We start from the raw sequence: 144,179 nt of genomic DNA, 5'->3' as shown, positions 1-144,179 counted from the left end.
GTGTTTTTTTCTGTTTTAAAACCAGGTGAAAACTACCATAACTGAAAACAATCAGGTGCTTTAAAGAAAGACAGATAGTGTATAGCTGATGTTAGATTACTGTATTTGATTTTTTTTTTAAACATGTTAAAGGTGAATTTATTATAAAATGTTTTGAACACACAGATTTGAAAAACAAAGCCACAGTAATGCACAGTGGGATATCTAATTTAAAATGCATGAAAGGCAATATATTTTGACAGCACACTGTAGCCTGAATATAAATGTTCAATTGTGTAGGAGTGACAGCTGTAGTGTTTAATGTAAAAACCTAAGTCATGGAAGGTTCTGAATGTAATGGGTAAAGAATGCAAAAGACTGCAGCCTGTTCTTCATCCCCTCTGTCCAATGTGGCCATTAAATTTCATAACACTTGGTTATTAGAGTCTTGATCTTTGTGCACTTCACGTTGGTTTTGTTTATGGACATCTTGAGTTTCTACTTCTTTTCATTGGTTTTGCTTGGTAAGTTAACAGTCATATCTGAAGTAGTTCAAAGTTTTAGACACGTCTATGAAAGTTATTTTATTATATATTGTTAATGTTTACCTGGTGGTTTGGAAGATAATATTATAGTTTGTCTGGATTCACTTAATCTGAGAAGACAGACATTAACATAACAAAAATATATATCCATTGTAATAACCTAAACAATAGATTATAATAGTAATTCTTTATATATACTGTACCATTTAACTACAAGACCTACAGCTTGAAAAAAGAAACAGCATTCTTATGATATTTCTATCTCCTATTTCATGTTTAAAAGAACTGTTATCAATATTCCAATATTATTTTTCCCCCTTCTATTATACTGATGTATCATTATCGTTGTTAGTTTCCTTCCCTCTGTTGAGGTCTTTCATTTATGTATATTCTTGGCATTTTGTATTACAGGAACAGCAAAAATCAAGCCCAAAAAAGGCTTGGGTAGCTTTTTCATGCTCTTACATAGTCTGTCATAGATGCTGAGATGCATTAAGTGAAATGTCAAGCCTCTATTTTCATCTGCAGCTCTAGCTGCCTTTTGGTTGCTTAGTAGGTGCTGTTCCATATATAGCACCAAGGATGGTAGTGGTTTTGTAATAAAAAGTGGTACTCAGGTTGAATATAATTTACTGTTATATTTATCGGCTACATACCTGTTATACTGTATATTGCAGCAGCAAATTCACAGAGATTATCTCAATTCAGCAGCAGATTACCATTGCTATAAGGTGGTTATGAAATAATACATTTTCTTCCAGTTTTACAAATGAGATGATCTGATCTAAAAAAGTAGCAGCTATTTTATAGCTTTAGAGATAGTTTTATTATTTTATTATAAATCCATGAATAATCTAATTTTTCCATTTTTGTTTATTTATTGAAGGCTAACATAGTACATTTTCAATAATAACTATCCAGCATAAAGGTTTATTTTATTATATAATAACAAATTATTATATGTTATATAAACTTATTCCAGGTGGCATGGTGGTACAGTGATTAGCATTCCCACATCACAGTCCTGTAGTCCTTGGTTAAATTCCAGACCTGAGGTGTTATCTGTGGGGAGTCTTGTGTCCTGTCCAGAGTGTACCCTGCCTTGCACCCATTGCTTTCTGGGATAGGCTCCAGCTCTCCCGCGATTCTGAATTAGAAGAAGATGGATTTTTTCAGTTTTACAGACACTTCAACACAGTTTCCCCTTGTGCCCTCCGGTTCATGTTTCACTGTTCATTTGTAAGGAATCAGCTGGGAATACTTTGTCTGTGCCTTTGAGGATTTTGAATACTTGTATGAGGTTCCCTTGTAGCTTTCAGTTCCTTAAGCTAGTCAGAATAGCAGATTCCCTTAAGTCCAGAATGTATCTAGTTTCAATTCTCTGGACAGATTCCAGATCACCAATTTCTTATCTATAAATTGAGTGTTGTCCAAAATTCTACACAATATTTCAAATGATACCTTACTAATGCATTGGTGTTGCACTTGTCTGCATTAAGAGAAATCTGCCAGGTGTTTGCCCAGTCATTAATTTTATCAAAATCCTTTTGAGATTGATTTGCAGCTTCTGCAGTGTTGGCTAATCCTCCTAGTGCGGTATCATTTGTAAATCACCTGGTCGTTATTTTTATAGGTACATAGGGAAAAAGACACAGAGAGAACCAAAGGGAAATCAACAATTGTCAGGTAATTATGTGCTTATACCTAAATGGTAGGAGAGGCAGAAACAAATTAGATGAGCTACTGTACACCGTAGAAACACATTATCAAACAATTAATATCTTACTGGAAACACAGAAAAATGAATAACCATAAATGATGGAGAGGAATCATTTGCAGATTCTCCTTGTTCCAGAGAGACTGAAAAGACAGATGAAGGGCAGGTGTAAGACTACTTATTAAAATAAGTATTCGAACTCAGGAACATATCTGGAAACCTCAAGAATCTATATGGAGCTGTTATGGGGGTCATACTTTTTAAAAAACATTCTAAAAAAATAAAAGGTAAAAGTGTTAGGTTCCTGGTTATCGAGTCCAGCCCTGCATCTCTACACAGTCACCTGTCTGCGTCACTCCAGCTGCTCCTGTCTGTTCTTCCAGATCTGTCTCGCTGTCTCCCATCAGCCCTTAGCTGGGAGGCTTCGGATGTTTCCATCAGACCTCAATGGTGTGGCTACATCAATCCTTTTCTCCTTGTATTACTGACCATTTTTAATAAACCATCTGGTATCATGCATATGGATTATGGATCTCTTCATTACTTCACTGGTGACCCAATTTCTTTATTCGTTTTTGTCTTAATTGTGAAAGTTACTGTACTTACAATAAGTGGCTAAATTATTGTCTTATGCCCATATATCATTTTATGCACATACTGTATGTTTCTTATTTGTTAATGGGTTAATATTGTGTTAAATGTATTCTGTATTGTGTTATATGTTATATCTGCTCCCCAGTGCAAATTGCAACATTGAAGGAAATAGGTTTCCCTGGAAGTGGCTGATATTCTTATGGAGATTGTGATGATTCTCTCCACTGTAATACAGGGATTGTTTAGAATTGGTATAGACTGCGGGGACTCCCAATTCATTTTGTTTGGAAATTTAAACCAGCTTTTGTGCTTCTTTGGTTTCTGAAATATTAAAGATTCTCCCCCCACAGACACCTTTATATTAAACTGAAGTAGAACAGGATCCGATCTCACAGTTGTGCATCTTGGAATAGCCCAACCTTTTGGAATGATACAAGTATTTGTTTAATCTCTAATTACCACTGAGCATTTAGAGGAAATATAGCTGTGTTTAATCCATTTACTTTTATATTTTTCACTTTCCTATGAGGAGGCTTTTAAATAGACATTAATAATGGAAGGCAATTGTTTTGTTCTAACCTATGTTTAGCCTGTGGGTAAACAATCTTGTCCATTTGAAGCGACAGCTGTGGATTATTTTTTGTGTTAGTGGTCGTGTAAACTAATCATTACATTAAAAAAAATTCTTATTGTTTTTCAAAAAAGAAGTAGGAAGTTTAGAAATGCTCGCATTTAAAAAAAATATTTATCAAGTCTTAATACTTGATATTAAATAATTTTAAATGGTGAAGAACAGCTTAATTAGATTAAACTCCTTCGATTTAAAGACTGATATTTTATTGTAGTATTGTGTGTGCTGCTAATATATAAACACAGAAACTACCAGGCTGTTGACATACTGTATATGTTTGTCCTCATACTGGCACTTCTAACTTATAATAAGTTAGTAAAACAACATTTTTGCTAACATAAAATATATATTATCACCACACAAATGAATACAATATTTCAACGATTCTGAATGAAAATACAAGAGTTTCATAAGATAAAATATTGACTAAATAAAGTTTGGAAAGAATGACATCCACATTTATTTGTAATTCTTCTTAGAATTACCTGGTTTAAGGTTAAAAGTTATTTTTATATTTATAATTTAGATTATATTTGTATGTGTACTTATTATGTGTATGTATCGTGTTTCTTAATCTTGACACTTGCATCTGTACTGGACACAAATATCAGTGCTGTTAAGTTCCTAACCTCATAAACCTAATAGATCTCTGAAAGCTGAAATGATGTAAAATTATGAGGAATGAGGATACATTACTTATATTATGAGTTACGGTCGTATAATATGAATGAAGACATTATATATATATGACAAAAAGGTAACAGCTAAGCATACAAAAAAGAAAAAGACAAAAACTTTGATCTAGAAATTAGAAATTAATTCTAGTAGTAATTAAAACATGAGTAGGTACAGTAGCTGCATCAGCAAAGGACCAGGTAAAAGTTATTTTATAGAAGGGATGTTGTGTTTTAAAGAAACAAATCTAAAGTTATGCTGATGGAGCTACCTACTTAAAATAATGATATACAGGAGGTCTATTGCTGCAACAACCATTGTAACCATGGAGAAATCCAGAGAGATGATGTGATACAGTATATGCAGCATACATTGTTTTTTGAAGCAGAAAAAAAACCCATAATTTATAAGAAAACAATCAGTCCAGTCTAGCTTGTTTAATAATGTTTGGTAATTAATTGCTAATTGACCCAAGGATCTTATCCAGATATTTCCTGAAGGAAGCCAAGCTAAATGCTTTAACAACATGGCTGGTTAGTGTCACGGACGTCCAAAGGGACTAACAGTGGAGAGCAGGAGAGCGGATAAAGACCCCTCTGCGTAGCGGCGGAACGGGAAAAAGGCCCGGGCTCGTCAGTGCAAAGAGTTCAGGAGTGCTGTATAGAAACCTATGCCCTCAGGTAGCGGACGTGGGGCGACCTGGTGCTAGGCGGGTCTCAGGACATCCAAACGTCAATGCTGAGCGAGGGCAGAGTGCAAGACCCGGAAATATATAGCCCAAGGGAAAGAGAGGGACCGGAAGGGCAGCAGGCAGGAAACTAGGGACAGGACAGAGTAGGAGCGCCCTCAGGCTGCAGAGGGTGTGACATTTAGCTCATCCATATTCCCATATCCCTTTATGGAGAGACGTACCTCCAGTTCTCAGCTTTAAAAGCACTTCCATATAGTTTTCACTGGTGTGCTCTGGTTGATGTTTCACTCTTCATCCTACAGAAGTCTGCAGCGTGGACTTTATCACTGCCTTTGAAGAGTCTGAGGACTTGGATCATGCCCCCTTTTAGGGTAGGATACGAATACCACAGTCTGATTAGAAAAAAAAATAATTACAAAATGTTTTACTTTCTTTATGGGGTTGTCTGTTTTTTATTATTCTGCATGATAATAAAGGTTGCAAAAATGCTTTTACTTAGAACAGTCTAAAAACATAGAGTTTAGCAGCACTCCTACCTCTCCTCTCCCACCCTCTCTGTCAGAATGGAAACGCATTTTAGTCTGTTGGAATACAGTTGTTGGAAACCAAATTTTAGAAGCATGAATTGTGTGGGCATGTGGGCATTGCAGTATTTGATTTTTAGCCTATTTATATTTGGATTTTCTTTAAATTGAGATATATCCGAGTTGCGGAAAGTAAAAAAAATAAATCACATTAAAGGTTTAATTAGTTTTAACACAATAATTGTGTAACATGACCTATTGACAGAATATTAAGGGTGTGTAGTAGCACATCGCAACCAGGATGACTATTTGACACATTTTCATCTTTTGAAGTTATGTGTGACCTCCAGTTTTATAGTAGTGATTATGTGATTGGTGTAATATTCTTGTGTTTGTCAGATATAACTGGATAGCGGCACATTGATTTTCATAGGCAACACATCAATGTTTCATTGCAGTGCTGAAAGAAAAACAGGCCGTATACAGGGGAATCACTTACTGAAGACTAAGCCCCTGTAACCCTACTTTAACAATCTTCATGACAGGAGGAAGGATCATATCTCTCTGTTGGAAGGCAATGTTGTGAGTCAGCCACTGCAAATTACTTCCTGTTGGTTCAAGAAAGTCAGTGAGATCTCCTTATCAAAGGAATGTTAAATACTTTAGCATGGATATGCAAATGTTAGTTGTAAAAGTAAATATGTTTTATGATTTAACAAACCACATATGCCACATTCACAAAAGTAGACTGGAATTTGGTACTGCATATAAGAATTAAGTACAGTATCTTCCTCAAAATACAGTATATAAATTGCATGTGTGTGAAATATTGTATATGTTACAAATACAATTCGACACAATAAAGCAAATCAACACTAAGCCATTGCATTGCAGTGAATGGACATTTACATGGGATTAATGTGGTCCTTTTGCTCTGGGATATTGTAAATGTTGTGTGTGCTTCAGAGAAAAATGAATGTAAATCAAGTAGAAATCTTAATGGTCCAGCTAAAGTAATGTATTTCTCAGATTATATACTTAATGAGCTCTAAATTTTAATATCCTGTGGTAGCCAACTCTCAAAATATTTAGAAGCATTATCTCAGATTAAAAATACATAGTTGTTGTCATGTTTTGCATTATTATTACAACCTCCATTTCAATGTTTACGTCACGTTCTAACAGCCTACAAGAATTAATGTTTCTAATTAATGGTGGCTGAAATGCTGTAACCTTATTTCATTGTATATTGTAACCATGCAGTTTCCTGTGTTTTCCAGTAGGGATGGCAAGTACTGTACCTTGTCCCAGTCGATTGTGTTTAGCTGGTCTCGCTCCACACCTGTCTTCCTTTTACTGGCCAGTCAACACAGAAATGACTGAGGTCGCTACTCCAATGAGATCTTCCCCTGCTCTCAGTGACCCAAGCCTTCTGTATCTAGGAGTCTCCCTGCTCCTAGCCTGCTCACTCCGAACCTGGGAGTTTAACCGTCTCCCATGACTAATATCTCATCTTGAGACAGAGCTTTCCCTTCATGCAGAGTGGACAATCCCCACTCTGAACTCTGATGCTCCAATAAAATCTTAATCTACTGAACTCATACTGTACATGTTTTTTCTACAGACTGAAGACCACACGTCTCATTACATTGTCGTGTACAAATTTGATTTCCTGTAGAGTGTCACAATTACCTATAAATCTTTAATTCTCTTAAATGCTATTAAATGTTACATTACAGTATAAAACTATGTAATGAAAGGCTTTGGTCACTCCAGATATTAAAGAAAAAGAACAATGATGTTAAAAGTTTGTGTGTGTTGCAGTCATAGTAGATATAACGTTTATAGTTGGTTTTAGTTTTCTGAGTATGGCAGTGTTTGGAATGAAGCCAGTAAAATTAATTAAATTAATTATCTTCCAATTAAACAAAACACAATTGCATTGTCCATTTCATCTATCAAATGTATTTTTCAGTAATATCAGGACTTATAGCTTTCTTTTAAGTTTATTACTCTCCCATAATGAAGTTAATAAAACGTATCTACCCTTATTCTTTGTAAACTTGTTTTGCAATGTCAAATTTCTATTCTAGTTATAATATCTCCAATCAACAGACAAATAAGATGCTATTGAAATATTCTCTCTTCATACAAATACATATCTGGGGAGCTTTCTAAGAAAAAAAGCCAAACCAAGCCAGTCTATCTTACTGTTCTTTAAGTATTTTTATGGGTGTTAACAGCAGCAGCTCCAAATTAACTTATCCAATATTGTTTGTAAACAAAGTAGAAATCAGTTTGGCAATTTCTTCTCAACACAGAAAGTTTAAGGTTGCTCTCTTTGGTTTGGTGGTTTAGATAATTTAATTTAAGTCCCAAGACTTTTGTGGGGATGACACACAAAGTTGTACTGGTTAGCATGGAGCCCATGAGTTTGTATGTTCTCTCTCTTTTTGCTGGTTGCTCCAGTTTCATCCCACAGTCCAGAAACGTACTGATAAGTTAATTAATTTCAGGGAAAACCAACCCTGGTGTGAGTCTGTGTCTGTGTGCTCCCTGTGACGGACTGGTGTCCCATCCAGGATGTATTATGCCTTGTGCCTGTTGCTGACCAGGATAGGCTTTGTTTCTTCTGCAACCCTGAAGAGGATAAAGCAGTGAGAAGATGGATGGATAGATATATAGATTTTTTATGATGCTCTTTGCTCTGCATTTTGACCAGATTTAGTATTTTATGAGATGTCAAACTGTATTCATGTTTTCTAGATAGCTGCAACTGTTGGAATTTTTTTTTCAAAAGACCAATACGTCTATTTTCACTGAACACATACTGTAGATTTATGTACAGTGGTGTGAAAAAGTGTTTGCCCCCTTCCTGATTTCTTATTTTTTTGCATGTTTGTCACACTGAAATGTTTCAGATCATCAAACAAATTGAAATATTAGACAAAGATAACACAAGTAAACACAAAATGCAGTTTTTAAATGAAGGTTTTTATTATTAAGGGAAAAAAAAATCCAAACCTACATGGCCCTGTGTGAAAAAGTGATTGCCCCCCCTGTTAAAATATAAATCAACCGTGGTTTATCACATCTTTGGAAAGCTCAGTTCAATTTCTCTAGCCACACCCAGGCCTGATTACTGCCACACCTGTTCTCAATCAAGAAATCACTTAAATAAGACCTGCCTGACAAAGTGAAGTAGACCAAAAGATCCTCAAAAGCTAGACATCATGCTGCGATCCAAACAAATTCAGGAACAAATGAGAAACAGAGTAATTGAGATTTATCAGTCTGGAAAAGGTTATAAAGCCATTTCTAAAGCTTTGGGACTCCAGCGAACCACAGTGAGAGACATTATCCACAAATGGCGAAAACATGGAACAGTGGTGAACCTTCCCAGGAGTGGCCGGCCGACCAAAATTACCCCAAGAGCGCAGCGACGACTCATCCAAGACGTCACAAAAAACCCCACAACAACATCCAAAGAACTGCAGGCTTCACTTGCCTCAGTTAAGGTCAGTGTTCATGACTCCACCATAAGAAAGAGACTGGGCAAAAATGGCCTGCATGGCAGAGTTCCAAGACGAAAACCACTGCTGAGCAAAAAGAACATAAAGGCTCGTCTCAGTTTTGCCAGAAAACATCTTGATGATCCCCAAGACTTTTGGGAAAATACTCTGTGGACTGACGAGACAAAAGTTGAACTTTTTGGAAGGTGTGTGTCACATTACATCTGGCGTAAAAGTAACACAGCATTTCAGAAAAGGAACATCATACCAACAGTAAAATATGGTGGTGGTAGTGTGATGGTGTGGGGCTGTTTTGCTGCTTCAGGACCTGGAAGACTTGCTGTGGTAAATGGAACCATGAATTCTGCTGTCTACCAAAATATCCTGAAGGAGAATGTCCGGTCATCTGTTCGTGACCTCAAGCTGAAGTGCACTCGGGTTCTGCAGCAGGACAATGATCCAAAACACACCAGCAAGTCCAGCTCTGAATGGCTTTAAGAAAAACAAAATGAAGACTTTGGAGTGGCCTAGTCAAAGTCCTGACCTGAATCCAGTTGAGATGTTGTGGCATGACCTTAAAAAAGCGGGTAAGGCTCAAAAACCCTCCGATGTGGCTGAATTACAACAATTCTGCAAAGATGAGTGGGCCAAAATTCCTCCACAGCGCTGTAAAAGACTCATTGCCAGTTATCGCAAACGCTTGATTGCAGTTGTTGCTGCTAAGGGTGGCCCAACCAGTTATTAGGTTTAGGGGGCAATCACTTTTTCACACAGGGCCATGTAGGTTTGGATTTTTTTTTTCCCTTAATAATAAAAACCTTCATTTAAAAACTGCATTTTGTGTTTACTTGTGTTATCTTTGTCGTATATTTCAATTTGTTTGATGATCTGAAACATTTCAGTGTGACAAACATGCAAAAAAATAAGAAATCAGGAAGGGGGCAAACACTTTTTCACACCACTGTATCTCCTAAAACAAACATGTTATGCTGTGGCTTCCATTTCAGGCTAGTTCTTCAGTTTCACCCAGCTGTCAGTCTTCATCTGACAGGGAGTAACTGCTATACTATACCCTTCCTCAGGGTTTGCATTTGACTAATCACCTGTGTGTAATATTTATAAAGACTTTTGAAGTTCTAATTGATTCTGTAATGATTTATTTTACTTTAATCAGTAAGGATATACAATGCAGTTGTAGTTCTCTATTTTTATAGTGTAATAACTATTGTTAAACTCTAATGATTTATCAGTGATACATCTTCAGTTTAATAAATGGTACTGTGAGTGCATTCAATCAGGTAGAACAATATGTTCTAATGAATTAACTAATTTAAGATCAATACCCACAACGGTATTTCACACATTTTCATACTGTAGGATACCTAATATTTTGGGGACCTGTCTACTTGATACCAGTCATTTTATTCTTTAACAATGTTTTGTTTTCTCTATTATCACATAAAGATTACTTTGTTCCTTAAGATTGTGGACTTTGAGAAATCACCGGCATTCTGACTCCATACAGGTACTTTGATAAGCTGGACAACAATGAAGTGATCAACCAACCTTGAAATGTTTTAGTCTTGGACATACAGTAGTGTGTGTTTGTGAAAGATTGCTTTCGCAGAGTGGTAACCTAGAAATACTGTATGCTTTATTTTTGGCAATAACTTGATCGATACTGGCACATCTGAGGAAACAAGCAAAAAAGAAAACCTGGAAAAGGCAGAACTACCAGTGACTCAAAACAGTAAAGCCATTCTTTCAAAACACAGATGAGACCAACAGCCTAGACATTGATGGATTGTGTCTGAGTGCTGCATTAACCAACTGTGACTGAGATTGGGTAGGCAGGAGGCAGCCAGGGTTATCTTCAGCTTGCCAGGTGGAAGTAACTCCTGTGATTTGACAGGTGGCTGTGAGAGCTGCACAAGTGGGTGTTTCAGAGGAAAAGCATAGTTCTTATCCCCAGTGTGCTGATCGGAGGGTCTTAAAGATAACAGCAAATTACTTATTAACTGACCATTTCAATTTGTGTGATAGTATAAAAATTTTAATAAATGAAACTGTATTATGTGGCACTAGGGCACAACAGTGTGAGTACTCAACCTAAAACCTCACAGAAAAATTAAAGATAACATGGCATTTGGATCTTGTGGCCTTAAGGAATATTTTTGTTGTAAATATCTTCTCATTAAAAAGACAAATATTGCAATCCCATACAAGCAATGAATGGGTACACATCAACCTAGAAATCAAAGTACATATCAAGAAAATTCAGACAGTGCTTTAGTAAATAATGACAGCAAAAATGATTATTTTTAAACAATAATAATTTACATTTCACTGGTAATTCACATTTAATACATTCAGTATCTAAAAGAAATTAAATAAATTATTATTATTTAAAGGGGAACTGAAGTGACAGGGACACTATACTGTAAACAGGCACCGTCCTTTGGATGAGACGTAAAACTGAGGTCCTGACTCTGTGGTCATTAAAAATCCCAGGGCATTTCTCAAAAAGGACTAGGGGTGTTACCCCGGCACCCTGGCCAAATTTCCCATTGGCCCTTACCAATCATGGCCTCCTAATAATCCCCATCTACTGTATGAACTGGCTTCATCACTCTGCTCTCCTCCCTACGATAGCTGGTGTGTGGTGAGAGTACTGTGTGCCCTGTGGCTGCTACAAAAGAGGCAGATGGGCTGAAGGGCTTCTTCCTGTTTGTAACCTTTCTTCTATTTATCATTATGATGACAATTTTATGAAAACTTTTATTAAACAACAGGTTTCTCATTTGATACAAAGAAAAGTAATGTTTACAGTTTGATGACTGAATGTTTCTGACCTGATATAGTTCATGATGCTTCTAATTCTGTGAAACCTGTTTATAAATGTGACATTTTATTATTCCTTTTTTAGGTCAGCTATAAAAGATACATTGATAATGTTGTCTTTTGAGGTCAGTTTAGAAATGTATATAAACATTGTGTGTAGAGAATTTCTAAAAAAAATATTTCACAGGGATGGAAGTTAGTGTTTAGTTAGTGTTTTCCTGGAAAGCATTATCATGAATATACAGTAAGTAATCTTTTAGTCTAAGAAAATGGTAAGCACATTTGTTTCTTCTGCTGTCTGTTAAACATTACTGTAATTTTTCCATGCACCCTTAAAAAGTGTAACTCTGTTAATTCATTAATGATAATTAATCTCAGTTACACATCAACCATCTTGACATTGGCAATATTCAAAAGTCTACTCATGACAGTTTGAGCAGATATCCTCACCACTCATTCTCATAATTAAAACAGTATGAATCAAATATTTTATTGCTTCAGAGACGTTTGTGAGACAAGAATTGGACCTATAATAATAATAATAATACCCATCTAGCAGAATAGAAATAACAAAACACACAAGTCCACACCATTGAAACAGACATGAGAAAAGATGAAAGATTATGACCTTATCAGTCACTTGTTTTCTAAAACTAATCAAAAATCAAAAAGACTTTAGTTTGCCACTCAAGCAATTAAATCTAATTTCGAAGATATCTACCTCCCTTAGTTAGAAAAATAAATTGTAAGATTATATTCCGATTAAAAACATTTAAGGAACTTTAATGGCTCTTTTGTTTGGTCATTGTTGATTAGCTTACAATCAAATCAATTAAGAGCACACGAATAATGTTTATATAGTTTATAAAATGATTAAATAAACAATGCACGATTTATTTCTTTTATTAACTGAGTCTGATATATTTTTTGTGCATTGTGCTTCAGAATATTTGATTTTTTTCTACAATCCAAATACCGCAGTGTGCAGGGAAGTACTCATAAAAGACCCAGTTGTGACTGTGCTTAGGATGAAGCACGTCAGGGGAGGTTTGAACTCAGACTTCAATAAAAAAAGCCACTGCTTGCATCTGCTCATTGTCTGATGCTGGCTAGGGAACCTTGCATCAGAGACTCTGGGCAGTAAGCTTTAAACAGTATCAAATGTCAAGCATACCTCAGTAAACAGACAGTGACCTAGATAAAAAAGCTCTGTTTACACAGTACAGCATGTAATCCACAATAATGTCGACACAGATAAGTTCTGTCTGCTTACACTGTGGCAGTAATCAGGAAAGAAAAGTTTACTCATCCTTGCAATGTTAGTTAATAGGAACTAGTTTTCTGATCCCCTTGTATTGAAGACAGTAAACCTTTTTTATTTTTATTTTTCTTTCTCGCTGAAAAGTACGGTAACTAAAGAATATTAAAACATAGGTAACATTATTGTAAATTACACAGGATCCCTCACAAAGCACAATCAGGACTTTACTGTATTTCAATAGTGTGCTCATGATGTTTATTTACCTGTTATTTTTGCATCTGTGATCTGCAAAATGCCTTGAAAATCCAGTGTAAGGTGCTCGACAAGTACTTATAGTGAAAGTTCATCTGTACTTTAGCTTTACAATATCTTTTAATGGCTGTATGTTTCCTTGAAACATTAAACAAAGACAAGAAGTGAAAATGAATTTCTTTGTTACCCTACTTTGTTCCCTGATTGGGGGTTTGGTATTTTACTACATACAGTACATATTGTATACACATACCAGTACCAAGACAAAATGTAAAAATAGCTGAGATGATACTCTTGCTTATGCATAGCTAAGAACTCATACAATGTCTAGGGTACTTAATTGAATTCACTGATGATTTTTGATTCTCAGCATGCTAATAGAATTCCACACAGGACTGTTCTTTCCACGTTAGCTCTTCTTATTGGAAATTACATGTGTTTGGGTATTTGAAATGTCACATCATTGCAGAATTAAATAGAATGTCCACATGGCAAGTTGTTAATTAATTCCCCAGGTAATCATGGTAGATATCTGCAGCATTTGTATTTTAGTTATTCTAATTATAACACCTTTGTAATGAAACATGAAAATACAAAATGTTAGGGTTTTGTAATATTGCTGTAAGGATACATTTAAATATTGCGGTGCAACATTCACACAGCATTGTAAAAAGTGTATATTACTGTATACTGTATAGTGCTTTAAAATAATGTTTATACTTCAATTATGATATTACTATTCAGCCAGATGGCAAAACTGAAACAATGTACTTCCTTGGCAAAGGAAGAATATAAAATTGAATCAGTGTAGTCTTTTTTGTAAAGGCTATAAATTGTTACTGTAAATTAAAATTTAAACAACAATGTGCTGTGGCAATATACAGTACCAACAGAGGTGGATTTTTAATTAAAACAATTGAAATGCTGTACTGTATATGACTTAGCTTCACATTTTTGTAGACTACCCCCCTGGGGTAAGGGGGGTATTAAAATAAAGCAAAGTTTGCAATGTTTGAAAATACATGAACAATTTAGCTTGGTCTTCTTACTTCTTAAAATACATTCTAAAAAACTCTTGTTAACTTCTATCAAGCCAATTATTTGCTTCAGGGTGTTCGATTAAGACATTGAGAGCTCAGCTGTGGCTAAATCTGAAAGACATTGCCATAGCATTCACAGCTAGAAAGCCCTGAATTAAAAATACTAAACAGACACCACTAGCTAGAGGCTTTAATACTGTATGTAAATAACTGTCAGACAAACTAAACTATACTCATTCCTTCAAAAATTAAGGCACATAGTTCCAAAGCACTGAGATATGTAAAATTAAGACATTTTATTTCTTAGTTTCATGTAGTCATGGAGATTTGGGGGTATTACAGTTTAAACTTACTATTACAGGACAGGCTTTAGAATCCAAGCAATCCTGTTTTTACCATAACCAGTGCAGTCCTCTAGAGGCCAAAGGGCATTACAGTCCATCCAGCTCTCCCAAGATTTTGTCACTTCAGAAGAGGCACTCAGCAGCACATACTGTGGATTCGTTTATTTTAAAGTATTTGAATTGGTAGGAATAAAGTTGGACCGAAACATTGTTTTGAGAATGTAGAATATTTTATATGTAATATCAGTCGAATGTTCAAACCATGATTTATGGTTGTGATTTGTACAGTAAGAAATGGCAGGCGGGGTGTTTCTTGATGGAAATAAAAACACTGTTTCTTGTTTGTGGGGCTTTTAGTTCCCACTAAAATCCACTTTATTGCATGATCTTTTATTACTATCCCCAAATATGTCTATAAAAGGGGGTACCCATGCTCTATTTAGTAAGTGCTGTGTTCTGGCTGCCTGAGTTCTCTATTTTCTCTCATGTTAATAATAATAATAATAATAATAATAATAATAATAATAATAATAATAACATCACTTTATTAACCCTTTACAATTTCTTGCATTAGGAATTATCTTTTCACATACCCCAGCTTGCTCTCCATGAGACACACAGACACAGAGAGAACCTGGGGTCAGAGCACAGGGTCTGCCATTGTATGGCACCCCTGGAGCAGTTGGGGTTAAGGGCCTTGCTCAGGAGCCCAACGGAGTAGGATTCCTCTACTGGCTGCAGGATTTGAATCAGCAACCTTCTAGCCACAAGCACAGATCCTTAGCCACAGAGCCACTGCTCCGCTCCACTGTGTCTGAAACCAGGGATGCACTGCTCATCTTGATAGCCTATCCTTAAACATGTTTTAAACCTAAAGAGTCATAACATCAATGTGTACAGTATATTCCAGACTGTAGCTATATGCTGTACCATTCTGTTCTGACCTCATCAGATCTCAGAAGCTGAGTAAGGCTGGACCTGGTCGGTGGTACTACGATGGGAGATTTCTAAGGAAAATTAGGTAACCGAGCTGGCAGTGATGTTGTTGGTTCAGTAAGTAGAACTCTTCTGTCTGGAGGAAAGCTTTCAAAACCAGTGTCCTAATATGGTGATGCTGTGGTGCAAGAAGTACAGTCCTTTGAATTTCTTTGTTCAATTTCTAAAGCAAAGTTTCTGACTGATTTGCTGGGTGGAAGGTTTACTGGTGCATAACCACTGCACGTATCACACAGGTGGGTGCTCTACTATGCTGATGAATGAATGGGGCTCTTCCTCCTATGTATATGGGATGAATAGCACTACGTAAATGCAGTTTTTATTCTAACATTAATAAGTGGTATTTTGTATGCCATATGAGGCAATATATGCAATCAATGGTTGCAACCAATTGAATATCAACTATTTTTGTGCACAATTTATGGAGATAAAATTGAAGCACACTGTGATGAATTTGATAGATAATAACTGAAAACTGAACATACATAATATAATACCTGTATTTAATTATTTTGTTTCCCAGAATGTAGTTACCTAAACGTAACATAAAAGAAAAATAAAATGTTGTATTACATGGTAATGACAAAATCTCTTGGAATCTACGGACTTGTGCCATAGTATTGTATCATTCTCTTTGTCGTCTCCCAAGTGCAACATTTGCACTGTTACTGTATTTGGTTAGCTGGGCACTGGTCTCAATAACTTAAGTTAATTTCATTCCTCATAAAAAGCTGCTGTGTTTGTGCCTGTGTAATAAATATTCAGTGTTATAAACTGTACAAAACATATTCATCTTCATAGTTAGATTTTGTTAAAAGAAAAAAAACAATAAAAAAATAAAAAACAATGCCTGACAGATCCCACCCTCAAAGTGATTCAAAAGATCAGAAGATAAACAAAACTCACAACCGACAGTACTGGACATGAAGGAGACTTTATTACTGTGATTTAGTGTGTTGATAACTCACTAAACCACAGCAAAACAGCCTCTCTAGGATGCTAACGTGAGAACTACTGTATATGAAAATTAGCTCATGAACTCATTAACAACTGTGTGTCTATTTGCAATAATAGAGGCCTTTAATGGCCTCTAAAGAATGTCTAAACAAGCTGTTAAACAATCTCCTCAAAGACTGGTCTGTCACAGGCTAATATTTTCATTTTAGAAGCAAAGGAAAATGTTATCAATCCTGACACTGAGAAAAAAAGATGAAGTGTATTTTCACAAAAAAATGCATGTTAAAGATTTAGTCTGTGAAACCCTGGTTTATTTCCTGTTTTGAAAAACAGAAGTAAAATCTCATCCAGAAGTCACTTATAATCTCCAGGGGAAAATTTCTGATCTTAACAAAAACAGCATGGCAGCATGTTTATTTTTCATTGCAAGGATGCTACCCACAGGTTTTAAATAACAAGACAGCAGGACTAAGTAAACCCAAAACGTGGAGGAGTAGCATGAATCATCTACTGTATCTTGTCATATGTAACAACCTGTGAAAAACATTGTTCACACTTATGAGTTTGTATTTTATATCACTGGAATCTAAATGTCTGCCAACTAAGCATCACAATACAGGAATGAGTTCCATCACATCTTAAAGAAGAAAAGTCAAATGTACTGACTATTTCTGTACTTTTTACTGATTACATAATTGGTTAAAAGGTTTGATAGCACAGCAGGAACAATTACGTCCTATGGTAGTCACAAATCTAATATATCAGCTCAGTCATCAAACGCATACTGTAACCTTTACACTCAACAATGTGACTTGTCGCTGAGGAAAAGATGGGATCAACAAGGACTGGGGTAGCCCAAAACAACAAAATGAACACCGGCTGGAATTTGGACAATTACATACTCCAAAATGTTTGTTTTTTTTCGTTAAGAGATTAAAAAAACATCCTTCTGCTTCCACATACTGCACAGGGCTAACAAAGGTGAACATCAGTGGCAATTAACTGAAAAAAAAGAAAACTGACTCAAATTACATAAGGGTTTTGAGGTCCTTGAGCAGAAAGTTAAGCTTTTGCAAACATCACCAAGAAAACCTACACAGAGAAACATTTTTCTGTCATGAAGGTTTTTTCAGTGTCTGCTTTTCTAAACCTGTGTCTATTGATTAGAAAGACAAGTTTTAAAAGAATTGCTTTGTGGCTGGTGTTCAAGATGGATGGTTTATATTTTGCATTTTATCTGCAGTTAATACATACTGAATTAAGTATGTTCATTATTCCCAATAATAATAAACATACTAGTTTGGCACATACAGCACTTTCTCAACATAACTTTGTTTTTAAAAATCAAGCCATTTCATTGCACTCTGGTACACATAACAATGAACGTGAACTTAATTTTAGCAGTTATTAATATTCACACAGATGTTTTATGTCTGTATGCTTGTAGACGAATGAATAACAATAAGCACTGTTTCTGAGAACAGAACTGCCTTTGTTTATGATACTTTCAATAAAATTATAAAGATGGTTTACATTACACCTTATCTGAATAAAAGACCTGATTAATTGTACCAGAAAGCTGGTACAATTAATAATTGAGTCAAAGGATGTTTATTCTTAAGTGCACAATATAAACACAACAAAGGATTTTTAAAGTTATTTTCCTTTGCCAAAACCACTGCCTCTTTATTTTGTTTCACTTGGCTTGTTTAACTCTTCTCCAACAGTTTATCACTTAAACGTCCCCCATTTATATGCACACCTCTACTTGTACTAATTAGATCATATACAGTATTCAGAGTTTGTAACTATTGTCCTACTCTCCCTGGCAGCTGCTTTGCGGGGTGAGCTTGAATTGGCTTGGCAGCTGGCCTCTGCTCCACTCAGGGCCGGTTGTCATGGACACCAATTTGTCAGGAGACCTGGATCACCTGGAGGCAGTTATGACCTCGCCTGTTTTAGGTGATTTAGGAATATTTTAGGAGAGCTCTTGAAATGACACATGAAACCTGTTCCATTGTGACTCTTCATGACCAAGAGTAGTCAGGCGGCCCTGGCACAGGCCATGAATCAGATTAGTTTCACTTGCACTTCTGCAAAAAACCACTAGAGTGCAGGCATGTGTCATCCTAAGAATTGCATTAATAGGACTAAAAAGTGATAGAGACCTAGCTACTTTTACAGAAGAATCAGAAAATCAGAAGGATGAAAAGATACTCTTCCAAATGTAGATAATGTGGCGGTGGATCATATGCTTTAAGCCTCTAAATTAAAATGTGTGTAAAATGAATGCAATGATTTACTCTTCATTCACAAGAATATGCAACATGTGTGTCTTACTGTCCATCCCAAATTTGTGTGGATGAGAGCTTTACTGGAGTTTTATTTCATTCTTACAAGAAATATATAATCAGTATAGTGATATCCTGTGAGGTCAATGTGTGATATGTTTGGCTGCCTTAAAGGTAATGCTAAAAAAACAAGTGAAGACTACAATGATTGGGATGAATAAAGGTATTGAATACAAAACATGACACTGCATAAAAATTAGCATGGAATAATCTATCTAACCATATGGAGATATGAGTTCTTTGGATCAATCAGCTACAAAAAAAACCAAAATGAGTAAGAAGAGTATATTCATCTCATCTGATTTGTAACCATTTTTATATTCTTAGGAATGCTTCAACATATCTTTCCCCATGCACTCACTGATGCAAAGATTTTTTTCTTAAACTAGACTGCCATCTAGTGTACTAACATGTGTAGTGTGTCCAGCAATAATTAAGGGACTTTTTCCTGTTTTAATGTAAACCTTTTATATGCAGGTTATGCAGCACATATGTTTGGAGAAGATGTAGAAAAATATTCTTCCTTATATTTTTTAAAATTCAAACTTAAATCCACATGCCCAATGCCCAAGAGAACAGACAAATAAAGGACTGTATTTGAGATTTCATTATAATATAACAGAAATGTAATTTTGTCTTCTGGAAGCAATGCTGACCTCACTGATATTAGGCGTACTGAACCTATTTCCCCAGATTTTATTATATTATTTTTAATGTATACTAAGGTTGGTAAAGGCTTACTCAAATACTCAATTTAATAACTTATCTAAAATATAGCAGTACATCTAAAATAAACTTTTCTTTTCTTCAAGTTATTTTTATTTACATTTAGGAATATACAATAGACCAAAAACATGCAGCTGTTTTTTAACCCTATCAAAGGATCATATAACACTTTAAACTTATAAAATTTGCTAAAAAAGATCTGGTGCACATCAGTTTAGCACTTTCTCTTACATAAATGTATTTGGGTATAATTTACACTTGTTTGTATCCAACATGTGGAAGTTACAATAATAGTGTGTGACAGCACAATTGTTCCCCACCCAGACATAAAACAACACCTTCATAAAAGGATTTTTAGTCTTTAGTTATGAGACAAACATGAGTTCAAAATGCTCTGCTGAACAGAAAACTAGCTTTGCTCAAGTGCGCTTTTAAACACTGTATAGCATATATAGTACAGTGCACTATAAAGGTATTGGGACAAAACTGATATATTTTACTTTACTGTCAAGCAATTGGCTGCAATTTTTGATCATGAGATTGTTATAAACAATAAGTAAATAACAATATCAACCATAATAAAACGTATGTTTTATTTCTGGATAACTCCACATTTGTTTTGAACAGAAACAGAGCACTTTGGAACAAGAAAAGATGTATTCCATGCTCAAAAGAGAAGAAAAGAAACACAACCTTTCAGGTGAGGAGCCTTCTTTGGGAAGAAAGCCTGAAAGAAGGCACCACAGCTGAGATGTTTCTTTTCTTCTCTTTTCAGCATGGAATAAACCTTTACGTGTTCCTATGCAACCTACAGTATGCATGCTGATGCAGCTACCTACTATACATGAATTACTAATAGAGTTACCCAGTGCATTCAAGTGACTATAAGCATTAGGAGACATTCGCTTGAAGTACAGTTTTGAGTGTAAAAGTTTGTATTTGGTTTTATATCTCTTTTATGGCAATAGCTGCTTAACCACACAACATTTTCCTGAAAAAGTCCTAATTCATCCTGTTCTGACCATTATTAGTTACAGGACATCAATAAAGACAAATTAGCCCTTTCTAGAGGAGGCCAAGCGTAACATTAACCCCTCGAGGCTTCAGACACGAGGTGGTGCTCTTTGGAGCATCTTTATTCCAAAGCATTCCCAGCTCAGTTTCATACTTCCAAGAATGTTCTGAAACAATTTGAACAGTATGTCATGGCATGGGTATGCATCACCTAGCTCGTAAGGTGAGAAGCAAAAATGACAAGATTATAAGATTAAAAAGTGAGAAGCAAAAATTATAGCCTCTTTTGAGTGAACATCCCAGGGTTGCCTAAACTTTAAATTCAAGGAGGGGACACTGACATAACAGCGTTTACAGTACATAGCTCATTTTTGTTGAGAGAATTACTCACGGTTCACAGCCAATGAACTGCTAAATCATCTGTAGTCAAATGTAAGTCATTAAAAAAATGTATATGCATTTATTTGATAACCTCGAACTTTCAAGCATCTGTAAGACCAGATAACCAGCAATTATTGGACAAACAGTAATAATCAGTTGGGTAAGGTGAAACCTTACAATTTTTCAAATCAAAGTAATTCAAATTCAAAAGCTGAATCCAGACAAACCAAGGAACAGCATCAAAACTGAAAACAACATCATACTTCAGAAGATTAAATAATACCAGGTAGAAAAATACAATATACATACCTCTCTGTTGAATACAAAGCACAGCATATGTAAAGCATAATCTATCTTCAAACACTACTCTACTGTTACTCAAAATTAAACACATGCAGCTATGGAATTCAATACTGACAATGCAGTACTTCACACATCCACTTATCTTCATTTCACTTTTTGGTAATAACATAAATTTATATTGCCTAGAGATTAAGAGATAAGAGATTAAGGTTAAATGTTAATCTTTAATTTTTTGTTGGGTTAAGCAACAAAATTCACAAGCGCCAACAATATAACAAACAGTTATAAAGTATTTTACTGTGTTGTATCTACTTCATTAATTTTTAGATGTAGCTTCTAGCTGTAGAAAACGAAGCTACAAAAAAAATTAAAAATATTAAAGTCATGATCAAAGTTATACAGCACATTATCCCAAATTAGTATGTCTCATTTGATGCCTAAGGGTCATTAGTCTGCCTTTTGTGAAACATGTATTTCCAATACCGCTGAAAATCTCTAAATAAAATTGATAAAAAGACCTGAGACTGAGCTTTCTCATTTGACACACTGAAGAGCCATGATGTGAGCCAAGACAGAAGATAAATCTGAAGAGAATGAACCCTAATCCACTCTACTGCTTTTTAAAATAGAATTACATTCAATTATTTTCTAAAACTTTCCTAATTTAGATCACTTTAATATTTAAAACATGTTAATTAAAACCTCAGCATACATTATATAAAATTAAGAGCTGACAGTAGAGAATAAGTGCAGTTAAGAGGCCATTCAGCCACATCCCCAGTTTCTGTCAAAACTGCAGATGACGTAAATGTTTCCACACTTCAGAACATATGCCATTTTGATAAATATGAATATGATTAATTATTTTTTTACTTAGAAGTTTCATGTAGAACTTTATAGAAAGGAGGACCACATTTCATTCCCATTACATATTCTATTAACTTACTATCTGGTGGTTTTCACTAGTAGACTATCTGCAGGATGCAAGGTGTACCTACTGTATAATAGTATTGTCTGATAAAGATCCTTAATTTACAGCAAAATGTTGATGTCCTTTCCACTTTGTAGCAAATGATGCCGGTGCAAATGTAAAATGCTTTTTTTCAAACATTCTTTAAAAAAAATTAGAGGACAGTATGTATTAGTATGTGTTGGCCAGCATTCATTTCACCCAGCAGTTCACAACTGGCAACCCACTGAAACTCAGCAGGTGTGACCTTAGTCAGTTCCTGGATGGGAAACTCCTGGGAAACTCCTGCTGGAAGAGGTATTAGTGGGGCCAGTAGGTGGCACTCATCCCAAGGTCTGTTTGGGTCCTAATGCCCCAGTATAGTGACAGGTACACTATATTGTAAAAAGGTGCCGTCCTTCAAATGAGACATAAAACAGAGGTTCTGACTCTTTAATGAGTCATCAAAAATCCCAGTGTGTTTCTTGAAAACAGAAGGGGTGTAACCCTGGCGTCCTGGCCAAATGTTCCAATTGGCCTTTACCAATCATGGCCTCCTAATAATCCCCATCTCTGAATTGGCTTCATAACTTTGTTCTCTTCCCCGCTAATAGCTGATGTGTGGTGAGCGTACTTGTGTACTATGGCTGCCGTCGCATCATCCAGGTGGATGCTGCACGTTGGTGGTGGTGGAGGAGAGTCCCCATTACCTGTAAAGCTCTTTGAGTGGAGTGTTCAGAAAAGCGCTATATAAATGTAAGGAATTATTATTATTAGACAGCAATGAAATTATAAAGAACTAAAAGGTAAAGCAAACCATCCATTTTCATCCAATTGAGGGTTGCGAGGTGATGCTCCAGTAAAATAAAAAAGAATACAAAATAATGTTTGGAAGTGAGACGAGGCCATACGGCTTATCTAACACATCTGGTTTTGACATAGTTCATTGATTGGAGGTTCCTATCCTCCTATCCAGGGGCAGCCTGCTTCTGGAACACTACAGTTTTTTATCTTGCTAACTGCTGTACTACATTAAATGGGCTAATTACAGTATGTTAAACACCTAATAGTGTACTTATTTTGACATTCAGTACTCTGCTAAGGTAACAATGGGTCATACCGGAAAGTTTTCTAGCCCTCGGAACTGAGGTTCAGGTAATGGAGATTTAATTCTGGGTTATGAAATTTCATTTTACAATGTTTTTGAAGAATGAATAACTTGTAAACAGAGGGATGGGTATACAGTATATGAATAACAGCTGGTAAACTGGAGGACTGAAATGCAAGTTACAGTACAGTACATAGCCTCTAGGATTAGTTTTTAGCATTACTTTTAAACTGCTGGAGGGAGTAATATCACACTCAGCACTCAGAACTTTAATGTTTTTAGCTGGGAAACATAAGTAGAAAAACAGTTAAAGGGACATTTTAAGACAAAAAATAATCACTGAGAATGCAGATTTTTTTTTTCTCTAGATATCAGCGATATAGAAACAGTAATATATTAATTTCTACAATTAATGCTATTTTTCTTTGGCAACAGCTACCTGATGTAAAAATCAAGCATGTCAAGCTTCTATTCACTTCTCTTGAACCAAACAACATTTATTTTACTTCAATAACATAATTACGAGGGCAATTACATAAAGTTCAGTTTCAGCAAGACCACTGGTGGTTCAGTAGCTGAGTTTGCTCCAAAATTTGGAAGAGAGATAGGAGAAGCATATGTACAGTAGTCCATGTGGTCCTACGTGTGATCCATTATATTAGCCCTGTTAACCTAGATCTGTGACAACATTAAAGGAGGAGCACTGCAATTGGCCAAATTTGTGTTATTTGGATACATTGTTTAGAGTATGCTGAAGACAGATGGGTGAGGGTGACCCCTCTTCAGGAGACTGGGAAAAGAATCAGAGTCCTGGTGATAGAGGTGAAACGATCATCAGGCCTTTATTTCAGCTGGAATTAAGGCATTATACAGCAGCATGAGAGGAAAAGTTTTTCTCTCCTTTTTCTTTCTCTGCCCATTCCACTGGCAGAGCTCTCTTTATAGACAGATAATAGAAGTTACAGTTCTCATTCCCACACAGCCCCCTCTCCCAGCAGCTGTTTGACTCTCTTCTCTCACCTTTCTGTTATCAAAAACTATCTGCAGTCTACGCATTATGTCAGAATCACAAGGACATATTCACAAAAGAAGTGTTTTGAGCATCAACAATTGGTGCTTCAAGTACAGGCATAAGGGTACAAGTGTTATAATTGCAGTAATTTTTCAGATTATCAAGGTGTTATATAAAATATATACCGTATAAAAATCAGTCTAAACTAGCGTACAGGTCTAAAATAGCTGCAATTTTTATTCATTTTGCTGTGCTTGTCTGGTGCTTGTCTACTGCTGCTGTTACATTGTCCATTGTGGTCAATGCTGTTTTCTACACTGATAGCACGTGTACATGTCAGCAGCACAGCAGAGAGTGAGGCTCCAAATCCTGCTCCGATTTTTAAATCAGCAAACAGGAAGTTATACTTTGCGATAGCTTATTAATAAGTCACAGAATTAAGAGTTAAGGCCCCTCTCTATGGTCCCAACCACAGAATAGCCTAGTCAGCTTTGCATACTGGAATGTAGGGGAGATGAGTTGTCTTTTAATAAGTTGCATCTCCCAGAATAGCAACCTTAACATGTAACAGCACTCCCCATGAGGCATGTCCACCCCTGATGCCTGGCTGACTGAAAGAGAGTCGTAGGCACATCTAGATGATCGTCTTAAAGTCACAGGCCATGGTCAGTTATACAAAAGATGAACAACCAGCCAGGGACCTGGAAGGGCATGGAGACACCTCCACACAGAAAGAGCATCGAGCCAGCAGAGCACGAACTGGACAACACTGTGAAGGACCCACGTCAGAAGTTCCCTTTCCTTTTGCATGGGAGCTATGAATCTATGGTTGTGGGAGAGTAGAATTCAATAATCAACATTACCACTATCTCAAGAATTCAGTTATCCTAACATGTTGACATCAATTCATTACTTATGAGTAATTGAATGTTGAATATGTTTCTTATTAATGAGTTTGTATAACCAATTGTATACTAAATACAGTACATATACATATAATCTTAATATCTGTATTTCTGTCAATTTCAAGTCTACCGTTTTCCATCTACAGTACATGCATTAAGTATACATAAATGCATACAGTATATTTAACTATATAATTATTTTTTTACTGTAATATCACAATATCATGTACTGTACCGACAGTTGCCTACCCCAAACAATTATAGGATGGCAATCAAGTCAGGCACTAAATTATAAGATGACAGAGTAATCTTTCAGTGTAAAGTTGAATTAAAAAAAAATTCAAACATTCATCCATTTTCTGTGGTTGACCGCTTCATCCAATTCAGCATTACAGGGGTGCAAGAGCCTCCCCTGTAACAGTCAGGATACCCCCTCGACAGGATGCCAGTCCATCGCAGGGCACACACAGACACAGACAAACTCACACCAGGGCAAATCTTCCCAGAAGCCAATTAACCTACTAGTATGTTTTTGGACTGTGGGAGGAGACCAGAGCACCCAGCTAAAACCCATGCAAACAACTGGGTGAACATAACTTCAACCAGGCAGCACCCCAAGTTGTGCTTGTTTTGTGGGTATCACATGGGCCTAACAATGGAGCTTGGCAGACTGAATTTGGATCCTGGGCCAAGAGTTTGATACTGGTCTAGAAGATGAAAATGATGTGTCAACATAAAGATAAAAGTCTTATTCATCAGGAGCTCCTCAGAAGCTTATTGGAGCTTTTTCATCAGAAGCTCAGAGTTTTTCTGTTTTAGTATCTGTATGCAACACTGTGCACTTGTCATCTGCCAGGCTTTTGCCCATTCTTCAGTTTTGTCTCAATCATTTCAGTGCCTTTGCAGTTTCTGAAGTGTTTGCTAATCCTCCTTTTTTGGTATTGCCTGTAAACCTTCCAGTTTATTGTAATTATTTTTCCTTAAACTTAAATGTAACAGTCTCTAATGAGTTCATTTTTGTCCAGTCAGACTATCCCTGTCCTGAGTGACTGTTGTAAAACTTTTTTTAATGGTCTATGACAGAATCGTGTTTCTTTATACACAATTAGTAGAATACAAAGGAACAAGTAGTACAGTAGGTTTATTCCATGCTGAAAAGAGAAGAACGAAAACACAACATTTCTGCTGTGGAGCCTTCTTCAGGTGTGAGCTCACACCTGAAGAAGGTTCCACGGCCAAAACACTGCGTTTTCTTTCTTCTCTTTTCAGCATGGAATAAACCTATTACTTGTTCCTTTACAGCCTACACATGCTGGCGCAGCTACCCACCTGAATTAGTAGAATATGATCAGTTTGTAAAGATTTGCCTAGAGTGCGTCAAGTATCTGCAACATTTCTGCCTCTTTTTTTATATTATTTAATATGAAACACTTTCTCCTGAGCCTAAGCCAAGTTGTTGATTTTACCTTGGTGAAAACCTAAGAGAATAATTAATTTAATACATCGTCCATTTCCCTTTTAAAGTTGTCAAAAGAGTTCCATTTATATTTCACCCATTCGTTTTTTTTGCTCATGTTATGCAAGTCTGTGCAAAATGAAGGGTGTGATGCAGATCCCAAGACAAATACTGTAGATCCCTATGTAATGGCTGCTCTCGAATAATCACATATTAACATACAAGGTGGCTATTTCTTTTCTGCTGTAAAAGCAATCATTCATTGTTAAAACTAATAAAAATCTAGAACCACACTGTCATCACATTTCTGATTATAAAAACACTTCTTCTGTCCTTTTGTTCAGTGTCCTATGCCATTTGTCCATGCCATACTGGTAACAGTATTCTTTCTTGAGAAATAACAACAAAAAATGTATGCTATATATAGGATTAATAATATTAATCAGAATATTGTGACACTGCTGCAAAAGAATAATCAGAACTATAAAGAATATATGAACAGCCACAGAACAGCAGGAATTATACTAATATTTTTATATTTTAAATTTTGTGACTACAATAATAACTTTCAGTCATGCAAAAATGCTCATTGTAATAAAAACAATTCTGGGGATGTATGAGTCACCTGACACTATGCAAAAATATTAACTTTACAGAAGATTTAACAGATTAAAAGACAAAACAGAAAATGCACAATTCAACACTTGATTTAAAAAAAACAGAATTTTTTAATTGAGACATTTAATAGATCTGCATATTATATCAGAAGCTTGACATACATTGTCAGTCCAGATTTGTTACACCAATAAATCAAATAAAGAAACTGAAAATCTGCACTTAACTGAATGTGAAACATTGGAGTGCAATCAATTCAGATATGTCTATTGGCTTTTTAGAAAAAATAAACAATATTTGACAGAGACGAGGTGAAAAGGGGTGTCGATTTTGAATGTACTGCATTGACTCAGTTGACAAAGACTATGAATAAAAACAAACCCCTAATCTCCCTTTGATCTGCTGCAATGAGGCCAGGGAGAAGTTAGAAATGAACTTCAACACATCTTTACTTACTGCCTGAAGTTTAATACTTCCAGAGCTGCTCAACACTTGTGAAAAAAGCCTTTTTTAAATATCATTAAATATAGTTCCCAAGCATGTTTCTTCTTCCAGCAGGATAACGTAACTATTTTATTTCAACACAGAAACAAAGCAGGAGAAATGACCCATGATGCCTGACCTAAACTTTAATGAGCTTTGAACATTACTCAATGGAACCAGGAGACCTCTCCATGCTTTCGAATGCATATTTATATATTTTTATCTTTTTTACTGCAACCAACTTCCACTGTTAAATGTAAACCAAGGAGCATGATGTCCACAAGCATGCTTGAGGGTGCCTGTGGCAGCTGGAAAGCTGAACTCCCAAATGGAGCTGCACTTCATTCTAAGCAAGGGTAGATACTGCAGCGCCACTTCCAAGTATGCATATATTCAGTTCAAACAGCTGGCACCATTTACAGCTAGATATAGCACCAGTAAGAAAGATATTATTTTTTATCATTTGTTCATTTTATCAATCTTTTTTTAAAGTCCTATGCAAAATCCTGTCATGGACAGCTTTACAGAATTATAATGCAGTTGACAATACTGTATAGCAACAGCTGACCATATAGGCACAGTTGTGAATAAAAGAAAAACTCCCAGGGGACAAAAGGAAACCTCTGGAGGTCCCATGCCCGATGGTTGCTCCTCCCCCAGGCAATGAGTCTGTGGTACATTCATTATAATATATTAAGGATTTATGTGCTATATTATATTTGATTGAGAATTTTTCTAATTTTGTAGAAAAGAAAATAAAGGACAAATATTTTTAAGAAATGTAAAATTGCAAGTATTGGGCGCATTGGCATTTTGTAATACCTAACAGATGATTACTCTCTTCCTGTGCGAGAAATTCCATCCATCCTCGGAGAGCCAAGATCCTACCCGTAAAGAATAGGGAACGAGGCAGAACTACACATTTATGGGGACACCAGTTTGTTACAGGGAACATGTAGATAAGTTCAAAATTCTGAAAATTTATTCTCTCTTTGAATTTAAACATCACAAGTCAACTGATGTGTAATAGAGCAACAAATGGATCTGTTTGTATTTTAGTTTGTTAAATTAATTACTATCCATCTACCTTTTGTGAGCCCAAGTAAAGCCAGTGAACAACATATACTAAATTTTTCTTATATTTTAATTCAGTTTTTATTTGGTTTATGCCAATTTTACTTTTAGTCCCCTAATAGTCAGGACCTTTATTTAATTTCTCATCCAAGTGATGGCACCTCCTACAGCATAGTGTCCCCCAAAGTTAATTATGGCAAAGAAATACATAAAATACTATAAAAGGAGAAACAGTCAAAGGAAAATAATAACATTGTTTTAAAAAATCTGTATCACACAAAACCAGTTCTCCCTATTGTGCTTCTTAATACCCTGCTCGTCGGAATAAAATAAACCGAAATCAATTTTTATTGTTTTGACAAGAGCACGAATATGTGTAGCCAAATTTAAAAGGAACACAAAATACTTCTGACTTTATTTGGAAAGGTTTTTGTCTCACCCCAGAAAAAAAAAATTGCAGCTTAGCAAAACACTCCGACACATTAAACATGTTTTCTACATAAAGACAAAAGAGTCTACAGAAATCGCAGATCTGATAGCTTGGAGGATAGTATTTCAAACCCTTGAGTGACACTGGTGGAAGACGCCAGCTCTACGAGGCCTGAAGTGCTGTCTGGGAGCCTTCAGCATTCCTGCAGCTGCAGAGCTTACAGAGGCCAGAGGGAGCAATTAAGTTCGCTACAAAGAGAAGACCTCTGTCCTTATAAGTACCAGACAGAGAACAGCAGAGACAAAAAAGGTCATATTTAATTCAGTAGTAACCAAAGAGCACCAAAACAACATGGTGTCAGTTTCCGAACACTATAATAACTTGATTTATTCAGAGCTCTTCATCCTGATAATATTATCACATGACATTATCCTTTAACATTATCACAAAGTGTAATGTCAAACGCTGAGAATGACTTTGCGATCCAGGCATGTTTCTGTTTGTTCAATTTTTTCCTAATACTAATTTTTTTTAACTTTATTCTTTCTTTTAAAAAAAACATTATTTTTAAGTGCAATGTATAAGGACAAAATTATCACAATACAAAAAATACTACCTGAAGATTTTGTTCTATTCATCTGGCCAAATTGCAATGTAAAATGTAAAATTATTACTTATGAGAGAAAGTTTTAGTACACCACACTGGGAAAAAAAACATTTCCAAAACATCCACTAAGACATTTTATGGCTAAGACGGTCAAAGAAAACTGTATTAATATTTTGTCTCTATATAGATCTACTGTGAGAAGCAAACTGAAGCAATTTGCTAGATAGAGCTCCCTCTAGTGAACTGTTACCATGAGCTCACATACAGTGCTCTCCAAAAGAACTGGGACTGCAAAGTCAAAGTTGATTTTGCTTTACAGTCAAGCAGTGTATATTTGTGCTCTTGAGAATATGAGAAATATATTTGTAATTCCATGAATACATTTGATTGTATAAGAATTAAAAAATACTGAGTTCATCCCAGTGACTTTTAGTGAGCATGAATACTGGGACACATTCACTTAAAGTATATTTCAGAGTGCCTCAAAGCATCCCTTTGAGGCAATAACTGAATGAAGTGTGCAAACTAATGAGCTCACATGAACTCTTTGTGATGCTATTCAAAGCTTCTGCTGCAGCCACTTTGAGTACCTGCCTGTCTGCAAACTCTGATCTTTTCTTGTGCTTGAAGAATGCTTGATTTAAACTACTATTTTATTTCTAATTCTGTTCATGGCATTACAAAAAAGATATTATAGCTTTCTTCTTCTGTTGTTGATATATAGCCCCTACAACAAACTGCTCCTGAAAAACACTTCACTACAATTACAAACTTCTTAGGAATGTATTATGACAATACAAATTAACGTGTCGAAATGTGGATACAACTTAAATTAAGATGGCCTCCGAGCCACCATTTCTCAAAAAATTCAAGACCAGCTATACCAGTTTCTCCTTAACTTACTTTAAATTCACAATGTTAAACCAGAATTTCTTTACTATGTTGCAATTCTTTTAAGTCGTGCCCAGATTATTTTTACTTCAGCTATGTTCTTCTGCTACAGTACATGGGTAAGAACTGCTTACAAGTCTTCAAAACTGCTTGTTATATTCTTATTTTTTATTTTTCTTCCTACTTTTGGGCTTGGTCATGTTTGGAGATCAGATAGGCAAGAAATACTGGAACAGAACAAACATTTATGTCTTCTTTTGCCCTGCATCAGCCTTTAAGTTAATTTGACCAATGAATTCAAAAACCCCTTTAAAATCTATTTGTGAATCACTGAGTTTATCAACACTTAAGCCTGCTTCAGATTTGTATTTCAGACAGTGTAGTGATAAATTCTATCTCTGGATTATCAGCTGCTTGCCAAAACACAGCCTGTAATATAAATTGTTTCTCTATGAAACGTTTTTTGCTATTTAATTCCCAATGTATTCGGTTGGAACTTGTTCGAAAGCCTTTAGAATGTCTTGCTGCTATCTAGTCTCTATAGTGCATCTGGTACATTTAATTTGTTTTCCAGCTGTGACCTGTGTTGTCCAGCTGAGCCATTTACCCATTAGTTAATTACTTTGTGTTGGGAAATAATATTTGAAATAAAGCTTTATGAGAAAAAGAGAATTAGACTTGCAATGTCCAGTTTCAAAAACAGGACATTAAAATAAAGCATGACATATTGAGCCTTGAGGAAATCATCTTATTTTTTTAGAGATTATTATAATAAAATGTGTTGCATTTGAAAGGTTCTCTCCTATAAAAACACAATTAAGACCCAAAATTTCTGAAAGCCACTCCCATTTAATCATTATTCATGAATATCCTGAAAATTGTCAGAGCAACCTTACTCATTTAAACATCCTTAGGTGTGATAACAGGAAAATATGCATTAAACATACATTAAAACATAAAACAGACTTGACAGGAGCCTAATAAAATACAAAGTGAAATAGCAGATTATTTAATGTAGAGATAAACAGATTAATTTTTTTAATTATTCGAGTGTACAATACAGAAATACTATCTTTCATGAGAACGTCAATGATGATATAGTATGAAGTTTAATCAAATCAGCTTCATGATTCTTTAGAACAGATGAATTCTTAAAAAATATCAATCAAGTTTACATAAAACAACTAAACTTTTAATTCACATGATGTAATCAATCCTTCATTGTTAACACTTAATTGTGACATGTTTTATCTCAAACTTAATATAAAGTAAAACAAACAAAGATACAGCAGTAGTTTTTTTCTAAATATATATATCAGTTAATCTTTCCTAGCAGAGACCAACGTGCTTATATCTTACATTGCACTTGCCACCTCCCTGTATCATTTAAATTACCTTTTACTGATGACATTATTAGCAATACAATACATCACCCATGAGCACTGGAAGGAATTTGTGTTATTGGAATTATGTGGATACAACTTAAAAATGCTGCCAAATAATTGCACAACAAATATAAATGCCATTCTTTTGGTATGACAATCTAATTTTTCTTTGTAATATAGACGTTAAATATATAGACATTTAATAAAATCAGAAGCAATCATGCACCAATGTAACATTTAGCCTCATCTCTTTGGAATGTTAAGGTTTTTTTTTTAAACAAAGTTTTACATTCAAAGTGGTCCACGTCGAAACTGTTAGCTTTCTGTTATTAAAATGACTGAAAACAGTCTAAAGCCACTGTGACAGATCCATTCATTTGATATATAGCAAAATAAAAAAGACCAGAAAAAGAACAACAAATGCACATGATAATTATTTTATCCCTGAAACCTAGTATTTGTTCTCGCTCTACAACTTAATGTTATTTGCTCAGTAATAATTATAAGATTCATCTCTCCAAAGTTGTGCTTCTTTTATAAAATTACACAGGTGGACCCTGTGTGTTGTGGTTCTTCAGGACTGAGGAAAGAAGAGAAAAGTCAGTGTTGTTAAATTTTGGAAACTGCAGGACTGAAATGAGAGTCAAATGGGTTCTGGGAACAATGATCACCTTTATCTGTGAACCCTGCTTAAGTGACTGATATGTCCTAACATTCAGCTACTCTGAAGTTATATCCTTCAGACTTCAGCTTGACTCAGATTGGACTCCCCAGGATAAGGCTTGCAAACAATACTACTTCACTGTTCTCTGTCAGATGTTCACCATTGTACCCAGGGGCTGGAAGAAATAATGTTGCAGCAGCTGCTGAACCATGTCAAGACTCTCTTGGACTTTGCATTTACCTTTTCTAGCACGTGTGACCTTTCTCTTCTATGTGTCATAGACTAATTAATAACCAGTGTTAACCATAGCCTGATTACTCTACGCTTCTCTGAAGAACCTGGTACAGGTGGTCTGCAGACCTGCTTTGTCATCAAAGACTAATACTGTAAGATATGCAGAGAAACCAACATTTCTGCATTCAACAATGAGATGGTCTAGGTGACATCTCCAAGCAGGGTGATACATCTCACTTACTGCTACCCCTATAATGAAATATGCTGCTTAACACATTAATTACATTTGCACAGTCACCTGACCTTTTACTTATGCAGCCATGTAAGGGGATCAATTGTTTTTATCAAAACCATGACATCTGTGTTCATGATCAGAGTCCCATAGATCTCATAGCTGTTATTCCTAGGTACGAAATGTCTTAACATGTCTTGAAGTCATTTCTCGTTCAAGATAGAAGAGTGAACAAATACAGCAATTTAGTGCCACCTAGTGAGTAATGCTTTATATGTAGCCATTCAGAAGCCCATAAGCTCACACTGTATGTGGTACGTGTGACCTTAAGAAAACTGGATGTTTTCTTCTTGTAGGTATTTTCAGAATTCAAACCATACTTTTACATTTTAGTACAATCTATACATTTTTTACTTCCACACCATCAATGACCTCCTGAGCTCACTCTTCCAACTATGCGTTGTTAAGGAAGTGAACTTTCAGTAAATTTCATTTCAGAACAGCATTTCTGTGAAACTGATCCATACATTTGCAGCTAGACGTTCCATTGGAAGGATTATAATGAGGCTGTAGATACAATTTATTTACTTTGAACAAGCCCTGAGTTGTTTTTCAATATATTAAACATTGCAGAGACGCAAGAACCAATTATTCACACTATTCCATTACAATAATCACTTAATTACAGCTAAAACACATTAGTCAGTCTGTCCAAAAACAGTCATAAAACAAACAGAACCCCTTAAATCCTAATGATAAAACTCAGTGCCTAAAGGTTCTTTATACCTCTCTAAAAGATCGCACCACAGCCACTGATATTTTTTAGCTGCTGAGCACAACCTTCATTATTTTTTCTTTCTTTTCTTCTGTGCTTTCATTCTTCATGCTGTAATTGGCTGTCAGATTGGTGGTGGGAAATAAATAAATAAAATCATACAGAAAAAAGTCACCCCTATAAGTTTGACAAACTATGGGCCGCTAATTAGCAAGAAAGATAAATGTTTAATACCCCTAACCCTGGCAACACCAGGATCGGCTGTGACCTAAAGCTAGAATGTACAATACCTTTCCTTGGGAGTATCTGCCAGTTTCATTCTCTTTGATGCTGTGCTGTGGCTCCCAGGGAGGGAGAGCTGGGAGTTGGGGTTCACAGTTTGTACCTTCTCCTCTCTTTCAACCTGTGAGGAGGGGGGGTGGTGGACCGCATACACAAAAAACAACAAAAACTCAGGTTGCACCCTTTGAACAAAAGAGGAAAGCCTTGGTATTTTTTAAGAGGGGTAAGGAGGCTGATATGTAGCTCGGTTTGCTTAGCTGACTCCCTTTATCAGTCATAAGTACAGCACATTTATTCCAAGCACTACTACTAAGGGGAGAGGAAGCAGAACTCGTACCCACCTTAAGAATCTTTCGAGGCTCCCAATAAATTTACCACAGGGTTTAAACACCAGATTTATAATATCTCTAGAACTTATGACACCCACAAAAGCTAAAATTGTAAAATTCTAATCTAAAAATACTATTGATCTTAGAAGTATTTTTGTGACGGGAGAAGGGTTTATTGTTTATGCAATTATATGAGGTGTCCTTATTCAGTTCACTGTTTTTAAGCATAGATTACAATTTCTGCCAACTGCTGACCTAAATGAAACAAAGACTAAAATGAAAAAGGCATTCTGGTACCTTGTTCAGATACCTTCAACCAAATATCACAGAGCAAAGTTTCGTTACCCATAGCCAGAGAAAACAAAGAAATATAAAATGTTTTCTTATTTTTTAACACAACATTGCAGAACTTTAGTGTCACCTCCAGTCAACAGATTTCTAAAAAAAGATGGGAGCTCAGCCAAGTGCAACTGAGCGGAGTTTAGCTCCAGAAGATAAAAATGCACATTTAAAAGTTTGTGTCAGTTTTTCATGCATGTTTGATCAAAACCTGTCATCCTAACAAAAAACAAGGGGGGAGAATTGTGCATGAAATCTGGGAATGGTTTAAATGTGAATGGTAATAGTGAGAACCCTTGCTAACCTGTATAAAACAAGTCACAGAAGCATGTTTTCTAATGCTTTCTATACATATAAGGACTATTATTTTAGGATGACAGAAACTGGTCAAGGAATATGTTATGGAATTTAGATCTTGAGTTAAGGAAGGTGAACAGACAACTGAAACAGTTGCTATATTCTAGCAGACATAGAAAAAACTCACCATGTTCCTCTTCCTTCTGTATGGATGTCCATCCTTGTTCGAAATAGTCTCCTCTTCATTGGATCGTAGTGGTTTTCGAGAAAGGTCGTCTCTCTTGTGCACTACTGTGCTCCTAGATTTCAACTGTCTAATGACAGAAACAAATCTAGTATTACAAGGTTTATTTTACAGTTCATATAAGAAGGGGAAGGCCAACTTCAATAAGTGGTGAACTACTGCTGCTTTGAGAACCACACATTCAAGGACACCACTGTCAAAGCAGGTAGAGTCCCCTAAGTCATGATCAGCTTTAGAACAGCCCACACCCTAACCACATCCAGTGTTTTCTGTGGGAGCTGTATATTTAGGCCTCATGAAAGATGGTGTGCCCAATTCCATGTTCACCCTTTGTCTTTCATCATTCATACACATCGGAAATTCAAGTAGGTGGCTGTGTCAGCGTGCGCAGGTTGCAAAGGAACAAGTAAAGGTTTATTCCATGCTGAAAAGAGAAGAACAGAAACACAACGTTTCGGCAGTGGAGCCTTCTTCTGGTGGCTCATTGCATTTCTTTTCTTCTCTTTTCCACATCAGAACCTAGTGAGTCAGGTGTTGAGAGTCCACTCTGGCCATCTGGTTGTCCAATTACAGTAGAGCTGCAATTCCTCAACAGCAAACTACAAACTATCCTATCACATTACATGGTACAAACTGAATCATGGTAATTTGCTGACAAATTGGCCACCAACTTTAAAACCCTTGATCTATCACCCCAGTCAACACCACAACAATATCGAAATGACAAGACAAAGTTTACTGTCCCACAACTGAAGGAATGTCACTAAGAAACAAAATATGTTGTCAGAAATATAAGAAATACAAGATACTGTGTAGACTACCTCTAGTGTAAATTTTTACATGACTGTAACAATTAAGCTCAAGAGTTTTTTCTCCATTTGGTTCAGGCATTGTGCATTTTCTCTTTGCATAGATGAAATATTCCATTAAATTTAAAAGAATCAACCTATTAACTAGGCATAGGATTCTTGGCATGCAACAGTAAATAATTTATGAAACTAAATTAACCCATATATCAAAATTTATACATACATGCTACTTAATTATAACAGAGTTGGTAAGATGTCCATGGCTGAATGCAGAAGAGATGTAAACTTTGTGTTCACTTGCAGATTGTGAGCAGAAAAACAATAACACAGAAGGAAAGTTTTTCTTCCTTTCTGGACCAGGCCTCCTCCCTTTAAAAAATCATGGTGCCAGCTCCTCATTATACTCAAATAAGTAGAGAATTTATGGCAGAAAGCTAGACTGAAAAATACCATGTCATGACCAAAAACATATTTAATGTTTTTCAGGTTCCTGGAATGACAACTAGAACCAGCCACACCACATCAATTAGCAGACATATTTCAGCATTAGCTGACTTGTCTACAGTGGCTTCACAGCCAAAATGGTAACAAGAAATGCTGCAGTACATGGAATTTCTCAGTTCTATCAAAGTATATCCACAGGTTCAGTGTGAAACTTTTTCAGATAAATTGCATTGGAAGCAAAAAGGGAACTGAGCTAGGACACAGAAGAGGAAACATTTCATTACACAAAGAGTTGTGGCTGTCTGTCCCAGGCATCCTAGCCTGGTGTTTGAGGACCAACCTCTGAGCTCCTTCAATCTGGGGCCAGACTAAATGTGGTCAGATAGCTGCATCTTGTTTGTAACTATTCTTCTGTCTGTAAGTTGTATAAAGCTTGCAAAGGTTTAATAGGTCTATAAGGCCTGCTTTTATTAGAAATCACAAAGTAATGGAACAGAACAGAATTCTAGATACACCCCAACTGAGGTCACCACAGAACTCAAGCCCATTCATAGGAGACAGTAAGAAGAAACAGCCTCATTAAGGAATAACCGCTGAACTGTTTACAGTTTGAACCCAAGTCTCATTGCAGAAAACTGTGCTTTGGGTTACTCTGTGCCTGTGAAAATATCCCAGAGATATTTACTTGAACAAGGCTTGTAACGATGGGTGAGTTGACAATTACTGCACTGAGGCAGTGACAGTAAGTAAAAGGGAGTTATAGGACCATTCCTGATCAATTAGATTACACAGATAGTTGCTTACACAGTTGCTGCTCTGCTCTGCATTAAGAGAGACATTTTCATTGACAGATTGCATAAAAAAGATTTTAATTTATCATGTGGGCCACATCCCGTAACAATTAAAACACATTTTTAAATCTTATGTAGAGGCACCCTGCCTTTCCTATTGATGTTATAATAAAGTTACTCAATGAAACTGATGAAAAATAATACAGAAAATGGCAAAAATTGAAATAAGAAATGAGACAAGGCCCTTCGGGCCCATCTTACCCTTAAACCCATCTGGGACAAAGAATAAAAAAGAAAGATATTTATTTCTGGCTAGGCACTTCCCAGAATTTATTTAAAAACCTGCAAATACTGAAATTCCTGCACATTACATTTTTACTGTACATATGAAGATACAATTTCATTGGTTTTATAGAACTGTTAACCTTAGCACAGCAAGCAGCAATTGATGCCTTTCCGATTCTGCCATACCAGAGACTTGTTAACCGATCAGGTTGTCTGTTCTTGTTTGGCAAAGCTCTACTGCATTGGTTTTCCTATAAACGCCTGTACAGCTTCCCAGAATGAGACAGATCCTTAGGTTCAACTCTGAGACTCTAGGGGGCATTGTTTTTGAGCTTTAGAGGCAATCTGTCGCTAAAGACATTGATTCTATAAAAACTGATCGACTAAACAACCCCAAAACTGTGTCTAATTCCGCCCTGCCGTTTAAATTGAATCCTTGCAGAAACTTCTCATTTTTTTAAGTTTCACATGACAAATAAATATCACAATAACACTGTCCTTTTTTTTTCTTGTGCAAAAAGTCAATAGATCATGACATTAAGATTACTAGTATGCAATTAACTGACATAAGGCTGCAGATCAGGTTTCTCCCATGGAAATAATGAAAATAACATGAGCTAAGATAATCTGAAACTTAACTTTAATACTGATTAGTAAGTGAATTTATATTGTGTGTATTATTTATTTTAAATATAGATTAATTGCAATAAGCAGTACTTATAGAAGTTCAAATATGCCTTGTACAGTGTATGAAAAATGTGTTAGTGGCTTAATAGCAAAATTCATATTCTCTACTTTGTCAAATAAATCATGCATTTAGAACATTCAAATACATAAACACGTATATTTAAAAGATGTCTTCATCTGAATTTTGAAAACAACTAAATCATCACATGACCATCACATAAAAAAAATCTTGTGTAGGAACACTCAGTAATATGGGTCTTTGAAATTACAACAGTGTTTTAACAACATTACGTCTCGCATGGTAATGTGTAATCATACACTGTCTTGTGCCCTCTTCCCATTTTGTCCCATTTTGTAAATCACACATTTTAAAAAATATTTTTCCAAACCAGAATGTTCAAAATAAAGCTTACTTGGGGTAAAATAAGTTACAGTGAATGTCAGCAAAAGCTAAAGAGAATAATACCAAATATGTTGTTTATGTAAGTATAGTATGCTAGTCTTTTTAGGTTAGTCTCTACCAACTCTGCATACTGGGTTAGTGCAATTTTTGCCTTTCCTCTTTGTAGATTTGTTCAAGCTGTTTCTGTTTGCCTGGGAATTGCTTATGGACAGCAGTTTTCAGCTCTTTCTATGGATTCTCAAAAGGATGCAAGTCAGGAGTTTGAGTGGGACACTCAAGGGCTTTCACTTTCTTTAAACCACTCCACTATTGCTTAGCCCGTTGAAAGATTTTTTTTTGTCCTAGTTTGGGTTCTGAAGCAGTTTGTCCTGTAGGATATGCCAACACTGTGCTCCATTTATGTTCCCAACAGTCTTCAACAAGTTTCCCTGCTGATGAGAAGCAGTACTATAACATAATGCAGCCACTACCATGCTTGATGACAGATATAGTGTTGTACTACTATATGTTGGGTTTGCATCAGATGGAATGCTTTGCATTTTGACCAAAAGTTTCAGTTTTGTCTTGTCTGACCACAGACATTTTGCGACACATTTGCAGTATCATTTAGGTGATTTGTTGCAAACCCCAAGTGGGATTTCATTTTTTCGTGCTCCTTACAAGCCCCTTTTGTGGACTGGCTGAGTTATTAATGACTGATGCACATTTTCTCTCATTTTTGCCTTTGAAATGAAATAAACTATGAAGGTAGCCATTGGCCTCATGGTAACACCCTTCCTGCCCGGCTGTTCCGTGAGGAGGGACATCCTGATCCAGGCAGCGTCTCGGTTGCTTGAACTTCTTAATGAGCGACTTCACCAGAAATATTAAAGGTCTTTGCATTTTTTTTTATATTGATAGAAATATTTTCTAAAAATCTATGTCTTTCTATAAATATATCTCCAAGATGTTTAAAAACTCAAACATTGTTAAATCTTTGTTACCTGGCTGAGGAACCTTACAGGGACAGATATATCTAGTCTGACATCATGTAAACTACTATTATTGCACACAGACTGAGGCCACCCAACTAAATGTGTGGCTTCTTATGGTAGATTTGTGCACATGTTAGGTTGTAGGTAGATTGTATGGTAGATTTGTGCATGTTTGTCACAGCAATACTTACAATACTTATGCTATCATGACCTTCTATTTCACTTTCATATAATTATATATATATATTTAAATTTGGAATTACCATGGACAAGTGACAAGTGATCATGAACTGTGGGTTTCACAGCCAATGTATTTCAGTACTTTATCTATTAGTCATTACTCTGTAGTAGTAGTTACTCTGATAAGTTATTTTTGCTCACAAGTGGTCACATTACTGTACCTTATTTTTACAAATACCTTCATTACCTTATTTAGAGAAATACTCACATTCAAGCGATACCTTAAGAAAGACCTTATACCTACCCAACCATGAGAGTGAAGCCAATATCATGGCTTCTATCAAGGAACAGTTGGATGAGTAGATTTTTGAATCAAATAAACTACTGTACTAACTACTACATGGGGCAGATGGGCTGAATGGCCTCCTCTCATTTGTAACCATTCCTAAGCCCTTATGAAATAACCATGTGCACATAGTTTAAGGTCTACTGATTTTGAGAACGCCTGGCCATAAAATTGAGTTGGGGAAATTAATATCGCAGTTGATACTTATCATTCTTTGCTACCCAGGAGTGATCAAGTATAGACAGAAATTATTCCTGGTCTCCTTTAGCCAAGTCATTTAGACACAGTTTTCCATTATTAAGAGAACAGATTAGAGCATATCAATAAGTTAATGACTATTAAAGCATTATTATAAAATCTTATACTGTATTAAAACCAAAATGCTTACCAAATGTCTTATTATCACATCTTAATATTAAATGTTAATGGTATTTAAATTATCACTATCAAATATTTTAGTGCTGTGAATAATCAGTTGTTTTTTGGGCACCTAGGTTAAAAGCCTAGTATAGTTTAAAACTTCACACATGTTAATTACAGTCATAACTAAAATATTCATCGAGGAACAGCAGATCTGGAGGCAGTCTAGCTGAGAAAGGCTCTTTAAGTTGTTAGTTTTAAAATGTCTCAATTCAGCTCATCAAGGTACATGTCAAAGACTTTGTTTCACAGCTCTGATACGGATGCGTTTACATTCACTAACAGAAAAAAACCGAACAGAAATTCTATTTACCATTAACATCTAGTCTGGCATTAACATTTAGTGTTTACTAATAGATGGATTTCTTAAATGTCCATCAAGAGGATGGGAAAGAGCTCCAGAACAACTTTTTTTTTCTTCCACGTCCCATATTTTAACACTGTACCGTAGGTATGGAGGAGATATTAGGTTAGTCTTTTCTCCAGCCATCTGCTTTCCCCCACCTGCAGGGAGATTTTTATTTTTTACCCCCTCTCTCTTGCAGGTGAGCGCTTACCTTATGTAATGCTGTCTTTGCCACAGCATCTCACCGCGACCCTGTCAGCCGCAGAACAGCAGGCATGACCCTAGTAATGACCACCCTGCAGCCGCAGAGTTGGTCAGCATCGGCTGATTAAACTTTTAACAACATCCCCTGTGCAATAAAGGGCAAAATGACAACTTTGCCCATCGTCAAGGTGTCTGTATAATAAACTAATTAGCTGAACCTCACAGTCTGTGGAGCTTTTAATGAGTGCTATCGGCTGGCCTCTGTAATAATAACCCAGACTGCCCCCTTTTGGGATTCAATTAAGGCAGAGACTGTCATATGCTTGGCGTAGCTGATCAATGAATCCATTCCGACCTTTGTCGAAAGTGTTCACAAGGTCAGTGGCAGTAGCAAGGACAGCCAGCACGGTTCAGGAGACCTACCCGATGGCAGACGACAGGCTCCGGTACCAGTCATTAATGTCCTCTTGGTCACTCGACATCAGCAGAAGTTTGCCTTGCTCGAAGGTTAACTGAAAGAGAAGACACCACTACATTAATGTGATAGGTTTGCCTCTAAATGGAGTGGCTTCTGTTTCATTTAAACTCATTATTAATCTGATTTTTCTGTCTCTAGACCACTATCCGTTAACATTTTATTATGCAGCCACCCCCACCTCCTCCTATTACAGGAGTCCCTCTCAACAGCCTATGTAATTGACATAACACTGTTGTACGTTTCCCTTCTGAAACAGCAGTTTCTTCTTTACCAACTAATTTTCCCTTGTACAGAAAGCCATGTTTACCAGGTGATTCTTAGAGTTCAGTTTCACAAAGCCAAAAGGTCACACTAATTACTCCCCCTTTCACCATTTCTGTTTTTCAAAGAAAAATTCCTGTATATGCATCTAAAAAAATCTGACTGTGGAAACTAGTTGTACATAGTCAGACTGACTTCTGATTCCATTTTTTTTATAGGAAGAAAGGGGATTCACAACTTAGTTCAATATGTTTTAGCTATCTATATTTACATTGCAGAAAATATCAATAATATGACATTTTCTTTTTGGGATAATAAGGTACTGGTAAGTAATTTTTTCTAAAGATGGTACTTCCACCTCATCCAAATTATCACTGTAAGCACATCTTTTAGACAAAATCAAAAGTACAATAAGCGTAGTGCAGATGATTAATTAACATGATAACTTGGGTGAAAACTAGGGTCACACAGCGTCACTGATAAATTAGATTTATGTTTAAACATCTTAAGGCCAAGGTATTGTGACAATTTCATTTCCTCTCTGCATTTACAATAATGCTAATGCTTCCATTCTTTTTTGTTAATTGGAGAATTTCACTAAAAAATATTTCATGCAAGTCTTGAAAAACTTAATAAGGCTTAATAACAAGGGCTACCTTTACTCATCATCTTTGTGTTGGAAATGAAAGCATTTTCAAGCTTTTCATTGTGTAAAATGGAGCAAACTTACTTTTCTATCAATACTTCATATAGCAATTACAGTATGTCACATTTAGTTTATTTTCACTTTCTGGATGTTTCATGAGCTTGGGAATGGGCTACACATTGAAAGTGGCACATTTTACAAACTTTGAAATACAGCACATTTTTTCCTTGCTTGAATGATCACATCTACAATATACTGTACACATAGATATGTGATGTAAGGAAATAAGCACTGAAATCTTACTTAGCTGTTTAGTCTAGAACCATACAGTACAAAGCATTGGCAAAAATCTTTTGTGTTGTCTGTTACTATTTTCAGGTTAGCAGGAATACTTCTAACTAGTGTGGAAAAGATCAACAATCCCTTTCTTGAAGATAACAGCCCATTCCTTTGTATAATCTCTACTGGGATGTACTGGAAAGAGGAGCTGAAAAGTAACAGTCAAAGATGGCCCCCGCACTATAATTTCATAATAATTGAAGATACTTGTTTGATGACTGGTCAGGTCATGGCCATGTGGTACCCTAATGTCTTTTCTGTAATGATATTGCAAAATTGTGAAAAGGTCATTTCTGCATAATTCTTCAACGATAACTATATCATGAGCCACATGTCCAAACAAAAGTGTTCCTTTACAGACAACAAAGGTCTTTGTCTTTAAAAACAAAGACCAATGCATGAAAGTTCTGCACTGCTCTAAATCATACTCAAGAGTTACCATTTGCAGGATGGGCAACTGAAATTGCCATTACAGGTTTTAAAATGATTCAAGCCCTAAAGACTGTCAAGAGTTGTTCTCGTCTCCTGTGGTGTGAAAAGAGACACAAAAGCCACAAACACAAGTTAAACACTTGAGACTCATCTGAATTCCCATTTCCGTCTTGGTGTGCACTGTCTGATGCAGACAAGACTGCCAGTGGAATGCTAGTTTGTTCCAGCAGAGGTTGCTGTTATATAAGAAATCCCAGGCTTGCTGTTTAAAAGCACTAACCGTCACATAGCAATATGAAATCCTAAGACCAGTTCTGACTGAAGTATCTGAAGAAGACAATCTATAAGAGAAGATCTAGTTCTGACATTTCCCTACGCAGCCTGTGTGCAAAGACAGAGAAAGTGAATGTCAAATGAAGAATCTTATCCTGGTATTTATGTGACATTTTTTGCTGCATTTTTGATTTTTTTTTTTTACAGTACATGCAAATATGTTAAACATTTTATGAAAGTTTCCCTTGTATTGAAAACTCTCAGACTGAAATTAAACATGGCCTTGAAAAAACTATTATTGCCTCAAAAGTCAACAAAAGCACTGGTGAGTTGCTAGAAACAACATATTACTTTTCACGGTTTTCATAAAGGATTGACAAGACGTTCCTAAGACAAGCAGGGTTGTCCTGATCCACTGAGGTATCTAAAAAAAGAGTAAGAGACTACTAGTGCTATACTTTTGCTTACTTTGTGTCACATACAGTACTGTATCTCAGTGACAGCTACCCAAAATGTGACAAAATTACTCATAAGTAGTAGAAAAGTACTAGAGACCAAAAGATAATAAGCAGGCAATGTGAATTTACCAACAGACAGAAAGCCAAGGATACAAAACGAAATATGTATTTATGGCTTGTCACGGTGTTTTCTGGAATTGGTTAGTAAAAATCTAAAGTGGAAGGACTTTAAAGCTGTTTTGCAAAAGTAACACTAAAACTAGCGTTTGAAGCTGCAAAAATCTAACTTTTTGAATGGATAAAAGGAGTAGCACAACTTCCAATACAATCAAAGTACAGTAACAGATTAGAACCTTCCTTAGTAAAGAGAAATGTTCAGTAGAGTAACACATCAAATACCGTCTCTGCCACACACCAAAGAACAAAAATAGCAGCAGCAAAAACTAGCCTAACTCAATGAATGTGGTATATTTTGTTGCACCTGAAACCAGTATGACAAACTTCCATAGAGAATTAACATTTCACAGTAAGATACAGTATACTATACGTGACATAAGTTTGCATTTATATCAAATTCTAATTTACATGCTACAAGAAATGTGCTGAAGATTACTTAACCCCAGCGGGTTTCAAAACAGTCTCAATTTCTGTGGAATTGTTTGTGAAATGTAGTAAAATTCTGTATTTATAGTGGTGCTCTCACAGAAAAATTAAATAGATCTGTTATTTACCTTTTCTTGTGCTGAATTCAGGTAAATAACGCTATACACCAACAACATCATGTGCTAAATAAAAAGACATCACCAGCAGATCTTAGTTAAACAAGCAATGTTGCCCAAGAGGGAGTGTGTAATTTGAAGGGGTTTACTGTCTTCATAATTCAAGTATGGATTTGATTAAATCAAATAAACAATCTCCTTATACTAACAACAGCGCAACAAACAAAACAATATGACAGCTGTGGAAAATTCAAATATATGTGAAGCAGAATATAGATAGTTGGAACTCTGCTCAACTAAACACTTGGCATGGTTTCAGGTTATTTAGTTCCAGCTGGACTGTAAATATTAATAATGTACTGTAAGTTTAAATGATGCTTCACCTTGATTTCAGAAACTCAAAGAGCATACCTAGTATTATGCCATTTCAACTTAGTGCTTTTCTTGTCACCAAAATTATAAGTAGGGCTAATGAAAAATGCAAAAAGCCACTAGGCTTTAAAATGTCAGCAGTTAAATTTTACTGAAACTTTTTGCCTGCTTTGTACATTATTACATCATGCTTTCTTAAAAAAAAAATTAAGTTCAAAGCACTTTTACTGCTAGTCCAGTTTGCCCCACAGGTAGTTTTAAGACTCCCAGAGCAATTTGGTCACTTTCTTAATTGGGACTCTTAAGCTAGCAACTGCAGATGCTGGAAACTGCTTTGCTTTCTACACCACAGAGATGCAGTTAGGCAGGCAGGGCTGTGCAAAGTTCTTCACTGAAGAAATACATTTAGATATAAAACTAAATGTGTTAAGAGCTCCATTAGCTGACCAATATCTTACAAGACATTTTCTCACCAAACCTTCAGAATTTCAGGTCATGCTGTATATAAAAAAGGCTAGAAAGTATTACCCTCCTGGACAAAACTTAAAAGTACATTTTTGTTTTCATTAATATGTTTAGCATTTAATATTTATTTTTAAAAACAGAAATCTTTTTTTGTTTTGCGGTAGTTCCTGGACCTATTACTTTCCAGTGAAAAGGATTAGCACTCTTATGTCGTAAAATTAAGGGGAGCTTGAGGAGTGAGGGGGATGCAACTTCATCCCTTTAATCATCGGGCATTACCTGCTTTCATCAACATTAAAAGAGCTTTATTCCAAGATTACTCATGTCAAATAAGAAAATCAGAGATCCAACCCCAAACAATAGACGTTTTATACCAGAATAATTAGAATAGGAACCTATTAGAGAGGATTATAATTAGTGGCTAACATATTAAATGACCTTTAACATTTACCTGAAGCCCTGGTTATATGGAAAACAGGCAAGGTTATGAATGGCATATTAGTAATCTTTAATCTTTATTACTGCTGCGGACAGAATTTTAATGATTGTTAAATAGGCAGCGGTCACTAACATATCCCTATTAAAATAAAGGGGGGAAAAAAGCTCATAAAAAATTAAATGGATTAAGATTTCAAATGTACCATCATCAAAAGTATTATCTAATTATGGAGTTCAGTGAGCAGGCCAAGTGAAATGGCTGATAATATTAGTTACTCGCCACATGGGAATGGTTGAGATTTATGCACAAATAGATTCCACTTCTGTTGCAACGCAGTAATTAAGAATTTGTCAGGAAATTTGACCCTCTAGGGTAGAAATTACTTTGTAAAATAGGAATGGCAGAGCCCTAGCCTCCTTACTGCACATAATTTAACTTGATTATTTATACATCAAAGAGAGTCTGCTGTGGATGCAGTATAATATTTAAGTAGTTGGAATATTAGGGAGTGAAGCATCCAGAAAAGGAGGAAAAAAAAGCTTTCTCTTCCAAATATGCGTGAGAAAATGGAGGAAATTTTCATAAAGCTTTTCGTTTTGCATATAAATTGGTGTCTAGATTGTGCCTGTGCATTTACTGCTGTCAAATTTAATTTTTCTTTAATTCTTCAGGCCCAGATGTGAAAGGCTCCCAAGTGCTGACAGCAATTTTCCCTGCTTACAGGTAGCACCCTGGATCAATAATATGTCTTTATGAGAAATTACCCTTAATGTTATTGAGTATGCATTTTGCTTTATAGGATAACAAGGTAATGAAATGCCATTTCAGTCATTAGATAACGCTAACTACTTAAATAAAAAGGGTGACAGGCCTGAAGAAGATGTATTTACTGGCAGGAAGGAAGGGATGAATTTCTAACCTAATCTGATAAGCAGCTGAAAGCTTTTAACATTTGAAAATGAAAATTACCAGCATAAATACAAGCAAATATTATGCTAATTCCTCAGATTTTGCCTTACCTCAAGAATAAGTTTATATACATTATAATGTAACTACTGTATTCACGTAAAGACCCATGGGGAAAAATACCATCCTAACTTTGTGAGCTTGAGTTTTTTTTAATTTCACAAAGACAACAGAGAGCCACTCTTTCTAAAGCCTCCATAGAACTGACAGAATATCATATTTGCATGAATGAATTTTAATCATAACTCTTAACTGTATGAAGTGCAACTGTATAAATGGTACTCCTATACCAATGACTATGATGCTGAGAGTTGTGATTCCTGGTTTATCACCAGACACTGCTTTAAGAGACGACTGAATAGCAATGTGCTCATGTGAGTGCGATCAATTTTGATTTTTCCTCCACTAAGCTCAACGCAGCAAATGTCCAGTGGCACTGTGTGGTCATTGACAGGAATCTACATCAGATTGACAAATATTTCCTTTTAAACCCCATTTCAGGCCAGCGGATCTCAATGAAAAGAGTGCAACACTAGCTACCATGCTAAATATGATGAAATCTCTTCCTCTCAATTTCTATAATGATTTTCACATCAAAAATAGGAAAAGTATCTTCATAAAATCCAAAATACAGAGCGCAAGGCTTCAACTCATTTGCACAATACAATGAAATAGACCAAGATGTGCAGATACAGCCACAAGTGAATCCCATTAATTTTCCAACTACATGAATCTTTGTCAGTTGTTTTTTTAACGGTATAGAATAGACAACATTGGTAATATGCACATTTGTGAACTTCACAGTTCCAGAACATGAACTTAACCTCCCTAGTATTCAATGATAGATTTTATGCGTTGTTAGCAAGTACAGTTGGACAAACACATGTATACAGACATTATACAAAAGAACCAATATAAATGGAAAAATACTTGGACTCAGATTTTCAGGTGATATTCCCTCTTTACCAGTAACTGGAATTGTACAGAAATCACCATGGAGATTGACAATGAAGTGAATGCCAGTTAATCGCATTGTGGCTTTAACACATTATTGTTATTTTAAATGATATCTGTTGGATTAATGGGTATTTAAACTGAGCATGTCTGCAAATCCATGCCCTGTCAATGTCTACTCTGTGCCATGGCTCTTCTTTTTAATCATGAAGGTAAAGCCGTTATGGCCACTAAAAAAGATCATTACTTACGTGCAGAGGTCTTTAAATCTGTTTGCTTTTGAAAACCCGACTCTGTCAGATACTGTAAATTTAACTTTATACGTTATACATTTTACATTTAAAACATACACTGTTGAGTCCCAGGATCTATGCAGAGATTGCTGTTTGTGTGATGCACAAAAAACAAGAAATTTCCAAAATCTAATGCTAAGGTATTCATGTATGTGTACATTTATGTGGGATAAACCTTTACCTGTGCCTGTACATACTACTGGTCAGCACCTGTGTTTGCAACATACCAAAGACCAAGCAAAGTTCCAAGCTTTTAAGTAGCTATTATTTTCTTACATTGTATAACTAGAAAGAAAACTAAAAGAAGAGTTCACTGCAGCGTACAATCATCATTTAGAAATACCACGTGTGCTTCTCACCTAAGGAAAGATACATTGGGTGGATAATTAGCATGAAATTTCTTGAATGAAAGAAACTGGTCCTTTGACTTTGATCCAGCAGTTAACCTTCTAGTGTTGAACTCATTCATCAACACTTTACATTATACTACTCAGACAAAGAAAAAGATGTGTTGCTTTATGACTTTTTTTAATGAGCTGGACCAGAAGTCTACCTTTTTACCTATGTCATCAGTACAGCTGATACACTTCAGTTTCACTAAGGGTAAAGGATTATAAATTCTGAATTAATTTTCCATAAATGATTAAAAACTCAAGTGTTGCATGGCATGTAGCAAACAAGTGACAGTATCCAACATCAGCTCTTTCTTCCCCGTGGGCAAAGAGCCCTCTCCGCAGTAAATTAGTTTGATGGACAAATTGACACTAGTTCGTCCTCAGGGAAATATGGACCCAAAGTCAACTTGAGAGCTGTTTATTTTATGAAACAAAAAAGTGCTGAAAAAAAAGTGATTTGTTGTTTTTTTTCCCAAAATAGACCTATGAATCTTAAAAATTTACATTTTAATATTTAATACCACAGCTTAACTACTTTAAACTCCACATCCAGGAAGAGCAAACCAGTCTGTCGTTCTAAAAGACAATGGGGTGACAAACATTTTGACACCTGTCTTCCTCAGCGTAGTCTACAGTACAAATACTTGGCTTGTGATTAGCACTCATGGAATCTAACTCGTGTCAAAATAACCCTTTGGGATTTTGTACAAGAAGCTTTTCTATGGGGAATAGTTGCAACTAACTCCTTAGCTGTCTGGCAGTACCTACAAACCAAGAATTTACTGTCAGAACAGAACTGTTTATGAAGAAATCCAAAATAAAAAAATCACGATAACTAAAAACATAAAAAGGAAATGTCCAGTCTGATTTGCCACAGATCTAATTGTGATTTTGATCCACAAAATGTCATCATTTTTAAATTCTGACAATAATTTCAGTAATACTTTTTATCCGTTATGAACAGGAGGTCTATAGCCATGTTTTAAAATGCATTACTATAAATTAATACAAAAGGGCAAAAAAAGTCAAACAGAAGAAAAACAATGAAAATGTTTTGAAACCAAATATTAAGAATCTGCTTAAATTCACACTCAACTCAAACACCACAATCATTGGAAGCAAGAAGTAAGGCAAAGATTGGCTAGAATGAAGCAAAACTCAAACTGCATTCAGAAAGTGATAACTTTATAGGAAGATAACCACAGATCAGCCTTGCAGATATATCTAAGTGGACAAAGTGTGTTCTCCAAGGCAGAGGCAGCCAACTGCCAAGTAAGTCTTCTTTAAGCTTTCCATTAGCCACAATAGCAATCTAACATTGGATATCTCCTTGTCATTCAAAACTAACAAAACAAAATCCCCCTTCCTTTGTAGGGACGTAATAAAACTAGTATATACTGTACACAGGGAATAGTTAGTGAAATGTAATTTTGTTCTATTCTCTTCAGTGTGAAAGCTCGAAACCTTTTCAGGTACTTAAAAGGAACCATAATGGTGCCACCTGAGGGAGTTTTGTGATGGTTCTCCCCCTTCACAGAAGAGATTGTTTTTGCTTTGGTGTGAAAGGAAAATGGACTTGGTTCAGCAGCAGACATCCTATTGGTCTTCATTGGTTCCAGGTGAAAAGGCTAGTTTAATCAACATTAAAGCTAGGAAGTGGATAACAAAAAAGGAAAACCATCTATTTTAGTTAAACCCTCATATTGTTAGTTACTAATGATATGTTAACTTGTCTGGCACAGTCACTATCTGGCACTTTCACAGGCAAATGCCAGTGTTCTTTTACAGACATGTAGGATTGCGATATCACAGCATACCCCTGGGCACGGTCCCCATGTAGACATATATTGTACGGGGTTTGCTTGGGATTTGTCATTTATTTGGAAGCCCAGCAACAGGTGGAAAAGGAGCAAAAGATTGCTTCTGTATATTCGGTTGCATTTTCTTTCCTTATTGTCCATTTCTAAGTTCACACACCATCGGGGTTTGGGATATAGTAGGGAAGACTATTGGTATTGAGGAGTAGTGTTCATAAAACACTGCATACATCAAAATGTTGGAAATACAAATCAACATTGCAAAAGTAGAAGGTTTCCACTCTTTCTGTTTTGCCCCTTTAAAAAACAAAATGTCAAATCCACCAAACAGGGCTAATAGCCAATATGAAATGTGCAGTCTCCTGTGCCAGCTACAGAAGCCTGTCCCAGGCTGATGTTAAAATATTTAATCTATTAAGAAAGCTCTGACAAAGTAGAAAATGAGAGGACAAAATGAGCAGATCAGCTGAAATTAAATATACAGAATATCAACTGCCAAAAGACCAACTAGTGGACTATAAACTGAATCTCGCTGGAACAAAATCAGGCTGTAGGTTTAATAGGGGTACAAAAAAACCTTTAGGCCCCTTTTAGCCAAATAAATGCTGCATATCCTATAAGCACGAAACCCAGCAAACAATTCTGACCATCACTCTTTGTTAGACTCAATGAGCAGCCTGAGTATTTATAAAATCCAAATGCCCACATGTCTAAAGCAATGCTGAAAGGGTTAGGCAGCAGCAAAATATTGCTGAATGAGGCTCTCCATTTGTTGTTGTGCCACCTGTGGTAAGACTGCAGGAGTAGAAGGCATACCACACAGGGGTGGTAACAGGGCTTCAACACGCCTAAAGCCTAAAGTCTTGAACGGTCTGGGAAAAAACATATGACTGAAACCCCATTAAAATTCCAGCTGCTTGTCTGATCACCAGGTGTGGAGCAATGTGTCTGGTCAACAACAGTACATTCATAGATAAGTGCTGGTAAGTAATAGGAGTCCAAGGCAAATGATAGTGGCACACTGTTGAACTCGTCTTCCTGAATCCCTTTCGGCTACCCTTGGCCTTCTAGTTTTATTTGTCTCTTTAAATTTCATCCCTTCGTATCACCTATAAGAAAGGTTTTAAGCCACTTTCAAAGTTTGAAATATGACTTAAAATATAAAGAAAAGGAATGATCTGACAAAAAGCTAAAGTATATCTAGTCTTAAAAACAAAAAAACGATATTTTTAGCCTTTCATTTGGCAATCATAAAAGTACAGAAACAACACAGCAGAAGAAATTAAGTCATAAACAGAAAAGGTATCCATAAAGAGGAAACACAAAATAATGTTGATTCACAAGCAGGCTTTTAAAAGCAGTAAGCATACATATAAGATTTAGGCAGATTTATTTACAGGTTTTGTAATGTCATTAATACCCAAAATAGCAAAATACTATAGCGTTCTTTTAGCAAATTGACATTTCCAATAAAAACCATATACAGTACCCACATTTACCTTACACAAACTTGTGTATCCTTGCAAATTTTCTGTAGACCATTTTACCTTGTGCGACCCCCAGATTCTGAGTATTCACGTGGTCAAGAAGCATCAATGAGCTGTGATGTGTGCTGGTGCGAGAGATCTTTCCATGAGAGAATAAGAGAGATGAACTACATGGTCTGATCTTGTTCTTTCTCAATCAGCCTCCTCCATGAGTAAACAAGTCTAATTTCTCTCATGTTCTTAAAGTGTTCTGCGTATATTAGTGTACATTATTGTGTTGGGCTTTGATATTTGATTGTGCAAAGAAGTGTCGGTGATAGTGATTACCCAAATAAAAAGTGATAGTCATTAAGATAAATTAATAAATTAAAATGGCTCCTAAGCCTATGAGAAAGGACAAAGAGTTCAGTGTTGCTAGAGTCGCCATGAATATTATTTACTGTTTTCAAAACCTACTGGTGGACTGTCAATCTTGAGAAAATTCTAAATATAAACTGTGGTGACTTTTCTGAGACAAAAGCACCCTGAGAACATAGTGATGGATTAAAAGTACTACTCATAAACAGAATGATAAATAAGTTATGCATGTTTACTGCTTAGATAATCATCTCAGGGGCAAAGTGCATACATGTGAGTCTCTCTGTGTATGTGAAGAGTCAGATGGGACTTGTTATAAATTTGAATATGTTTGATTTCCGATTGCAGTAAGAGAATAGTTATACTGATTTCAAATTAACATAAAACATACGATGGCTTTTCATGTCTCTTTAGTTTTCATATAAACTGGGACACAAATGAACTTTTTAATTGCTAAGGCTAAACTTCATTCAGTCCTTACATATATCAGCAGTTACGCTTGCTTTAAAGCCAACAACAAAGTGGGCCTACTTTCTTAAAGTGAGTAGATGTTGGTATGGTACATAGAGTAGTACAGTATGTGGACGACATAAGTATTTAGGGTAATTGTAAATCCTACTTACCCTGCTCACTATATTTCAGAATTGTGATTGCACTGCATGACATCCACTATAGAACTCACATAGTTTTACAGCAAATTCCTTTTCCTATCATTACCTCTGTTGTTTTCTTTCTGCTTGATCACATAATTATTACTTATTCTCTAACTTACTGTTTATTTCAGCAGACTGTGTTGTGACATATATCAGTCTAGATTTGTATATTTAACATTATACAATACCAGTTTATTGAAGAAAACTTACTTTCATACCCATTTATATACTGTAACAGAGTATTTTACTCAAGCAATGTGAGTGAAGTACCTTGCTCAAGGGTATAGCAGAAATGACCCACCTGAGGTTTGAACACAAACTTTCCAGACTCTAGTACCTTAAACTTTACTCCAAGCTGCTGCCTCACATGCTGCAGGAGATGAATTCAAGAAATTAAGAATAATATATCGAAAAGGCAGAGAGTACGACTCACACTGATGAGGCCTCCTTGGCTCTTGGTGTGGCCAAACACTTTGTCCACAGCACACTCCTTCAGATGGTAGAGGGCCTGACATTCAAATTTGTCCGAGTTGGTGGGATGAAGGGGGTGACATGGCTTGGTCATGAGCAGAATATCAGAGAACAAGAAGAACATCTTAGGCTTGGCGTCTTCGCCATTAACGGGCACAGCACGGAGCCAGCCTTCTCGGATGTACCACCTTCCTGTGGAGGAATGAGAAACAAGACTCATAATCACTAAGAAAAGATACAGGAGGCATATGTGGAAGAGTTCTGTCGTCCAGATATGGGCCTCTGCATGATCAGAGGTGCTGAAAGGAGAAGAGAACAACTAATAAATCAGAGATTGACATTTAGATGGAAAAGATTAAATATGACACCTTCCCCCTATTCTAATTACCTAAATGTCCGGTGATCAGGGCTTTGACGATGCAGTGTTTTACAAACCTGATTTTACATATCGAAGACCTCTTAAGATTACCACGAGGTCAAACAGGGGGCAATTGGACTTTAATGGCATTGATTTGATATACAGAAACATTTTTATGAAACCCAGATGATTCTTTCAGCATACTTGGGTGTTTCCTTAAAACACCCACTGCTGAGCGTTTAATATCCTGGTTAAACCTATTAAATATATTAAGTTCCTTATCAAAGTCTGCGAGCCAATATTCACTCATTTTGGACTGGCACAGTTAAAATGAGTTCTTGCTGCCGGCCACATTTGTAACAGAGAGATAAGTATTGATGTATATTACCAGTAGTCATGTTCCACTTTTCACTGTGGTCCTCATCTTCATGATACAATTAGCACATTTCACTAGAAAATTGTGAAGAATGATTGGTTTCCAAATGTCAAAACAATAAGGGTTTTTAAAGTGATTCAACCAGTGAAAATGCAGATGTTTCAGTAATGAAATACTAAAAAAATCGGACTCAGATTGAAGATATACTGTACACATGACAGTCAAACACTAAAACTGAAAACAAATAACAAATAATGTTTATGTTTTTAACATGTTAGCGTGAGGAGCTATGTCTGTTCAAACTGAAAAGGAACGAGCCAAGGTTTGTTTCGCGCTGAAAAGTAAAAGGGAAAAATAATATTTCTGCCAGGAAGACATCTTGAGGTGTGTGAATGCTCCACAGCTGAGACACCATTGTTTTTTTACTTTCCAATGTGGAATTAACCTCTTCTTGCAAGCCAGGAACCTAATGTCATGGATCAAGGGAACCAATATTGACCATAGACAACAATAGCCTACACATATTGGATAATGCCAGACTGACATATTTGACATTCATGAAGATGAAGTGCACAAGATTACTGAAACACTCTGAGTCTGCAGTTGCAGATGAAATAGGATAGATAAAACAGTTCTTATTTTTTACCAATTGCAAATCAAAAATGAATCTATAGAATTGTAAGGCAGTATTCTGCTGCAAGTCTGACAGTCATTTATGCTGTCTATGCTTTTTAAAAGTGCAGTCATACAGTACAGAATAAATCATATTTTGCATTGGTCCTAGTAAAAACACTTCAGTAGGAAAAAAAATGACTATATGACAGCTACTGCTGTATCTACAGTACACTGGGTATTATCCAAACCATCTATTTTCTAACCGCTTTATCTAATACTGGGTCCCGGAGGAGCCCAGGCCTTTCCCGACAACCAAAGGACACAAAGTAGGATACAGCCAGGATGGGACACCAAACCGTTGCAGGGCACACAGCAGTAAGTCTTTGGAGTGAGAGGAAGCCAGAGCACCTGGAGAACACATGGGAACATACAGACTCCACAAAGATAACATCCAGGTTTGGAACTGAACCTACTGTATTACTGTGTGGCAGCAGTGCTATCCCTGTGCCACCCACGGGGTATTATGCTTGGGCCATATCCATTTAAGTGTGTTCCATCATGAAACAGACATATTTGTTTTTGAAAATTCAAAACAACAAAAAACAGAATTAAGCAGTACCTTCTTACTATTCGATCTAGGCAGCTGAACAGACATGAATGTACATTCCAGGAACACCACGAATCCAAACTCTTCCAAGAATGGTGATTTTTTTATTTATGTGAATTAATGTGATGGAGAAAAGAGTTAGCAAAACTAACTGAATCATTTCTGCAGTAAATAATTCTTTGCATGTACGTCCAAAAATCAGTAAATAATTTTAAAGCCTTCAAAGTTTTCAATTCTGTATTATCTAAATAAGTACACTAATTACGTAAGCATATGTTAATATCAATATTTCCATTTTGTTTATAAATTATTATATAAAATAGTTGACGAAATCTCATCAGCTATGAAACATTTTACACAGATGTGAAAATGAAATGCAAGCCCTTAGTAATGGCTTTTGTGCCTCTCTCTCCTTAAAAACTAAGACTATTTGCTTGAAAATCACCTCTACATGCGACTGTACAGGTAATTACCAAGAAGTACAGTTTTTCCTTCTGGTAGCTCTCACTTTTACAGGATTAGCGCTTCCCAGAATCATTCCATGAAACATATGTGTCACAATATTGATAAGATAATTAGCAGTTTATGTGAAATACTCTTGCTGGATTAGCATCACTGCAGTTGCTGCAACACGTGTTTTATTTATTACTGAATGAAAAATTCATGTTATCTGTACAAATCATAAGGAATGTATTTGCAAAAGCAAGAACGTACAACCTGTACCTGTTTGCAGTTTTACAAATAATAAAAAGCTTATCTTTAGGGGGATTTTCTCAGACACCACAGACTACGGTAATATTGGATGGTTATGAAATTATATGAAACACAAAAAGGAGCCATGCACAATTGCCTTTTCAATTCATCTGAAAATGAATTAAAAGGGAAATGTTAAATGGGAAAAAAAAGACGGCAGCTCCACAATGTCTCTGCAATTTCCAATAATTGACCTAAATTGACCTAAAACATCGCCCAAAGTGATTTTCAGGTGCACAGAGGAACATGTTTTACAAATTGAACACCCATCACAAGCCTAAAGAGACTATACAAGTTATCAAATTGATAAGAAGTGGTGTGGAGGAGGCGTTATAAAAACGACCGTCTAAAAGAATTATTATAATGTCCAGCCCGCGTTGGGCAAAAAAAAAAATGAACCTACAAGTCAAAAAGTCTGGCTAGTTATTAAAACATTTCTGCAGGACAACAGCACTCCAATACCCTAAAGCCTCATTATCAGAGATTCTTCTGTACCCAGCGTGCCACTGGCCTGTCCATTATTGTCCCGTCTGTATCATCCACAGGATTTTGAATAGTACAGGTTCAAAGAGCAGGACTTTCAAGCTCCCCTTTCTATGTCGTGTACTTTCAACTCACTATTTCAAAAAGCTCTTCGGCTGCTGTTCAAAGACCCAAGGATTCGCAGGAGGTGAGGCTAGTGCTAAAGGTTGCACTACAAAGGCTGCATGTCTCCCGTCACATACAACACAGACAGAAAAAAATGAAACTGTAAGGGAAAATAGTTGTGTATGCATATTAACTCACCTTTAATAGATTTCTGTGATCTTTTTCCAGTTCCCCTTTAAAATATACCAAATTGATCTCTCACAATGACATTTCAAAGACATCCTGATTGTACTGAGGAATTGTAGGCATGTTCCTGATCGTATCACTCCATTGTTGCTTCATTAAAATATATACAAGAAGGTAGTGATTTCCAACACCTGCGTGAAGGACTAAAATTGCACACCTGCAAAGCCTGAACCTGTCAAATCAAACCTCTATTAATAAATGTAGGTAGTACCGATTTACAAAGTTGTAACCCCTGCTTAATTTCTATAACAGTGCAAAAAACCATTTCCATAACAGGACACCTTTCGTGTTTTTTTGAAGTTTATCAATTTCTTATTTTCTTTTTTAAAGACTTTGCTAACATCTCTTGCAAATCAGGGAGATAACCAAAAATAAGTGTGGTTCTCCAAAGTGACCCAGATAGATTAGATGAGCACACAAACAGACAAACTGACAGGCACATCAATAACTCATTGATCTGAGCCAGAGAAAGAAGGAGAGATTCAGCAGCCTTTGCTGAATTCTTTGCTGAATTTGTCCTATGCTGTTTAATGTGTTTTAAGGTTACTGATTTGTAAAGCATCACTTTCCCTTGCAAACATTAGAAGTTGGGTGGCGGTGGGGGGGGTGGCTGGAAAGAGGGCCGACTAAAAGTTGTTGAATGAGAGGAAGAACTGCAGATACGAAAGCCCCAAGAATTTGGATGGGAATGCTTAAACTTCCTAACAACATCTGAGAAAATCTGCCTGGTGCTAGTTGAGTATTCATCTTTCCTTCACACACACTCTTGGTTTGCTTTTTATCTGCCTGCCCACAAGATTTGGAGAACCATTAATTGGTCCTCGGGGAGGCTGACAGGCCGATGCTTTCATGACTAGGTTTCTCTGTGTTGTACACATGTGGGCATCTCTCAGGGGATAAACAAAGGGAAAAAAGCAGGGAAAAAAGGGACACAAACTCTAGAAGCTGAGAGAAGAAAAGAAAGTTGTAGGAAGCCACACTTTTTTCCAATTACCGAAGTGACATTTTTTTTATTAATACGTTTTCCTTAAAACTGTCAGCCAACCATTATTCACCTTTTATCTGCCTTTGGTTCCATTAATTGCCACATGGTGCTCTTCTTAAGAGATTCAGGCTTTTTTGCAGATTCTACAAACTTTCAACACCCCCCACACCACACACAACCATCACCTCCACCCTCTTCCCCCAAACAACAGATAAGGGGTGGTCTTTCAGGAAACATGAAAGGAATATCTGATCACAGAAACTGACCTGGAGCCAACACCTTGGTCTTTCGCCCTTTTAGCAATTTCTGCACCCGGTGCATCTGCAGGTGGTTTTCATGACTTCGAGCATTGTCCTGAATACGCTGAGACACCTCGGAGACTGCTTTCACCGCCCCTGGCATTCACACAATTAAAACATCGATAAAAAATACTTAAATTGGAATTGCAATTTTCAATCTGCTATTAGTCAATGAGCATATTCATTTCTATAATAGCATTAATGCTAAATAATATTCCATTTGTGTTTTGAATGCCACTGCTTGGAACCTGCAATAACAAAAAGCTGTTTATATTTCACAGCAGGGATGTTACCTCAAAGTGGCATAAGATTGCCGATATGGGATCCTTGATGTAGGAATAAGCTTATTCTTTTTCTGCCTTGCCCTTTACAGCCATGAGGAAAATTAAGAAGATCTCTTCTGGTTCCACATTTTCAGAAAAGCTGCTATGTTAGTGCACATGTGAAATGTCAGCTTTGTGGAGTTTTTGTAAATTTTGCAAAGAAAGTTCATGTGATGTGAATTTTAAATGGGAGCACTTAAGAATGAAGGAAATATTAATTTAAAACTACACAATTTGTAGAATACCAAAACAGTAAGAATTATTTATAACTAACACACTCAGAATTGTTACATTTATCGAATGCATTTAAATGCTTGGAATGTGCTTCTTACGATGCTAGCTCCAAATATTTTTCTTCACTTATATGGGTTAAGGCTTTTAACTAGTTTCTTCCATGCTTAATGCTCTTCATTAAAATACAATCTTTTCTGCCTCAGAATTACTAGATACAGTGAATTCCAGTAACATTTTTCTATATATACACTAGGATACTACAATGCAATTAGTAGAAAATGTTATACAGATTTTTAAAATATACAGTAAGACATAACCTAGAAATGCAATTTTCAGTGCCATTTTTGTACAGTATATCTCTTTATAAGAAACACTGCGATACACAAGCAGAATAATAACGACAGTAAAAATATATCTGTATGATGATAGTATTGCTGGGAATTTTATATTTGTCTTATACTATACTTGTCCACAAGTTTTTAAACTTGAACCAAGTATACAGTATATAGAATACATTGATCAATCATGGAAAATATCTCCATAATATATTAAAATATAAACAAACAGTAAATATGTAATGTATTATATTAATGCCACAAACATACATTGTTCGCAAAGGGAAACAGTGCAGTGAAGTGGATGAGAGCAACTTGAATGTCTGCTGTGCAATATTTTTATACACTGAAACAAATTCTGTTTGTTATTTTTTTCCATTAACACCATATATGATTCCAGGACCTAAAAGTGCTAAAATCTTTTATATCAGTGTTAAAAAATCTCCCCGAAGTGCGAAGGATAAAAATGTCAGTTACCATATACAGTTTCACATTTTAAGAAAATGCATGTCTTTATTTTATTTTATTTGTCTGTATTTCTGAATACATTGAACAATAGAAGATTAAGAATCAGGTCCATGTTGCTGGAGTTCAGTATAGTGACTTCACTCAGATCAAGCAATCAGCTAAATAAATGGGTTACTTATGTTAATTATTACTAATGATTATGTTTTGCCCATGAAAAATGCTCTTTCTATTTTAAAGTATTTCTATTAATTTCATTAGGTCAAATCTTTTTATACTGCATCTTTTTTTAACAGCCCATATATATTTCATTCATTTACAACAGCACTGCACAAGTTTTTTTTATTAGTTGAAGATGTGTTTAATAGCAATATACAAGATGTTTTATGTTAATGTCTTATAATTAACCTTTGGCAGGGATGAAGTGGGGGGAATGAGCCATTTGTCTGTGTGCATGGTGTGTCTGAGTACATTTTCTGAAGACAGATTAGCACACAAATAGAAGAACTCTGAAGTACAGTAATTAAAACACTTAACATAATGCCAGTAACATAAAGCACACTGAAATAAATCCAAGCAAAACACATGGAAAAATAATAATTGCACTTGTAATTTCCATTGCAGGCTTGGTTAATCAGACAGAATGTTATTTGTTTGGATTATTTTTAAATTATTCCATTTATAATGAGATCATGCTAAGCAAGAAAAGAAAATGTTGAAAAGAAAGCACACTATACATGGGGCAAATTTAGATATGTCCCTTCATCTTAGGAAATAAATTATCTGGCTGTTTTAATTTGTAAGCAAAAGCAATGCACAACCAGTGAGATTTTAATTAATACACATAAATAATTCTCTGTGTAAATTTGTGCCTTAGTAGGACTTGCTGTTTATTTGACATTGAGATTAGAAATTAGTCATTATTGGGCTTCTGTTTACTTTTTTTAAAATACGTATTAATTTATCTTACACATTGTACACAAAGGTCAGAGTTAATTACTTTAGGATCCACGTATACAGTTTCAGACACATAGAGATGTACACCACTGTAATTTTGCCAGAAAAAAGTCTTGTGACAACATTACAATAATACAAAGTTGAAGCAAAGACTGTCTTCAATTACCCGACGAAGGACTACAAAGGCCTGACTCTTGCCGAGTCAAATCAAAGTGTCATTTTAGCATGTTTTTTTTTGGACCCCAAAGAAGAAAAACCTTGCTTATTCATTGATTGTAACACAGAACCTCTCTTAATGCTACAAAAGAATTTAACAAAGCTTCTATATTATCACGCATTGAGTGGAGTGGGTCATTAAAGTGGAAGCACACAACTGAAAATGGCTCCAATACTCCTGGGGGAAGGTTTGTATTAGCTTAGGTGTGATCTTCCTTCTTCTAGTGTGTGGAAAAGCTGAAGCATAGGCTGGCGAGACAACCCTACATCCAACTTGGGAGACAAATGATATTATGAATGAAACAGCAAGGGTTCAAGCAGCTGAAGTATATCAACACTGTTGACCATGCATTAATGCTGGAATCAATTCCCCAGGCAGCCTGATTCAGGAGTGCTCATGACCATGACACCGGGAAATAAGAACCAATTATACCCTGACATAGTTCTGCTGATCTTGCTTGTTTTACTCAAAGATTATTTAAAACATTGTGTAAGAGCATTTTCATTTCTATTTTATTAGTAGGAAGATGTAAACATTTCCTGTATCGCAGTAAATACAGCAGCCACACAACATTCCTGTCACTGCCGCCTGATCGAACTAAGAAGAAAAAAGAACTCATGAGCAGCATTAATTTTGCCACACTTTCTAGGAAATCTGGTGGGGTTTTTTTGTAGGTACAGAAATGAAAATACTGTAGTTTAGAAGGTTTGATTTCTTGACAGCTTACCTTTTTTTCGTGAAGAAATTACCCAATATTTACATGTGTCAGATTTAAGGTTTGCATCATTCATACCTCCACATAACTATATCCACTTCCATGAACAGGAAAAAGCTACTGAGCAATTGAGCAACAGATTTAAACAAGGGCACAGGTTTAGGTCTAACTTGTATATGGCATCTCACCAATCAAAGCATCCTATTAAAGGTTATGATGTAGACAGCACGTCACAAAACAAATCTTCAAAATGCCCTTACTTGTTAGTTGCTGAAACTCAGGATTGTCGGGGCTTGTGTTTTCTGTTAAGTCCCGTAAAAAATGCTTGTACCTAAAACAGAAACAAAAGTTTTACATAAATATAAATCACACGAACAAAAATGTTCAATTAACAAAAAATTAAGCTTTTCCTTATTTTATTTTACAGTGGCATTGAGAAGATTCACAAATAAAACAGTTTTTCCGAATTATCAAACAAAGGAATTGATGCATGTTGCATAAGTCTTTTATGATTGTTTTTTTATTGTGTGATGATTAGATAGATCGTTTGTCTGTTACAATAGTCAAACATATTTCTCAAGTTTACTTCTGGTATATTATTCAGTTAAAGCCAGTAATTAGATGTGCCATCCTGCCATGCTAAGATTAAGGTGCTTTTCCTTTCAGTTAGCATTTTTACATTAAAATGGCTTATTTAACATAACAATGTAAGAACCTACTTCACAAATCATTTGTTCACTAACACAATATAAAGAGTAAAGTGTGCAAGCATGGAACCAATCCATTAACTGATTTACAACCCAGAGAGAAGTGAATGGGAAGAACACAAACGTCACAATTGCATTACAAAAGTTGAAAGTGGCAGTGGAGGTATATACAGTGTAACCCCATTATTTTAAACAGGTCTGAAGAACAGCATCTGCTATCGTTATACATCCTCAGTATGCGGAAAAAAGCCTAACATTGGCTGGTATCAAGCAAAAGAGGATCTCAACTCAAACAAGTCATTTCAAAGTCAAAAATTGTCATTGAAAGATCACAAATATCCTTGGCCATTTAAAAGTAACAAATGATCAATTGTTAAAACCAAGGGCTATCAAGAGATGTACATTAGTAGGAAAAGAGGGTAACTTTCTGTGCTGATACACACAGATGATACTGTGCATGACAGAGATACTGCTCAGTATTGAGTCAGAACATGTATTTGACTTTTTCCAGTGCCTGATAAAAACAGAACTGTGAGACAACTGAAGAAAATCGAAATACCTGAACAAGGTGATCAGTTGTAACAGATACTCACAATTCCAGTCTTCTTCATGATTACTTCTTCTAAATCTTTCATTTGATGGGTCACATCCTAAAATTTCCAGTTCTATTACATGTTGCCTATGCCTAATACAACCATTAAGAATAATTTAAAACTTCCTTCACATCTACCAGGTCCATTTTTGTGTCACAAAAGGCATCAATACCTTTCGGTTTCCAGTCATTAACTTCAGGATGAGAAGGATGGTCTGTAGACGGTGCAGTAAGCTAATAGCCTATTTCTTAGGGAACAGTTAAAAATTGGCTTGGGCTATTGATGACATTATATCTTTAGATTCCTGCATTTCGTATTTTCTAGTAATGTTTTAACACTGAATTTGAAAGTTTCAAAGAAGTCCCTACTGGAATCTAAAATGTTTATTTTTCTTCAAAATAAACGTTATGCAGAACGTACCCAGATAAGCCATAGGTAATTCTATGTCATTTATTACTAACAAATATATCTGAACAATTGGATGGGAGAATTTCAGACATCTTAATTTAAATATTTAACCTTCCAAACCAAAATGATATCATACACCAGTGATATACCATAGGTATTACATAGAGACATATGGTCATTCAGAAATGAATAAAAAAAATGTTTGATATTTCACCACCTACATGATGTTAACTTTATACTGTATATGGTTTTGAATCATTCCATATAAACATTAAAAAAAAACAAAATGTTTATTTTTAGATATACATAGTATATCTAATTAAGTACCATAATTACATATTTTGAGACATCAAGTGAACTGATAACTCTTTGATTGTGAGGAGAAAGTGATTCACAATCTTTAGTGTGGCTTTTACAGATGATTTTTTGTGCTTTTAAAACAAATTTATAACCAGAAGCTTTGACAGCATCAGAAATGGATCCCCTTTCTTCACAGATTTATAGAGAGCCAGAAGAAAATGACAAGACCTCTGGAGAAACAGACCTTGACAGTTTAAATTTACACCAAAGAGATACAAAAGAAATCTTACGATCATAAAATCAAAGGATTTCCTTTGAAGACTGGAACCTTTGGTCATAATATTCATTAATCAGAAAAAGAGATATAGCACATAAAAAAATGTCCTACTGAAAAGTTAACACAATGGAAAATGCAAGATTAAATTGTGCAAGATGGCAAATACATTTACTCAATTTATTTACTCAACATACATTTACTCAAATTTTGGTCACACTATCAGATACTACTATTATGGAAATAATTGGAATAACTAGATGCTCAGCATAAGGCATATTCCCAAAAGAGCACTGAGTGAAAAACATAAGTTTAAACTATACATATGCGTGTTTGTATTTATAGGAATAGCTACTGATAACATGAAAATGAAAGGTTGTGTAGCATTAACCTCTATGCCAGTTTCCAAAAATGTAGAAAAAACAAAAAGAGCTTATTTTAAACTTTAAAGAATAACATTCATTATTACAAAATGATGTAAACAGATGTCCATAAGAGATAAAGAAATCATCTATTTAAAACTGTGTTTATTAGTTGTCACCAGTCATAACTTGTCCCATCACTGAAGCTGACCTAACACCAAGGATCCACATTCCTTTTTGTATTCTACAGACAATGTTTTATTCTTAATAACTAAATGCAATATTCAGGAGATGGGGAACTATAGTTTTTGTAAAGTAAAAAGAAAATCTAAATTGCATAGCAAAACAAAACCCAAATGCAGCTTATAACTCCACAAATGCAAGTGTATACTGCATACCTTTCAAATCTGAAATACTGCACTGATAATAGGGTGCATTAAAAATAAAGTTAATAAGCATTATGAAATATTTAAACAGCTAGCTTCATTATTTGTGAGTCTTTACTTCAAGAATCGTACAGCTTTTATGTTACAAAAATAATAATAAAGTTTACAGAATTGTGTATATCCCCAGAAGAATAAAACTTTAGTGAAAGATGTTGCTGAAGTATTTTTTTCCCAGGAATTCAGTCAACGTAGAGTACAGTATTTCATCACTGAAAGAACATTGCGAGAAGAACAATACAACTAGCGCACATTTCCTGCAGCCATATTATGATATAAATACCTGTGACAGGAAAAGGATGTCACCCATCACTTGTAAAAACTACTGAAAGTAAGAAAGTCTAGTAGAAGAAAAGCATCCCTGCTGCTGTTTCTTTAAACTTGAGTACTGACAAGTCTTTGTGGGAAGACTACAAGTCTGGAAGATATCCTTCGCATGAAAATCAGTTTCCAATTTACTTTACTTTCTTTTTCTTTTATTAAACCAGCACAGGAGGCTTGCTATATTGTACCGACTGCATTCAAAACTAAGGGCATCTCTTTATTTAGGGCAGCAAATACAGCTTATTCAACAAAGTGGATGCATTATAGGTTTCATATTCTGCAAAGTGCCTGAAGTGCAGGATGGTTTTGATAAAACATCAAACCATAAGCATGCCATACACACTAGTTTAATGAAGTATATATATATTGCTTCATATATTGTATAGAAAAAGCGGCACATTCCGCAATACCCACAAAGAAAAATAAAAGTGAACTGCCTACAGTATGCAGAAATGCGGTAACTTACAACTTACTTCACGGACAGAGGAAGTAGCACTAGCAAGTCAGCCCATGGTATAACCACAAAATGTAAAAAGGAAGAACTTTTTGTAGTTCGGAGATTGAAATGAGTCTGTTCATCAGGGGTGTTCACTGGGTCAAAACCCAGCCATCCATTATTCTGTTCATAATCAGTAAACCAATTATCCTTGTAAAAGACTTTCCCCTTTGAAGGGAAACTAACCATCAATCACCAAAATTTGGTGTTTTGGATTGGTGAAGGAGTATTACATTGGCCAAGGTGTTTCGCAGCATAATTTCTCAGTATTCATCGGCTTGACTTGAGTGCATCAGATCTATTCTTCACATAATGAGTCGTTAAAGCAGTGAAGACCACAGCCCCCCTGGCTCAGTGTCTCCCTAAGATGAATACTGTCCAATTCTCTAAGAGAAACGCTAAAGAGACACGGGACTTACCGCTAATGATCCTAAAGTGTTCATGTTCAAAAACAATGGCAATAAAAGAAAGTGGAATTTAAGAATTCCCCCACATATGTAATCCATTTTTCGAGGAGTAAAATGCTGAAACTGGGGACGTATATGAAAATTGCAGGATTAAACCAGAAATCTTCCGTTGTAGGATCTACAATCATAGCCATGAAAACGTGTCATTTAATCAACTTTGTTTTATATTAACACTGATTATTCCAAGGGAGTACATGGAGAACATCAGTCTTGTTAGGAAACGTGTTAGGAGTATCCACCAAGAGGTGACATACTGTACTTGGGATACATTTTCACACCCTGGTATTTCAGCCCTTCCAGGTGAGTCGTACTGCAGAGCAACGGGAACACACACAGAGCGAAAACCTTGCTCAGCTAAAGTAAGTAAAAAAAATACATAAATAAAACTCTCATCTCTGGCATTGTGGGCTTAACGTGAACATTTCAAGTCAGACCTCTTCACATTACATGTTAAATGTCAGATGTAAAATAACCTTTTTAGACAGCCATATCTGTTTAATGGAATTCAGACTTTGAGATACAGTATGTTAAGTGAACAAGGATATATATTCATTACAAATGTACAAAGTCAGGAGCTTTAAAGAAGTATCTGAAATGATTAATTTAAAAATAAAATACAAAGCACAAGCTTTGATTTGAATTAAGCCTCCTTCTGTTGAGAAGCACTTTAAGAGAAATAATTTAGCTTTTTTTCTAATAACAAATAAATTACATGCATTATCTGCACTGAATGCCCTAATACTTATTACAGGAAAGAATCTAATTAAAGCAAAGCATTTTCTCCTTCTCTTTAACAAAAAAGGAACATTCTAATGAGCAATATTAAGGCATATTCAGAATAATGTAAACGGAAGTTGCTCATTTAGCAGCCCTGTCCTACTCATTACTGAAAAACCAAAGAGAAGATAACAAGACAATAATATAATCTGAATGATATCTATACCAATTAAGTTATTATAATGAAGACTGCAGGATTAGACGACACCGCTGTCCTACTTATAGATGCAGCTCTTAACTATTCCCTGCTAATTCCTTTGTAATATGCAGATGAAATGCACTCTTTTTGTGCAGACATGTTGGGTCATTCAGTACTAACACACTTGTCAGTAAAAGAGAAAAAGAAAAATATCTGTCCAATTATTTTACTTAATAAACGCACATTAAGCATTCAAATTCCTAATTAAGAGACAACATGCACTGTCAGGCATCTGCATGGGTTATTGAACACTGCATAGATTGTTCCATAATTATCCAGGTTTAATAGCTCAAAATATTTAAGCAATGTGCATCTATTTAGAGTCCCCTCCTTATCATATTAAAAAGGTACAGTAGAATACACAGAATATGCTCTTCCTATTGTACTGTACATAATTAATTAAAACAATATTTAATTGCTTTCAGTGGACAACATCACAAATTATAGATTTAAGGCAAGAACTGGTACAAGAATGTGTCTGAATAAATATCTTAAATTAGTATTAATTTACTTGCTAAATTATTTCTAATGTGTCTTCCTAATGTGTTTGGAGTGTCTGGCTTTTCTAACTGGAAGAAAGATTAGGTTTTAGAAGCAGATCACCGAAGAATTAAACTTTCACATATCACCTCTTCAAAACAATTCAATTTTGAACAATGGTGTAAATGCATTTTTAACATTTTTAAAACAAACACATAACTGACTATTTTCTAAAACTTTTTGTTATAGAAAGTATCAAATTTTATACAGTTAGTGTATATACAAAAAATAAGAAACTAAACAGACCCATGCCAAACCTTTTATTTAACTTTATGCATTTCTCAAATTAGAAAAATGCTTAAAAAAATTTAATTCAGGCCTCAACGCTACACACACTATACTGTCAATCTGTACACTTTCAGAAAAAATAGTGATGTCATTATTCACTGGTAATGACACTACACTTCCATTTTGAGGAGGAAAGTTGAAAAATGCACTCATTGATAACTGATGCCAAAACATCTAACTGTGCATCCCTCTAGCCTGGTGACATTAATCCTGTATAATCTATTGACAGCCTAGAAAGGTTGTCCACATAATTACAGGAATATTAAGCAACATACAACATTTGGAACCTTGTCCTTCATCATTACTAAACAAAGGTTTTAATACTTGGGTGAAAATAAAACACTATACTTTGGTCTACCTTTATCAATGAATTTAAATGTAAAAGTGAAAAATATTCTGACAGCTCTGTATCATGACTAGCATAACTCCATGTAATAATCCCTAGAACTATGAAAGATATACCTGAGGTCTGGTTGTTTGCTTTAGTTTTGTATAACTAGCATTTGCCATAGCCTTTTCATTTTCAGACCTTATAATATAAAACAAATCGTGTCTTCAAATAAAAAAATGTTAGAAACCAAAACCAACAGGTTCTTCAAAGCTTCAGAAGGAAATATAAAAGCAAGAACTAATGGTATTCCCTATTCCCAAGACCAAATGGAACCTTTTTTGACATTTGCCATACGCTCTGTATTACTGCAATCTGTCACTACATTGTTGTGCTCTAAGGTTCTCCAAAAAACAATCTTGAAGGTAGTAACTTTACCCCAGTAGCTTGAGGTAAGAAGAAGGCTAACTTACTTGTTGACACAAATGTTGTCCCTTGGGGTTACCTCACAACAATGAAGGCCAGTGTGTTGACTCTGAGTCTTAAACACCAGTAGGGACCTGAAGCTCACAGCAGGGTAATGTCAAGCGAGGAGGCCTCACTGCACTGGTTCTGGATAGGAACTGGCAGCAGGTGGCGTCAACATATGGTTATATGCATTTAGGCTTCAAGGGGCCTGCCGTCACCATCACTGCTGAGATTAATTACTGAAGACGGGTGTCAATGTTAGGCAGTCGAGGCCTAAGGGAGAAGCCTTGACTATATGTGCTGACAGCCAGCTCACTACACTTAACACAAAAGAAAGAAGAAAAAAATAAAACAATGCTATTTACAACAGAGCTTTCTTTAATGTCCAGAAGTAGCTAAGGCCATGGATTGCAGCAGGCTAAGACAAGTTCCAGGTTCCCAAAGGAAATGAAAAGGCCATTTAAATGATAGCCATTTACATGCACACAATAAAACATGTTTCACAAGTGCTATCCTTGTTTGTTATCATCTTTACAATCTATGCTCCAGTGTGAATGGCAAGGGACTGCATTAACAGAACAATGTCAGACAGCACCACGTTTTTGGGCAGCACATACATACAGCGTGATACTATCAGGGAAAATAGGTGTGGTAGAGGAGCATCGGATTCCTAAATTTTAAATTGCTTCAACAACTGGTTTCGCCAACTCAACAATCAAGTAACAAAGGGTATCTAGCCATTCCACACAACTGTTTGGAGAATGCAGTTCAAGATGACAAGATCCACCACCTTGAATGTAACTTGAATATTTAATTTTTATTTCTTCCTCATCTCCTCTCATGAAGGATCACACCCCTGAAGAGCAGGCCTCTAATCTCTCATGTCAATTCATTAATTTAAGAACCTGTGCACCTTAGCTAAAATAAATGGTTATTTATAAGGAAACACACTACTGTCTTCAACAGCTAATTTAAAAGAGAGACAGCTGTCGATTCTTTCAATCAAATATCCAATATAAACTGCCATCTCCTAATTTTATTCAAATATTACCACAAACTAATAACACTAATTCTGAGCTGAAAACTGCACTGTATATTTTATATTGTCATCAATGATATGAAACCATCAGAAGTTACAGGTTACAATAAAATTAGGACTGTGAGATTGATCAGTTTAATAACCCAGATTTTAACTTCACAAATTACAGTATCATAGATACATGATTGCGAGGAATGGCTCAGTGTCCTTTGTCACTTGACCAGTTGGTGAAACAATAACTTGCGAGACACCTGCTTTATTAAAGAAAATACATCTGTATTTTTACAGACTTGGCTCAGTGGAATAACTGTGTGGTTCCAGAAATAAGGTGGACTACCGATTCGCACTATCGGTCACCTAAGGTAACATAAAAAAAAGAACACACTAGTTTTCAGAACCACAAATGTGTTGTAGGATAAACAAACTAATGGATTACTTCTCATAGAAGACTTTCAGGATTTGGAGGGCTTTTAAACTACAGTATATACTGGTCTGTGAAACTGGTACCGACAATCCTTCATTTTTTGGAAAGGGAACACAGAGATTGCTAACATCCCTTGCTTGGTTACTTATTCAGATAAACCGACTAGAGACAAGAAACTAAAAAATATAGTATGTAGTTTGTAGTATGTAGTACATTCTATATACTTAGATTTACTGAAATCGTAAATGAAGTATGTCAGAGCAAAAGTTTGAGGATGGTTAAATTTATTTCTCTTTTATTATGAGTCTGGCTATATTCATATCATTTATTTTTTTAAATACTGTTTTCCATAACTGCTTGCTAAATATTCTGGTTGAGGATGGTTTTGGTAATCTAACATACAAAAAGACAAGTGACAGTAAAAGTCTGCTTTCTCACAAAACAGGTGAAGCTATCCATACAAAGAGAATCTGAGGCTTGCATACTAAATTAAACTGGGTTTTTATGCTCAAATAGGCCAGTCATTTTTAGAAGAATGCAAGACCTACGAGCCATGACTAAAATAAAAGGAGGGGAAAAACAAATAAGAAGTAGCTTTATAAAAAAAATCTCCATTAATATTTCATTGTACAGTGCTTAGTCATATTAAAATCAGCACCTTTAACATGACAGAACTAAAAAGGGGCACCCAAAGATACACATACAAACATATCACACCAAAAAAAAAGAAAATTGGTAACACGGTTACGGGTAACAACAAAATCTTTTACAAAAATCTATTTATGATTCCAGCTGCAGACAATTGCAAACAGTACTTACAAGGGTAACTTCAGTCACAATTTCTCAAACCAGTTATTTAATATTGGTAACCAGACAAACTAATTGATGGTATTGCAAAATTTTACAAATTCCAAATTAAGCACAAAACCATGAACTTTGTGAAAATAATGTATGTTTGCAAACTGCTGGTCTAGCCATGGGTGAGAGTGTAAGTTCAGGAGGATTGTGACTTAACCTGCCCCTTCCTGCTCACTAGTTACAGTAATGACTAATGTAATGCGATGTATGAATGAAAAAGTACAGGTTGTGCAGCAGACATTTCACCGCAGAAATGTTCCAATGTGATCTAGATGCAGAGTTAACAAGTAAGGAGTATTTGTCAGCTATCTCAAAGTCTAGAGCAATATTTCTATTGGATTAAAAGAGATGTATTTACAAACCTGCTTGTTTACAATGTAATAGGACCACTTCACATCACCGGAAGTTTTGAATCAGCCTCGTTATGAATCACAGGCAATGATGGCAATATCACACTGCTTATACCTAGAAATGTTGTCTATTTTGTGATGTAAATTGTAGGTTTTACACATTACGGTGTACATTTTACTTTCATTGTGGTTTGAAATGATGTCATCAAAACCCGATTCTTTCTAACCCCCAAATATAAAAATAGCATTGCATTTCCTCTTTAAAAATGAAATAACATGTTATAAAATATAAAATGTTGTTATAATGATGTTATAAAAATCATCTAACATTTCCTATGATTGCGTGGGGTGTAGGGGGAATGGGATTTAGGATTCGCAAACTTTGTTCAGTTGTTTATCATAATGTACTGTATTGTTCCCCTTGTAAAACATCAATGAACTAGATAAAAAATGAAATAACATGAAATACATGTCAGTTCTATTTATGGTATAGGCTAAAATAAACCATGGAAAGGCTTATCAATGTCACAAACAAGACCCCTGAGAAACGATATTCCAAAGACTAAGTGAATATTATCTGTTAACAGGTATCAATGATTTTTGTCATAACGTATTATCTTCCAATATTTGTGTCATTTCAGCCATCTGCTGTGCATAATAGAATAATAGATTCAGGAGATTCTTGGCATTTGTTTCAGAATAATGTGAACTCTAGCAAAATTTCCAGGTGTCCACATAAATTTGATTGCCATTAAGTCAACATTAATAAGACAACAACAAGATCTTCTTAAAACTAAATTATAAAAACTTTCTTACAAATAAACAATATTCTTGGCTTTGCTCAATATTTTGTAGCTGCTGGGAAGCCATTATTCAAATATATACTTAGAGTGCTTGACTTGACCTAAACAGTCATTATGAGACGGATCATGTGACTGTATGCTTTTGCATGCAATGTGAAAAGAAAAGGTTTTGAAATTAGCAAAAACACTGGAAATTTAACACGTATAAAATTTAGCACCTTCACATTTTCAGTTTAAATATAGCGAATATAGGCTTTGTGAGCAAATTTGAAAATGTACCAAAATAAAGGAAAATTGCAAAGCTAAGATAAATGAAAGGGGTGTTTTACCACATGAAAAACTACTAGACAGTCAGACCTACAGCTGCCTGTGTATTGTGGGTTCTTAAAAAAGAAAAAAGTGTAATTAAGACATTCTCAACTAACATGGTAAAACAATGTCAGATTACTACTCTTGTTCATTAACAAGCATGTTTTCATCCCATTTTTCTTCATGCTGTATTAATTTATGACAGGGTTCAAGACCGCATGAAATTACAGCTAACAAATTATGGTGGTTAACAAAGGATATTTTGACAGTTTTTGGAAATATTCAAAGCAGGAATCTGTTCCAACGTCTTATAATAATTCTTTCTTTCTACTGTGGGTTACAATTAAGGTTTTCCACAAAGACGCTGAACATGAATAGAAGCTTATAAACTGAGAAGAACTCAAGTGTGAAAAATACTACCTTTGCCAATGACAGGCTCCTTAATGATACACCTAATATCACAGCATTTTTTAAATTTAAAGAATAAAAAGAAAAGACAGAAAATGAAACAAAGGAAAAAATAAGGAAAATTCTACCCAGTGCCCAGTTCTGTGATCACAGGTAAAGAAGAACTTGGTGACAACGAACATGCTTCACTAATAATAAAAGAAACAAGTTGATAATATAGAAATGCATTGTGCATACATTATGCTATAGATTTTTTAGAACAAGTACGCATCTTAAGTTTTTTTTGCTAAATATTCATGTTTAAATGTGTATTAATGGCCGTCAACTTGCAAAGACTGTCTGTTCTCTCTAAGAGCTCATCATAAGATGCTGTCAGTAATATCCACCCCCACCCCTAACAAAATACATTCAGAACAAGAAGAATAATTCTGAATTAATTAAGATGTTCCAGCAGAAGAGGGAAATGAAGTTATAAAAAACACTGAAATGTGCATTTCTTTCTTGCTCCATTGATAAACGTCCTGAAACAGTCAAACACAGCAGAAAGAATGCAAGGTTTGTTTATGATGAAGCCCATAATGGTTTTGAAATTACAGGTGAGGCCTTTGATAGGTGGGAAATTATTTCAGACAGGTATTGCTGTATTAAGTGGCTGTTCCTTTCTGCTGAACAAAAAGATGATGTAATTTCTTTTTGATTTCTTTCTGCCTTAGTTATTCTGGAAATAAACATTTAAAGTAATCCAAAGTCCATCTCAGAGTCACAGCATCTGATCACTGCACATCCTGGTTTCGTATTACATGTATTGCAGATGTGAAACTGCATTGAAGGGGTCCCCCCAAATGGTCATCACAAATAAATCTGGGCGGCCTGGAACAACTGGGGGACAGTTCCTTCCCACAGTACAAGAGCCCACAACCTGTCAGTTATGAGTCCAACAGCTTACCCACAATGGTATGTGTTACCAAATGAATCTGTACAAAGTAATATATACTTACTCAGTCTAATACAGATAAAAAAGAAAGCAAATACTAGCATTTTATACATTCATTTTGTGTGTGTGGAAAACAACGGTGTTAACATAATGATCTTCTCAGCTTAAGAATGTTTACCTGTCTTTTAGAAATAATAAATTACGGTAACTAAGGAAAAGACAAAAAAAAGAAGGTCAGACCGCACAACTGAAGCAATTTACAGCATACCTAGATGAGATAATTAATGTGCTGTTAGAGCTCAATAGCAGTCACTCAAAGTAAAATATCGAATACATAAAAAACTAGACAAGACTCTGACTCCAGCTAACCAGCCTTAATTGGGATTAATACATGGAGAGTGAGGTCACACTGAAGCTGTAAAATTGCAGATTTGAAAGACCGTATAAACTGTGGAAGCTAGATTAGAATCAATATTATAGACACTTTAAAAAATGCTCGATATTTTCTTTCATTGCTTTTCAGAAATACTTACTGATGAATACGCTGTAAGGGCAAGTTGAGCAGTTCTTCCAGTTTTAAACCTCTGAACTCAGGCCTGGACTCCTGGATCTTCTTAAAACGAGCAAAAGCCTTGTTTTTTTTCACCTGCACCTATTTGGGTTGGGTGTACATAGATTATTTAAAGAATTAGTCATTTAAGCAGCTTTACAGGTTAGAATGACAACACTGTATGTACTGTAGCACTTTTCACTTGAGTAAGTTCTAAATTGTTTGGCACAATCCTTTGCTGCAACATACTAATCAGACAACGCAGAGGTGAGTTTGTGAATCTGACACATTGTGACTCTTTTGGTAGGAATCCACTAACATCATTGTGCAGCAAGAAAATGGACTGGGCTGCAGCATGCGCAATGCAACAACATATTTTAGCCTTGTGCTGCTCAAGAACAGCAGATCCTATTGTACGGATTGGGATGACTGTTCACACTGATCGGATGTGCACTTCTGTAGCACACACACCATTCAAACAATAATATAGCCATCTCAATGGGTACATCACCATAGAACAGGAAGAGGGACCCTTTCTTGCAAATGCTGATATGTTTGGTAGACTTTACAATTCCTTTAAAAATAGCCAGAACTAAGAGTGAAAATGGGCTTAACTGACAATGTACTCCAAATCACAGGAGAACAACTGTTTAACATGTATATCATACAGTATATTGTTGGTTAAGGGCATTTTTACTTCTCATTATCAGTCTGTTCTGTGCCGCTGTGTTAAAATAAGACCTAACTGTTTTTTGGACACTGGTATATGCTCTTTGATTTTTGTAGACAGCATTATAATTAAGTTTTCACAAACTTTTTCACGGTATTGCTCTGGTGATTTCATTTAAGCTGTATAAGAAACCCACAACAAAACATTGTTCCATTCTGCAATATCTTGATTATCAGAGGATTTCAACAACATACATTACATGCAATTGACTTCCTTCAAATCCAGAGAATTTTCGTTACCTAAATAAGGACAAGTTTACTTGATCCACCTTAGATTTCACTTACAAATATTACTATAAGACAAGAGGCACTGGAAAATGAACCAGAGAAGACTTACAGTTTTGTGATTCACATCCTTTGAACAATTTGACGCAATAAAATAGAAAAGGGGAAACGTTTTAACATTAATGCAGACCCATAGAGGTCTTTTAGGACATAGCACCTTAGTACCTATTTCAAAATTTACTATTTGCCTAGCCAACACTGCTTAAGCAAGTGTTATGATATACCGACAATCTGAATTCCGGGCTTTTAAAAAATACATGCATTTCTGTACTGACTATCCATGCTACATACTAATGCATGGATGCATATTTTAATATATATCATCTGCTGATAGTTGCAGGATGCCAACAAAAGGGACATTTGGTAACATTTAAAATGTGCTAATTGAGCTTGGTTACATTATCATGCAAAACAATGAGACTGAAGGTTGAAAAGGACAAACCAACTATTCTCTGTCACACCGCTGTAATTATGCAGCCCCATGTTCCAACAATTACATTTATGTAGACCCACTGGTAAAATCAATGTTACTTGTACAGCTAGTCCTTAATCAATGAAATCAGTCAATTTACCATGGTCACATCCTTCTTCTTAATTAAGACAGTGATATCTCTGGAGCTCAGGGTCTCAAAGAGATAAATAAGTACAGAGGTTAGGAAATGTCAAAGAGGTGACTCCCTGATTTTACTCATCGTGAAGTTTGAGGAAATAAGACAGTTTCTCATAATAAAGGTGTTTCAGGCGAGTATCGTAGCCTCACAAAGAGCTAGCTCACCATTCATTAACAAAGAGCAGGTACCGGCATCTGACAGCCCAAGCACTAATGAGCGGAAAGCCCCTTCAACATGCATATCCTTCATAGACACACACTAAATTATGAAGGTTGTGCCACTTAAGCCAATTTTAATTGGATGCAGTGCAGGCCTTAATCGGACAGTTAGCCTTTCTTTTCCAAAATCCATTTCCAGATGGTGTCATCTGGTTGTCATAATCAAAATGGCAAGAGAGATGGAGTGACCTATTTTAAATGCCCACAGTGTAGGGTAGATCCGGCACTTCATAGTCAATGTGTGCAGACCTATTCACACTACCTTTGGTTCTCCTGAAGGAGGATCTTGTGAACAACAAGGTGTAGGAGGTTTTTTGGAGGAGAGAGGGAGGCTGAAAAAGTACACTGTTGTGAGATGAAACAGCATATGAATGACAACACTAATGAGCTTTAAAGGACTACTAAACACTTTATTTGTATTTGGCTGTTAGAAAACAAATACGAGTTGAAAAATCTGGGGTTTCTTGTCGCAACAGAAACCTTTCCTTTGCTGAAATTCAGTATGCGAAAATAAAATGCTTTAAAATGTCCCAGTCTTTTAGTTCTTCAAAGCACTCCAATTCCCAAGAGTAACTTACAATGGAAGTTTGTTCCCATAGTGTAAAAATGACCAAGAACAGAGTTTAACTTTGGTATTACAAAATCAATTTAGTTTATCATGGCGTAAGCGTGCGTAAGTCACTTTGTCCATCTATGAATCTAAAATTCTACACATCCTAAGTTAAAAGAACAAATTCATGGCAGCTACTGTATCTATCCATACTTAAAATCTCATTAATGATGTAAATATTTACAAAGGTGCAGTTTTCTTCATCATTGGAAGGATAATATGACAGCCACAAATGGCCATGTCTTTCAGTGTTTCACAGAACCACTGTGGCCCTGGGAGAGCTCTCACTTACAAAAAGAAAGGTACTGATAACTCTTAATTTGCATCCAGTATGTTTAAATAAATAATTTCCATTTAACCATATAACAACCTGGCACCACTCTCAAAGAAGCTTTTGCAATCTCCTTGCCATCATTACCATACATAATATTAGTGCACTTTAAACTATGTTTAAACTATGAATTACCACAGGTAATCTCACACCATAACATTCACTGCAATTAGCTCAAAACAAAACTGATGGTTGGTTCCACCTTATAATGTATGTGTATTTTACATGGTAAAATGCTATAAAATACTTTTAAACCAAGGATTCAATATTTTTTAAGGTAAAAGACTTCCTAATTGACAACCTGGCTTGGAGACAAAAGATGGAAGAGGTCTTCTAAAGCTATCAGATAAAGACTAATTAAAAAGCACTACAATATAAAGGAGAAATGTAAACCACCATTTTTTAAAATATTGCATTACAATTTCTATGAATTGCAAGGCTTAAATTAAAGTATATGGGACTGCTAACTTTGGAAATCAAAAGCCATTTCTTATCACAATTAAAAAACTATTGTAATGAAAACACGAGCCTCTTCAAGCCTCCTCAAGGCTTTGTCAAAAAAAAAAACAGTACCACATTTATTGAAACAAGACAAAAAAGAGTACCAACAGGCTTTCTATGGCTCAAAGCAGAATAATCATTGGATCTGGTGGGCCTTAAGGAAAAAGGTAGTGAAAACTTACTTTAAATCTAGAGCTAATCTATAAGCTGCTCCTTATTTCACATGATCAGCGCCAACATGGTCTACGTTTGTGCACATTCACTCACAAATTTGACAGACCACACAGCCGTCTCAGTTACACAGATTTACCTGAAGAACTTTGAAGGCCGTCTCAATGTTGTCCACAAAGGTGATGTAAAAATGCAGATGAGGGCAGAAAGTTTCAAAGCCCAGTCCAAACTTCCCCTCTTCCAAATAGGCCAGCAATGTCCTGAGTGATGGCAATGTTAAACAAAATGAAAAAGGAAAAAGAAAAACACTCAGGAAAAAGAAAAACAGAGTTCCTAGTCTCCCAAATCTAAGATAATTAGTGAGTCATGACATCATCATTTGATTAAAAAGCTAACAAGATAGGAAATGATAGACTAACTGAAGCACTGTGGACACCTCCTGAATATAGTAGTAAGCTCCAAACCTCAATAGAACAATTTATGTTCCTTAAACCTATACCAATTACACCGAACACTGAAGAAAAATCTACTATGAAGCACACATCTATCTCTGTGTCAGCCATTTTCAAGGGCCATATGGTTTTTAAAATAAATCTTCTGTATGTAACAAAAAGAATGAACAATTGTAGAACAGTGCTCCAGTAAGTACACATAAACATAAGCCTGCAATGCTAGTACTCTTTTTCATGCTTACAATGTCAATATTTCAATATAATCCCCCTATACAGAAACACATCCTTCTCATCTTGCTCTGAGCTTTCATGATTCTGCATCAAAGAATTCTTAAGGTTGATGTCATAGACACAACATAGGGATTTATTCACAGGTATGTTACCATTTAAACCAAAAGACTGTCATCGTGACTTTCACCACCCAAAATTCTGGTTTAAATGCGTGTCATTTGGTGAATCTGTAAGCTTCGATTTTATTTTTTTTTCTCTGATTTGAAGTGGTAGACACAAGATTCTTCATATTACTCACTGTACATCACGCTCAATTTTGAATATCAGTGCATGTTCTCCACCTATTTAATTTTATTAGTTTAGGTGAACAATCACGGAACCCATTAGGTATTGTTCCTCAATTGTACAGTTTGCTGCTTTTGCCAGTATGTTTGAATCATAGCCAGTGTCCTTTATGTAGGACCTCTGTTAAATTCCTAAGAATTTTAAAAGTCTAGGTGGCAATTTCACTCCATGAAAGATAAACCAAGATAAACCAAAAGTTCGAGAAACAATCAGTTAGAATGTCTTTATCTGAAATACTGTCATACTGTATGTATGTCAGTTCTAAAATCCTTTCACAATTATGTGCCTGAGTTGGCGCAAATGATTTTAATGTAATTTCCCATTCTTACACTAGAAAGAAAGTTGTGCAAAATAAAAGAATGTTTGCGGCATAAACCTCTTCAAAAATGGATTCATCGCATCCCGCCCCCCTTTCCAGCCCCGACTCTATAATTAAAACAAGTCACATACACACAGTTTCACTTCATCTTCTTAACAAATCAGTTTACTTGTCATGTAAAGCCAGCTCTTCTTATTAGGAAAAAAAGTAAAACCTACAAACCAACTGAATGAGGAAGCCAGCCAACTGTTTTGAAGTCTTGCTAATTTAAAAAAAGAAATGAACACACTTGTGTAAATGTGGGGAAAAAAGGGGCTTTAACGTGCCTAGCTGTAATACTCAGTGTTTCTGAATTGCTCTGAAAGAGTGATAAAGAGAGAAATGTTTACATATTTTTTTATCTAAGACAGGAATGCTGAAATGTTCCACAAAATGTAGTCATGGAAGAATGACTGCTGAGGGCTGAGGTATTTATTGGGCTACAGGCAGTGGTCCTGCCCTGAGGGTACTGCAACAAACTTTACAGTGTGACAGTGTTTGCTGCATTCAAGAACAAAAATACATTAAAGAAAAAAAAAATCAATCAACCTGGCTGTCAGGGCTGTTACAATGAAATGAATAAATGGGGATTTCATCAGATTGTTGACACCTGCAATGAGCTTATTATCTAAAATGTGAAAAACATACACACATCACCACCCCTATTCCTAACAATGTTCCCTGGGATTTTACATGTTTAAAGTAGGTGCGCCGCGCAGTGAAGTTGATTTAAATAGATTTTAATGAAGTTGTGAGCCGAGGTAGGCTCTGTTTATAATCAAGAGATACCATCAGAACCGAGAGCTTCCTAATGAGGGCAGAGGCCACTGAAAACAGCATTTCCTTTTTTTTTTTTTCATGCAGCTAGCGGCTATTTTATTATCATACAGTTATTCATACACATTGTGTGTGTTTTTCTGGTGTGGATGTTTGAATTCTGGGCAAGATGATTCTTTGAATTTTGGGATGATGCATCTAGGATTGCTAACAAATGCATGCATCAAATTAATATCATTCAATTTTTAATATTCTACAAATTCAGAAGAAATAAGGAGGACGGGTTCAGACAAAACAATGCCATTCTGCAGTTATTTTGTTTGTTTTTGGTTAAATCCAGTTGTAAAATTCCTTAAATTATTATTCAGTACTGACTTTGTAGATACTGTTTGCTTGTGCTTAATGAAGCATTTGCTCTGTTGGCATAGTTGCTTTTGTCTGGGTACAAGGTAGATGGAGTAATTGTCAGTTTCTGTTTTAGCGTGACTCCTTTGGTAAACAGTAGGAGTGATTGCCAACTACTGTATTTGATGGAGTTGCAAAGGTTTACTTTGCAGTGGAGCTGAAAACCTGTTTCCCAAGACCACATTTGTCCTTTTTGTGTGTATTCTGAAATTACACCCTGCAGCTGTGGAATGAGTTCACTAAGTACAGTAGCGAACATCAAGTGCAATTAAACAGTTTAAGCTGCACAAAGTTAGTTTATTATTTTCTTTGGAGGGGGGATATAATTTAAACTGTTCAGTTTGCAGCTTTGTTACGTTAATAGTGTTAATATCATTACCTCACCTATATTCTCTTTCTTTGCGAGATCGCTCTCTGAACTGCACTTAGCTTCTGGACAATTTTCTGCATGTTGTTGTGTATAAAATAGGTACCGTTCCAGTCACATCAGTTGCATCAAAGGACACTGAAAGTAGTAAGTGGCTGCTGATTGTACTGTACACAAGGAAATCAATATCTGCATCTATAACTAAGTCTGACTTAAGCACTGCAATTCTGACAAGAATGATTTAGTGCATAAGCATTAGAATTTAATATTATGTTTCACTTATACTTTTACACTGTTTAAGGGGGTGTGCGTAGCACACCAGGCTTCCTGAAATGAATCTGAATAGAAGAAAACGCTTCCTAAATGTTCTGCAGTAAGAAGCCATGCCCAAAAGAACAGCTTTTACAAATGATGGGGGACATGATAGAATTCCCTCGCACGTGTTAAGAAGTATCCTCCACATCCGTTTCTGTAGCATTTTGGTTATCTGTTCAAGGAAAGATAAAGATATTTAACAAGGTAAGATTCTAAGCAGGGAAAAATGAGAAACATATTCCATGTCCCAAGTCATTGACCTGTGGCACATGCATATTTGCCCACCACATTTTCAGTAAGCAATTCAAACCCAGTTCGCAAATTTAACATTCAGGAAATCAATACATAAAGTTTTATAAAAAAATCTATTTCTCAAACTAGGTACCTTTAAGACATTCAATTATGCTCTAATTTTATTCAATATTTTTCACAGTGACAAGGATCTCTTTCTGACATGCAGAATATTATTTGATCTATTTTCAAACCACATTTATTCTCATTAAGAAACCCCCTAGACGGTTTCTTTCAGAATATTTATTTTTCAAATACTTTTTGAAATTGTGCTACTTACCCGATAAAGTGACAGCACTTTCAAGTACTTTATTATAGTTTGTTACAGAGCAGAAACCCAATTATCCTTGCCTGCTATCATGCCTGGTCCCCAAACTCAATAAACAGCTATAATGATGATGTATGGTATCATCAAATCAATATATTCAAATCAGAAGACTTTCTAATTTTGCAATGTTTATTAAGAGATGAATTCATTAAAGTTAATTCAACATCATGGTCAGGGCGTGAGTAAGCAAATACAAAATAAATCACAGAAATTAAAAATAGATTTTTTTTTCTATTTAGGTAAGATGTTTGTTAGAGCATGCCTCTGTGACAGTTGTTTTTTCATATTTTTAATGCTTTATGAATTTCACTCTGAGATGTTTTGGCTCATTTTCTGAATTTTCTCTTGCAGTGTGATCAACAACTTAGAATGCTTTAGACTAGACTTTAGAAAAAAAGGAAAAAAATCTCAAATAAATCTCACAGTGTTTCAGACAAAATCAGACAAAAAAGTTTATAAAGAAGTCTCTTTGTGCATAAAAATCCAGGTTTGTTTTTTATTTACACTTAAATATGCATATCTCAACAGTGTAAGAGAATTATGCATTTGTTCTGAACATTATTTCATACTTTATACATGTTTAAAATACATTGAAGATAAAAACATATTTATTCATGGATCTTACAACCACAGACTATAGCAGCACACAAACAGCTAAGCATGTATATTTGCCCTGACAAGCTAATATAATGAAGAGTATCACATTATTAGTCAGTGTATTCTAGAATTTCTGTTCTAAACAAGTCTGTAAAAAAGTAATTTTTCAACAACTGCTCATTTTTTCCACTTGAATCTATTTGTCTTCAAACATTGCCTGAAATGTGGAACTGTCAAATATGTCACTGTTCATTTTAATATGACCAACAAAAAAGGCCCATTCAGTGTATCAATTTTCATGTTACTGGATACAAAAAATTAAGAGCATCCTTTCAAATCATGGTTTGCAAAGGATTACAAATAAGGGCTGGTCAAACACAGAGAAGATCCAGCAACCTCTCAAGACATGGACAGGATTTCATCCAGGAAACCCAATACATTTTAGATTACAAACAGAGTTACAGGTAAAGGACATTTTTTTTTTTCCCATGTAATCTGTTATAAAGTTAGGATAATGTAAATAATGCTCCTCCTGCACAATATTATACACTTTAACCTGTAGGATACAAATATTATCATAAACCACTAACATTAAAATACAGCCCAAGTGTAGTGATAAATTAAACTCTATGCTCTTGATATCAAAACTGCCCTTTAATGTAAATATTTTTCAAAAGATTATTTCTTTGATTAATGTGCACTGATGGAAGTATTCTCGAATGTGTTTATTTGTAATGCCCTGTTCATTTGTCCTTAAACATCATCTTAGTGGATAAAGCTACAGACAAATCCAACAAACACTGACATGGTCAATTTCTACACAATTAGAAAGACACAGGTCATCAGAGGCTGAAATTTTACAAAAGGCACTTGGTGCCGTAAAACGTGAAAGCAACAGACCTCTGAGAGGGTTTTCTGGGATAAAAACCAATGGATGGTTAAGGTAGGGTTACATTTCACCACACTCCGAAAGAAATTGTTAATGTGGTGATTTTAGAATCATGTAAACTGGGCTTTACTGCAGGTGTATGTCTGCTGCTTGTGAATATGCAGCTTCTCTTAGCATCATCCTGTCTTCATCCTGGTGCAGACCCGTCAGTCTTATACTGCTTAATTTAATGCTTAAACCTTTCGAGTGCACAGCCATCTATCACTTTAAATGTGATGAAGTTTTCAGACATAAGTTCATTTTGCATAAGATTAGAAATCGTCACATTAAAAGCTGGTCTAATGATTATTTTGGCATTAGTCAAATTTAAGTGCAGATTTACGCCAGATAATTTTCTCAGTGGTCATCTGCCAGTGTTAGCAGACATAGAATATTACAACGGCTGTGTAACCAAGAATATAATACGTGTGAACAAAAGTTACAATGTCGTCAAGAAAGCCTTGGGTTTACAAAAACAAGCACTATGATCATACATCAAAAGGCATTTGAAATGTTTGTATACAATTTTGCTTAAAATCTGTCCTCCACAGGATGCATGTATGCACTGAATTTCATGAGATGGTCATGCCAAAATAAGGCCAGTTTCACTTGGAATTAAGTTAATGCTTGACAAGGATTCCTACTTTAATCGTTCAAAACTTTAAACTTATGTTTACTTATTTCTAAAACATTCAGGGTAGGACAGACACACTAAGCTTTGCATATTTGTCTAAAATATAGAATAAAATTTGCTCTCTCTTCCTAAAACCCTAGTTAGAATATCAGCATATTATCTGCACATTATCATGAGGCCTAACCATGACTGACCATTACTGAATCTATCGTCCAGAGCAAGACCAGGGACACTGACAAGTGTATATTTCTCTAAAGTGTCAGGGTGAACTTACAAAATATGCATTACATTTCAGTTTTTTCCTAAATTCAAATCCAAGCTAAACGAAATTTCAGTATGAACACATCCATATATTTTTGGTACATAACATATTAGGATATATGAATTCCTTATAGCCTGGCCACTGAAACATAAAGAAAAGGCTATACACCTATACTTTTTAAATTTTAAATTCTTGCGTTACCTATTGCCAAGTTAATCAAAGATTGAACCAATATAACTACATTACTCTGGGTCTGCTCCAGGCTGCATTTTAACCATCCTTTTCAGATGTCTCCATTGCTTTGCTTCATACAATCCAAGTGCCCGACACCCAGTTCCAAACTTGCAGCTGCTCCATTTTCCATTAGTAACTCAGCTAAATTGAACAATTGGCTCCTGGCACCTCATTATGGAGATAAGACTACTGCATTAGGCTTGGGTGATCACAGGGTGGTTAAGTAATGGTCAGATGTGCCGTGTTCTACTGTAACATAAGCTGTCATTTTGTGAAAACAATATTTCATGTTTTTGTAAATGGTTTAATGAAGGACAAATTTATCAGTGAAAGTCTAGGACTGCATTTCTGATGAGCAGTTTAACATATCAATGTTATATGTATATTCTGCAGTGTTTTACCCAGGTCAAAACTGCCTTTTCCCTGTTGATGTATTTATTGTTGTACTGATGAAATGGGATTGAATTATTTTGTGTAATTAAATCCCATTTCTTCAGTACAACAATAAATACATCAACAGGGAAATAATTCTACGGGATTTTAAACAGTGTAGCTGTCTTCTTGATAGACTAGGAAAGCAAGAAATATTTAAGCTGTTAAATTTGCAGTTTTGAACCAAAATACTTGAAATGAGTACTCAAACCCACGTTAAAAACATAACACTAAAATTCGTATTAAAGACCTCACAGACGATGGTTATCAACTGTCCCACTCTTAAATATGGTTGCTCTTTGATATCTCAATATCCGATTGTCAAAATACAATTTTACAAAATACCTCAAATCAAATACAAGACTTTTTAGATGTGCAGAATTTCCACAAAATACTGGTACTACTATCATACCAGTATTACACCTCCTAAACTATTTTTAGATGGAACGGTCTTATCTTGTAAATTATGAAGCATTCTTCCTCTGATGAACTTTAAATCTACAACGGCAACAGATTTCATTTTCTTTTCTGGCTTTTTCATTCGGAAATTGATTATGCGTTCTTAGATTGTTCCTCTTTGAACTTTCACTTGCCCTACAGTGCTCTTTGAACACTGAGAAAAAATTTTATACATTGTATAATACTCTTTATATGGGTGAAAGGTTTGGAGCATAAAGGGTTGTGTTTTCCGAAGTCCACCAATTTAGTGCAAAAAAACAGGTTTGGTTTGTGGTATTAAAAATAAATGCAACCAATCAATTTTAAGACAGCACCAAAAAGTCAACATTAACGTATTTAATGCTGGCTCCCAATTCTACTTGGGGAGGAAAAATAAAAGTACCATAAAAAATACCTCCTAAGACAAAGAAGTTAAAATGAAACTGTACATCAGGGTAATATGTTGTACTCAACAATTTGGATTTAGTGCCCTCATCGATTTAAAATATCTTGTTTACTCAAACAGATAAAACAAGGCATGCACTCCGAGTTCATCATTACTTCATTAATATGTAAGTCACCAATTATTTTTTCCCTCTCCAAAGAATAAATATTCGATAAATTATTTAAATGATACTTACTGGTTTACTGAATGAATGGATTTAATTGAGCTGAAGATGCTTTCTCTAATGTCCTGCCTCAGGGTTCCCTTCGCTTTTAAAATCTCAACAAAATACTGAAAGACGACAAAAAAGGAAGGAAAAATGAATTTTCATCTTTTTTCTGCATTTGTATAAAGTCTACTGATTTCCATTAAGTTATTTCATCAACACAAGAACTGCAGATGAAGTGTAAAGCATTTAAAAGTCTTGATATCCCAGTTGTGTGGACCAATTTAAAATGTGGTACAAAATAAACACAAAGATTTGCGAGAACAGACGTTAGTACATCAAACACTAGATGTATATGTTCATTTTCAATCATATAGTACCTATAATAGAAACTTATGGTCATGGTCAATCACTTCAAGAAGGAGGGAATGATCCAAAACCCCTCTCATCTGCAGTCATGTAATGAGTTACTGTGTGCATATGCACAAAGAACACTGAATGGGCCATACATGGTACAATGACATATTAGACGTATAATATATTGGAAAAGTATTTAAGTCTTTCCTATGGTTAAAATAAGATAAAATAATATGATGCACAAACATTTTTTAAACCCAATGAATTATTCAAAATTTGAATGTTCAAACTGAAGATTTCTAAGGGTAAGATAAGTTAAAGGAAATGTCAACAAAAACTAAAGAGGAAAAAAATGAAATATTTTTGATTGTATAAGTATTCAAACCAGTAACTCCATATTCGGTGGGAGCACCTTTGGCAGTAATCACAGCCGTAAGTCTTTTTGGTTAAGCCTCCATCAACCTTGCACACTGCGCTGGTGCAATTCTTAACCATTCCTCTACACAGATTTGCTCAGGCTCTCTCGTGGGGATCTCTTACAAACAGCAGCTTCCAAGTGTTTCCACAGATTATTAATATGATTCAAGTCAGGACTTTGACTGGGCCACTCAAGGACATTTACTTTTATATTCTTAAGGCACTCCAGCACAGCTATCTCTATCTATGTTTCATTAGTCTTTACAAGCTTCCCCACTGATGAGAAGCAGAACCATAACATAATGCTAAAACCGTCATGCTTGACAGTTGGGATGGGGGATGTTGCCGACTGAGTGATGAACTATGTTGGCTTTCCCAGATCTAACACTTTGCAATTAGACAAAAACATTCTCGTTTTGACTAGGCTTCGTTGAAAACCCCATGCAAGATCTGAGATGGTTGATTCTTCAGTTCCATACAAGTAACCTTTTTGGAGTGATCAGGGTGTTGACCCATTGACATTTTTTCCCCATCTCAGCCACTGACCTCTGTAGCTTTCAAAGTTTACTGAACATATGAACATACTGTAGAGTTTCTATTTCTACCTCATTCATCTTTGTATGTAATTGCTGGAATGACTAAAACCATCTCAACCATGTTAACAGTTAGCAACAGTTATCACCATGTTAATGAGTATTATCAACATCATTTCAAAATAACAAGAACTTCTTGATTATAAATAATCAAATGATTGATTTTGAATTATTTGCTGCTCTATATTTCCTCTGGGATGATTCAGTTCATTAAAAAATGTAACACCCTTCAGTTTGTTTGCTCATAATATAGTGCCTTGAATTTTTTATACTCATATTTCTGTTTATTTGCAATTAATATATCATGATCTATCCTTATGATCAAAGAGGGCCAAAATATTAATTTACAAATTACTAAAGATCACTTTAATGACAGAAATGAGATTACTCAAAATCCCTGCTCATAATGAATAATATCCTCAAATAAGAAAATGAATGTTGGAATGTTTATTGAGGAGCCAGGAATAAGAAGTTAACCAAGGGGTAGCAGCAAATATGGAGATGTGGTGGAGTGGAAAAGAAGGAATACGACTGCGAGCAAGAGACAGAGGCTTACTGTGGTATTTTAAGCTTTTACGAAGCAATGTCTTGGAGAGTACAAATAGTGGAGATGAGGAAGGCTTTGGTTGCTGAAATTCCTCCCAAACATTTGTTAAAAACCATTTAAACATGCAAACTTCATTATTTACCAATGATTATTATTTGGAGGGTTATTTTTGAATAATTTATGAATATAAGATTTTTGTGATATAATAAATTCTACAGGGTATATTCTTTTCTACATGTACATACTTTAAAAAATGTTCATTGGAAGTATACAGTCATTTTAAATCTGGTGCTTCTTCATTCTACAGATAGCAACAATTAAATGAGGAAGATTCATCTCAAATGCACCATTCAACATAGCTCTTCACGAAAAAGATTCATTCTCCGGGAAAGGATTACGTCATCCAAAACAGGCATAAAAACATTCTTCTTGTTTTCAGCACCTCCAAAAGAGCAGAAAAAAAACACAATATGTAAAAACTAACCATTGTCACCAGCTCCAGTTTTTCACAATATCTCTGCTCAGTCTCCACAAGCTCGCGAGCAGCGCGGTTTCGCTTTCTCTGCCAGCGATCTCTCTGCTCCTGCACGGTGTCGGCTGGTCCCACGTGTTTCAGATGAACACTCATTGCTGTCGGGGTGGAGAGGTGTTCACTCACACTAACAGCTGGAAACAGAGAAAGCAAAGTTTTGTTTTTTTTTACACTGTTCAACAGGTTCTTTTTTTCAGATTTCCCATCCTTCCATTTTCCAACTGCTTCCCCCAGTTCAAGGCAGCGGGAGAGACAAAACCTAGCTTAGCAAGCAACAGGCTTAAGGCAGGCTACACCCTGGGTAGGACACCAGACCATCATGGGACACAGAGACACAAACACTCACACCAGAGCCCCAGTTTTCCCAGAAGTGATTTGATCTACCAGTATATCTTTAGACTGTGGGAGGAAACACATGTGAACATGGGGAGATCATACAAACTCCACATGGATAGCACTCCAGGAACTCAACCTAGGGCCCCAGCGCTGCAAGGCAACTATGCTAACCATTGTGCTGCCCCAAATTTCACATAATAAAGAGTAATTCCACACAAAATAAACCGATCGCTGGTTAAATACTTTATTTTTTTGTTCGGAATTTCTTACAAGTTTCACAGAAGCGCCATGACCATTTTGGAGTTACAAAAAGGCTATCTCTGTAGGTTTAAAAAATAAGAACATCCATTGCTGCAACAAAAGTTAGCTCCTTACTCTGTAGTAAAAAATAAATGGAACTAAAAATAAGACAATAAAGGACTTTAATAACAGCACTGTGCTGTAAAATATCTACTCAAACATAACTTTATGAACAGACCCCGGATATCAGAACCATATGCACTATGTAGTTATTACTGGACATTTTACACTACTACTAATCTGCTTGACCTAAGGCAAATGACAAGCAAGTTGTTTTCTTAAGGAAAATGTATTTAGGAGGAAGATGGATGCAACAGGGTAATTTAGAAGCCATTAATATTATAGTTCTCAAAGCCCCTGGAAACTCTAAACGATGAAAATACATGACATCGCAGTCTGACATTTGCCATCCAGTGCCTCGATTCTACCATTTCATAGAAAACATATCAGACCCATATAAATGCAAAACTCTTTTATTTTATTTTTTTATAAACTGTTGAAACCTAACAGGTCTTATGGAAAAAAAATCCTCAATATTAAAATATTTAAATTTTACTATCCTAACATCCCTTTAGTTTACTTGCATTTAACTCATAGTTACATTTAATGTCCCAGATGGGAAATTTGCTTTTTGCAGGCAGCTTAGGGACACAACACAATACATTGAACATAACACAAACCCATTAACGAATGAGACCAATACGAGTGTGATGTGAAAAAGAATATACGAAAGAAGTAACATTTTGTACAATTAATTATCCAAACTAAACAGGTTAAATAGCTGTGGAATTAAAAGATAACTTGGATCTATTGCACTTGAATCTAGGTTGTCTACATCAGCACCCAGAGTGAAAGAGTGAAGGAGCTCAGATTCACTGTGGGATGGTCACGACAGTCAATTAACTATATTGACCTTCCACACTACTTGCTTGATGGAGATGTCTGAAAACTGGAGTGGTTGCACCACTAATTTGCTGGTTACTTTCACAATCCAGCTCAATCTTTTTTTGTTGTGTATGTTAAGGTTGCCAAACCAGGCTACTGCATGTTAGGATAGATTCAATTGCTGCAGTGAATGTTAGGACAGATTCAATTATTGTACAAGTTATTGTTATACACACATTAATGGGTAAGGACTTACTTGAAACCCTTCAAAACCATTTGCACTTTCTAGTTTTCAAAATCATTCTTATTATTTTGTTCATTGATGTTTAACACAGTCTATAAAAGTTACTTCATAATTGCATGTACACCGATTATGAACATAAAACACGTTTAACATAGTGTAACCACTATCCAACTATAATGGTGAGCCTACAGTTTAAACATAAGCTTCTGTCCTCCAGCAAGACTATTTTACTGTTTCTAAGGACTCAGTACTCAACATTCCAAGTTTCTGAAAAGAAAAAAAAACAGTACAATCTTTTCATTTAAGAAAAACGGCAAACTAGGAACAATTTACTGAATAAAATTTAGAATAATTTCACTTACATTTTGTACATAAGCTACCCCTCACTGCCTCAGCTGTGTATTATATAGTGTCACTGACAAATAGGTTATTTTGCATTAATGTACTGTGAGCTGTATGATAAAACAGTGGGGGGCAAAGCACTGTCATGCATTCAAGAGAAATATAAACTACATAAACTGTGAAACACTATGCCATTAGTATAGACAGAGAGAAAGAAAAGCCATTGTTACTAAATACATGCAATGCTCCTCAGCTGTTCTGTGGGAGGCCACAAGTAGACAAGGCAATGTCAGAACTGATCAAAACTGCAGCTGCGGCATTAAAAACGTATCTCCATTTCCGAATGTGTATGTCTTTATTCTTTAACCCATTCTGCCAAGGGGTGACGATGTTCTCCTCTTTCCCCGATATCTATATGACTTTCATGCAGATGCAGCTGCAATTTTAAAAGTATTTCACACACTGAATAGTCTGCAGTACTACATTTGAAGCAAAAAAAATCAATCATGTCAAGTGCACAGGGAGGTCACTAAGGCTGTCAATTTCAATCAAATCTGTAATTAAATACATCTCCCAATATAGATTTTTTTATATATTTATTTTGTGTGTTTAAAAATATCATTTATTCTTCAGATATGTCTTGCTGTGGTGAATCCCTGATCAGGCCACTGATCTATAACATTAAGCAAAGGCTGTGATTGCCGTTGTTGTTAGCACATTACACTTACTTTGTTTTTAATTGGGAATATGACACCTAAAACCAGGGATGTCAAATATAGATCTGGGACCATAGCGATCTTGCATATAACCACTGTCTGTGATTCTCTACCTCTGTCCAATCACAGTCTCCCTGTTTGATGTTGTCACAGATCTAAAGTAAATGGGCTGTCTTTGTGTATAACTGGGGGAAAAATGACACACACTTGCCCTAAATTGTTAGGCAACCTCAGCAACTAAATCCACATTGGGCCCATGGAAAGAGTACCTAGTGAGTTATTTTACAAATTCCTATTCATATTTTTGAAAACAATAATAATGTTTATGTTACTAAAAAAGAAAAATAAAATTAATGTGGTTAAGGAGAGGTGGAGAAATGTATATTTATTGAAGTGAAATATGTGTAGAAGTGAATTTACTGTGGTTTATGTTTTTGATATCTAGAGAATAGAGTTCGACATTTTTGAGGTTTTAGTTTTTGTCACGTTTTTGCCGTTTGCTGCTTCTGTTTCCCAGTTAAAAGCATTAAATCTGTTTCAAATGTCTGTTCTCTTCAGCATTTAATACTGTATGCAGATACAGTACAAAATGCAAATTGTATGAAAATAATTTTTTTCAATATTTTCAAGTTAGAATGATCGTCGCCATCTTATGCACTGTCAGTATCTTTGTGATGTTAAATGGTTCAGTACGTAAGCTTACTTTACAAATGCAAAGGAACATGTAATAGGTTTATTCCATGCTGAAAAGAAAAGAGAAAACACAACATTTCGGCTGTGAAGCCTTCTTCAGGTCTTCACAGCTGAAACGTTGTGTTTTCTTTCTTCTCTTTTCAGCATGAAATAAACCTATTACTAGTTCCTTTGCAGACTACGCATGCTGACGCAGCTACCCACCTGAATTACCTTTAAAAATGTTCACAAGGGTGCTTAAATTGTCTGTGAAATGCAGGAAATGTCTTGATAGGATAAATAAATTCAACATCCATCCATTTTCTAACCAATTCTTCCAGTTCAGGGTAGGGCTGGGCGATATGGCCAAAAACATTATCACGATAAAAATTTTCATATCAGTCGATATCGATAATTATCACGATAAATGTCAAATCATTATTTCTTTCAAGTTTAAAGGAAGATTTTTTATCCTGAGTGAAAGTTGAAGAAACCAGACAGTTAATTGGTAAATTAAACAACTCTTTATTTTAAGAACACAACAAACACTTGCCAAACAGCAGAAATATTAAACAAATCTGAGGTAGAGAGTATTCAAGTCTTTTTTATGTCAAAATATGCATGAGTAAAATTTACAAAATAAATATCTTAATAGAAAAATTAAATACTGCAGTGTGATAAAACACACATAGAAGATGGCTCAGACAGACTGCAAAGTTTAAAGTGCTCTGTTTTATGTCTGATCGTAAAAAGCCAAAATATCTTCAAATTACCGAAGTTGAATGACCTTTTCTGTCGACGATGTCATCGTCCTTCGAGCTGGTCGTTGGCAGCACTACATTTGCTTCAGTGTCGCTCATTTTTCCACTCTAACTACAATCCTGTCAGCCACCACCGTGTGGGTAAACAACACCGTTAGCTGCCCGGTCTGCAACACGCACCCTCACTCGCGCAGTATTTTGTGCATAAACATATATCGAACATTTATCAAACTTTTGTTAAAATTATATTGAGGAAAATTATATTGCGATAATTATCGCCCAGCCCTAGTTCAGGGCTCTTGGGCAGGAGAAGCCTAACCTGGCAACCAACAGGATAGGAAGGCAGGATATACCAGGTGCCAGCCCATCACAGGCCTCACACGCAGACACAATCACACCAGGGCCCATTTTCCCAGAAGTCAATTAACCTAACAGTATGGACTGTGGGAGGAAACTACAGCACCTGAAGGACACCCACATGAACATGAGGAGAACATACAAATGCACACAGCACCCCAGGGACCCAGCGCTATGAGGCAGTAATGCAGAGCACTGCACTACCATGCCTCAATAACATTCAACTTTTAAAATTTGAAGTTACGATGTAACTGGGAAGGTTTAATAAACTAAAAGATTTCTTCATCCGGGATCTTCATACATTGTTTATCAGTCTGTAAAATCCACTTTTATGAATTTCGGCCCATTTTTGCCGGAACTGCTTAATATCTGAGACATTTGAGGGTTTCTTTGCATGAACAGCTACCTTCAAGTCACTTCATAATGCCAAATTTCTTTTTCAGCCATTGTGTTGTAAATCTGCTTGCATGCTTAAGATCACCGTCTTACTATAGGACCCACTTTTAGCTTGGCTTCAGCTGGCAAATGGATGGCCTGGCATTCTCCTATGGAATTTGATAATAAAAAGCTGAATTAATGGTTCTGTCGATAATGGCAAGCCATTTAGGCAGCCCAAAACGATGATCCTCCCACTTGGGAAACTTTGGAAGGGCGGTAGTGCTCTCTTTAGAGAGCAATGGTTCTTCCTGGCTATTCTCCCATAAGAATCATTTCCATTCAGTATTTTCTCAACGGCAGAGACATGAACACTGACATTACCCACAGTGAGATAGGTCTGCTGATCCTCAGATGAACTCTCAGGTTCTTTGTGACTTCCTGGATGATATTTCAGGTATAGTAGCTCTTGGGGAGATCTTGGCAGGACAACAAGTCCTGGGGAGAGTCACAGCAGTCATGAATATTATTCCTTGGTCGACCATCTATCTGACCATGGATGAATGGAGCTCCGAATGTTCAGGGATGGTTTTGCAACTGATGAGCACTAACGACTCTTTCCCAGACACCTTTTGATCACGTCATGATGTGTTTCCACTAACCTGTGCGGTGGAGACCAAATTCCTGAAGGTTTCTGACTATATTATAAGACAGGGCTGCCCACAGTTATTCCTTGCTACTTTTTATTAATTTAAATTACCTCCTGACTTGTGCTAGTTGTTCACTTATTATTTCACATACTTTAATTCTTGATTATGCATTTTGTTTGCATAACAAATCATATAAAAAATGAACTGGTAAATGAAAACCCCTTTGTTTTTTAAGATAAGACTAGTTTCACTTAACTCTAAAAAGATAAGAAATTGAAATTCATGTAATTGGGGGATCACAATGATTTCTCAGCACTGTATATTGAGATAAGAATAAATTTATGAGACTCACTGGGGTCTGATAAACTTTGGCACATAAAGTTGTAATGTATATGATTATAATTTAAGCACTGTACACTACTTCGATAGGTAATGGTGCCAGCTAAAATCATTCATTTATTGTTGGCACCTGTTCTGTTTCTTTTTACTTCACAACAACTTAGAACATCAGAACATCAGAAGCCCTGCAGATCACACAAACCAGTGTGTAAAACTGCTTCAACACCATGAGATTTCCAAAGTGCCGATTAAAATGCAGACTTGCAAAACCAAAAACCTCAGGACAAACTAATTTGCTCCTGAAAAGCTCATACAAATGTATAACTGAATCAGAGCTTTGCATCCTGTGTCAAACACTTGAGAAAACCACTGTTGCTTTATTAAAGGTCATTATGCATCAGTCGTTATTATTATTAATGTGGTAAAACAAGAATCACATTTGTACCCGTCTTAACCAGCCAGTTATGCACAGGTTTAGATATTCCTTCATAAAATATTCATGAGAACGCTCAGAAAATTCATCCCAATGGGCAATGTAAGACCTTGCATGGTACGCTTAGATAAACCTCTGTTTATTAGGCAATCAAGTCCACAAGTGTTTGTGAAGCAATGTAGTAGCCTAAGTCCTCTAAAGTTTACCCACAATACTATTTTAAAATAAACTTGCAAAGTGGCCTTTTAACAATCACGGAAAATATCCTCAGTAAGAACCAGGTTCTTGCATAATCACCCCACCTAAAACAAATTCCCAAAGGACTTCTCAAAGTTACCAACATATACTGATGTAAGATAAATACAATCTTTATTATGTGCTTTTGCAAAGCTGACATACAGAGTATACGCACTTATGTTTGTAAAATTCAAGGCATTTTGTAGAACAATTAGCCTAGATACGGTAGAACAGAAAATCTAAGCAGAAACAAGTACATACTGTAGCACTGCACATAATTTAACTGGAAGTAAACGAAAGATAGAGAGCATTCATATTGCATACTGCACTTTCCGCATAAAAAGATTAATATACATATTATTTGTTATGGAATTTGTTACGAAATTGTGGAATTTTGGAACACTCGCCCCCAGTGTGTCAGTTTTAAAGAGCCTGCTTTCCAGCTTCCATTATGACATGCCTATTGTCCATTGTGATTAGATTCATTCAACTTCTGTACACTGGGACTGGCATGAACTAGACCCAGAACTATCAATTCCAATGCAGGGTTTTGCACAACCAGCTCTTTAAATATTTAACAGATCAATAAAGAATTCAGTTACATAATAAGGATGCAGTAAACACCTGTGCTAGAATGTACTTGAGGGGTTTGACTGTAGGGGAACCTTCCACTCCCCTTCTTTCGAAAGGCCACAGAAGCAGGCAAAATTGTCAGGTAGTGGAAAAAATGCTTAGATCACTTCCATCTCTAAATTGAATAAGCCTGAAATTACACACTAGAAACATCACTCATATAGTTACAATCTATTTGGTTGCTTAGTACTTGCCATTCAGTAGTAACACTAAATAAAACAAACTATCAGAAAAAATGTGATTTTTACGTCTGGTTTTTAGAAAAGGATTTGAAAGGGAAAGTATAAATATGCGTCTTCTAACATCCCTGGTAAACAAGCCATTTAAATCAACAGAAAATGGAATCACAGATACACCTTCATAAACACCCCTTAAGATTATGCACAATGGAGTAAAAACAGTTTATTAGAAAATGGGTACTTCATTTAAAATGTAGATTTTAGTTTACCGATATATTCTGTTCCATCCATATAAAATACTGCATGAATAATTTTTCAAAAATGATTACTCACACATTGAAAGAAAAGTAGGTTACTGAAAATGTATGCAATCCTTTAATAAGGTCCATGATAAAAACCATCACCACAACATGACAAAAATATTTTAAAAAACAGTTATTTGACCAAGATCTAAGTACTGTACTTCAATCATTGCCATGGTGGTTTTAGGTGTTTTTGGCTTGAGTGCTAAGGAAATACACTAGATATGTTTTTAGTCAAAATTGTAAAGGATACCTCTTTTGTTACTGACCCCTTCTGTGAAATGTAAAAGCACAGTTTACTCTCTGAACCTACTGTCTTCAAGTTAAAAACTAAAACAGAGGCTGGACACAAGTGAAGTGGAGCATAGGGCCATAAAAGCACATAAGTGCATAGCTTTTGATAAAATTCACAAACCTGGCATGGATTTTATAAATCCGTGTAGGTAAACTTTACAGAAGTATAATTTAATATAGTACAAGCTGCAATATGTTAAGTTTCCCAATACAATATACTCTTTCAAGACAAGAAAATGCAGTGCAATTCACCTCATGGCAGAGAGCTAATAAAAATATAATACAGGCAACGTTAGCAGTTTAATTAACCAATTTCATAAGTTCAATATCAGTTTTTTATGACTGTAAACACTCTCACTTTTTAATATAAATGTTCAAATAAGGAAAATACATCTTATAACACTAATGCAAACACCTGCATGCCCCAAGAGACAAGCTTACCACCATCCTTCACATCCACACTGCTGGCAAAAGAGAGACAAACAGATCGACAGAAGGGAAAAAAAAATTATTTTATATAGTGCCTTATGAGACATTAAATAAAAGCTTTTTATGGGAGAAGAAAATCTTAAACTTTTGAAATGCATTAATTAATAAAATAAATCAATTAAAAACTAGAGTACAGAGTTTACTCTATTTAATATTGAATATGGCCTTGGAGATTATTAAAGGCAACTCTGACATACAGAAGAACAAGAAGAGAATTAAGGTTGAAAATATTAGTAAGTAATCATAACTAGAGTACTCTGTAGTTATCTAAACCTACTGTAGACTGGAAGAGTTCACAAACAGTATCTTATTTGCATATAAATTATCTAGCCTAGTCCTAGTATTTGTAATTTAATTTGCATTACTGTAGTAGTTGACATCTGTATCATACATGGATTTCACTACAATCAGCTTGAATGGGTCTGTTCTTCCTTGTGATCATGCAGTATTTAAAACAGAATAATTATTGAATAACACGTACCAGTGATACTCAACTTGCTGTTGAGTCTTCCAATCCCAACCTGTCAAAAGTTAATTAATTATTATGTTAATCTCGCTAATCGTTAATCAAATAATTAAGGATCCAGTTATAACTAAATTCTGCAATGAAGAAGACTGGAAAGATTAAGGAATGTGTTGGAGCATATTTGATGATGGTTAACTGAAAAATCCTTTATACAAAAATAAAAAAATATAGCCTCAGACCATAAGTCTTCTTTTAGTGGAAAAAAGTGCAAAATATACATAAATCCAATATGCAAATGATGTGCATTTAAGCTTTTAAATGATTGGTAAAAGACTGACAGATAACACTACAGGAAAACAGTTTAGTGGGTTAACAGTGTAGTACACTTAACAGCATTAAAATATTAAATATTAATGAAAATTAGGTAATTGGTTATACAGGCACTTAATTACATGTACATTTTGAATTAAATTTAATTTTTATATTTAAAAAAGTGTTCTTAATGAAAATGCTTGTTTAAATATGAACAAACTTGCTTGAATAAAGTGATAATGCACTCAACACAAAGATGTAAACAATGTTTCATTATAGGCTGTTTAAATATGTATGTTCTATGTGTAATTAGTATAATATTTAATTATTTCTCACCTTCTTCTGTGTATCTCATCACTGTATGGAGAGTATATGATGTTCGTAAAAATGACTAGCATTCATTGCACTTTCTACATGTATCATATAAAAAAAGTCAGGAGATATTAAATTAATATTTTCCATTGTTTCATTTACTGATATAAATGTTTCACTTAATGCAAACAAATTACTTCCTTCTTTTTAAGTAGATAAATCTCTCAATTTAACAAAAAAACTATTAAAAAGGTAATGTTATCTTTTTTCTTGCACAAACATACAATCTTTTACCACCTAAGAGCAACTACAAACAAATCTGAAATATTAACTTTTTTCATTTATATTATCTTAGATTGGATACAATAAAACAACACAAAACAATTTCATTTATGTTGTGTTACTATATTTCATCCAGGACAAAGAAATGAAAATACTACATTTCAAATCACTGACAACAGGGTTACTTTGTAGCCTGATCACATCAGATCTCAGCGTGGTCAGTACTGGGTGGGATAGGACACCTCTAAGGAAAACTAGGATGTTGTTGCAAGTGATATGGTAGACCAGTAGGTGGCACTCTTCCCCCTTGACCAGAATTTCCAACACAATACCCAAGTAAAGTAACAAAGGAAACTGCATTATAGGAGATGTCCTACAATGAGATGTTAAGTTGTTAAACTGAGGTTCGATTTGGTCATTAAACATGCTATGACACTGATCTTAATAGGACAGGGCATGATACCCTGGTGTTCCTGGATAAAATCCATCTGGCCTCCATACACACACCCTGTATTTTCACTGTGTACTGGAGCTGCTGTAACTATTGGCGTGTGCTACTCTTCAGAGGTAGCTGAAGTGGGTGCTTTGATGTGTCTGGGGAGTCCACAGGGTGGAAAGCATTATACATATGCGAGGAATTAATATTAATTATCACTAATTAGCAGTTATCCAGTGTATTACTGTGTCTAACCAGCAATAGAGTGCTGTTATTCTGTTGAAATAGCCATTATTCAAGTCATATCTTGTAGCAAAAACTACAATGCATCTATACATCATAATAGCAGGTAGCCACAATTTTCCTCTTATACCATTATTAAATTACACTGAATATTTCTGTATTAAACTGGTCAAATAGATTGTCTCCAACATTATCCCGCAGCAACATTTACTCACTGCCACTTTCTTGTGTTCAATAAGTGCTATAATGTGCAAAGAAATGGTACATATTGTTTAAAAATACTTTACTCTTAGGCTTGTAACCAAAGAGCTTTTGATTCTTTGAAGTTCAACAGTAAGCATCTCAGAGCTATTTCTTTCTCTGATAAGACAATAGGTACAGACTTGAAAATATATGACCACCCAGAGACTAGGCAGGTCTTGTTTATTGCTTTTAATTGGCATCACACGAGCTGCAAAACATTTTTCACTCAGCTCCAATTAGCCCCAGGAAGCAGGTCCCTGGACGGCAGACGTAGTTTGGGAGGCCATGCATATTTTACATAGAGACCAGCTATATGGATCAACACCCAGCTGGGAAGACAATAAATCCTCCCTCATGCCAAAGGCAGTCAAAAGCTGATTAGAAAAATGTTTCGCTATTTAAAAGAGCACATGAATGCGATTCCTTATAAAAATAAAGGAAAGAAATCACACAGGTATACACTGAAATACATACACAGTGCTTTCTAAAAATGATGTGCACAGTGCTCCTTCCAATGATGTTCAATTCTGTTCAATTACCAATGGAGTATACACATTTTTTAAAGCAGATGAGCTTAAGAACACTCTAATGGGTGACAGACAGCATAATGTCAGCATAAAATGCAAAGAAATTTAGTTTGTGAATACTAAATTGTAAAAGAAAGCAACCCCTTGCAAAACATAAATGGACTCAGCTGCTAACAATTACTTTAACAAATTACACAATTAGTGTGCAATAACAGAAGTTCACATGATTTCAGAATACACGTATCTATCTCTGTATGTTCCCTCAACTTTCAAGCCAAGATTCAACTATGAAGAGCTTCCAACACAGCTTAGGGATAAGATTGTAAAAAAGGATGAAACAGCAGAAGGGTATACATTTTTTAAAGACTTTGAAAATCCCTTTGAGCCCGTGAAGTTGATTATTAAGAAGTAGAAAGTGCCTAATCTAGGCATTGTGTGGGAGGTAAGACACAGTTCCTCCAACCTAAGCAGCCAGGCAAAATGGGAACTGGTTAGGAATGCCACCACGAGGCCTCCAGCCACCTACAGTACAGTGTTCAATGGCTGAGATGGAAAAAGATGTCCATATGTCAACAGTATCATACAATATAAGTAGGAAGAAGAAAGTCGTTACCAAAAATAACAATAAATCCTGCACTGAGTTATCAAGAGAGCATTTATGCGAAACAAGGGTCCCTGATATCAGTTAGAGTTAGGGACCAAGAAGCTGCCACCTGTACAGAAAGAAATGTATATACTGAACCTTTTCCCATAAAAACAATGTAAATCTGGGGACTGTAAGAATGTAAACTTTGCACATGTGACAAAATCAGGGAAGATTTTTCCATAGGAATAAATTGAATAGAGTAGGGTTAGGAAAGAAGTGTGTTTTATGTACAGCTCTCCAAATACAGTCCCTTACTCCACATGAACACATAACATTAATAAACCATTTTTACTCTAACCTATCCATCAGTTTATCTTGACCTACCAATCATTTTATATAACATTATTTTAAACAACATTAAAAATCTCAAGCGAAAAATATACTGTACATAACCATTTATATGATCTCACTGTCAGAAATGGACAAGATGTGCTTGACGGTTTACACTACTGCACTTTAAAGCACCTGCATTGTCACTTGCACTAGGCTTGGAACAGATGCAAAAAAGCCATTGTTGCAAGATCCAACACTTTATCCAAACGGAAGTATTAAATGAAGTATTCAAGCGGATATTATACATCTTTGTAGTGGTGAATAGAGACCTCACATGCTTGCTTTGTACGCAACAAGTAGCTACTTTACAATGAGCGACAACCGGTGACATTATTTCTTTCTTTATATCACTGATAATTTGCAAATCTCAAGATTCCTTCAAACTTGGCTTTTAATAATTCTGTTAAAAGCTTAAAAGTTATCATCACAGGGACTGTGCTAGAGTTATCAATCCTTAAGGCATTACAAATTTGATTGAGTATTTTGATAATTTATTTATACACATTTTTATAATTTATACATATAATTAATTTATTTATTTATTATACGTATAAGCTCACTTGAAGTACACTGAAACCAAATCCAGCCTGACATAGCAAATGGGTTTGACACCCCTGGTGCAGAGTACAGCACACACGGAGAGGGTAAGCAGTTAGGACAGCCCAGTGGAGGACCTGGTGGAAGAGTTCTGGGCTGAAAGAATGAAGGACCAAGTTCACAAGCAGACAGAAGGGAATGGGAGCGAGTCTCCGAGAGAGAGACTGAGAAAGGTCAGTTGATCAGGCCAGTAGAGCGATTTGATCTTGCACAGCTGGCAAAACAGGTCCCAAAGTACGGAAATGAAGTGTTTAGCAAGAGCTCAAACACGGAGTAATGCTTTTGAGTTTTGAGTTTTGTTTTGTCTTTTAAGAAACACTGCCTTCATTCCAGAATGAGCAGAAAGACCTGGAGGCGTCACAACAAAATATATGATGTCCTATTATGCTTACTGTAATATAGAAATGTCAGGGAATCTGACATTTATATGTTTCTGTTGCCCCATAATAATATGTTTAAAGTCATCTGTAAGGGAAGCATGAAAACCACGACGGAACAGAAGCAAAAGTTTGACAACTTAGCAATAGATGTATAGTTGCAGACTTGTGAAGAAGAATGATGCTGTACTGTAGTATGACAATAACCAATGTGTACCTGTTGATAAATATGATACTGTTAGTATTTACTCCCATAACATTCCTATTTTCAACAAATGTTTAAGCAATTGATGTTAGATCTTCATCAGAATTTATGACATCAGCAGCTACATAAAAGATGAGATCCTATTTTAAAGGCGGATAAAATTATTTTTTATTGGTCAAACATGGACTAATAAATCAGGTTCCCTACTCTGTTAGAGCACAGCAGCAGTTCACCAGTCACAATACTGCACTATGGCAACCAATCTGAATGCAAGGCCCAAGTACCAAAATAAGAGTAAAGACACCATATCGCTATATAAAGAAAATGTTTTTTTCTTAACTGTTACAAGACGACATAGAACTTTTAAGGTCCGTAGCATGTTGTCCAAAAAATGAACCCCCAACTCCAACTGTCCTTATCCAGCTCTGAATATATTATCTAAAATGCAGCATTGATTTATAAATAGTAAATGAACTTCTTCATACAGGTATTATTCATTTTTAATTCATTTATACATCTGATCATTTAAACTTTTATCTCTTTCAAAGTCTTAAAGTAGACTAGGAACAGCAATCACAAACAAATCACTATTAATTTCACACATTTGCAATTTGAAAGTTAGAAGATTATATAAGGATTTCAAGAAGATACAGAGAGGTGAGTAAAGCATGTGATTGTAAAGGTTTTCCTTGTAATTAGAAGTCTGCGGAGGTGTTCAGAGAATACCGTGGATATGGGTTCGTTACAGGCAGGTGACTGAAACCTATGTTATTTTCAAATAGTCAGAAAGTGCAATGTTTGTTTACTTTATTGTAACCCTGGAACTCTTAAACAATGCACCTTTAAAAACTCCCTCCATGCCTCCTTGCCCCATCTTCCAAACTTAATGAGAACCCTGTAGACTGGCAACCAAAACCCTGCATCTTGTCAACACAGAAGAAATCCAATCTAATGCAGTTTATCTTAAAGTCAACTTATTAATGTTGGTCCAGCTGAATGGCCTGCAGGCCCTGGAAGTTGTCGACTAGAAGCAGACACTGTGTTATTAAACTACCCTTCACACAGACAACACCTGGAAGGTACTTATTAAAAAGACAGCGCAACTGATTTTTTGGGACTGGTTTCCCAAAATCTTGATATTTCCTTCTGTGCCCCCAGCTGCCATCTACAGTAGAGCCTAAAACGTAACAAAACTCTTTTTTATGTTTCATTTTGTTCTTGAACTTTTTGTGTCTCACACTGGTTCGCCACAGCTGCAAAGAACACAGATCCATGTGAAATGAATAGTCATTAATGGAAATAAATCAGAAAAACTACTGAAAGAAATAATTAATCAGAAAAAAAATCACCCGAAAGGTTAGATATTTTCTCATGCACATACATGTTTCTTATATAGCAGTACTGTGCAAAATTCTTAAATATCTTAAAGACAATTAAAAGATACAAAATATGTTAAGAGCACCAGCTCAACTCAAACTCTACTACTTGTGGCTTCTAATATTACAATAACGTTGACTGTTATTAATACTACTTTGCGGAAGCTCGTGATTTAGATATTTATTTAGTTATCTTTAATTCACACTGATTAGAATATTCAAAATCCCTATTACGTGTAAAGTATAAAAATTGATATCAATGATATTATTAGGGGCTGTAGCACCTAATCCATCGCATTAACCAACCAAATATAATTGGCTTGTCAGGTGACATTTCATTAACATCATTTGCTCCTCACTTCATAAAGCTAATTATAGGGAACAGTAATAGGACCACTGCTCTTCCTACTCTATATTATATTATTAATAATAATCAATAATTTAGATTCTACTATAATTAGTAAACTAGTCAAGTTTGCAGAGAATTCCAAAACAGAAAGATCAGCAAATATTGCATAAGTGGCAAAAGATTTTGAATATGACAGACAAAATGCAAGTCTAGGCAAACACCTGGTAGATGACATTTATTGTAGGGAAGTGCTGAATAATAAACACAGAAACTATAAAAAAACTATGGGAAATTCTGAGCTTGAAGAAGCTACTGTACTTACGAAAAAGATGTGGGTGTTTATAATGACATCGTTTTCATCTTCTACACAATATGGGAATGCTGTATAGTTAAAAGTACAGAATTTAAATCAAGCAATGTCCTTACAGTTGTACAAGAAAGAGTTCATTCAAAATTTTTATGATTTGTCACTGAAAACAAAACTTTTATCAAGATTAATGAAGTGAATCGTTACTACATAAAGAAGGAAGCCAAAGGACTTGTGCACCGAATATCACAAGAAACGCATCACTGTCCGTATACATTAAGAACCAAGTATATGAATTTTTTTATATTGATTGGCTTGTCATCATTTTGATTTTTCAACACTGTAAATCACAGTGATTTGGTGAAAATCAAGAAAACCACAGGAAGTAACTTTCGCGGCACTGTCTGGGGTGCTCATTGCCAGCAGTTTCTAACCTGACAAAACTTTACAGCCATATTAACTCTGTTAAGGACAATTCACAATGTGGGAGGTCATGAGTCACAACACCAAGACAGATGAGGAGGCCAAAGTGTGAGAGTCTCTTGTCCAGGCAGAAGTAGCTAGTCTTTACAGAATTTCAATTGCAGTGATTGATTGATTGAACACCTGGCTGCAAGGGGCTACACTGATTAAGGAGTGGGACCTCATTTGCTACCCTTCCTGCGGGCATCATTTCGTCGTGCTACACATGCAACAACAGCTTTCTTGCGAGATGAGAATGTGACAGTTATACCGCGGCTGCTCTTTTTGCCAGGATTGAGCCCTGCTGAACATCTGTGCAATGAGCTGGGATGAAATGTGGTATCAAAGGCCCAGAGACCAATGCAGAGGCACTGGTTTTGTTTGTGGACAATGTTTGTCCACAGATGTACAGTACATCAGCTTTGGCTACTAGACTGAGACTTTTACGCTAGACCCCCGTGGAGGACAAATGTAAACCAGCATGTGCATTCACACGTCAGCACCCCACCTTCAAAAAGATTATTTGCTTGATAACTGTCGATGCAATTAGAAGTGATGTTTCTTTTGATGCACACACCTACAGGGCGTGAAAATAGGAAAAAGGTTGTCAAGGAAATGATTTTGCTCAGCATTTTAATGGTAAGACATACATTTCCTAAGTGGTGCTTGATCTAGAGTTACGGTCCAGGCATTATTCAGATGTTTTATACACCTGTTCGCTGCACACCTTTCACTACAACAATACATTACTGTGGCTATATCACGCTGGTCCGATGCAAACATGCAGAATGCAGAATTACACGCTGAAATGTGAACATGTAACATAAGACCATTCTTCCTTCTTCTTCTTAGTGTGATGAGTGCAGCTCTGCTCCAGCCAGGATTCAATCACTGCTGCTCACAGGCAACTTCAGCTTCTGAGCCACTCCGCGCCACTTCTCAGACAATGAAGATTTCCACCACACCAGACCAGATCTCTCGTAACCAGAGAATTCAGAACAATCCAGCTTCCAAGGCAATTTTGTCTCCTTCTTTATCGGGCTCAGTGCCACTGCTCTGTTACAGAAACCTGGTCACCCATCATGGCACCAGTTAAATATCTTTGGGACCGACACTACCATTTCAACTGCTACCACAGAATGTCTGCAACTTAAGTCATGAGTGGAACAGGATATCCAAAGCATTCAATAAGTGAATCAATTTGGCGGCACTAAATGGCTAGTATTGCCAATAAAAGGCGTCTCAGAATGTACTGATTTCTGAGAACTAGCTTATCCTGTTAAACCTGTATCAGTTTTGATCAACATTTTCTGGAAAATTAAGTTTGAAATTAGGCTTTACAGCAATCACAATTGTGTTGTGCAACAGCCTTACTAACTGAAAAACACAATGTGAGTTATGAGAACTAGCATTCACGTGTCCATACATCATATACTGTAGACTATGTATATTACAGTAAATTCCCTCATCCCAGCACTGACTCAGCACTATATTCAACTCCCAGCTTCTGTCACCACAATCCCAATTTCCCACTGCTTAGAGGCATCCTCTGCACTCTCTCCTTATTAGTGTCATCTTTAATGTAGTAGCAAGGCTGAACTGCAAGTTGGCACCAAGAGTTTAACAGCAATTAACCCCTGCTCTATCCCCAGGGAGCTGTACATCAGCAACTTGCCAAAACACTGTAAACAAGTCAGTCTGATCAATGCAGAGATGGGTGGCTAAAGAGTGGCTTTCTTGCACAAAGGAAAATACATATATTAAACACAGGAGTCCTCCAAAACTGCTTAGCTGGTAAGTGTGCCTTCTAATATTTTTATTCTATCTTACTGGAAGCAGAAGAGCACAGAGGCTGCTTTAATATGTTTATAACACTGTTTGGGGAAAATGCCTTGGTCCCTTGATCTTGTCTGTTTGATTTTAGAAGTTGTAACATTTTGTGCTGTGCACGTACAAGATGTTACTCTAGTTTGTTAGGGGTGTGCCATGCAAAGCTATAGTCTCATAGCTATAAACACTGCTTAAAAAAATATTTTTATTTTGTTGATATTTAATACACAGTTTAACCTGTGTTTATCTTACAAAAGTAAGACAATGTTGTAATTTCAAACAGGAAATATCATACTCTTAAGATCCGTATTGTTCTTAAACAGATTTCAGCCATAATACTTAGCAGAAGAAGTAACAAGATAAGCAAGAAGACATTTTTTCAACAACTACTTTTTTCACAGTGCATTAAACGTGTTGTAAACTATATTAAGTAGTATTAGCATAGAAGAGCCAGACATTGTACATGTACTGTAATAGAAACAATTAAATTAAATCTCCTAATAATAGAATACCATTATTCTATTGATGTATTAATTTAATTCCAATAATTAAACTATTTTATTTGTAGATTATTGATGAAACTCTACCAATCATCATTCAAAACAGGAGAAACGGATGTAGTAGCCATCCACAAAAACCTTGACAAAACCAAACCAAGTAATTACAGACTAATATCTTACTTCTATTACATGTAAGTGTGTGAAAATAATAATTATAACTCTACTAGAGGATAGTCTGTACGGAAACTGGAATCTAGGGTATAGTCAGTATGCATATAAGAAGATATAAAGAATGAAGGCTTTGCTTAACTAACCTTACTTGAATTCATATATATTTTTACGTGAATTTTAGGATATACTGTATAGTTAAAAGTGAATAATTTAAATCTAGGCCTGTTATGTAAAATTTTGTACAGTGTAATAGATTGCATTCAGAATGTTGTGAACAATTTTAACCAATGTATTAAATACATCAACACAATATTGCTGTGCAAAGGAAAGTTCTTCTCTGACAGGATAAAATTACTGAATCTTTTTGAGATTGACCTGATTTCATTTGTAAAATCTTAAAAAAGCACTGACAATATAAACTCACTGGACGTCTAAATGAACACTGAATTAAAAACCAGAGGACACCAATGACACCAAAGGGGAAGTGCCCTGAGAAGTAAGGAGGCACTTTCACAAAGGCTTGTGGGAGTCTGTTAACGGAAGCCATTATCATTGCTTCTTTCAAGAAAGTTTTCCCCGTTTGATTAGCTAATTAAAACCAAACATGTGAGATGTTAAGAAAGGTCTCCTCTCTTTTGCAAACATTCACATCCTTTCTCCCTAACTTAGATAAAGGCATTGTGTCAGTCTTCACAAGCAAAGCTCCTTCCTACACAGCTGTCCAATCCTCAGCCTGTGGAACTGCTCTCTGGGACTACTGGCTCACTCTTGTCATTTACAAAACTTCTGCACTTCTCTGCCTGTGTTAGACAGCATTCCACTTTTCAAGCTCATCACTCAAATTCACTGCCAGCTACGGTAGCCAGAAATCATTCTGACTCAACAGCTGCGGCAACGTCGAGTAAAATTATTTCGCTGGTGATTCGAAGGATGTAAATACCCATTACAATACTGCATTAATTAGCAATAATTTGGCACAACTGACAGACTATTCTCAGAGCAAGGCCCAGACTTAATGAGGACTGAGGCTGTTGTGGAAGAGAAAGACAGGTTGAGGTATGTGCCCAGCTGTATCACACCTGACCTGTAAAGAGTGAGACTAGGTCAGCTCAGTTCACTCATTTACTTTCATTTATTTATTTATTTTTGTGGGGAGAAGAGATGATAACAGAGATAATATTGTTTGTATTCTGTAATCTAGGCCAACTGTGTTAATCAATGATCAAATAATCTTAACCCCCCAAATGGAAAAGATTTTGCCAAGAATATACCCAAGCAGTTGATATAATTAGAGCTACCCAGGTTCTTTATTGTCTGGCACAGCTTAGGAGAAAACAGTAATAAATCAGACACAGTGCCTTAAACAAATATTTATTAACAATGACAATTACATACTAAGTAAACAAACATACAATATACAAGTTACTCTATTTACAAAGGAATCCCAGAGACCTATGTCCTTACCAACCAGAAAAGCCCCAGACTGCTACCAAGTATTCACAGCTACACCTACACAGGCCAACGAGAGGGAGAAACCTACCTTCTAAACTGAACAGAATATGACCTACAGTTTTAAATATTTCTACCTATAAAACTGGCTTCTATAAAGTGAGTGGGAAAATGCATTCTAAAAATGTTCTAAAAATGCATTCACTAACCAGGAGAGGCCATTTTTAACCTAGGGATTCTCTACACAGGAAATCAGACATTCTTAAAAAGCAACATAATGACAAGCTCTCTTAACAAGGTTCAAATATTTGACTTGAATCTGATCTTTACAGACATTCTGAACCTCTCACTGGCACATGCTTTCTTCCCTTTCTTCCTTCTCCTTGTGTCTTTATCCCCAGTATGTCTCTCTACCTATTTTTTTATCCTCTGCTGCTCAACTGTTGATATCTAATTTACCCAGAACGTAATTAACCAAAGTAAAGTAGACTATGCCTTTGCTCAGCGTGTCCAACCCAAATAAACACTTCAGTTCCCTTCTTGCTTTGAAGCTCTTGAGAACTACAAATGAAGATGCTAGCTAAATGCTTGACTTTTGCCCCTAGATTCTTGAGAATAAAATGCTGTCATATGGGGTAATGGTGATCACTCAGCAGTATTAAGTACAGATTAGCACTGACCTTGCTTTCTAAGGGAATAATTGCATCCAGCTCATGCCAGGAAAATGCTCCTCACAACATCATAGAACCACCAGAACCCGTCATTGCTGGAACTAAGCACACTGAACTGTACAATTCTTTAAGTTGGAGCCAGGTGTGCACTCGTCCTTCTGCCGAGAACATGATGATGCATGTGACCATGTCTCATTTCTCTACTGCTTGGCAGTTCATGGCCTGTGCTCCCTGCCCCCCTGGATCCACAACCGTGCGTTGCCAGGTGTGATGACCAGCATGTGCACTGCAGATCGCCCCTGGCTTCCCACTCTGTGGAGCTCTTGACAAAACTGGGAACTTGTGCTCTAGATTGAAGCCTGCAGTCGATCACTTGTTTTGCCTTGCACTTTAATGCATAGATATCACAGTCCTGGAGTACGGGCTTCTGCACATTGTTGCATTTTAACACATGTGGCACACCTCTGTGGAAGTCCTTACTTTTTGTCTGCTACCTAAGCTGATGGAATGATTGGATTTATAGAATCATCAATTATAAAAGGATAAACATCCAGAAGGGCTTAAATTTCTAATGCCATCAAGGACACAAAAAATATTACATTTACAAAATGGAAAAGTGTTGACCCTTCCTTTTCTTAGACTTCAACGGCCAAGTTAATCATGCATATGCAAATATAGAATTCTCTTTTTGAGTTTATAATGTAAACCTATTATAGAAATTGATTAAATACACATTGTTTTAACATTTATTCTTAGTCAAAATTGCTAATGCAACTATAAAAAAAAATGTATGTAAATATAGATCCTGATGAGACTTTAAAGGAAAGGGATATAAATTAAAAGAAATATTTTTTTTCAAAATCAATTAAATGCCATCCAGATAGAAGGCATTTAAAGGAAGAATGGGTTTTATAACTTTCATATCAGAAAACAGGATGGTGAGTTCTGTTGCAGAATTTAAACATTTTAAATTCTTTGCCCTACTGTATGTATTTCATTTTCCCTAAGATTTGGGGAATATTTACAGGAAACAAATCACAGAATAAAATTACCACACACCCCAGTCACTTTCTTTCCTAGGTAACCAAATTTAAACAAAAAAGAAAAACCATGTTTTAAGTATGTGGAGGTAAACGTCAAGGCAAAATAAGAAAAAACAAACATAATTTAATATGTAAAAGAATAGTATTTTTTGTTTTGTACATATAACATACAACAACCAGGACACCAGTTAGGTATGTGATTGCCTGCACTATAACTACAAAAAGGCCAATATTTAATTTACGTTATTGACACAATAGTGGATAACAGGCTTTGCTGAAAACCAGATGCATAATATTGCTACTAATTGAATCCTGGCACCAAGTTCAACTTCAAAGAGGCAGCTGGGGAAGAGCTATTTCAATTTTAATTATGTAAGCCACTTATTCATCTTTTGACTTTGTCTTTATGAAACACTTCTTTCCATTTCAAAGAAGTGAATACAAAGGTGTAGAGGGGGTACAAGCTGCTGGAGAAGCTGTTATTGTCTCAACTGATAATCTGAAATCCACTACAGCTCCCCAGTAAAAACGTGATACACTTATCAGAGAGACCAAAGAGACTTATATGGTGCTATCACATTCTGCAAAGATGCAGATTATTTACTAATTAATTTAAAGTGCATTTTCTTCCTAATCAATTCTCGGGTCATACGTCTGGTTTTTATGTGTAGCCATTCAGTCAAGAGCAAACCCATTGAAGGATTCAAGGACTGAATGAATCTGACTTCTTATTTTTTACCTTTGATCAGCTGAATGATATCCAAAAGAGTACAGCATAGAATTTCAGGCAGTGACACCTCTGAAGCAGAACATGACCACTTTCACCAGGTATATATCATATATCCACCATACTACTGTGCAACTGCTATCTATTAAACGACTACTTACTATCTTATAAATGTCCGTTTAATAGATAAGGTCATAAGGACCAGAAGAACCTACAATTTGTCTCCTTTTACAGCACTAATTGTGGTGATTCTAAGGTAAAATAAATTTGATTACACCATTATGTACCTGAGCAATTGTTCTTCACAAGCAAGTCACCAGGCTTTGACTGGTAGTTTTCCCCCTATGTTGCATTGGTACATTCCAGGTCAATACAGTGATTTCATCACACATGAGAAGACATGGCTAAATACCGCACTGAAATGCTCTCATCCACTGTTAATATTCCCAAGAGCAACTTTTGTTCTGTATTCCACTTTATGCACTTCAGACCTCCTCTGGGCTTTCAAAAGCTTACTGAGAACATTAAGAATACACTTAAAACATAAGTATTACCCTGATACATTTGCTTATAAACATTACAAATATAGATTAAGGTTGCCTTTATTAGAATACATGCAGGTTGTTTTATCTTTTTAATTTCACTACCTAGTGCAGCCACTCCATGGGGAATACTACAGCCATAAAGGATATTTTTTTAAAAGTTCTGAACTTACCCATCATCTTTTTTTCACATTTTAATTATCTTCCTCACTTAATCCATTTGATTATATCATTGTAAACATGAAGTGAGAGGTATAAAGTATTTTGCAAAGCTTTATCATCCTTTACTCAAAGTTCAGCAAATTAAAGGGATCTACTGCACAGACCTTTCAGAACAGCAAATGAGATCAAAACTTCTATTAACAGATAAAAGGGCCATACTTACAGAGTCTTTTCTCAAGTGATGCGAGATTCCTTGTTCCTGGCATACAGTAGTTCTGTGTATGAAAACAAACATACTGCCTCAGATTATATAAATAAAAGTGCTGCCCATGGACTGCCATTATTGTTTATATTGTGGCTTCTTCAGAATGTAAATCGCAGTTTTGCCATCTTCTGATACAGAGTTAATATACTTTAAAAATGTTCCCAAAATAATACAGTAACTGTACGACAGGAGAAGACAACAGAACAGGAGAGCCCTGCTTCCATTTAGTACTAGGAGATCACTAAGAATCACAGCTCTTGGACTTTCCCTTATCCAGTTTTTCAGAAGCACAAAAGTATCTGTGCAAGACCACAGACCAATGGATTCACGGATTTATTGTGCTCAAGCTATGCAGGCTTCTTTTGGAAAGACAAAACATGAGCAAAACACCCACAGGGAGAAAATTACGTTTCCATGTACTGTTAAAAGACACTGTACGTTCTTTAAGACTGGACTAATCATTAACAGTGTAAATTCAGTCTCAAACGCTGCAGGTGTTCAAGGCAGGAAAACAAAACACTTGCTTATACAGTATGCATGACCTGAGGGGAAAAAAACACACTAGGCCTATACCAAATAAGAAAATCAACCACAGTTTCAGTTTGCTACATGTGGCAGTTGCACCTCCAGTCCCTAATCAGGATTTTGTCAAGGTCACCACCGGATTTAGAGCCCAGAGAAGCAGAGAATTCCTAGATACCGAAGGACCAGGACTCCCAATGTAGGGCAATTCAACACTATCTATCCCCAGGGAAAGGAGTAGGCCTTGCCTTCTGTAACAGCGTCAGTACCAAATGAGCCCTGTTGCACGTGATGTATGAACTATTACCAGAGAACTCCAAATTGTGTTTTTCCTTAAAACATATTAAAATTCTACATTAACAAACATACAGTATTGACATAATGGAGAACTTGACTGAAAATGTAGATTCAATCTTAACCTTCATTCTAAAAAATACAAGACAAGCAACAGTTCCCTTTCAGACTGAAAATGCTGTTATCCTAATTCATTTCCAATTACAATTATTTGTCCTCCTAACTATTGACCTCCAAACCACAAGAAAAATAAAGCCTTGTGATAGCTTCTAAGCACTCTGGGATGTTAAATTAATTCTTGGATGCTTATCCTTTCAAACAGTTTGTGTTCGTTTAATATCTGCAAGCTTTAAGCACTGCATTTAAAAGGAGGTTTTTTGCCACTCACCAGAAATTTACATCAGTGACTTAAATTTAATACTGTGAATTGAGAAGATGACTCTATACATGTCTTAATTGAAAGAACACGTTTTATTATGTATTGTTTTGTTTTACTACATTGTGACTGACAGCACCTTCAGTGGAAACTACCGAATCAATAAACTTGCTTCAATTTTCACGCGCAAAGTATAAAAAATGTAGTTTTGCAACTGAAGACCTGGGACTTATCATAACAGAGTGAACATAACCTGCACCATATGTTACACTAATCTTCAAGCAATGTTTCCTACATCTACTAAGTTTTTTTCTACATTTATCATGCCTTCCTTTAATAGGTTTTACAGACCTGACTGCAGTTATCACAGCCATGACTGGAGACAGAAAAGCACCTTGTGGCTACTTTCAAAATCCGCCACTTCATCAAAATGGAAATGCAGGCTGCCAGATGTCTTGTGGGTACGGAATTATTTTAATTAAACATCAGGGTAATTAGTAGCAATGTTATACTGAAGGTATCACTTTATACAGAACTGTGGTTCTCCAGCTGGAGTCCAGGGACCCCTTAAGCCCAGGGACATTTTTGAAAAGCCTAGAACCTTTTCACCCAAGCATTAAAATCAAACGTATGATAACTTTTTATTATCGTTATCTCTGATTGAAATGCCCATAGCTGCTCTATTAGCTACATTCCATAATAAATTAACTATCCTTGTCCTTTTTTATCCTTGCTTTAGAAACAGATCTTTTCCATACCCTTACAAAAAGATGGGGATTTAACACATAAAACTAAACCGACTGTTGTAAAGAATAGCAAATTATGAATAATCTGCTTTGATATAATCCCCTACTCAGGAATTCATATGCATAAATCTCGAGCTCTTAAACCAATTAACTGAACTATGAAATAAAATGAACAAAGGACATTGTCACTACAACCTATTAAGGGGAAACGTGTTTGGGATAAACACCTTATAAGTGTTTCCTCTTCTCCGTTTCTTTTTTTTTTCATTCAAATAACGTGGCATAATTCCATTTTAATTGGAATTACCGAGAATTTTGAACTGAGGTCAGTCAGGATGCGACCAAAATGTCGTATTTTCCTGCTGTTTAATTTACTTATCGTTTTGAAATCAATATTAATCTCATGGCGTTGCCTCCATGTTATATATTAAAAAACAGCCTGGACAGGATCGGCCTCTAGATTTATGAATGTGGCCACTGCAAAAAACAATTTTAACTTTACATCTAACTTTTAAAACGTGATTTATAGAACCTAAAACAAAGCTGCAGGCATCTCTGTATTTAATGTCGAAGGGTGGTGCACAGGTAAAAAAAACTGTCTTAGCAAAGCACCTGCTAAAATGGTAAATTTCATAAAAGCTATAAATTATTATTTTAAAGTTATCATTCTAAAATTAATAACGCTAGTGTATTATAGATTTTATCATTTGGAACTTTGCGACAAAGACTTTAATATTTAAAATGGACCTCAGAACTAATAAAGTAAAACAACAATGTCGTGTTTGCTACCAAACCCATTAGAAATAAAACTTTAGAGTGATTGTTAATATTACAATCTAAGTGTTTCCTCTACTTCGTTTCTTTTTACAGAGCGTTACAATATAAATAATTTGGAAGTATGGTAACAAGCCCTTAATCTTTAAACATCCGTGTTGCACGTCCTCAGAAAATACTACCAATGCAATCGCAGGAAACATAGCTTATAATGGCAAAGATGAGCACGATCCATTTTTTTTTTATTTCTGGAACGTTAATTGTATTTGCCGGTGTGTTGATTAATAAAAAATATTGGAACTTACCGCAAGATTATTTTGGCAGTTACCAAATTGAATCCAGGCGCTCGTTTCTGAACGTGTGCTCTTCCGGGTCAGCCCAGAACACAATTGGCTCTTTGCGGGCTCCCCCGGGGAAGCACAACTCTGAGATCCGCCCAGGACTCGCAGTGCTCAAGGCCGAAGCGAGGAGCTGCTAAGCGTGTTAGAAACGCTTCTTCTGCGTAGTTTGAGGGAGACGGATTTGTGCATTTTTTTCCCTGCTGTTTGCGCTCTTTTCTCTATGTCGCCTGACAAATGAATGTGATTTACGCCGTGTGCACAAAGACGTTTTTTTTAACGTTAAAAATTCGTGGATTATACAATGTCGCGAGTAGTAACAGTTCGTGCATCAGAACTTTACTTTCTTAGCAGTCAATGTATTATTCTTTCAGCTTCCCCCCTTTGTTTAAAACACTCTGGGCAAAATACAAACTTTGTAAATGATGTACAGGGTCAGGAATTGAATTGCTTAGTTCTGCCATCACTAGATCCAAATGAAACTGATTTCGTGTGCAATAAAATTTAGTACAAATAAATGTTATATTGCCGATACCTATTAAGTTAGCTGTGGTACAGTAGATGTTTATGTAATACACAAAGGAAATAATTAGGAATACAGAGGGTGGGCCAGAGTTCCAATGCTGTACTGTTTTACCTTTTGGAACTGTGATTAATTATGTTTTTTTCTCTCGGATATGGACAGATCTGATATTTAATCACTTTTACTCCAACTCTTTTTTACACAAATTTACCACTGTGTCACTAGAAAAATAGTATTGTTTATCACGGTGACTAAATATTGACCTTAACAAGAGTCTTGCTCAGTCAAGAATAATAACATTTTAATGGTAATAATATCAACATTATCACATGCTAAATATAGAATCAGGTAGTGATATCGTTGATAATTTGTGCTGAGGATCCATACTTACAGAGAGTATAATAATTGCTGTGCTAATTTCTGGAGTTGCAATTAAGTTCCTGCAATATGCAACATTTTTCATCAAATGATTGCATACTTTTCCTTTTACAAACTTGTGCCAAGTTGTAATATATATATATATTATGCATACAAAGAATTCTGAATAAATGCGGGTTCATTATGTTGTCTATTGTTGTATAGCCTTTTTTAATATTAGGTTGGCTGAACTTTTACTTCTAATAACACACATTGATTTAAAAAATGCTAATATGTAGAAATTATAAAGTATGTTTAATCTGTGCACAATAAACCATCGTGTTTCTTAATACATCACAGGCAATGCAGTCAGTGAGGTACATGCCTCACCTCTTACTGATGCTGAACCTGCAGTATGAGAGAGCATTGTCTGTGTTGTGTTAAAAACAAAAGCCTGCAAGTGCCCAGGTGATACTGTATCACCGAGAGTCCAGAGAGCACAGTGTAAGTAATAGGAATCCTACACTGAGCAGGACTCGGCCAGTTGAAGAATTATGGTCACAGATGGTTCGTGACCTATTCCAGGATCCAGCCAGTGATTATAGAGCTGAACCTGTACTTAGCTCAAAACAATTTTATTGGGAAAGCCACTCTGGGGTCTCCTATATTTGAATATGTTTAAATTAAAAATAGTGCTGAGTAAAATTTCTGAGGAATGTAATGATAAAAAGTCCTAGTGCAAGGGTTCCCAATTCCTGTCCTTATGACCACTGTAACTGTTGCCTTCCATTCCAGCTGAGGTCTTAGTCACTTGTATCACTTGTGTCTTTAGCGATCACTCCCAGTTGAGGTGGCTGTTTTCCATGAACCTGAAGGTGATCAATAAGACCTGTATTGGATCTGCACCCTTCCTGGCAGGCAGAGCAGGTGTTATCTTTGACAGTCTTATTTTGCTTTGTTTTTCCATGAACATCACTTCTTCTGGATCAGTGAACATCAAAGATGTTTGGAAGCCAGTTTGATCAACGTAATTGAATAGATTAGATGATGATCGGTCCAGCAGTTGTCTCGGTGAGATTCTTGGCATGGACAATGACGTGGTCAAGCAGGTGCAAATGTTTAGACCATGGATGTTGCCAGGATGTGTTGCATCTGTTTTTCTGGTGAAACAGGGTGGTGGTGATGATGACCTCATGCTCTGTGCAGTTGATAAGGACAAGAATGCGGTGACAGTTGACATTTCCTTGCCAATGTTTCTATTCCACAGACTGGCATATCTTAATAGGCTATTAACTAATCCGAAACTATAAAATTCTGGCACTGAAGTAAGGCTGGTGTCCTTCAGAATTCCACTGAGAATTTGGTTGAGTTTGGCATGGAAACATTCCTTAGTTTTGTTGTTTGAATCTACATTATGAGCAGAAGATGAAATCACATATGCCGATTGGTTTCCTGCTAATTTTAGACATAGAGTCATGTTGCGCTCATTGATCACAACAGGGCACAAGTGAAGCTGATTTCATTCCTGGTGGAAAATCCAACTTCTTTAATTTCATGTTCTTCCTCTATTTTTCACTTGCAGAACAAAGTATAGCCACGTTCATATTCCTCGAGCTGTCCTCCTCCTGCTCTGGAATCACTCATGTGTTAGTATTATGTTAATAATAAGCGCTCATGGACCACAAATGTGGTGTAGCATTATAGTATTGTATATAATTTTCCAGATCATTTTCAATTATAATATTCCCTTTAGTGCCTTTTGACTTCAGAAAGAGTAAGGCAGACTATGTTTGGGGTACCTTTTTTTGTCTCCCTCTCCAAAAAATTGCAGTTGCAGATGCTGATCAGCCTCAAGCTTTTTGACTCTCCTGGAAAAGCTGCAGTTTTTCTATTTCATGACTATAAGCTTCCAGATATCTCTGCCCTACTTCTAATTTGACTTACAATCTTCAACTCCTTACAGGCAATAAATTCTCCATGTAAATAAAGACATGTAACTTAACTTTGATTCTCACTTTGATGTTCTGTCATTATATGCAGAGAAGAGTTTTATTAGCTTGAGTGGGAATACTTATAGTCAGTTTTGGAAATGTCTCTTGATATCAGGTTTCCTAAGTGGTAATTTTATACACTAAACATTTGGTAATAGTTTTAACATGAAACAAATGTTCTTCCCAATTTGCTATTCCTCCCCAACTGAACTGTCCCGCCCCCTCACTTTTGGACAAACGGATTTTTGAACACTTTCGCTTACTTAACCTGCGCCCGAAAAAATAGTTGTATTTTGTCAATGGTCAGATAACTACACTAACCCCAAATTCACAGTTACTAAAACGTTCTGTTTGATGTGCAGGAGGGCTATCCGTCCAGGAACAGCACATATTACATAGTGTCTATGTTATTGGGTGTCAACATTATTACAATCTTGTTTGTTCAGGTGGACCGATTCCTTGCAGTAATTTATCCTTATACTTACAATTGTTATATAACTAGGACTGTAGTTATAGACGTTCATGCTTTCTGTTGGTTTTACAACTATTTTTTCTTAACGATTCAGAACCTCGTTATCATCGAAGTAGCTGCAAAGATGAATGCATACGGTATTTTGTCACTCCAGGCAATAATAATCGCGAGATTGCTGTTGAACGTGAAACTGTATTTCATCGCTAAATACCAGATGGCTCGTCGTTATTTTCTATCAAGAAGCACTAATCAGTGGCATGGTAGCGAGATTTCACTTGGGTAGTTGCAACGGCTCCATTTCAACCGAAATATCACCACCCCCCTCAGAATTTTAGACGCCCCCCTACAGATTCTTCCCTTGGTGGCACCGGCCCTGCTTCTACCCCACTATCATTAATAATGCTCAGCACTGTACATCACTTTAAGCAGATGATACATTGGCATATGAAGAGTTTTTGTCTCAGCCCTCGACTTATCTGCTAACTGTTTTAGATTATTTTATTGGTTTATTCTAGGAATCAAATTGGTTGGTCACTCTGTGATCTCATTACAGGTTACAGGCTTTTTTTAAACAGTTCTCCATTCTGCAGTGTGCACCCATGTTCTGGGAGCCCAGAGTCTACTTTGGGGTGTGTTTACTGTACAGTATCTGTATACACAATGCATATTCTGTTTGATATCATGAGTTAAACATCTGATTTTTATGAATGTCACAAATGAGGTCATTCTCTGGTACAATGCATAATATAATATAATATATTGCATAATATTGATGCTGACTTTAAAAATCCTAACCTTTGAATAAACTACTTAACTTTCCCTGAGTACATTTGACCCTCATAGGCAGAATACTGTATTATGAAGAGATCATGTTTTATTCCCGTTTAAACTCTGTATGGGAACTGTGATTTTGCTGATTTTTACATGGTTTGTTCGAGTTTGTTATGCTCTGAAACATTTCTCTTGCAGTTTGTCAGTTATTCTACAAAAGAAAAAATGTTGTTCACATTTAGTATCTTTCTGAATGATGGTTGTGTGTGCCTCTTACTGTAGCAGTAACACATCTGGTGGGCTGATCTGACAGCAGCAAAAACATGGTTGCCACTCTGTAAGAAACCTCTATATTTCTCCACCTGGCATCAGTGAATTCTGACATGTTACATGGATCTTTCAAATCCTGGGATCAGTGGTGCCAGTGGAAAAACAGTGCAGATATAAAATACTAATGTGGTCAAACCCTTGGCCCTTTGGTGTTTACTTGTAGGTGTAAGGTGTCTTGATGAGTGTGTAAGGTGTTCTTAAAATTCAGAGGTGATTACCACTGAGTAAGAGTGGTTCTTGTTGGGACGGAAATGGCTACCCACTTCTTCACCATGTTGCCCACACAGACAAATCTCAATATAATCTCAATATAAAAATTGACTGAAAACTAAGAAACATAACAAGCTGGCAAATATATCTGTAAAAATTAAGACATTCATTTTTTGGGTTTTATTGTAATTGCATTCTTAATGTTTTAAGAAACTTGATCATTTTAACAATCTGACCTAAAGAGACCTGTGCAAATATGGTCTATCTTGCCTAAGGGGATTTTGCAAGCATGAACAACAGGGGTTCCACAGAGAGATGCCATATACAGAGATTTGTTCTTACCTGAGGAAAAAGATTTTGTGTATAAACGTCAATAATCCACAAGAGTTGAATGAGTTTCTTAAGGTATTTTCTCAACAGTGCATTATTAATGCACACTGTTGCCAAAAGATGCTTAAACATTTTGATCTCTTCACCCCACAAACTTGCTAAAGTTGAAATATTTTGATGTTTTGAAAATCTAGACCAGTACTTAGTCTGCATTTGTTTAGCTACTTAGATGGGAATTAACACATCTGTTTTAAGCCTTAATATAAACAAGGAACAGGAAGAAAGCTAGGATGAAAATTCACTGATATAAATATTCACTATAAATGAAGATGAATTGCTATGGTAGTTGAAAGACAAAAATTAAACAAAGAGAATTGTTACAAAGATACTGTATCTTAGTGTGGTGTCTTTACAGGGCTTTTGTTTGGTAATCTCTGATTCTGTGTTTGTCAGTTACAATTGCATTATCAGTAATGATTACAGTACCTACCCAACTGTTACGTCTAATGTTCATGTTTAATGTGGATTTCCTTTCAACAATATGGCTAGATGATCTGTTCCAGATGCCAACAATCATTTTAAGTAAAAATTGCCACCTATTCTCAGTCTAAAATTGTACTGTACTTCCCCATTGTTTTTCCATGTGTGCTGTGGTTCATATGTGGTTCCTCTAAGCTTGTGCCATGTGAGAGGACCTTGGTCCTACTGTATGTCTTGGAGGGCATGCTAAGTAATCTGAATCTGAATCTGAAATTTTAGAAAGTTTGGTGTCCTTTTTATCTTGGAAAATTGTGATTTCCTGTATTGTGGAATCCTCAGACTAAACACATTCTTCTTACATATCTAACACCACACTCATTCAATGCCCCTCAGGACAATTCCAGATAACCCAAATGATATCTTGTACCTTCAGCAACCTTATTTACTGTATCCCTTGCAGTAAATGCTTGACCATCTACATTGGAGAAACAGGAAGGTGACTCGGAGACCGCTTGTTACGTCCCAGTGTGTGTTCTGTGTGTGTTTTTCTGTTATGTCCACACTGCGGACCCTTGATTGTTCTCCCTTCCCCATTGGCCCACCATTACACCACACTCTCAGTATGACATCATCATCAATCAGCCTCTCAGCCAATCAGAGTGCATCTTATTCAGTATATAACCTGGAGGTTTTCAGCAAGGAGAGGCCTTTCGTTTGACTTCGGTCCCGTTTGGTTTTGGTTATTGCTTCGCTTCTGGTTATTGCTTTGGCTTCATTTGTTGGTTTGTTTTGCTTTGTGTGTGTATATTTTCGTATAGCTTCGGCTTTGTTGTTTTGTTGTTTTTTTTGTTAGTTTCTTTGTACTTTCGTTTGTTTGTGTGTTCATCCTTGTTTTGCCATTACCTTGCCCCAGTGTTACATGTTCAACTTTTGTGTTCTTTTTGTACCCTTCTCCTGTTTATTACTCTTGTTTTCCCTTATTTGTCTTCCTGGTTCACTTGTGTTTTTGTGTGAACTTTTGTATATAAGGTTAGTTTAGGTTGTTGGGTACACTTACACACTTAGTTGATTTTGTATTAGTACACTAGACTAGTACGGGTGAGTGCCATTTGTCTTGTATGGTTTTGGGTAGTCAGTGCAGGTTAGCTAGGGTGTTGAAGACGCCGAAGACCGTGTGTTTCGGGTTTTCTTTTGTAGTCAGATTAGCTTTCCCTCACTGTCCTAGCCAGCTCCATTTTGTTTGTTATTTTCTTTCCTTTGGCACCACTCTAGTTCCTTACCCGTCTTATCACGCTTCCTAGTCCCTCACCAAAACCCCCCCTGCTTCCAAAAGAATTATCCTAAATGTTACACCCCCTTTCCCCTAGACACTTGGGGTCGTAACACCGCTTCAGAGAACTTGTTAGGGCTGTGAAGATTAAAGATCTCTCCAAGCCCATTGTTTTTCATTTCACCTCTGACGGCCATGATCACACTAATCTCTCCATCTGTGTTCTCAAAGATGGTTTTCCAAACTCATACATCAGAAAGACTACAGCAACTAAAATTATCCTGAAGCTAGGATCACACCTTCCCCCTTCTCTTAATGACAGACTACTTTTCTACTTCTAAATTCTCTCTATTCATTGTAGGTTTCATTTCACACCTCTCTTCACCTATCCTGACTTCACACCTCCTGATTGGCCTCTCTTTCTGTCCCCTTCTCCAGCCCCTCGGTCCTCCTCTCTCTCAGCTTTTGTTCTCCCGCTACATTACCTTTGCTTACTGCCCTGTCTTTCTCACACCTGAAGAAGGCTCCATGGCCGAAACATTGTGTTTTCTTTCTTCTTTTTTCAGCATGGAATAAACCTATTACTTGTTCCTTTGCAGCCTATGCATGCTGATGCAGCTACCCACCTGAACTAAACACATTCTTTGCGAGTTGGTGATACATTTCTAGAAGAGGAGAATGATTCCCATTCACCTTTTCGCATCCATGTTGTAGGAAGGGAGATCTAGTTATGAGTCATATTCTTTTATTAGGATTCATGGTTTATTTTTCTTGGTAGACTGTTAAAGCGTTGCATAGTGTTTTAGATTACAGCAATAATTCTGTGTTTCCTGGTGTTTCTGGATCTGTAGCACCTAGGCTGAAACACAATTTGTATACATGAATGATTGTAGAACATGGTGTGCTGCATAGGTTGAGTAGTTATTATCAAGTAGTCTATAAGTAGTCTTAATTATCATTAACATTTGTCTACCCAAATTTTATGATGTTTGATCTATCACTTTCACCAAAACTGTGCTGATAATATAAAGAATTCACGTGCCATTTATTTTAAGTACTGTACATTTTATTTAACCAGTCCCACTGGCTTATTAATATTTAATACTAAATCTGTTGGTTCTTCCAAAAACTTGAACTATTGTACTTTTTCTTAATTCAATTTGGGTATCCTCTAATCCATCCCCTAATCCTCTAATCCATCTGATGTGTGGTGAGCGTTCTGGTGCACAATGGCTGCTGTCTCATCATCCAGGTGGGGCTGCACATTGGTGGTGGTGGAGGGGAGTCCCCATTACCTGTAAAGCGCTTTGAGTGGAGTGTCCAGAAAAGCACTATATAAGTGTAAGAAATTATTATTATTCTCACTTTGTTCAATTTATTGTTACCATAATCTATGAAAAGTAAGCATTATAAGTCTCGAATTACTTGATTCAATTTTCTCACCCTATTTATGGGTGCTACATTAGGAATTTTCCAGTCAATGAGTCAATTATCCTTGTTTTTGTCTGTGAATGAACAGCTCCTGTTTCCTTAAGTACAACTGGCAGAGTACCATCAGGACCTGGAAACATGTTTATCGTAATTGTTTATAATACTTGTAATACTTCGACCTCTTAGTGGTAACACTATTAGGACTTTGTCTTTATTGAGTCTGAGGCAGGTTGTCGATTTCGTCCATGGTAAACACCTGTGTGAACTCTTCATTTAATACCCCAGCCTTTTCCCTTTTTTCTTCTCAAAGTCTCCCATTATTATCTCTGAGCCAACTTTAACTTCTACTTAAAATTAACTTTTCATTTGCTATTTAAATTCTGAAAAAAAAACATTTGATGTTTTTTTATTTAATTTTAGCTTCTATTGCAATATTCTTATCTGTCTCTTACTTGGATTTGCTAATATCTGCATCTAATACTGAATGCATATGAATTTCTCTATGATGTCAAAAAGAAATATGGTTATTTCTCATGTGAATATTTATATACATTTCTGTGGGTTTAGTGGTGCTTACATTTATAAGTGTACAGTATGCAGTCTAAAAAAACAAGTCATTCTGAAAAACAGTTTTAATGATTTGGCCTGCAAAGCCTCGTCAAAATTGAAATCTTAAAATGAAAAATTAAAATTAATCTGTGAACAAATAAGCAATAAATACAAACAGCAGAATGAATCTGTAAAGTGAATTTCAAAAACAATTTGCAATAATTGTTCTACACTATGCAAATCCCACTACACCTTAGCCAAGCTTGATAAAAGCATTCAATCAGCATCAGTCACCTGGCTCTTCCTACTTGTCAGCCTTTTGAATGTTTCAAAACAGCAAGCTCATTAAAGCAGAATGACCATTTGGTCCTGAAAAAAAAATTTAAAAATCAAGTGACACGCAAGTGAAGAGGGACCATTAAAACAAGCTGCATGTAAATATTGATGGTTTTTATAGATAATTAAAACTCTTGAGACCGCAATTACTAAAAGCAGTGGATGACAAGGTTTATGCATGTCAACGAGGTATACTTCTATATTGACAATTGTGTCCACAGAAGCCTCCTTGCACTACAGCTGCCACTCATTTGTCGGACTGCAAGTGTGCTTTTATTGACTTTGTGTAAAAAGATATCTGGACCTTGTCTTCTGGCATCTATGTGATACACTGGGGCTCAGTTTCATTCTTGCTTAAGCAGACATACTGTGTTAGAGAAACATCTTTTAATACAGTGTATATTAATATGAAAAAAATCTAAAAATCAATAAAAGGAAAATATGGCTGTATATGTCACAGTTCCCAAGAGAGTCAGGTTTGAATGCAAGCCTTAATCAATATTCAAAAGTGTCGACAATGGCATTTTTAAACTTTCTTGCCAAGGGATGCCATTGTGCCACACAGACTGAGATGTTTCGAAGCATTCAGATACAATGTTTCCACTTATAGTTAACATGTACTGGGCCCCGCTTTAAAGCCATGGATGATAATTTCTTTTCAGTGTAACACTACCAAGAACTGTAATGTATATTTTTTTCTTTGCTGAAAGCATTTATTTTTAGTCTTGTTTCATCTCATTATAATTGGTTTAATCTCCAGAGACCTTCAGACTGTTTCAAAGTACAGACCTATTTTTTATTTTCTGCACAGAAGACCTTGAATTTGTTTGCTTTTTATTGGTTCCTTTATTTACTTGCTTCTAATGTCTCTCTAAATTACTTCTTACAAGTTGTCAGGTTTGGTAAACATATCATTATAGAAATCCGAAAGAGTTACCATTCGAACCCAAAAGCTTTCGATTCTAAATATATTTCTGTTTCTGTAAGTTATTCTATTGTGTTTCAACTTCTGTAGAAAAAAAATGTTTTATTTACAGCAGGCTTTTGAATTTCAATCCACCTAGTTAATTGAACAAATTTTTTGAACACAATGTCAAATTGTGTTTTTAGTCTTAATAAACTGGTAATTGACAACTACTCTGCAGTAATCAAGTCTAGCCTTGGCTTGCAGCAATTCACCAACACAGGACTAATTAAACATTTGCAAAAGAGTTGTAATTCTGTGGCATAGAAGAAACATACACACAGTACAAACATGCTTAAAACTGTTAATAGTAAGTTTTTTCGATCTTGATTATTTCCAGTTCAATATGCAATTGCACAGCAATGAGCTGAAAAATGGCTACAAAATATTGTAAAAAGTATTCATCCATCTATCGTCTAATTGCTTCTTCCAATTCGGGGTCACAGGGGAGCTGTAGTCTATCCTGGCAAGCAGCAGACACAAGGCAGGATACACACTGGACAGAACACCAGTCCATCACAGGGCAGACACAAACTCCATGGCTAATTTTCCTAGAAGACAATGAACCTACCAGTATGGACTGTGGAACCAAACCAGACCACCCAGAGGAAACCCACACAAACACAGGGAGAATGTAGAAACTCAACACAGAGAGCACCCTAGGTGTGGAATTGAGCTCCCCAGCGCTGCCAGGAAGCAATGCTAATCCCTGCAACACTCTTCTCCCCTAAAAGGTATTCAGGTTAGTTACATTGTAAACTAAAAATCATTATTATTTAAAAAGTATTTAAAATAATATGCATACAGTATGTCAGATTTTGTTAATTCATTTGGTAAACTCTAGTGGTATTAATCTATCATCTATAAGCTTACTGGTAATTAGTAGGTAAAAAGAAGATACAAATGTATGTGTTATTTTCTAACAGTTAAATATGCATAAATTTACTTTGCATGTTTCAGTTTCATGCACTATTCTTACAAAATTATAATTATAGTTTCAATTAAAGAAGCATCTGGAAACAAAAAGTCCCAGTTCACTTGTTTCTGTATTTCCTGATTCTGGCGATGCTTTGTAGAAATCAGATCCTTTAGCATAGCCCTAGGAGAAAAAGTGAAATTTTCTTCAGATGTAATGGGACCAAAGATTTTATAAGATCATCTGTTAACTTTCAGGCACTAGGCTCTGTCATATATTTAAATGCCCCAGTGTAAATCTAAAAGTTAACTAAGCACTTTTTTATTTTTATGTTTCAAGAGAAGCAATTGAAAGGACTTTTTTGTTTTCTAAAGTACATTTAATGCATGCATTTCTAATGCACTAAATAAGTAAAAAAAAATGCATTCATTCCTAGGACTGTCTTTGTGCAATGAGTTAAAAAATTAACTTGTAATTGGTATCTACTGTAGCACTTTAAAGTCAAAGTTAACTCTCTTTGACTTTAAAGGCACACTAACAGTAATTCTTTTAACTGACACTTTCATAATTTTCAATGTTTAAATCAGGATCATAAGCAACCGGTAAATGTAATGACTTTAAGATGCTTAAGGGATGTCAAAGATGAAAAACCTTTAGGTGTAATATATAATACATGGTATAATACATAAGACCATCCAAACTACAAGATGCTTAAATGGATAACTCTTTTGACAAAAATGTCCCATAAATCACTTGTTAACTTCAATAAACTATCACCTGTTCCTGGATTATATATAGTATGGGGGGTACATACTTCAAAAGTAATGAAGAGTCTCTTTTTCATTTGAACTCTGTCATTTTCTCTCTACATTTGTGGGAAGAATATACGGAAGATAAAATATGAGAGGATGTTATTCACCTCATCCTGTTTATCCAGCTGTTTTTTGAAGGATCTCAGGGAATCTGCTTCAAAGCACAGAAGTTGCCGACACCTTGTTTCGTGTCGTTCTGTGACTGTAGCCACCTGCACAGATTCTGGTTAAACTTAATATTTCATTGATTTTATTGGTCTTTCCTGCCTTCCTAACTATACTGCTCATGGCATTAACAAGTCTAGTTACTCCTAGCTCTTCCTTATCTCTCTGTTATATATTCATTAACCAGGCTATAACTTATCACAGCAGCAGGACAAATCACTTAGCTTGTGGCAACTGTTACAACCACTAATGACCTTCAGTTTGTGCGAATCATTCTTAAACCTCAGATACCTCGTAGGGTGTGATGCGAAAATAAGTATTATTTCACAGTCCATCTCATTTTCACCTGCTGCACCATCCCAAAACTTTTTGACACTTTCAGAAGTCCTCTGTTGGATCTTCCTCCATTTCCAAGTCCCCCCCCCCATTTTTTAGTCTGTGGACCATTTTCTTTCATTGATGCTTTCCCTGGGTGGAGCTCTTTCCTCCTTAACTTAGGTTTCTCGGGTGTTCAGGTTCAGCATGGAAAATTCTAACCTTTTCACGCTTCCTCCCCACAAGCCAGACTTCAGATAATTAAGATCATTCTCATTACTTCCTTGTTCCTGAAACTACACTATGTGGACTGTCCCTGGGGGTCCACTGTCTTATCGTTTTGACCTTGTTTCTCCTGTAACATCTCTGCATCACCGCATTAACCTGGACACCAGCCACACAGCAGATTAAGACTCCTGTGGCTCCTGCTTCCGGACCAATGGAATGGCATCACTTTCCATCTCGGCTTCCTTCTGCCTGGGGAAAGACCTCCAACCTTTCACCAGTGTCGCACTGTCCATACAGTACACTTTAGTGTCTTTACAGAGGAAAATAGTGTGTGGCCACCTGGCCTAATGATTCTTCTCAGATTCCTCCTTTTGAGTTCTGTAAACTGTACCCGAATATTATCAGCACTCTTATTTGAAACAAAAATTTTGTCCTCATCCACATAATTATACTGTTTATCTGAAGTACATACTATGAAGAAAGGCACTATAAATATCTGTATAACAATAATAATAATGGTCCTTACACTTATATAGCTCTTTTATAGACACTCCACTCAAAGCGCTTTACAGGTAATGGGGACTCCTCTCCACCACCACCAATGTGTAGCACAACTTGGATGATGCAACAGCAGCCAAAATGTACCAGTACGCTCACCACACATCAGCTATCAGTTGGGAGGAGAACAGAGTAATGAAGCCAATTCACAAATGAGGATTATTAGGAGGTCAGGATGGTAAAGAATTCCCACCCCTACTTTGTTCATGAAATGCCCTGGGATAGTCAGGACCTCAGTTTTACGTCCAAATGATGACACCTTTTTTTTTACAGTATAGTGTCCCCATCACTATACTGTCCCCATCACTATACTGCATTAGGACCCACACAGACCACAGGGTGAGTGCACCCTACTGGTCCCACTAACACCTCTTCCAGCTCTTCATGAATTTTCCCAGATGACTCATCCAGGTTTCTATCTGTAACCAGTTCCTAATATTCACTGCTCGAGAGCTTCACTTTTTTTCAGAAGCTATATATTCCGTCATATCTTCCTTTGTGCAGTACAATCCATCACCTGCATCACCAGGAGTAACAAACACAGAAACAACGGCAGGGAAATGACAAAAAAAGACTGGCAAAACCATGGATTGGACAGGCCCTTGGTAAGAACAAAATGATCCACTGTAAATATTGCATTGGTAATTTCGATCTTCAGAAAGCTACACAAAGAAGAGAAACTGGGCATTTGTGTGGATTCTTTGATGTCTTTATGTAAGGCAAAACAGCAATTAAAAAAATGTTAATTAGAAGATTGTGTTCAATGTCGGTTACCACTGAAAAGATATTAGATATTAGAAGGATAATGAGGAAAATGAATGAGGCCCAAGCTCTGGGCTCTCTTTAGTAACAGCTAGCAGAAATTTTAGATTAATGTAGCTATTTAACTGCCAAACAAGCACGATGAGTAATATGGCATCATCTACCTTTTCAACCATTTTTGTCTTCCAATGTTATTGTGCTGAAAGTGTTTAAAGAAACGCTTTAAAGAAACTACCACTGTGAGTCCTAAATTTAAATTAACCCCATGTGAAAATGTAGCTCTCAGCCCTTCAGCAAATAACCAATTAATCAATTACTGCACCACATGTGAACCTATGTATAAACAACCAGAGACCTTGATGACCTCTAGGGGCAGGTGAGCTGAAACTAATATCCTCACTACTGCACTCCTGACAAAGAAACAAAGAGCAAGCCTTGTGGAATTGTATTTCTTGTGCCTGTAAAACTACTGTAAGTATATTTCCTCAATACTGAATTGTTACATAAGGGACTACACTCTGGGGTGAACCTACTGTAAATGTTTCTTCAAGATTTTAAGTTTCTGTTTCTTTGTGATAGCTTTCCCACTTGTATGGATTTGGAGTTTAACTCCCCTTGTTTATAATATTGATCAGTTTAATAAGATTAACTATAATTGTTCACTTGAAAACACCACCTTTGACTGTCTTTTATGATGAGTATCATGTCATATTTCTTGGAAATATATTACTTAATGTATACAATCTCTCGCCTGCCTTGTTGCCTACTTTATAGGATATTTACCCAGGTTGAGTGAGTACTGAACCCAGCCCCTCTTATTTAACATCAGATGTGCTGTAACTCCTTTATGGTGTTGAAAGGCTTCTTGATACAGGACCTCTGTACTGTATGTTTGTGTAATGCTTATTCAGTATTTTCATTTTTTATTTAAAAAATTTATAAATTTTTTATCTTTAAATTTCTCACAGTTTTTTAATACTGTGGTTATGGGATTCTTGGAAAATTCCCTGCCATGTTGTTAAAGCTGAAACCTTCTTTCAGGAAACAGGTGAAAAACATCCTTAGATCACTTAGATACAAAATGCCTTATGTGGTAGAATAAATGAATGTCCTTTGCTTGTATGTAAAATTACTTTTGTTTGAATTGAAGTAGAAATGTAATAGCTTTGTTCACAAAACAACATCAATATGTGTATGTAGCTCAAAAATATACCAGTTTTGTTTTTTTTCACTTCAACGGCACAGCGGTATACTTAAAAAGCACCTCTGTTTTTGTGTATGAAACGGTTGAGATTTGGATGTACCACTGCAAAGTGCTATGAAGTACCTTTAAGTTTTTTTATACACATCTAACTTAATTTTGTATGCCATAGAAGACCATGAAGTTATCTATCACTTCCAATAGGTGAACAAGGGTAATTTTGAAGGCTCGATATTAATATCTGTTTCACTCACATTTTTCAAGACATGTAAAAGATGCCTAGTATGACTACTGAATTGATTGTGCCAATTATGTTTACAGTCTTTTACAGATGCTTTAGGTAGTTTATCTGTTTTTCACAAGGTCCAGTTTTCTAATGATATATTATTGAATGTAGAATTTAGGCTTTCTTTGCCATTCTGTCATATTAATTTGCATTTTACAAGACATTTCCACTGCTTGCTGTACCATCACCTCTGTGAAGAAATGTGGATGCTCATTTATACACTGATATTTATTGGTTGCTTTAACACTTGCTGGTAATTTTCCTTCATTTTTATCATGTCCGTTTGACATGACCATCCTTTTATTTATGCTGATGGTGGTTTTATGAATGAGAAGTAAAGTCACTGGGTTTTAATAGAGCAATATTGTCATGTCTTGTGTTTTTCTGAATAACACCCGGTCTCTCTTAGGTCCATGTATGACTTCTGTGCTGGAGCCCTGCCTTCAATGATACTGATCTTGATGTTTTTTTAATATAAAGTAGGTAATGTAAAACATGTTTTAATCCCAAAGATAATTCTGAAAATTTGAAAGAGGTTACTTCTGATTTTTCCATGTTTACAGCTCTTCGTGTAAACATTAGTAATGTGTACAAATGGTTTGAACAGCATAGATCCACCTCAAGCAGCCCATTGAAAGTTCAAAGCTGGTACTGACAGTAGAGTTGTAACACAATATGATTATGTACTGTATGTGTATAATGATTTTCAGCATATGTGAAACACAACATTAGACTCAATTCATAGTGCAGTGATCCATTTAGTTTGCTTTCTTAGATATTAAATAAAGCATAGAGGTTTCACTGAAACTGCCTAATTTAAGCAGCAGTTGGTTTCTGTATATACTTGCTTTAATGACTGCAACAGGATAAAATGCACAGTATCCAATTTCTGCAACCCACATACTGTACCACAGCTAATTAATTTGTATTCCATCTTATTTTACCCCTGTTGTTTCAAGGGGATTAGAATGATATGAGTTTAAGCTATGCATCACATGTGCTTTCATATACTGAATTACATACAATCACACAAGCAAACAGAATCCTTTCTATTGCTTATAAGTTTTCACATTTCACAGGATTTCTTTAGGACTTGTTTTTCAGGAGATACATATTTTTTAGGAAACTATATTTGCTTCGCCTTTAAAACTAACGTACAGCCTTTTCTAAACGAAACCAGTACCAATAGTTTTATAAAACAGTGCAATGTTATAATGCTGAATTACCATAAAATAGAAATTGGGGCAGTCTTACAGAAGGATGAGACAAGGAAATTTCTTCATATCAAGACTGGGGGCAAGATTAGCATGAGATTCAAACCCTAGTTATAGCAATAATTGAAATGCTACAGGGATGCACTGTAAAAGTTTTCAAAAGTAAAATAAAGTACTCAAAAGGGAGAGCAAAAGAAAAGGGAAAGCCTTGTAGATTCATTAAATTACTGTGTCGAATATATCATGGCAAACCAGCAGCCAGTGATGGACAGGTTCCAAAGGGAATTGTTTTGTTGTCTTTGTCAAGGGTTTAGATTGGCATGCTCTGGGGATGGTAGAACAGTGGGAGCTTTATTTTCCCTATTTTCCCTGGAGCAAATGCAGCACTGGAGCAAAAATCTTCCAAAATCATCCTATAAGTTGTGTCTTGCTGGCTTTGTACTGTTATAGTTGTTGTTTACTTCCTAACAGAAGACTTTTCTCTGGGACTTCAAAATTGAGGGCTGTTATTCTTTTTTGGCAAGCGTACCTTTGTAAGGAACAGTGGAGGGTCATGTTGTGCTGATACTGTAAGTGGTGAAGGGACAGAGTTAGATCATATCAAAGGCAAAACAGAAGCTTTAGGCAGCTGTCAATGTTCATGTACTGTAACATTTGATGCTTCTCATTTTCTTATGAAACTATTGTCTTAAAATTGAAATATGAAGGATTTGTTCATCCATTTTCTTATATGTGATTAACTACTGTGAGATTCTTCTGATATAGCTGTCAATAACAATATCAGTAACCAAATGCTGTCCTATGCTGAGAACTTAAATCATATGTCCTAGCGCACCAGACACTTCACTTAGTGCTTTAGTGAGGATGAATTTGACAATTTCATAGCTGATGCAGAAACAATGGATTTAACTCATTTAGGCAAACCACACACTCTGAAAGTTTGTGATCAACACTGGTACTGTAACCTAAAAGAGTACATTAATATGACAAGAAGTAAGTGTTGGGGAGAAGTTGCACTATGTGAATATTGTGAATATGTTGGGAGTTACCTAAAATTGAATCTAACAACAGTTTATCTATAGTTCTCAGAAATAAAACTTCCATTACTACTTTTCTGGTTTAAAACTCCTGTGACTAAGAGATAGCTACTGAAAAGATTTAGGGAAAGAGACTGTCTCAGGTTAAACTAAAGCAATACGAGACCACCACTTCAGGGAAAAGATCAGAGCAGATCAAAGACCTCACCAAATGGACAGTTAGCCATTTTCCCCCTCCTGGCCCCTCAGTCTGCATCTTTTCACAAGGATTCAAAGACTAATGAAATACACCATTACCCAAAATTAACTATGTTCACACTTCCCTCTAGTTCTCAACGAATCTCTCCATTCAGTTTCATATTTCTTTCTTCCACCCTTCCATCTCCTTGCACCACTTTCTCACTTTCCCCTCCAAGTTCACACCCTCCTCCTTCTGTTCTCCTTACCCTCATTCCTGCTCTCTCCGTCACTTCTTCACCTCTGAAGAGGGCTCCCCAGTCACAACATCATCATCATAATAATAATTGCACTTACTGTACATCATCCAGCCTTCACCTGGATGATGTGACAACAGGCAACGTGTACCAGTACCTCACCACACATCATCTATCAGTGGGGAGGAGAACAGAGGGAACAGAGTGATGAAGCCAATTCATAGATGGGGATTATTAGGAGGCCATGATTGGTAAGGGACAATGGGAAATTCACCAGGACACCAGGGTTACACCCCTACTCATTTTGAGAAACACCCTGGGATTTTTAAGGACAACAGAGAGTCAGGACCTCGGTTTTACGTCTTATCCGAAGGATGGCACCTTTTGTCCCCATCACTATACTGGGGCATTAGGACACACACAGACTGCAGGGTGAGTCCCCCCTATTGGTTCCACTAACAGCTCTTCCAGCAGGAACCTTAGCTTTTCCCAACAGGTCTCCCATCCAGGTACTGACCAGGCTCACACCTGCCGAGCTTCAGTGGGCTGCCAGTTGTGGGGTGCTTGATATACATTGTGTACTGTAGTGTTTTTCTTTTCCTTTTACTGTTTTCAGTGGCACTAACCTCAACTTTTTTTGCTAAAAAAATATTTTTTTCCAGTGATGCCTGTGTTCTCTTTGTTAATTTAACAGTAAGTCACCAGTATATAGACAGAAGGTGTGTGTGGAAATGGGAATTTAAACTTTCTAAAAACAAAAGATACTGCAGTTGTTTACTGTTGTCAGAACAACAGGAAAGTAAAATGGAGCCTTTATAAATTTCATGAGTGCTATCTAATGATACACAGTTAAAATGAAGTAAACAAAAGTAATTAAACAGCAGAGGCATTGATGCATGAATTAATTATTAAGCATCCTGAAGTGTATGAAGCACACTTATGGAAATTATCTTTTGTATTCAATTAGAGCAACAGTTAAAAACATACTTCAACCGCAGTTTAGACATAGCACTACATGAGTTTTCTATTGTTTGGAGCTCAGGATTACACAATGATGGAGATCAATTATTTGTTTCAGTTTGAAACCAAAAATTAATTTGTATTTGCCTCACGAGGGATTAGCTTTTTCTTTAATGTCTGTTTTATAAAGCAGTCTCTTGAATTATCTGATTTCCTCTTTTTGCCCCTTTGTCTTTACAGTTTGTTAAGATAAAGCTGATTTAATTTCTGCTTTTTAACTTTACCTATTGTATCCATGCTCTCCAATGTTTTATTTTTGCTATATATTGCAATCAGTGCAAATTAACTGATGTCTTTTACTTACGGGGACTAACATTAAAACTTATTGATTATGTGCAAAAAACTAACTCTGCAAAAAATCTCAGGATGTCATAAGACATGAAATAACCTTTCAGCTTTACTATTATCAACTTTTACTATCATCAAAATGATGCAGTACAAGGTTCAGACATTATTGCAAAACAGGGTTAAATAAAAGGCCCTAAAGTGAAACAACACAACAACATAAATTAGAGGATTTTAAGGTGCATTCTGAATAGGTGGGTCTTATAGAGGTCAGGCAAGGAGGTCAGAGGATGTGCCGTCCCAGTGCTTCTACTGTAGGTACAGCATCTTTTTCTCTCACAGGGATGGCACTGAGCAAGCAGAAGAGACAGGCGAGTGACGAAAGGGAACAGCTAAACTAACAGCTGAGGATAAGCAAAGTGAATTGTGAGGGACTGGAGGTAAGAGTGCAAAACTGAGATCATGACCAGTAGGCATGGGCAAGACCCCTTACAGTGCATGTGAACAGAAGTAGGTTCTTTCAAGAGAAAAGGTAGCAGAACAGACCTAGCTAGATACAGATTGACTAACCAATTTTTCAAAAGAGGTGGAGGGAGCATTTCAGGAATTAGAGAAAATAGGAAAGGGGGGGCAATTAAGGTTAACACCAATGGGGAAAAAAAAGAGACTAAGAGAGAAAAAGACTGGAAAGGTTAGAAGAAGGGCAAAACCTGAAAAAAAACCCAAAGTTAATTTTGCATTATACAGTATGCCCAGCATTTTTTAATTCCATTATTATTCAGAATGCTATATGTACCGTATGCAGTATACTGTAAATGTGAGAAAAAAATGGAATAATTGTTGAGTTACAGGTTTTTTTTAGTTTATCCATTTTTTTACTGGCATCATAAATTAAAAATATATTCAAGAACAAAACTCAGGATTCAGCACAGTTAGTTTGAAGTGAGCTAGGTTAGGAGTTCAAATATTTAGTCTTTGAACTTTAAACTTTAAAACTGGACCATTTCAGACATGCATAGCAACATGTCCCACACCTGTATACAGTATTTCTAAGGATTGCTACAGAGAAAATATCTCATATCCTTCGTTGCATCCTTTTGTCTTCCTGTGGTAAACAGTGACAAGTACGGTTCCTTTTAAAAGTAACAACAAAACACAGGAACATGAGTACCTCCCTCTGGTATCCATCCATTTTCAGAAAGCTGAAAGGTTAGCGCCTGGTAAGGGCCATGGCAACCTGGAAGCAGAGGACACAGAGTGGGAATACACCATGGACTGGATACCAGTTAACTGCAGATGACACATACACACAGCACCTACTGTATTCATCTAGCCAGCTTATGTTTGGGATGAAACTGGAGCACCCAGAAGAAACCTACACAGAAGCGAGAAGAGCATGCAAACTCCACACAAAGGGCAACTCAGTCTAGAACTGAAGCAATGACCCAAGAGCTGGGAGCCAGCAGCACCATCGACCACACCAGCATGCTGTTCACTCAAGTTCCACGAATAACATTCATCTATTTATTGTCCTGATGTCACAATGCTGTGCCATTCACATCTAAAATCTATTACCAGGGGAAAACTGTTAAAAGCAAGACTTGGTTTTGCATCGCTGGCTTTGCTTTGACCACTCTTTCTGTGCAATTGTCTTAAATTATATCTTTTGCAACCTGGCTGCCCTTCATTTCTAAAGCTTTTGACTTTAATAAATTGCTTGCAGAATTTCAGTTCCATAAATGCCTCTTAAATAGAGATGTGGAGTGGTTTGATGATGTTTTAATTGTAGCGTTCAGAATGTATTAGCCATGACCTACAGGCTTTTGTGGCAGCTTCCATTCAATATGTATGTGTGTGCAGACATCTTGGGGTTTAAAAAGGTTAATTAACCTCTTGTGGTAGACCTTTCCTTAACACTTAACTTTGTCTAAATTCTGATAGTGCCATTAACCCATACTCTCACCTTCTCACCTCTGCTATCATTAGCAACATTCTACCCATTAAAACTTGGTATTGATTTTTTTTCCTTACTGTACTTTTGCTTTTAAAGGAAACACAGATTGTTAGTCGCTTTATTATGTCTTTGGAAAAAAAAATTGTAAGGGGATTTAAAGAAAATGCGACCACAAGGACTGCTTTGCAGCCTTTGGGTTGTTGGGATTTATGAAATGCCATAACGGCATTAAATATAAAAGGGGGTTACATTGTATAGTATTTCAACCAGTAAAGGTGCACTTTGACATTCTAAAGAGAGGCTTTATTGGCTGGCTGTGGCTGAGATTTCCTAAATAGCATTAAAGCTGGCAGAGTTGCACCCTCCCTTTGGCCACGTTATCTCTGGCTTGGTGTGCGACAGGGCCCGCTGGAACTTGTCGTTGTCACGATTGTGATCCCTCCACTTAAAGGCGCTCCGACCCTTTCATATTTTAGTTGATTATGTGCACCTGCCCCCCGTTTGTCTCACGATTTAAGCCTGACGCTCTCGCTAATCCTGGCTCAGCATTGGAAGATGGACGCCACAGGCTTGCTTATTCCCAGGGCTCAAGGGTAGCCCGAGGCCAGGCCTTTTTCCCCGGTGTCCTGACGGTCTGAGTCCAGGGCTTGGCGCGCCTGGCCTCGTTACTCTCTTTTAACTCCGGTTCCTGTTCCGGATCCCGTTCCGGCTTTTTACCCTGTCTTGTCTTGGATGGATCACCTGGTTCCTGGATTTTGGACTGCACCCTGGATTTCCCGTTTTGGACTTCCCTGGACTTGTTTGCTTTCGCCACGCCCCCCGAACACCTAATCACCGCCGTCACCGTCCCCTGTCTGTCAACCCGTCCTAATCCTGCTGTACCTTCCCCTGATGTCCTTCTCCATTTACTTCCGGAATAGACCGTCTGCATAAGGTCCTGAACTACGCTTCACAGGAGCCTGGACCGGCTCCCATTACAGTCTTGCAGCATTGTCAGTGAGAACTCCATCTCTCTTCAGGTCAATGCCAGTTCCCCTTTAGGCATCATGGGAACTGCAGGAGTCTCTGATAAAGTGTATGTCTTGGAGTGAAGCGTTTCATCTCCTCCTGTTCCCTCCCATAAACACCTCACTCTGTCAAAATTCTACTGATGAATGGTTGTGAATTTAATAAAGGTCTCCTTCCCTTAGTAAATTTAAATGGTCTTGTACCAATTGCTTTTTTCAAAAGATTAAGTTAGGGAATTCAATGCAAAAGACATCAGTTGGCATACATGGCCTTGAATTACTGTAAATTTAAAAATAAGCTAGAGGATTGTTTATTCAGCTCCTTCCTCTGGAGCATTCATCTTCTTAAAGCCTCTGCCACAAGAGATGATTGCTAAAGCTTAAGGAACACGGGTTTGAATCCAGACTTTACGACTCAGCTGCTGTTATTGGCCCAGTGGTGTCAGTAGAAGCCCTGAAGTTTCAAGCAACATGTGGCACTAAAATTAATTTGTTTGGAAAGCAGGCTTCTCAAAGGTGATGTGTGCAGTATGTATGCTTTTTGTTGGCCATTGTGGGTCAACACAGCACTGCAATGTCAATATCGGAAAGAACAGTACATTAAGGGGAACATTTAATGTTGTTTTGTTTCAGCATGATCACAGGTGAGTTAGCCATTGTGTGTACAGCAACAAGTCTGTGGAACTCATCACCAAAGTCCATTATGTCCTTAAAATGTACGCTCCCCCTATCAGTCTTCAAACTATTCTTTGTTTTGTTGACCAACCTGGTTGTGTTATCATACTATCAAAGATAGGATACTATGATTCATTCTGTGTTTCAGTTTTCACTTATGTGTAAGTGTTGGTGGAACCTTGTGCTGGAAACTGCTTGCATTTAGATTTGTTCACAGAACTTTACCAAAATAATCAACCTAAATTCTACTCACAGGAGATTTGTTTCTTGCTAAGATTATGCTGGTGCTCACTAGCTCCACAATAAATCTAATTAATAATCTGATTCTGCAATTTTATTTTGTCATTTTGCCAAAGTGTTCTAGCATTTCCTAAAAAGCTTCTCAAATCTGAAAGAAAGGAAATGTGTGAGGAAGAAGATTAGTATGACAAACCTCTCTTTCAATGGACTACCCACCAGCATGCAACATGATAGTAATGCAATTTCTCATGTTTTGGTACTAACTTCTGAAAAATCTTTTCAAAGATTTTTTAAAAACGTTTTGCCCACAAAATACATACAGTATTTAGCATAATGATGAAAGTTCAAGATGAAATAGCAGACAATTGTTTTTGCTACTATCAGGGAAAGTAAAAAAACAAATTAGAAAGAAACTACAGTATGCATTTATTAACTTGAAAGGTGTTAAAAACAAGTCCCTGATTTTATAGACTGCAAGCATTACAACTCGAACCACATTAAGGATAGTTGTGAAGTAATACATTGTAAAACCTAATTTACACATAACACATTGTTGTGTGTAGCTAAGAATCATAACAGCTTAATGGGAGCTGGTTTATTATTAAAGCACACGTAAATATCCAAAGGAATGCTGTAGACTAGAAGATCCTATTATGAAATATTTTGAATCTTTGTTTTTACAACCAAGATTACTGGCAATACTGTATGTTAAGGATTCATTATTGCATGCATTTTGACCAAGGTATTTCAATAACGTTCTAGTTTTCCCCTGGTTATAGTGAACTGAAGAAAGACAGAAGTGAAGTGTAATGAAAAAATATGATGCCACATGTGGTTTTTAGTTATTTCTCTTTTAATATACTGTATATATAAAGGCATTGACATTTTTAGAAATAATTATCAAATTCATGAATTTTATACCTTCTTTGAACTGAAAATTTCAAATAGGTTTACCATTACCTAACAGATACACTATATCTTTAAATGAACATGAAGAAGGGATTTACTTTGACTTTACAGTCTAGTATTAAAGAGGAATAGCACCTTTCAGTTTTAGGTTGGAGATTCCCAAAACCATACAGCATTTCAATTGGGTGTCAAAGAATGAACGCAGTCTTAAAACCCACAAGATTAATTTTGTCCAATAAAAAGTGCTTAGAGAGTATTTCACATAAAAATACCTTACATGCAGAAAAAATCAATACTCTTCACAAGTCACATAGAAACAATTTCAATAATAGTAGACACTAAATACATCTAGATACAGAAAAAAAAACAAAGGAAAGGAAGACAGACCCACTCACATTACATGAAAGTACTTTCAGAGTACAGAGTGAGCACTAAAGATTCTTTAACATTAGTATAGCGTTGGCAGCTTCACTCAGGCTTACTCTGTACAGCCAAAACCAGTCAACATAAAAATGTTTTTCTCCCAACGCGTTGAAGTGTAATTTCTGTTCTTGGTCTCATTAAAGTGTAATTAAAAGTCCATTTCAATTCATAAGGAATAACAACACCCAAGAAAAAAAAGCATTTGGGAACGTACATAGAGTGTTTGGCAAAGGACAATTTGGCATAACCTGCCTGGCTGAGGGCCAAATTGACCAAGAAGCAGCTGCACAGGAGGAAATGGTGTGGAGGAAGGATACTTAAGCAGAATGTGAAGAAGAGATTTTTTATCGCAATATATAATATACTGAAATGATGTCAGGGATGACTATAAGTTGGGCTGTTATAGTTGAGATGAAAAAGAACACGGTTGCTGTCATCCCTCAAAAACCTTCATTGAAAACTTCATTCGTTCAGGCATATTGCTTTTTTCGTTTATCTGAGTTCATATTGTTAAACCTGCTGTGGGGAAAGACATTATTTTGCAATGATTTTTAGCTTCAGATATGGATTAAGAATTACAGCTTTTGTGATAAATTTAGAATCCCCAATTTATTTTATGTTACACGCCTACAGGTTCTGGGATCGCCAGCAGCACGCATTTCTTGGCATTTCGGAAACTAGCCACCATGAAGGGGAAGACGAGAAAGTGTAGGCAGACTCCTCCAACCTACCCATCTTCGATTCATTCATCTCTTAACACGCCACAGGCTACACATCACCATACAGGATGTTCACTGTCACAGATATAACTTTAACCCCAGCCTCACGACTGAGTGAGTCTACCGACACCAAAGCTCGTAGCCCATCTATAAATCTTTGTTTTCTTAGCCACGTTCGTCACTTTCCTATGTTTTTTATTTTCATCATCCCCACTGGTTGGTAACTGGAATTTAGTGGACATAATGCAAGAACAATATGCTACAAATTGTAACAAAGACACAAAGGTATGTGCATGGGAAAACACTGTGAAGCGTAAGAGAAGTGGGAGTGTGGGCTGAGACGCTGGGAGTAGCTTAGAGAAAAATCACTTGATCTGGAGTACAGACATGCACCCCAGTGGAAGCCATTTCATGGATCGAACCACAGCTCGGGGGAAACACAAGCTGACTAAACAAGTAACACACGCACAATTGTAGTTTTTCATGTCTATGTTGAATTCAGTATTTTAACATTCACTGTCTATGCTGGTATCTATAAAAGTATCTGAACCTAGTATAATGACCTCTATTAAAGGGGGTAATTGGAGTCAGGAGTTCCATTCAATGAGTTGACATTCAGGTGTGAGTTTGAGGTGCCATGCCCTACAAAAAAACTCCACAGAGTTTGGTTACCAACAGAACCTGCTCTTCACAACTTTTTTTCACCACAGCAACTGAGAACAACGTTTACAATTTGCACAGGCAATTTAAAATAATAATATCTGGGATAATAGTAATGTTGGATTGAAAACCTTCTCATTGTGATGGAGGTCTAATAAAATGCGACTCTTAAAATGGGTCCAGGGTGGCATAGTGGTTAGCATTGCTAACTGACAAGTTTCTATATCATGAACTTAATTTAATAATAATAATAATTGCTTACACGTATATAGCACTTTTCTGGACCACCAATGTGCAGCACCCACCTGGATGATGCGACGGCAGCCATAGTGCACCAGAACGCTCACCACACATCAGCTATCACTGGGGAGGAAAACAAAGTAATGAAGCCAGTTCATAGATGGGGATTATTAAGAGGTCATGATTGGCAAGGAAATTTGGCCAGGACACCAGGGTTACACCCCTACTCTTTTCGAGAAACGCCCTGGGATTTTTTTAATGACCACAGAGAGTCAGGACCTCAGTTTTAAGTCTCATCTGAAGGATGGAGCCTTTTTTACAGTTTAGTGTCCCCGTCACTTTACTGGGGTATTAGGATCCACATAGACCGCAGGGTGAGCCCCCCGTGCTGGCCCCACTAACACCACTTCCAGCAGCAACCTTAGTTTTCCCCAGAAGGTCTCCCATCCAGGTACTGACCAGGCTCACACCTGTTGAGCTTCAGTGGGCTGCCAGATGTGAATTGCAGGGAGACTTGGCTGCTTCAAATTTTCTATATTCAATTATAATGTTGATGCATGTATATCGACAGATGTATGTCTATCAAATAAAAACTTTCCTAACAATGCCTTACAAGGATATTTTTATAATCCTATTTTCATATCCTACTGTAAATTGGTCTTATAAAATATTGTCCTCTGCAGCACAGTTTCAAAAGTGATTTAAGTTATCTGCAGTCACGTGGCATGTGTCTATCACATGTCCTGGGATACAGCAGTTTAAGACACTTTCAGATGGACTAATAGGAAAAGAGAACAAATCCTGGCAGAACAATTTAGCACATTGTTCAAACTTCACAGCATATCTTTGGACAGTGGGAGGAGGCCAGAACTCCATGTGGCCACAGGAAGAACATTCTACACTAACTCTACACCAAACCAGGGATCCAAGAGTTGTGAAGCAGCTGTGCAAACAGCCACATCATTGTGCCACCCATCAGTGAGTGACAGCAATTTAATGATTAGCATCACTACTGCTCTGGATATACAGTGGAAGCTCAGTGGAAACTGACAGCAAATATCGAGTTTGTTCTTTTTAACACAGGGTGACCTTAAGACCTTTATCAATGTGATTACCATTGAAAATGACGATTAAAACAGTAACTAAGTTGGATAGATGTCAAATACATAAATGCCAATGTAGGATTAGAAGAAAAGTGACTTTCTTTTTTATTCCTGATTAGTTATCTGCAAACTAGTTTTAGACCCAAAGGATACCCATAATTTCAAAATTCTGTGAAAGTAACAAACTTAATTTTAACAAAATAAGCAATGTAGACACAAAGTCTTGTTCTTGTTCAAGGTCAGTATTCGTGTTGGTAACCCTTATTATGTACTAATTAGAAAATGAACATAAAAAAATCTGAATGCTCTCCTTTTCAGTCTTTCAGAGGACAACCAAGGTCTTCATCAGTTTTTGTAATTATGACTTCACTTCAAAATTTGTACTACTCCTAGATTGTTCCATTACTCTACAGTTTTTTTGTTATTTAGACTTCAAAGAGGTTTTTAAAAGCAATTTTTATGAATGCATAAACATGAAAAAGTAATCAAACAACATAGACAAAAAATGGATTATCACAGGTCTTGATGACTATGTTTTCTCCTTGAAATGAACTTGTATGTAAAGCAAATACTAACACACTTGACTAAGAGCTTTAAATATGCAAATGTATGCATTTATCAGGCTGTTAGAAAGATATTTGTATGTATATATAGTGTCCTCAAAAGTATCAGAACTGCAAAGTCAAAATGTTTCATTTCTGGGTAATTCTAGGCATATAGTGCATTTGATCATTAGAACAAAAGTACAGTTTGTGATCATTCCAGTGCTTTCAAGTAACCATATGGATTTGATAAAATATTATCATTCATACAAATTTCACTATAACAAATACAAATTGATTGACTGCAAATTAATAATAACAGTTTTGATTTTGTCATCTCGGTATATTTGGAGGGTGCTGTATATTTAATGAATTTACTGAGAATTTATTTTCCAAGAATTAAAAAAATAATAACTCTATTTACTCGAGAATTTTTTTTTTCAAATAAAGTACACAGATTTGGGGGTATTGATTAAATGTTTTGTTGTCATTTTGATTAATTAATCCTTCATGGTTTACCGCGATTCATTCCAGTGACTTAAACTGTTGTATAAGCACTAAATCACCTCATCACTTAGAGAGAATGGGTACAGGTAATGAAGAGATTTAAGATGCTGAATGTCAGACCTGGTGAAAATCAAGAAAGCAAAATGGAGAAAGGAGTTTATTACCTGTGTCTTCTTATCAAGAGAACAATGCCTACATGTCATAGACTTGTTGGAGGCTGGAGTAAATTGTCACTTGTCATCAGACAGGTACACTGCAAGTAATTTCTAACCTGAGAACAGGTTAGCCAAGTAGAGTCCATCAATGTTAGGCCATGGTCTGGGAGACGAGCAGCGTGCCAAGATCAATGGGGAGATCCATGTGCGATTTTCTGGGCAGGAGTGTCTAGTCACCACTTGTATCTACCTGTGAGATACAAGTCCAGGGAACTCACTTTCCACCTTTTCTGATATTCTTATTCTAATATGACAACATCCTCACTGGTTATGCTGTTTGAGTAACAGCTATCTCCTTTCAAGAAAAGTGTGACAATTGTCCCACTGCTCTACTTGCTAGCCACGGGCCCTATGGAGCATTTCTCAGGTGAGTTGTGATGACAATCGGCATAAAGTTCAGCATGTGCTGCCCAGGCTCTATGAGCGGAGTGGGGCTGGAACCTACAAGACACAATCAAAGCATCAAGAGGTGCAAAGCATGTGTCACAGATGTACAGCGTGTTTTGCTTTTCATCGTGGCCTCACATTCTACTAACCAGTGACTTTTGCAGTTGACCCATGCTAATGAGCATAATTATTTTACCTCTGTCATATCTATGCCATAAAATGTCAGTCAAAAACTAATTTGTCTTTTTACTAATAATAACTTTGTGAATTTGTTACTCATACAACTACTAAGTTTCGTTCAGTGCCTGGTATATTGTGAAAAATAAGAATGGAATAGCTTATATTCTCAAAAAGATCATCAGAAGAAAAATTGTTCGAAATATAGGTCCACCGAAGGAAGAAATAATGATCATAAAATAGAAAATCTTTCTGCAGTTTTTACAGAAAGAAAGCAGACAACCTGCTTGGGAAGCTAAAATATGCATC

At 36.1% G+C, this 144,179-nt stretch overlaps 1 protein-coding gene across 1 annotated transcript; it reads right to left on the bottom strand.

Moving 5' to 3' along the window:
• Positions 1-32,029: 32,029 nt before the first annotated feature.
• On the bottom strand, positions 32,030-114,892 carry arhgef39 (Rho guanine nucleotide exchange factor 39). The gene is made up of 13 exons (XM_088923859.1): positions 114,833-114,892; positions 111,774-111,825; positions 88,391-88,572; positions 86,023-86,117; positions 78,127-78,247; positions 74,515-74,633; positions 62,143-62,213; positions 58,604-58,732; positions 53,772-54,001; positions 41,958-42,046; positions 35,589-35,715; positions 34,445-34,557; positions 32,030-32,829 (listed from the first exon to the last, which is right to left on the bottom strand). The coding sequence occupies exons 2-13, from the start codon at positions 111,814-111,816 to the stop codon at positions 32,784-32,786; spliced, it is 1,365 nt and encodes a 454-aa protein (XP_088779985.1). The 5' UTR covers positions 111,817-111,825; positions 114,833-114,892; the 3' UTR covers positions 32,030-32,783.
• Positions 114,893-144,179: the final 29,287 nt, after the last annotated feature.

The sequence above is a fragment of the Atractosteus spatula genome, chromosome 8 (genome assembly GCF_055471065.1).
Source record: "Atractosteus spatula isolate fAtrSpa1 chromosome 8, fAtrSpa1.hap1, whole genome shotgun sequence".
NCBI classification, from domain to species: Eukaryota; Metazoa; Chordata; class Actinopteri; order Semionotiformes; family Lepisosteidae; genus Atractosteus; species Atractosteus spatula.
This window is presented reverse-complemented; position numbering and strand designations above follow the sequence as displayed.

Bases quoted from the DNA above. Each gene is read 5' to 3' on its own strand.
- arhgef39 (XM_088923859.1), bottom strand. From the start codon at position 111,816: ATGCCAGGAACAAGGAATCTCGCATCACTTGAGAAAAGACTCT. The intron at 86,118-88,390 runs GTTAGTTTTTAC...GTCGTCTTTCAG, and splicing joins AACTGGAGCTGGTGACAATG to TATTTTGTTGAGATTTTAAA. The intron at 62,214-74,514 runs GTAAGTATTTCT...TTTCTGTTTTAG, and splicing joins CCCTTACAGCGTATTCATCA to GTACAAGCATTTTTTACGGG.